Source organism: Aedes albopictus, chromosome 2 (assembly GCF_035046485.1).
Source record: "Aedes albopictus strain Foshan chromosome 2, AalbF5, whole genome shotgun sequence".
In the NCBI taxonomy this organism is placed as follows: Eukaryota; Metazoa; Arthropoda; class Insecta; order Diptera; family Culicidae; genus Aedes; species Aedes albopictus.
Window position 1 is genome coordinate 324,745,479 of NC_085137.1, and position 109,538 is coordinate 324,855,016.

General features: G+C 38.2%; 2 protein-coding genes across 8 annotated transcripts; both read left to right on the forward strand.

Annotated features, from left to right (window-relative positions):
• The first annotated feature begins 1,202 nt into the window (after window positions 1-1,202).
• LOC109404376 (guanine nucleotide-binding protein G(f) subunit alpha) lies at window positions 1,203-21,256 on the forward strand. The gene is made up of 5 exons (XM_029879798.2): window positions 1,203-1,380; window positions 13,887-14,199; window positions 14,700-14,966; window positions 15,033-15,552; window positions 21,018-21,256. Exons 2-5 carry the CDS (start codon window positions 14,003-14,005, stop codon window positions 21,183-21,185), a joined length of 1,152 nt encoding a protein of 383 aa, XP_029735658.2. The 5' UTR covers window positions 1,203-1,380; window positions 13,887-14,002; the 3' UTR covers window positions 21,186-21,256.
• Window positions 21,257-21,595: 339 nt separating this feature from the next.
• On the forward strand, window positions 21,596-109,118 carry LOC109403124 (elongation of very long chain fatty acids protein 6). 7 transcript variants are annotated; one of them, XM_062852430.1, is made up of 4 exons: window positions 21,596-21,752; window positions 30,663-31,014; window positions 70,153-70,290; window positions 104,860-109,118. In XM_062852430.1, exons 2-4 carry the CDS (start codon window positions 30,842-30,844, stop codon window positions 105,500-105,502), a joined length of 954 nt encoding a protein of 317 aa, XP_062708414.1. In that variant the 5' UTR covers window positions 21,596-21,752; window positions 30,663-30,841; the 3' UTR covers window positions 105,503-109,118. The 7 variants fall into 7 exon arrangements, with proteins under 7 accessions (XP_062708414.1, XP_062708415.1, XP_019531407.1 ...); XM_062852431.1 differs by having other exon boundaries at window positions 21,690-21,828; XM_019675862.3 differs by lacking the exon at window positions 21,596-21,752 and adding an exon at window positions 29,536-29,785.
• The last annotated feature ends 420 nt before the right edge of the window (window positions 109,119-109,538 follow it).

Sequence of the window (109,538 nt, forward strand, 5' to 3'; positions counted from 1 at the left end):
CCTAACAACACATACATGGAGTAGTGGTTAGGCACCGACTTTCAACGAGGAGAACCCGAGTTCAAATCTCAGTAAGTAAAAAACATCAAAAATTATTTCAAGGTATTGATCAATTTGGATTCCACATGAACTAATGTTTCTTAATAATAAATTACTTTTGAGGACTAAACACATTTTTTTCATTTTTTCGAAGTTTATTTTTAAGCTGAATAGCGTTCCTTTCAGCGACACAAGTGTACTTTTTGTGAACTCAAGTTCGGTTAACTACTTAAAAAGTGAGCTGAATAGAATGCTATTCATCTTCCTTCGAATAGCTGATTAAGCCCAAACATGCCATTTTATCCGAACTTTTGGTTGCTTGGGTGATGATTTGAAGTGATCGTTAAAAGCGTTGTCGATGGAAATTTCGCCAGTGTTACGTCTGTTTGTCTTTGGTTATACCGTGTATCCCTTCGCAACGGTACCGTAAAACGGGTAAAACGTCTGTGGGCTTCGTCATCCTAAATCATCGTCGATTCATCATCACGATAGCTGGGGACAAGAGTACTGCTAGAATCAGTAAAGTATTTAGTCTAGACTCACCGCAATAGGAACACAACACACCAATCGTGCTACCAATTGGAAAAATGTGCTGCACCAACATTTGGTGGCTCCAGAGAGGAGGAGCTACTGCCACCAACACTCTTCGAGCGTAGTCCATGTATCGTGTCCGTCGAGGACTACCAGTTTTCCAGACCAACGTTCAGACACCTGAGAATTGGTAACAAACTTATCGTGTACCCCAACCCCAATTGTACTGTAAAAATTAACTTTTTACATCGAGATAATGCAAATGGAAGCGAAAAGTGCCCAAACCAGGATTCCCTGTCCAAATGGTCCTATGCCCTATATTGCCTTCAGGGATCCCAAGCCTTGGACATTTTTAGATTTAATTTTACATTGTATGTATTTTCTCGACTTGACTCACAAAATACAACCCTTTGCAACCTGTCCAGTCCCTAGATAAGAAACCCGACGATTATATTGGCTGTTGTGGGCAACTGAGAAATGATAAAGTGCATGCCGGTTATCTAATGAGAATCAAAAAAAAAAAGAAAGAGCGTCAACAACGATTACCTGCCTATAATGTGCTGTTGATTAGCGGGAGGGAGTGGATCGACGGACTGTAATAACGGTGCTTTCCGATAAGACGATTCATTGTTAAGGAGATAGTTTGTCCAGCGCCGATAGCAGTATTGTTTGGGCTATCGAACGGGATTGAGTTCTGAATTAGAAGAAAGTGAAAAGGGAAGTGTGTAACTAGTTTTTTTTGTGGCTATCCATTCTACCGTTGAATTCGATAATTTAGGATACTAAAAGATGAATCATCGCCGATAAATAGTAAGTAACCTACAGTATACTGCTTATAATCGCATATCAGACTCATATTAGCTGGATTTCCTATTCATATGGGACAGTTAACTGTTATGTGCCCATAAGTAATATAGCATAATGTTAGCGTTGTTAAGTAGTTTACTTATTTATTGAGGAATTATTATAAAATCATGAAGCAAATTTATAGATTTTTTATAAATGTGGCAGTTTAGAATATATTTGCAATTATTCAAATCATAAGAGCCACATCAAAATTTATTTTGCTGACCTCAGTGAACGGAACGCAGTAAGTGTGAATTGGCTTCTTTAGCGGTGTTGAGATAATTCCATATTCTGAATCTGCATGCTAAACTGAGCCGAAATCTAAATTTTCATCTATTTTGGTGCCCGGGAACCTATTTTAAAACTAAATTGAAGTTTGTATGGGAGCGATTTGTCGAATCAACCCTCGTTGCACTTTGTACTGGGCGGAGCTGTCTAACAGTTGCCCAGCTGTCAAAAGGTGATTTCGAATAATCTTTTTGAAATTGATTTTAGGTAGGGTAGAGTGGACCTGGTGTGATGGTTAGAACTCTTGACTATCACGCCAAGGACCTGGGATCGAATCCCACTCCCGACATACTCACAAAAATGTGAGTTCTTCCTTCGGAAAGGAAGTAAAGCGTGGGTCCCGAGATGAATTAGCCTAGGGCTAAAAATCTCGTTAATACAGATATAGATAGACTGATTTTAGGTAACAAAATAAAGTTCAAAAAATCTGAAAAAAGTCATCGCTCAGAAAAAGGTGCTCTTTAGTAAAAAATCAAAAAATAAATACATTTTTCAAAATTTAAAAACTCAATTATATTCGAGGAATTGTGCTAAATCTTGATAAAAGGTATACCGAGATGTCGTCTAACCATTGCCGACATTTCGGCAACTCAGCAACCCATTTTTATCGAGGTAAGGTTTGCCTAGACTCAGTAATGGAATAGTGGTATATGATGGAGTTTCCGAGAATCTGTAAACATTTTATAGAGATAGAGATATCGTTGCCGACATCGATTACTAAATTTAAGTTTGTAAGCAATAAATAAAAATGTACTTGTTTACTCTGGCTGGGGGTGGGATACAATTGCGTTTTTGAATGCTATATCTTGGTGGTACGGGTCGTCATTACAGTTACCAATCATTGCCCTTAATCTTTGAAGGTACAAAACGTAAATTTTCATTTCAATATACGTGAAGTGGGCGGCAGTAGAATATAGTTAAAAAACTATAGATGTCAGTGGTGTTCCTTTTGTTCTCTTTGGCGAACACACCGGATATCTATCTATCGTAGAATTTTTCGCTTTAAAGATCCCAGTACACAGGGTCAAATATTTGTTCAAAAAGAAACCAATACATCTTGTTTGATTCGATCAAATTTTTTTATTAATTTCAAACAGATGTTTGATCTTTAGAGCATTCTTTGTCAAATAGTTGACCCTGTGTACTTAAGGCCTAACACTCATTCTCTGTTTTTGATGTAGCGCCAATGACGCCTCTATGGTTTATTGCCTCTATTGACAGGACGTAGACTCGAAGGTGTTAACCTAAAAATAAGAAAAAAAACCTTCACTGCCTAACGTGGTGGGGAATCACCACGTTGTGCGGGTGGCTATAGTTTCGTGCTTGGTTTAAAAATCCTATTCCCATACCCGCATTGATAACAGAGCGGAACACTCGACCCAAGACAAGTGTTTCTTCAAGGGCGTGGCGACCCTTGTTGAGACGTTAAATGATTCTTCGTTAAGCAGTGCATCCTTCTGTTTGGGTTATGAATCTATTGGAATCAATGCGAGTTGCAAGGTGCTATGAGCATGAGTCATATGTGCTACAAGGCGATTCAAGGAAAACGATTAACCGGCACTTCATTGGATAGATCCATGGGTTTTCTGATGTGGGTAATTGAAGAAACTCAGAAAATTAAGTTTTTTAATATTTAAAAGTTTATTGACTTTTCAATGTTATACAATAGAGCAAAGTGTAGAATTAGCTATAAGTTAAAATACACATTAACAAAAACAAAAAAAAAAAAAAAATAGAGCACCTTTTCATAAGCCATAATGATTTTTTTTTTCTGATTTTTAGAACTTTATTTTGACACTTAAGGTCCCTCAGCGTGTCATCACAGAATGGCGTATTCAAAATCGGTGCCTGAATTCAACTTTACACAACATTATACCAATACATATTTGCAAAAAAATCAACACTTACCTTATTTTATAAAAAGATCCTTATCACGCACGATATTTGGCATAAAAATATAATCACACTACCTCAATTAGAAGCATTTTTCTAAGTATGCCCGATACTAAGGAGCTACTAAAAATACAAAAATAAGAAACAAAACAAGCAGCGCTTCAATCCTTTGTTTATTGTAGGATGAAAATGAGAGCCACATATTTATAAGGGAACCAATACTCTACATGTAAATTGTTCCAGAAATCCTAGTGGAAGAGTTAAGTCCAAAGGATACGTTTGGTTAACGTTTAGGCACCAAAACGATATTTTGGAACAAACTCACCAAATTCTACGAATTCCAGTACTCTTGAGCATTGGCGTACCTAGGATTTTTTTCTGGAGGGGGCCCAGGGGGGGCCTGACTTATAATGACTTTTAAGCGGGATGGGCGCCAGATATGTGAATATGCAAATCGGCATTGCAGTTTTGAGGAATCTAAATGACTGTTTTAGATGTGTTCGTAAACTATATGAGTATAAATAATTCCTCCAGCATTTTCTTCCATAGCTTGTTGCAGCGAATCCATCATGGATTCCTCAAGAGATTCCTTCGAGAATTCATTTATCTTTGAGGATTTGTCCTGGGATATCTTCAGTGGTTCCTCCTCTTTGAGGTTTCCTTCAGGAATTTCTCCAGAGATCCTTCTGCAGGTATTCCTTCAGAGATATCTACAGGGATTTCTCCATATATTCCTTCCGAAATTCCGCTAGAAGTTGCTCCAATAATCCCATCTGTAATTATGCGAAGTATTTTTGCAGGAATTTATTGAGAAAAATCTTACAGAAAATTATACTAGCAATTATTTAAAAATAATCCAGGAATTGCTTAAAACATTTGTACAAAAAAAATCTATAGGGGTCCATACAAGTATTCCTTCAAAAAATCGCCAAGAAATTACTACAGACTCGGATTTCTTCAGATTTTTTTCCCATGGATTCCTACAAAAATGCTACCAGGAATTCGCTAAGAAAGCTTTCCTGAGATTCCCTAAGGAATTCCTCATGGGGTTTCTTCAGAAATTTTTCCAAGAATTCCTGCAGGGAATTACCCGCGAATTCCCTCAACAATTCTTTCAGGAACAACTTCCGGGATTATCTTAAAAATGCCTGCAAGAACTCTTCTTGGGATTCCTTCAGAAACTCTTCCAGGAATTAATCCACGATTTCAGGATTTCCTTAGGAATTTCAGCAATTTTTTCAGTACTGAGATTTCCTCAGAAACATCTTCTGGAATTCTCTCTAAAAAAATTCTACAGGAATTCGTCCAGGCATTCCTCTAGAGATTCCTCTCAGAACTCCTCCAGGAATCCCACCAGGGACTCCTCCTGCAATTGTTCCAGTGAGTCATTAAGAAAATTCTCCAGGAATTCATTCAGGGATTGCTCATGGAATTTTTGCAGGGAGTCCTCCAGGAACCCTCTAGAAATTTCTCAAGGAATTTCTCTAGAGATTCCTCCAGATATTCTTACAGGCGGCATGTTCCAGGCATTCCCCCAGGAGTTTTTCCAGGGACTTCTATAGGGATTCCTCCAGAAGTATCCCAGGAACTTCTACAGGAATTTCTTCAAAAATAATTATCGCAGTTCCTCCAGCTATTTCTCCTGGAAATTCTCCAGGGATTCCTTAAGAAACTTCCCCAGGGATTTCTTCAGGAATCCAGGGATTCCTTCAAAAAATTCCCCAGAAATTCCTCCAGGAATTTATCTAGGAATTATTCAAGGTATTCCTCCAGGCATTCCTTTAGGATTTTATCCAAGCATTTTTCTGTGAACTCCTCCAGGAATTCCACTAAGGATTTACCATTCAGGAATTTCTTCAGGAAATTTTCCAGGGTTTCGTCCGGAATTTTTTTCCCCAGGAATACACCAGGAATTCCTTCACGGATTCTTATGACGGTTCTTCCAGAGATTCCTCCAGGAATTCCTCCGATGATTCCTCTAGTATTTCCTCCAGAAATTCCTCCAAGAATTCCTTCTGGAATTCCTTCAGAAATTGCTCTAGCAATTCCTCCTGGAATTCATCGGGAAATTCCTCCTGGATTTCCTCCAGATACTTATCTGGGAATTCCTGTAGGAATTTCTCCAGAAACTTCTCCAGGGATTCCTTCCAAAACGTATCTAGAGATTCCTACAGGAATTAATTCAAGGATTCCTCCAGGAATTCTCCCAGGGATAGTTCCTGTTGGGAATATGCAATACTGTTTCCTCTTAGTGTGGCATTTCGCGAGATCGAAGGCAAGATCAACTCTGTGAAAACTTTCCACAGCAGAGCCGAGCGAGCGCGCCACGCGTGCATCAATGAGTAGCATTATTCATTCAGTCCCTTACGTTAAACCCGTTCAGACGTGATTAAAGTATTTTTCTAGTTTCATTCACACGAAGGGTTTCATTCCGAGTCCGATTCCCTTCTTTGGTTATTTCGTTTCCATTGTGTTTTGTCCACCTCTGCCCAACAGTTCCACGGAATTGCCCCAAGAATTCTTCTAGGGATTTCTCCAGGAATCCCAACTAAGATTCCGCCATGATTTTGTCCAGAAGTTTCTCCAGGAATTCTTCCTGGGTTTCCGACAGAAATCTGTCCAGAAGTTGATCCAGGCATTCCTCCTGAGGTTTCTCCAAAAATTGCTTCAGAGATTCCTCCAGGGTTTTTTTTTTTTCAAGAATTCCTACAGAGATTCTTCAAGAATTTCTCTAGAAATTTCTCTAAAGATTCCTCCAGGAATTCATCAAGAGGTTTCTTCAGAATTACCCCAGGAATTCCTTCAAAAATTCCTCTAGACATTGATCCTGGAGTTCCTCCTGAATTTTATACAGAAATTACTACCACAATTTCCTTCAACAATTCCCCCAGGAATTTCTCCCGGATTCCAGGAATTACTCGAAGAAATCCTCCAGGGATTCCTGCATGAACTCCTCCTGAGATTCCTCTAAGAATTCCTTCAAGGATTTCATCAGGAATCCTCCAGGGATTCCTTCAGAAATTACCCCAATTCTCCTGGAATTATTTCAGATATTCCTCCAGGCATTTCTCGATGGACTTCTCCAGGAATTCCACCAAGAATTCCTTCAGGAACTACCCCAGGTATTCCTTCAGGAATTCATCCAGGAATTTCTTCAGAAATTGGTCCAGGAATTCCTCCACGATTTTTTTCAGAAATTCCTACAGCATTTCATCCAGCAATTTCTGCTGGAAATCTTCCAAGGATTCCTTCAGAAATTATTTCAGAAATTTATGCAGGAATTCCTCCAGGATTTTTTTTTCCAGGGATTCCTCCAGAAATTCTTCCTTGGTTACCTCCAGGAATTAATCCAAGAATTTCTCCTCAAGGGATTCCCCCGGAAATTATCACACAGGTGTTTCTCCAAGGATTCTTCTAGGGATTTCTCCAGGAATTCTTTCTAGGTTGCCGACAGGAATTTGTCAAGAAATTCCTCCAGGCATTCCTCCAGAGGATTTTCTAGAAATTGTTCCAGGGATTCCTCCAGGGATTTTGCCAAGAGTTTCTCTAAGGTTTCCTCTAGGGATTCCTCAAGAGGTTTTTTCAGCATTAGCCCAGAAATTCCTTTAGAATTGCCTTCAGGAATTCCTTCAGGAATTGATTCAGGGATTTCTTCGGAAATTGCTACAGCAATTCCTCCTGGAGTTTCCCCAAGAATTCCTTTAGGAATTTATCCAGGCATTCTTCCTGGGTTTCCGACAGAAATTTGTCCAGTAGTTCTGTCAGGCATTTCTTCTGATGTTCCTCCAAAAAATTTCTTCAGGGATTTTTCCAAGAATTCCTAAAGGGATTCTTCCAAGAATTTATGTACAAATATCTCTCAAGATTTCTTCTGGAATTCCCCAAAAGGATTCTTCTGAAATTTCTCCAGAGAGTCCTCCTAGAATTCCTCTAGGGTATTTTCCAGGAATTCATCCAAGGATTCCTTCAGGATATCTTCCAGGGTATGCTTCAGGAATTCATACAGGTATTTCTCCAGGGAGTCCTCAAGGAATTTCTCCGGGAATTCTTCCAGGGTTTTCTCCAGATATTACTTCATGAATTCCTCCAGGAATTCCTCCACGGATTAATACAGGAATTCTTCCAGGGACTATTATAGGAATTCATTCGGGAATTCCTCCAGGGGATTACTCTGGGATTTTTTCTAGAGGTCTCTCCCAGAATTCCTCTAAAGGTTTCAGCAGAAATTCATCTAGGAATTTTTCCAGGGATTGTCCAAGGTATTCGTCCAGGAATTTCTCCAGGGATGCCTCCAAGAAATCCTTCAATTATTCCTTCAAAAATTCCTCCAGGGATTTGTCCAGAAGATTCTCCAGGATTTCCTTCAGAGATTCATCAAGGAATTGCTTCAGGGATTTCTCCAAGAATTCCTTCTGTGATTTCTCAAAGAATTTCTCTAGGGATTCTTTCAGGAATTCGTCCAGAAATTCATCAATGGATCCATCCAGATTTTTTTCTAGCTATTTCTCCTGGAAATTCTCCAGGGATTCCTTAAGAAACTTCCCCAGGGATTTCTTCAGGAATCCAGGGATTCCTTCAAAAAATTCCCCAGAAATTGCTCCAGGAATTTATCTAGGAATTATTCAAGGTATTCCTCCAGGCATTCCTTTAGGATTTTATCCAAGCATTTTTCTGTGAACTCCTCCAGGAATTCCACTAAGGATTTACCATTCAGGAATTTCTTCAGGAAATTTTCCAGGGTTTCGTCCGGAATTTTTTTCCCCAGGAATACACCGGGAATTCCTTCAGGGATTCTTATGACGGTTCTTCCAGAGATTCCTCCAGGAATTCCTCCGATGATTCCTCTAGTATTTCCTCCAGAAATTCCTCCAAGAATTCCTTCTGGAATTCCTTCAGAAATTGCTCTAGCAATTCCTCCTGGAATTCATCGGGAAATTCCTCCTGGATTTCCTCCAGATACTTATCTGGGAATTCCTGTAGGAATTTCTCCAGAAATTTCTCCAGGGATTCCTTCCAAAACGTATCTAGAGATTCCTACAGGAATTAATTCAAGGATTCCTCCAGGAATTCTCCCAGGGATAGTTCCTGTTGGGAATATGCAATACTGTTTCCTCTCAGTGTGGCATTTGGCGAGATCGAAGGCAAGATCAACTCTGTGAAAACTTTCCACAGCAGAGCCGAGCGAGCGCGCCACGCGTGCATCAATGAGTAGCATTATTCATTCAGTCCCTTACGTTAAACCCGTTCAGACGTGATTAAAGTATTTTTCTAGTTTCATTCACACGAAGGGTTTCATTCCGAGTCCGATTCCCTTCTTTGGTTATTTCGTTTCCATTGTGTTTTGTCCACCTCTGCCCAACAGTTCCACGGAATTGCCCCAAGAATTCTTCTAGGGATTTCTCCAGGAATCCCAACTAAGATTCCGCCATGATTTTGTCCAGAAGTTTCTCCAGGAATTCTTCCTGGGTTTCCGACAGAAATCTGTCCAGAAGTTGATCCAGGCATTCCTCCTGAGGTTTCTCCAAAAATTGCTTCAGAGATTCCTCCAGGGTTTTTTTTTTTTTTCAAGAATTCCTACAGAGATTCTTCAAGAATTTCTCTAGAAATTTCTCTAAAGATTCCTCCAGGAATTCATCAAGAGGTTTCTTCAGAATTACCCCAGGAATTCCTTCAAAAATTCCTCTAGACATTGATCCTGGAGTTCCTCCTGAATTTTATACAGAAATTACTACCACAATTTCCTTCAACAATTCCCCCAGGAATTTCTCCCGGATTCCAGGAATTACTCGAAGAAATCCTCCAGGGATTCCTGCATGAACTCCTCCTGAGATTCCTCTAAGAATTCCTTCAAGGATTTCATCAGGAATCCTCCAGGGATTCCTTCAGAAATTACCCCAATTCTCCTGGAATTATTTCAGATATTCCTCCAGGCATTTCTCGATGGACTTCTCCAGGAATTCCACCAAGAATTCCTTCAGGAACTACCCCAGGTATTCCTTCAGGAATTCATCCAGGAATTTCTTCAGAAATTGGTCCAGGAATTCCTCCACGATTTTTTTCAGAAATTCCTACAGCATTTCATCCAGCAATTTCTGCTGGAAATCTTCCAAGGATTCCTTCAGAAATTATTTCAGAAATTTATGCAGGAATTCCTCCAGGATTTTTTTTTCCAGGGATTCCTCCAGAAATTCTTCCTTGGTTACCTCCAGGAATTAATCCAAGAATTTCTCCTCAAGGGATTCCCCCGGAAATTATCACACAGGTGTTTCTCCAAGGATTCTTCTAGGGATTTCTCCAGGAATTCTTTCTAGGTTGCCGACAGGAATTTGTCAAGAAATTCCTCCAGGCATTCCTCCAGAGGATTTTCTAGAAATTGTTCCAGGGATTCCTCCAGGGATTTTGCCAAGAGTTTCTCTAAGGTTTCCTCTAGGAATACCTCAAGAGGTTTTTTCAGCATTAGCCCAGAAATTCCTTTAGAATTGCCTTCAGGAATTCCTTCAGGAATTGATTCAGGGATTTCTTCGGAAATTGCTACAGCAATTCCTCCTGGAGTTTCCCCAAGAATTCCTTTAGGAATTTATCCAGGCATTCTTCCTGGGTTTCCGACAGAAATTTGTCCAGTAGTTCTGTCAGGCATTTCTTCTGATGTTCCTCCAAAAAATTTCTTCAGGGATTTTTCCAAGAATTCCTAAAGGGATTCTTCCAAGAATTTCTGTACAAATATCTCTCAAGATTTCTTCTGGAATTCCCCAAAAGGATTCTTCTGAAATTTCTCCAGAGAGTCCTCCTAGAATTCCTCTAGGGTATTTTCCAGGAATTCATCCAAGGATTCCTTCAGGATATCTTCCAGGGTATGCTTCAGGAATTCATACAGGTATTTCTCCAGGGAGTCCTCAAGGAATTTCTCCGGGAATTCTTCCAGGGTTTTCTCCAGATATTACTTCATGAATTCCTCCAGGAATTCCTCCACGGATTAATACAGGAATTCTTCCAGGGACTATTATAGGAATTCATTCGGGAATTCCTCCAGGGGATTACTCTGGGATTTTTTCTAGAGGTCTCTCCCAGAATTCCTCTAAAGGTTTCAGCAGAAATTCATCTAGGAATTTTTCCAGGGATTGTCCAAGGTATTCGTCCAGGAATTTCTCCAGGGATGCCTCCAAGAAATCCTTCAATTATTCCTTCAAAAATTCCTCCAGGGATTTGTCCAGAAGATTCTCCAGGATTTCCTTCAGAGATTCATCAAGGAATTGCTTCAGGGATTTCTCCAAGAATTCCTTCTGTGATTTCTCAAAGAATTTCTCTAGGGATTCTTTCAGGAATTCGTCCAGAAATTCATCAATGGATCCATCCAGATTTTTTTCTAGTAATTCTTACATGGATTCCTGATGCGGTTACTTAGGATTCCTCCAGGAATTCATCCAGGGATTCCTCGAGGCATACTTTCAGAAATTCCTCCAAGGATTCCTACAGTTTTTACTCCAGGCATACCTACAGGAATTCCTCTAGGGGGTTTTCCAAGAATTCCGTCAAGGATTACTTCGGGAATTCCTGTAGTGATTCCTTCAGAAATTCCTCTCGGAATCTTTTCAAAAAATTATTCAGGGGTTCGTTCAAAAATTTCAGTAATCCGTCAATCATCTTCTCCAGGGAATGACCCAAGATTTTTTTCCAGGATTATCTGAAGATTTTTTTGAATTTCTTGAAGGATTTCTAGAGGAATTGCTCCAGCGCTTTGTATTGGAATTCTTCAATATTTTTTTTCAGGGATACAGTAGAAAGGAAATTCTCCAAAAAGTCATCCAGGTATTCTTTCAAAATTATCTCCGGGAGTTCATCCACAGATTTATTCAGGAATCCATCCATGAATTTCTTCAAGAATACTCCCTGCAGTTCCTGCACAGTAGTTTCTTCATAAAGTCGTCCTGCGATTCTTACACATTCACTGTAACTAACTTTAAATATATAAGTACTTACATGCTAGAAGCGCTTTCGGACATTTCTCCAGGTAATCCTTCAGGAATCCATCCAGAGAAGATTCTATCGGAATTCTCCCAGGAACTGTCGAGGAATTCCTTCAGGGGAATTCCAGATTTTTACTCCGAAAATACTTCCAAAAAATTCTTCAAGAATTTCTCCATGGATTCCCTGCAGAGGTTCTTACTAGGACACCTCAAGCTTATAAGAGATAATTACATCTCAAAATGTTTGATGGGCACCCTTTCGGTTCGTTCTGATTTTCAGCTAAATTCATTCACAATTGGACGGTGCTAAACTCGTCTGAAGTTTGTATGGAGGTTCATATGGAAAAACCAGAAATTGATCACCGCTACCAGCACTACACTGATTTGTATAGGATAGGTGAGGTTTTTTTTTTAACGTAATGTACAAAATAGAACAGCGTGAATGCTGAAGAGTGCAGTAATGCTTTTCAAGAATATAATGTTATTATTTCCAATTTCATCGTGTTACGTTTAGTTATAAAAGGTAGTTGGTATCAATTTGCTGAGGCTGCTCAATCCAACCCTCTCTTCTTTTTGGCGTAACGTCTAAACTAGGATAACGCCTGAATCGCTTAGAGTTTAATGAGAACGTTGAAAAATATTATAACTTCCTCAATGAACATTTGAATTTGTGCATTCTTTGATAGACACGCAAATACTCGATGCCGAAGAAAGTAAATGAAATTTATAGTTATCGACTAGAAATCACCTTCAGCATGGTTTCAATGAATGCACTCGCGTTTACGCTGCAGCTATATGGGACTTTTATAATGTGACATCTATTTTCTCTGGGCTCCAAAAACTTCTGCTGTATTCCATTTCAAATTCTAACAGAGTTTTTTTTTTCCACATGATACTTGAATTCCACAAGGAAGCATTTAACAATATTATTCTGTGATGCTGCTAGAAATTTAAGAACTTCTTTGGGATACCCAAAAAAGAATTCCTTTGAAAACTTAAGATTTCATTATTCGGCGATTTAAAAAAGAAGTCATACAAAGAATTGCTATTTATATATGTAATTATAATTCATATTTTTGGTATCATATTTCCAAATAAAACTAATAGAGTCAATCACATAGTCCATTTTGGACAATGATCTTGTAAAATGTGGCAAGTTAAGAATAGTCTCCAATAACTATCAATTCAAACGCATATTATGCCAAATCAATGCCTTTTATGGATCTATGTTTATCATTAAGACAGTGGCTCTCAGTTTTTTTTTGTTATTCAAAATTCCTGGGGGGGGGGGGGGGTTGGTGTGCTGGCGGATTCTGGGGGGGGGGGGGGCTGGTCTTTGTATGTTCCGCCAAACAGAAATTTTGAATTTACTCCACGAAGAGCTGTCAGAATTACTGGATTTTTACATGGAAGGAAGATCATCACTTTCTTCACTTAATGGTTAAGAAAACTCAATTTTTCAAAAAAATGGTCTTTGGTTCGGTTTAGCAGAACCCCGACCAAATGGAATAATATCTATTTGATTGTGTTACGTTTATTTATGTATATGAAAAGTATGTATATAAAAGGCTATGAGTGTCCCAAGCGTGCTACGCCCCTGGTCTACGTGTATGTATTGTTCGTGAACGGAAATGTAACAAGTAATCAATGCACCAAATATTGTACGTGCAGTTGAATCCTGGAATTTTCAACTAGCGAAGTTGGATTTTTCTCCAAATCCGTGCGTCGAACCTTACTTTGGAAGTGGTGCGCTGTATAGCGGACCAGGTTTACTATACAGCGCACCACTTCCGAAGTTAGGTCCGACGCATGGATTTGGAGAAAAATCCAACTTCGCTAGTCGAAAACTCCGATTTTCAACTAAATTGAGAATATAAGGTAATTCAGTTTATGTGGGTCATTAGACGAGACACTTGAAATCGGTCAATAAGATTCTATCATTACACTCTGCTATTGATATTGCACCCTGCTTGTCTGAAGTCTGGTACGGTCTTGGAACCAATGTGGAGCTAGAACATTAGTTTGCATTTTTTTTGTCGGAATTTTGCAGCAGGTATGGATTTGCCTTGTGTATACTAGTTTATGACTCAATCAGACAAACTAAATAACCCCACTAGACTTGGTTCACACGAGTCATTCTGCTGCCGCACAGAAAGGATTGTTAAATATAGTGATAACGTCATGCTCAGCACATGTACCCGCCGGAGTATCTAACGATCTACAATGCGTGGTCGCCAGTATTTGATAAAATGCGGCCCATGTCTAGTACGACCACCAATCGGAAATCAATCAGGCTAATTACAAATTCGGATCTTATATTTTTAGGTAGCTTCCACACGGACGTTCTTTGTTGGCCATTCAACGGTTGGAGGTCAAGTTCTAAGGTCGCGTTGCAACCGGTGCGTCAGTGAAGTGGAGCGGAGGGTTCGACCAGAAGAGCCATGCTGTTGAAGGACTGCTTCCGGCGTCCTTCGGAGGAAATAGTGCGGAGAAAGCAGCTCGAAAAAAGACTAACGCAGATCAATCAGAAGTTTGCCAACTCGGTGAAGATTTTGCTCCTGGGCGCTGGCGAATCCGGAAAGACTACCATCATCAAGCAGATGAAAATATTGCACGTGCAGAATGGATTCAGCTTCGAGTGAGTTTAGTGACAATAGTGTTATCGCAATAGTGATTGTATGATGTAAAACCGAAGGGACATTGAAAGGTTACTTCGAAACTGTGGGTAGTGATCTAAAAGTTCGGCGAGTATGCGGATGCTCCTGATGAAATTAAGAGATTGGCAGTTCTAATTTTCGAAACGCAAATATTTTTCGTCGGTGTGGTCGTTTGTCTTGGTTCGCATTGCTCTTTGGTGACTTTCCTATCCAATATTTGTTTTTTTTTGTGGCTCGCAAGGCCAGTTATCAACTCCCTAAACCAACATTCTGGGGTTGATGATACGATAATCTTCTCAAAGTTTGCTTGCCCGATAGGTATCACAAAGAGGTATTCCTTTAGGCACGCGTTACCTAGCTTTAATTTTGTCGTTTTCGTCCTCTTCATTAAAAAAAATTTTGTCCATATCCTTTCTGTTTTTTCATGTAAGACAAGTAACAGTTCAACAGATATCAAACTGCGTTCTTATTGCATTTTCAGCGAACGTTTGGATAAGCTGCATGATATAATCGAAAACATTCACGAATCAATCTTTGAACTGATTCGTCAAGTAGTTTTAATGAATCTGCCATTTGACTCGAAAGAAAACTGCCGATGTGCTGAGGAAATTTTGAAAATGGGAAAACAAGCGCCATGGTTCTTGAGCATGGAGTACGTTCAACAAGTTCGTACGGTGTGGGCCGATAGCGCGGTGAAGACCTGTTACAAGCGTTCGAACGAATTTCAACTGATTGATAGTGCAAAATAGTAAGTGATTTAGCTAGCTGATTTACTTGGACGAACAGTGCCTAAATTCTAGTTCCCTAATTACAGCTTCTTGGACAGAATCGAGAAAATCTCAATGCCAGGTTACATTCCATCGAACTTGGACATCCTCAACTGTCGGAAAACAACGACCGGGATACAGGAAGTAAGCTTCCACGTAAAATTGCCCAAATCGCTTGGCGGGGGCTCTCAAGAGTTCAGGATGTTCGACGTCGGTGGTCAGCGTAGTCATCGAACCAAGTGGATGCAGGTGTTCGAAGGCATCGAGGCAGTGCTGTTCATGATCGCGTGCGGCAGCTTTGATCAAACGTTACGCGAAGATCCCAAACAGAACCGGTTGGTGGAGGCGTTCGAGCTGTTTCGGGGCGTGTGGCACAATCGGTTCCTGGCGGAGACCGGGTTGATTGTGTTCCTCAACAAGCAGGACATTTTGGAGCAGAAAATTCTGTCCGGAAAGTCGATAAAGGACTACTTTCCTGAATACGAGGAGTATGTATTGGCGGCTGATAGTGACAATTTGTGCGACGAACTAACGCGAACGAGAAGCTTTATCAAGTCAAAACTGGTGGTGAGTATTTTAAATTATTCTTTTTTGGGTGGCCAAAATGTTTGGGATAGGCAACTTTTTTTCTCTTACAAAAAAGTTCAATAAGCTCTAAGGGTCTGTTGCAATTGGAGAATTAAAATTATTTTTCACTTAAACTTGACAGTTCGATAATTATTTCTTTAGGAGAGCCAGTGGCGTCTCGTAACCTCACTTTTTACCTGTTCAGTGGCTCTAAAACTTTAAATTGCGGAGAGTTCAGGTTCTGAATCAAACTGAAAATGGATGGAAACGGCTATTCTCGCCAATTTCTACAAGATACAGGGGATAGACAAAATGATCGGGACAGGCAAAATTTTCACTTTTTAAAAAATATTCAACTAGCTGTAACCACAGACAAACAGACGTAACACTCTGATAATTCCCATCGTACATCGATTTATCGGTCTTTTTCAAAATATGATAGTTGGCCAACTGCCCATCCGTGGCGCTCGCATCGGTTTTGTTCGAGTATGACGTTTGCTCACTACCGCCACCTAGTTGATGGTCGGCCAAACTTAGTCCTTTTAGCATTGGGCGAATTTGTTTCCGTGACTATGATTTGAATCGAAAAATGTTCGAAGTGTTACGTCTGTTTGTCTGTGCTGTAACTTTTCGAAAAATGTATCAATTAATCACTTTAAATTATTAACAAGAGAAAAAGTTATAGCGATTTTATTTATTTTATGTTTTTTTTAGTAAATTGGTCTATTTTTAATATGCATCCCAATACTTTTTCTATTAATTAATTATGTTGTTACTTTCCTTCAATACATATTTATATTCAAGACAACTAGAAGGAATTTAAATGAACTATAATTAGTATCTTGACGTTTTATTAGAAAAATAAACTAATCGTAATAATTTTCTTCCGTGTCAAGAATTTTAAGTTGTGTCAAACGTTTTTCAAAGCTCATTATATAAGTCATAAATAGTCAAAATTTCATTGCATTCGGTTCATTGAATCCGAAGATATAACAGCTCAAAGTTGGCTATCGGATAATTATACCTTTTTCTAGAAACTTTATAACTTCGTGCAGAATAGCCCGATCTTTTCCAAATTTTGTCCTCTTATACACAACTAGTTGACCAACTTATACTGAAAATTAGAGAATAATTGATGCGCGTTTCGAAAAGTTACAGCTAGTTGAACATTTTTTGAGAAGTGAAAATTTTGCCTGTCCCGATCATTTTGTCTATCCCCTGTACATGCTAATTTGTTGAGAAAATACAAGAATTTACATTTGTTGAACAGGTAGATTTGAGGTTAGGGAATCGCCACTGAGGAGAGCTGTCAAGATTAAGTGTCGAACTGTCAAATTTAATGTCGTTTTCGTTTTTGTGACGGTGCTGCACCGCTTCGTGCTACACTTTTCACTGCAAAAACGAACAATTTCGGTGCAGTTGCTTTGGTGTGCGTGAATAAAAACCAAAATATTTACATCTTTGCAAGCGTTGAATGGTGGACACGGTGTACACCTGCTACACGCTCGATTTTTTGAGTGCTGCACTGTCTTGAGCGGTGCAGAGAAAGTGCTACACCGGTGCAGCACGAAAATCAAAAACGAACACTTTCGGTGCAAAAGTGCTACACCGGTGTAGCACCACCGCAAAAACGAAAACGACATAAGTAAAAATTAATTTTAATTTGCCAGTTGGAACAGACCCTAACCACAGACAAACAGACGTAACACTTGCGAAATCATTTTAAATTTTCATAGTTGTGGCTTTCACAACCAGAGGCGCGTGCATCGTTTTTCTATGCGTTTGACGTTTCACACTAGCGCCTTCTGTTGACGATATTGCACAACACAGTGATTCGTGCAACTTTTCCACCAGGTGATGGTAGTGTGAACTGGGCGATGGATTTCCATGAAAAACGTTCAAGGTGTTACGTCTGTTTGTCTGTGCCCTAACTTTTAGGGTGTGAACCATTTCGCTTATTCGTTTAACTTTTAGTTAAAATTTGACACTGTGGTGGTTATTTTTCATCGGATGGTTAAAAAATAACTACGAGGGCGGTCCATTTGAAATGTGACAGACGAGTACAGTCGGAACCCGCTCGTTGAGCCACAACCTCCACCCAACCAACGAATTTGATTCGCTAGTTGGGTGAAGTGACAGCAGCACAAGGGGCGTGCGCATTGTTTTTTATAGACTGTTTCAGAAATTATAAATACACTAACGATAACCTGCCATTTCAATTTGAGCACAATATCCAAAAAAGTTTCTTCTAGCTCTTTTAGTAAACATGCTAACGAAGCAAATAATACCAATTTTGTTGATGTTTGTGGTAAAAGTTGACAAATAGGGCTCTGTAAACTAGATGATTGAAATTTGAAGTTGCACAAAGTGGTCAAAAAATAAAGCATGGTAGAAAAGAAAAAAATCTGACAGATAAAATATTGTGCATCCTAGCGTAATCACTCAGATCCTGCTGATCTGAGTCAGCCGCCGTAAGATTGCGCCCGTTTGATTTGTACACGGCGGCTGACAGCTCCACCCGGCGGCTGCACAAAAGTTTTAGCCAAGGTACACACCGTGTACAAATCAGACGTGCGCGGTCTGGCGCGATCTGAGGCTGCGCGTTTCAAACGCAGCTTGCTGAGAATCTTTTTTTTTTTTTTATTCTTTTTTTTTTTTTTGCTGAGAATCTAAGATAAGCGCGACAATATTTAATTTCCAAACACAATAAAAATTGCTGTATCGATAATAAAAGATATTTCTCGATTGGTAAAAGTTATTTTTACTGGAATGTTTGATCAAGAACCACCATTACGGGCCTTCTCAAAAAAAAAAAATTTTGTTTTAAATTTCTCAACAACACCAGTAGCAACAAACGTTAAGCAAACGAATGTCTTAATTGCTGTTTACTGTATTCGTTTTTATGGTATGACAAGCTTTGCCATCTGAAGAATCGAATGAGCTGAAAAAATAAGTTTGTTTGGATTAAATGCGTTCAGGAAAGCTAAGAAACTGTGTGGTAGTTCTTATGCTCCGCAGAAAACCTTGAAAAATGAGAAACTTGATCTCCGAAAAAATGTTGTGGAAATGCCTTTATCGATTTTTCCCAAATTTTGATCAAGGCATTCCTTAGACAACTTGTTGAGAAAGCGAATGTGATAAAACTTTAGATAATTTTTGGTACTTAGGGATAAAAAATGTTCAAATCATTAAAAAACACCTTTGTGCAAATGCAAATTTGAAAAATTAAGTTATATGTTAGAGAACTCGACTGTTCTTTAAAATATCAAGACAATTGAAAGGAAATATAAAAATATGTGGCCGAATTCCGGCGCACAGTTTCTTCGAAGAGAAGAAATTTTCTTCCATTGCCTACAAGCAAGAAATTTTTCTTCTCTTCGAAGAAAAAGTGCGCCGGAATTCACCTAAAGGAGTACAATATGCTATACTCTGAAAGAAGTTAGTAAAAATCATTAGAAAAGTTCATTTAATTTAATAAACAAAGTGTATTTATAATTTCTGAAACAGTCTATAATCATGTTTAGGTTAGAAGTAAAAAGTAAAAATTTTCAATTTGTTTTACATTTAGAGCAAAACTGATACGTTTTGCAAGATACATATATGGCCAATGCGAGAAATAATTATTTTCACCCATTTTTAGTCTGTGAAGTGAAAATATAGATGTTTATGAAACCACCCGGACCAAAATGCAAGCACAAAACGCTTTCAATGATAGACAAAATAAAGTTTGCCGATGTTTTGCATTTGTTTCGAAGTAATTGTAAGTATTGTTTTTAAATAGAAATTATTCTCGATTATCAGTAAAGTTTAAGAAACCAAAAACTCATTAGCTCGCCCCTCGGAATTACAGATTGGTTGTCATTTTCAGTTTGACATTGAATTATGACATCCAGGTGCTTTTTAGTTGGCTGACAGCCCAACTAACGGAGCCCCAACTAAAAAGCCACCCAACTATTAAGCCCCCAACCAGCGGGTCATGACTGTAGTTATTTGGAACAAAATACAGTACGCAGCCAAATCATTGCGAACAAAAAATAACTATCGAACTGTCAAAGCTAACCCTGGTCGGGAGTAGGGTTATTTTTAACCGGACACAAAATTACTATCGAAGTGTCAAATTTTAACTAAAAGTTAACCGAAACGATTTTCAATCTTTTTTATGAATCTCTCTCAAATTGATTTTCAAATAAACTTGTAAATTATGATGTTTCTAAAGTCACGCAAAATATAAGTTCCAAAAGATTTCAATTATTTTTCTTTTTGCATAAAAATTTAATTTAAGGGCACGATAACTTTTCAACTGCTTGACCTATTCCAAATTTTTTAGCGTGCTTTTGTAGATATGTTTTTTGTTGTAGTAAATATGTCCTGAACAAACTATTCGTCAAAGTTTTCAATTTTGTGATACATTTTACCCAAAATTGCCAAAATATGCCTTAAAACTTGTTCACACCGTTTGACGGGCAAACGTCAAACTCGAAGAAAAACGATGCGAGCGCCACGGGTGAGAAGTTGGCCAACTATCTATTTTTTTAAATGGACCGTTAAATTGATGTATCACAGACAAACAGACGTAATACCTAGAACATTTTTTGTGAAAATCCATCGCCCACTTCACATTACTATCACCTGGTCGAAATGTTTCACGAAACACTGTGTTGTGCAACATCGTCAACAGAAGGCACTAGTGTGAAACGACCTCTAGTTGTGAAAGCTTCAACTATGAAGATTTAAAATGATCGTTTAAAGCGTGCTCGATGGGAATTTCGCAAGTGTTACGTTTGTTTGTCGGTGGAAGGCGAAAATACCGTCTCCAAAGGATTAGAAGATAAAAAGTCAAAGAAGCTTTAAACATTTAGATGAAACTTTTTCAAAAATATTTTTATGTAAACTCAACCTAAAGTTAATTTCAACAAATTTTCCAAAACTTACGGCAGTGCCGCTAGAAATTAGGTTGACCAAATTTAAAGATAAGAGTGGTGATAATATAATCAATTTTCTATTTGCTTTCAACTGCTTTTTGACGAACTTAGTTAGAAAATCTGGGTAAAAAGTTATTAAGTAAATTTACGATCGATATCGAGGGTTGAATTGATTTAGTAGCAAATCAAATTACTTACCCACATACACCGAACAGTTTTAAATGAAATAAAGTCTGGAGCTCGATTTGAATAGGTCGTATGTGCTTTTGTCGATTAAAAATTCGATCAGTTGGATTCGCTTATTATAGCGAAAACCGTTGAAATTGAGCAAAATCGATACATACAGCAGAATCCTCACAAAACAGGCTTCCTGTTCCATCATTAAAAGTTTGCAAAATGTCTGCCATATTGCTACAATGACTAAAATAAACTGATCGAATTTTATATCGACAAAAGCACATACGACCTATTCAAATCGAGCTCCAGAAGTTTTGAATTCTCTACAAACATTTTCAACTTACTCTATACTTACCTTATTCCCAGGACATTACAAATGAAACGCCTCGAAGGACATCGCTCCTGGCGCAGAGGAAGCGGACCTGCTATTACCACTTCACCGTAGCAACGGACACCAACAATGTGCGAATGGTGTTCAATGATGTACACAACATAATACTAGCGCGAAACCTCCACAATGTAGGCATTTTGTGATAAAATTATTCGAATTTTTATTTATTATGAATTAGAAAAAAAATATTTTAAAGTAACTTCCGTTTCCGTTTCGTTTTATGGTTTGGTACACTGACTACCAGATGACACTTTCCTTGAATCTGTTCTTGTTTGCGTATAAAGAAAGCAGCGAGAGAGTCCATGATCCGTACCTCTCTTGCTATAAAAACGCCGGTCTCTTATTGGTTGAGGTGCTGCATCGTCGGAGCGGAAGGGTTTCTGTGAGTACACATTGGATTCCGTCGCGTTCACCAACACGCTTAGCAGATTGGTTGAAAGCTGTAAACATACTCGGTAAAAATAGAACGAAGGCACTGAGCTTGCGTTGGTATTTGTCGAACAGTCCGCCAAAAGCCCAATGAGAAAATTTACGACGTCGTCCGCTCAATCGAGATGCGAGCGAGACACCCGCCCGACTACCATCAGGCAGCTAGCATCTGTCACTTTGAGAAAGTTTGGTGTTTTGTGCGAAAGTGTGCGATCACGCCCGGGGCCACATTTGCTAAAAACTCGCGATATCGGCATTTGTTTTTCTGCAGCTGTGTTCTGGTTAGTGAATGATAGTTTGCTTCGTTCAATGTGCAGTGCATTTCTAGTGTAGCTCGACGCGGGGGCTTATTTTACGGTATTTTGTTCCGACGAATGGTGACAAGTTTGACGCCGCATATGACGAATAATCACTTTCCCTTGGTAGTGGAAGGAAAAATTATTGACCGGATCGGTTGAATGTGTGTTAGTGCGGATATGCGCTCTCCACGCTCTCTTGCTTTCATTATGGTTGCGATGGTAGTGGTGGACTTCAAGATATGAATGATATCATTCGCACACTGAGCGCGGAAGTGCAATACTTGGTCAAAAGCTGCTGTTGGTTTTATTTGTAAGGTCTATGGGGACTACGAAGGTGATGACACAGACAAACAGACGTAACACTTGCGAAATTTCCATCGACCACGTTTTTAACGATCATTTTAAATTTTCATAGTTGTGGCTTTCACAACCAGAGACGCACGCATCGTTTTTCTATGCGTTTGACGTTTCACACTAGCGCCTTCTTTTGACGATATTGCACAACACAGTGAATCGTGCAACTTTTCCACCAGGTGATGGTAGTGTGAACTGGGCGATGGATTTCCATGGAAATCGTTCAAGGTGTTACGTCTGTTTGTCTGTGGTGATGATTTTGTGTGCGGTTTTCTGTGAGCAAGTGAAGAAGGGAAGATTTTTGCTTTTTCACGCTTCAATAATTTTAAATCTTCCTACTTGTGGCCTCTACAACCAGATGCGTATCGTTTTTCTTTGCGTTTGCCACAGACAAATAGACGTAACACCAAGGGAAATGACATATGGGTAATTCTCGCTGAGACCGGCCCACTATTTACACCTTGTCTTCAAAAATGTTTAAGGTGCCAATTTTCTGAAAGCCCTCGCCTAAAAAGTAAGAAAAATGCATTTGGTTACTCAAATTGATGGACCCCCCGTTAGTTAGAGCCACAACAATTTTTGCAGACCCCTCGATTTTGGTCAAATGGTGGCTCACTAAAACCGTTATAACTCGAAAGTTTCACTGAAAACCACCTCAAAACGAAATGTTGTTAAGAGGAGAGATAGAGCTACTATTTACAATAATAAAAAGTTGGATCGGCCATATTGATTTTGGCCGCCATCTTGGATTTTTATACAAAAACATTTTTTTCACCATGAGGGCAACCACCGATTTTCGAAATTTATGCATCAATTGAAAGCTGGGACATAACATATCAAAAAATTAGAGATGTCTTTTTCTTCTTTCAAAAGTTATCTACAGTTTCGTAAATCTTGCCACTTTTGCGCACAGGGCCCGGTGCCGACCGTTTACATAAATGCAGCGTTTTTTCGCAGTGTTAACGAACAAGAATTAAAATTCTGAACCCACTAATGGAAAATTGAAGGTTTAAGCTTTTCAAAACACTAAAAAAGTTATAAAAACAATGCCCGCATCATTGAGAAACAGTCAAAAACGGAAACGAACCTCCGATTTGGCCAAATTTTGCGACACGCGCCTTTGTGTATACATGCAGGCGTAAACTCGGATGCTGTTGCATGTCTTTGCCGGTGCGCATGGAAATGTATGGAGAAAACGTGGCTCAATTTACAAAACTGTAGATAACTTTTGAAAGAAGAAAAAGACATCTCTAATTTTTTGATATGTTATGTATATTCGAAAATCGGTGGTTGCCCTCATGGTGAAAAATTTTTTTTTGTATAAAAATCCAAGATGGCGGACAAAATCAATATGGCCGACCCAACTTTTTATTATTGTAAATAGTAGCTCTATCTCTCCTCTTTTCAACAACGTTTCGTTTTGAGGTGGTTTTCGGTGAAACTTTCGAGTTATAACGGTTTTAGTGAGCCACCATTTGACCAAAATCGAGGGTTCTGCAAAAATTGTTGTGGCTCTAACTAACGGGGGGTCCATCAATTTGAGTAACCAAATGCATTTTTCTTACTTTTTAGGCGAGGGTTTTCAGAAAATCGGCACCTTAAACATTTTTGAAGACAAGGTGTAAATAGTGGGCCGGTCTCAGCGAGAATTACCCATATCCTTTTCTAACTGGAAAATCCGCATTTATCTGTTCCTAACCGTCGCTAATCCCTGCTAACTTGGGCAACGCGGTTAACGACGGTTAGCAACGGATAAATGCGGATTTTTCCGGTTAGCAAAGGAACTGTCATTCCCCCTGCGTAACACTGACAAAATTTATATCGACTTTGCTTTTAGCGATCATTTTAAATCTTTATATAAGTAATCAAGGATGTAACTCACAACAGGAGGCGCGAGCATTGCTTTTTCTTGTGTTTGTTACACAAGATGACGGTAGTGTGAACTGGGCGATAGATTTTCATCATGAAAAAGCGTAATAGGGTCTCGGACCATTTGGGCAGGGGGCCTATTTTGGGCACTTGCTGCTATAATTCGATCAATTTTGAACCGATTGAGTTGATTTTTGGGACACGATCAGATACGTACAGTATCTAGTCATGTTCAATCCTTTTAAAACTCAAGTCAATCGGTTTGAAATTGTCTGCTAATAGCAAGTGTCCAACATAGGTTTCTGCCCACATGATCCCAGACCCTGTCTAGAACATGAAAACACTTATTACTGTTAGGGGAGACGTATAACGCGCCTCCTAAGTAACTGGATTTTAGCTATGAACCACTCAAAAATGTCCATTCTTGTTGCTTTTTTAATGTCTTTATTACCGAGACTTTCAGCCCAAGGCTGATTCGTCTCCAGAGGGTAATGGTGAGTCAAAACAGATACAGAATGTGGAGACTATTAAATAAATAATAAATGTTATGCTTACTAAGTAACCGTTCAATTTTTTTTCGCTTGCTTCCGGGACATCTGTTCTCTTTTTTCGTTCCATGCTTGAAATGTTGCGGTAGTGGCACTGCCAAAATCAAGTAACTCTAAATCACTTTCACTTTCACTGTCATCCAAAAGTTCAATATGTTTCCTTCTTTTTCTTGAAAATTGTAAATCAAATAACGTTATAGAAGCAGAGTTATATTTTTTTTGAAAAGTGTTGTCCTTATGTGCGTTTCTAATTTTTTGGGGTGAAAACGCGCCGTCCAATGAATCAAAATTCAACCGTAGCGCGACAATAATGGTATTCACGGGTATTCAGCATGACCATGCTGAGGGTGACGGGTTCGATTCCCGGTCGGTCCAGGATCTTTTCGTAAAGGAAATTTCCTTGACTTCCTTGGGCATAGAGTATCTTCGTGCCTGCCACACGATATACACATGCAAAATGGTCATTGGCAGAGGAAGCTCTCAGTTAAAAACTGTGGAAGTGCTCATTGAACACTAAGCTGAGAAGCAGGCTTTGTCCCAGTGAGGACGTTACGCCAAGAAGAGAGAGAGAGAGCGACAATAATGACAATGTCACAACCTGCATTTGTTGCGACAATCCACCCAATACGACATAAGTTTGTCCCAACTTGAACAGAATAGCTAACGTCACATTTGAAGCGAATTCAATCCATTTTTGAAACTCCTTGACCTGATACATGGTTTGTAAAACTAATAGGCTAACGTACCCAATAAACAACAAATTACAAATTACAAAAAAAAAACAAACATGTATCTTCTGACAGGTTATGTTAGAAACAAATGTAAAAATTTTTGTTTTTTTTTGTGGCAGGTCGGCCCTACGGAAATATTTGTTTTCCAATTAAATTAACCCTTCTCTAGGAAAATCCACTTCCCGCGTGGCACTTTCAATGCCAACATCATGTAGATAACATACGCTCCCAAAATCAATGGGATTTCGTGGAAACTTTTGGTGAAACTTGCCTTTTTTGCAAGAGGAAATCTTGTTTGGTGATGCAGCTGGAACTTGTTTGTTTGTTTGTTTTGTTTATGTTCTCGACGGCGGAGCGGAGGGCTCTTCAATGGCTATTGTAGAAATCAATATGTAATTGAGTTTGTTTTAATAATTAATATTTTAGTTTTAAATATTTTATCAGTTTACCGAATAAACGTGAATATTTTTGTTTCAAACGAACGAAATTTGTCTCCGTGAATATTATTACATCAAAACTTTTTATCAGAGAGATATTGCAGGATATCGCGTCGATTTACCCCGGTGGCACGTATTAAACCGATTTCCCCTACCCATCCAATATCCAATTCTTTTATTTCGGGATTGAAATGTTGCCTATCCCGTCTATACATGGTCTAGCCATCTAATCAAAGAAAACGCATTGAAAGAGAGAGAGAGAGATCATCTAATGCGGTATGGAAATGCTAAATGAAGAATACAAGGTGGAGATTATCTCCCGAAAGCTTATCCCAATGTCGTTTCCAGGCACAACTAAAAATTGCAGACTATCCTTATTGCCAATGCGTAAAAAAACTATTTGCCAAAAGTATTATGCTTTCAGTATGTGATATGAGATATCATAGATATCAGAGAGCTTTATGTACCTACTAGCGAAAGTTGTCCAACTGTGACTGGAGCGGATTGTATCTGCCAGGCCAGCAGACAACAGTGAGAGAGAGAGAGCGCATGCAGCAAGCTGAGTGGAGCTGAGAGTCGATATTTACTCCACAGCTCGACCGGAGAATCGAAACCTGTATTCCACCTTGGATATCGCGTGATTTGTGTAAACTGGGGTGGTAGTGTTAGTGGTTTTAGGGTGGTTCATAAATTAAGGTCAATTTAAAGGAATTGCTTTGAGCTTTTCACCAAACATTTCTTTAAGAATGTATTTCTTTCAAACGCTCCAAAAAATCAGGAATCAGAAATTCTGGGCCACAGTACGAAATCCTATTATAAATCTAGCGATATCAGCACCAATTTTTCAACCGACTTTTCGAACCCTTAAGCAGAATACCCTCTTTTAATGGTACAAATGTCCCAAATGGAGGATAACGTGCCTCTGGAGCCGGTCTTCTGATACCCCTTCGAATGAGTTACCTTTTAATTCCGCCTAAATCCTCATGGTACCTACATGAATTGGGTTTTTTTGGTGAATAAAATATTGCTATTTTCTATAGCCTAATCGAAAGAGTTCATTTTTCCGAGTATAACGTGATTTTATTGGATTCCTATACCTTTGTTTTGAATGTTAAATAAACAAAAAAGTTTCAATTTTCGTGGATAGAATGACAGTTCAAACGATAAAATGACAGTTCGACCCGAACAATAAAAATCTCCATACAAACTTTAAATGCATTTTAAAAATAGTTCCCGAACTCCAAAAATTATGAAATTTTGGATTTCGACTATTTTTTGGGCGGAGAATCTGATTATGAAATAATCTGGATGCCCCTAAAGAACCCAATTGGGTGATGTAGGTCATCCAAACTACTCTGGAATTGTTTTTTTCAAGATCTACAAAATCTACCTTCATTTCTGTTTACTCTGTTAAAAAAAGTCATGTTGATGACCATTAGACCTTGCAATATTATGAGCAACTCGATATTGTGGTAGTTGGACATTCCGTGAAATACAAGAGACATTCCGTAAAGTACAAATGGACATTCCGTGAAATAACCTTGGGTTACAATATCTACATACGCTATATTAAGTTGTAAAGAATGTTCATGGAATGTAGTTTATGCTGCTGATGGAGCCTCAATGTACAACCATAATGTTTTGGTACATTCATTCGATATCCTAGGCCATCCAAACTATTCTGAATTAATTAGAACTTCCAAAGTCTGAAGGCTCTACTCTTCTATCTCTTCAATCTATCGTCATAATTGTTTCACGATTGTGTCTGATGTACCTATATGTAGTATCTGTTGTACCTGTAGTATCTCTATGTGATACTATTTGGGTGTCCACTCACTGGCATGCAGATGGACCCTTATGTATGTTGAAATGTGGGTTGCAACGCAATATCTGTCATATTTAGAGTATTTGTGCGAATTCTCGCTTAATATAATCTCCGCTACTCTTAGTGCCTTACAGTGAAATTCTGATAACTTTGCAATATTCATCTAGGTTCAACAGCTTGGTGATCTAGATTATCCAAACTATTCTGGAATGAAGACCTTCAATGTCTACAAGCTTTGCTTTTGTTTCTCTTTACTCTATCGATGTAATTTTACACTATTGATTCTGTTGTATCTCATAATATTACGAGTACATATGTCTTTGTGTTGCTCTTTAGGAGTCCTCTTGCATATAAATGGTGGTCAGAATCCAAGATGAACTAGTTTAGGGCCAACAATCTCGATAATAGGGTAATTCATGTATTTTGGACAGGCTGAGGACAACGTTGAAAAAATCGTCCCCTAGCTTCCTTAGAAAACAATTGATTATTTTGCAAAGTTACCAATACGCTTATAATATGATTGCACTTTGCGTTGCTGGTGACAAAAACCTTAACGAGAGCGTTTTAAGCTGAGAAATCGCAATTTCCGATCGCCTGTAAGAATTGCATTTTGGACACCGAATATATGTTTTGGACACCCTAATGTATATATAATTTGGACAGGCAATTATCTCAATGTTTAGCAATTAATACTGCTAAATGATGGAAGTACCATAAATTAACAAATATTTTCTTACAAATAATCAAATTTCTCCGCTTAACAGGCATCTATTTTGATAACTATTACAGTTTTTGTTAAAATCGAGGAAATATCGCCAGACCCACAGAATACGCCTCCAAGTATGCAATCGCACTGCATCCCCATGTAGCTCGTCAGATGACCAAAATATATTTACAGTAGAAAACTTGTAATGTATTTTGGACACCACCTAATTTAAACGTTCTAGATGAATGATAAGAAATTGACTGCCTAATGCTTCTTTATTGAACATTTTTCATTGCAAAAAGGCTTTCAAATTTCTTTCAACAACCTTAATTCAACCATTTTGAGGTGAATATTGTATTTGACTGTGAAGTGTATGTCGTCTTGCATACCTGTGCATTTGAGGGGTTTTAGTGAAATAATTTACATTTTCGATAATTTTGAAGTAAATTCTTAATAGGACAGATCGGTGAAGTACTAGATTTGTAGTAATGAGCTGAATTTTAGTATGGTGAGAAGGTCGATTCTCCGTTTCTGCAATGAAATGGTGCAAAAAGCGTGGGTATTATGATTCCTTGCCTAATTTGATGCTGTTTGAGCAAAACTTTGGGCAACAGTGTTGTTGTTTTCTTCATATCTTGCAACATAAACAACATAGTTATCCAAAGTTTTGCTCAAACAGCATCAAATTAGGCAAGGAATCATAATACCCACGCTTTTTGCACCATTTCATTGCAGAAACGGAGATTTGACCTTCTCACCATACTAAAATTCAGCTCATTACTACAAATCTAGTACTACACCGAACGTGCCCCATTGTTAAGCGTATTTTCAACGCAAGTCATCAGAATAGGGTCTACTTGATCCAATAATCGATATTGAGAAGTATCTACTTTTGTTAGCTCTCCGGAACAAGGCATACATCGCCGTGCATGTTCAAATTATATACATGTCCAAATTATATTTTTTACCCTACATATACAAAAGAGGGTGCATACTTGCTTGAACCACCCTAAGGCAGCGCATGGTCTGTTGTCCATGTCTGCGTACTTGCAGCCCACTACTCTTAGGAATGCGTATCGCGGGCATCCGCTCATTCTGTGCTCACTCACTCTCCTCCAGGTGAACAGCCAGCCATCTATCTTCCATGAAAGTACCTACAGATTCCCTCTGAATCACCGTCCAACGGTGCACCTCATCTGGAAACCACCTTTCTTGATGATTGGCAACGTCTGAATCTGAGAGTTTGATTCTCTCGGACACGGATCGCGTTCTCCCTCTCAGTGGTGAATCTACTCGAACTCTGGTCTCTAAAGCTGCCGATGGCTGGCTGACTGGCTGGACGCATGTGGTGCGATCGAAAAGTTTTATAAAACCCCTCGCAACACAGCGTGACCGAGCAACAGCGGCAGTGCTAGCTTAAAATTGTGGCTCGGCCCATTCAACTTCCAGTCAGTTATCGACCGTACAACTGTAAACCTCACCGGAGTGTAGGTTCCACACCGTTTTCAGCGACGCAGGAGTGTTGAGGACCTGCATCCAGTAGAAGTATTGCTCAACCCTTATTTGGCGCTTGCAGTGCTCATATCTTGTTTTCAACTGCTTGTTATCAAATAAGCGTGAAACTAGCGTTTCCTTATGGATGTGATTCATAACTACTAACTTGGTGTATATTCTTCCGGTCAATTTCCGGCTGCTCCCACAGGGGAAGTGGTATTTGTGCGGATAGGTTCTCCCGTTTTATGAGCTTTTGTAGTGTGCTTCAGCGGACAAGGTCAGACATCGTGGAGGTCTGGGAAGCGGTTTTGTAAAAGTGAATTCGAAGATTACGAAAACTAGTCCAACAACAAGCGAGAAATTTCTCCAATGCCAAACATGAAAAAGTGATCGCGTGTGTGACATAAGTTTTATCCAAGGCGACTATACGTTTGTGATTACGTTTGAAGAAGACAAGGCGAAGAAGAAACCACCACTATTTCTCTCTTTTTCTCCGACATCGAAACGGCGAAACACTCATCTCTTCGGTGGATGCCTAAGCTCGGCTAAACGTGAAATCGATTAATAAATTTATGTGCAATCCTTTCGTCGAGGCTTTCGTTCGTCACTGTATTCGTAACACGCGCCTTTGCGCGTATCGAAACGGTTTCGAAACTTTGCATTAATTTGATCAAAATTTTAGATTCACGGTTAGGCACCTGAAACATGTAATACTAACCGGCATCCCCGGCGTGGACAAAATATCCCCAAAAACCGATTCAAGAGAGAAAAAGAAAGATATAGTGTGTGGTGGTAGTGGCACGAAGACAGCTCTATTGTGTTTCTATATCAACACATCCACTGCTAACGCGAGTGCCGAAAACTAGTTGGATAATCTGTGATGTAGACAGGGGTGTATAAAACAACATCGTTTCTTCTCTTTCCAAAGCTCGGGGTTGTGATTGATTCGTTAAGCGTGGCTTAATTGCAAAGTGATACAAGAAAAATCCATCTGAGAGAGCACAACAAATAGTTGCTCAACCGCAGTGCTATTGAAATAGAGCATCATCAACAACAACAACAACACAACGCATCCCTGAGACTTCAGCAACAACAGCAGCAGCAAAGATGAATGTCGAGATCACGCCAAACTACTCGTACATCTTCGACTTTGAAAATGAATTCATTCATCAGGATACGCGGGTCTGGATGGTCAAAAACTGGACCTACGTGTTCTACTACTGTGGAATCTACATGGCGGTGATCTTCGGAGGACAGCACTTCATGCAAAATAGACCAAGGTAAGTGGGTGAAAATAAAATGATGGTTCTTCTGTTAACCAACGCTGACCGTGCTGATAAGAGAAGATAGGTATAATTTATTCGAATGATGTCACACCGCTCTGTTCGCACAAGGTTTCAACGATAGGTGGGTTTTGTAGTGGTGAAGACCTTAGTGGTAACTGAAGTGTGACCGAATGCTGTTGAATGGGTACGCACCATTATTTTCGAATTGGGTTGAGAAAGTGATGCTCAACTCTGACAAGAAAATGATATCCCAACACAATTTTTGATTTATTTAAAAAAGGTACATATAACTGAACCATATGTCCTTAAACTTCTTTTATTAAATTTATATGTCAATTAAATGGAAGATAATTACCATCGAAACTACATGTAAATGTCCGTTTTTCAACTGAACGTACTTACGATAAGAGAAAGAATTTCACTTCGCATAATTCGGCGAAAATCATCCCTAATAAACCAACACAATAAACGGACCTAATTGTAGACGGTTCAACAATACTGCATACTGTTCGAACTGTATCCCGAATGGGTGGTTAAGCAAATCTTATGGTTATCGTTTATGCGGGATTCCATTAAAAAAAAAACGAGCCTCTGTGATCAGAGAGTGCTGAATGTGTTGCATGTAATAGTCAAGTTCAAAGTCGAAACACTACTGTCATCAAAAGTGATGACTGTACGAAAAACGATAGCCATACGTACATGTGTAGTCAACCGTATGGGCATCGTTTCTCTCTACGATGATTTACAGTCGTTTTGTGTAAGCTTAATAGTCGCGTTTACAGCGACACCGAACTTTTTACTTTGCCGGCTTATAATTGAACTTAATGACAATGTTATACAAGGCGTTAACTTGTATTTTGATACAGTAGCGCCATGACTAACTTTTTACAGTTTTGAATAGACGTTTTCGACGACGATCTATTGTTGTTAATGTCTAAAACTATTTGAAACTTCAATTGAGATTCAATCGATTGTGTCAAAATTTTCATTGTGTTTTTAGGATTCTAGAACAACAAATACTTCTTCTTTTATGGCTCTACGTTTCCATTGGAACTTGGCCTGCCTCTCTTCTACTTAGTGTTCTTTGAGCATTCCCACAGCTATTAAATGAAGGGCTTTCATTGCCTGCCTTTGCATGAATTTGTATATTGTGAGGCAAGCATAATGATACTCTTTGCCCAGGGAGTCAAAAAAAAAAAGATCCCAACCGGAACGGAAATCCAACCCGCCGGATTGGCGATGGATAGCCTTAACCACTAGGCTAAACTGGAGACCACTACAACAAATACTAAGGATTATAAAATTTCCAACTAGCCTTGAGCTAAAAATCTCGTTATACAAATAAAAAAAATCTTAGCAAATTCTTCGGTAAGTCGTGAGTAGACCTGTGCGCCGACTATATTTTGCGCGGCGGTGGCTCGAGGACCATTTTTGGCCGGCGGCGGCTGCGTCACGCTGATGGCAACGTGATTCGGCGTGATGGCGGCGTGATTCGGCGTGACCAAAAATGGCAAAAAAAAGTCAGTCCTCTCTAGAATTAATTAGTCTGAGCTTTTTCAGGACCATTGATAACATAAATTCGTACGTTTGAATACCTATTTTTTTATTTCGGTTCGAGTCCGTTACTTCGATCATTTATTAGAAAAAATGTAACATCACCCGTATCCTTAGTGCAATGCATGTCGCGTTACTCCATTGCCATCGAAGGGCAATAAAGTATCGATTTAGATATGTTTTTGTTTTGTTTTTTTCAGAAGCAATTTTTAGACTTTGGAATCCCCGAAGAATTTCCACGAGAAATCCCAGAAGGCATTCCAGGAGAAAACCTTGAGGGAACTGCAAGAGGAATTCCTGAAGAAACTCCTAGAGGAATCTCCAAATGAACTCGCAGAGGAATCCCTGAAGCAACTTGTGGACTAATTCCTGCAGGAAAAACTGCTGTATCAAACCCTGAAGGAAATTCTACACGAATCCCTGGTGGTTCCAGATACTCGCTTAGATAGATCCCTGCTAAAACTACTGAAGAAATCCCTGATTGGAATTTTAGGATAATTTCAGGAAGAATCCCCGAAAAAAGTCTAGAAGCAATCTCCAACGGAATTTCAGGAGAATCTTTGAAAAAATTCCAGCAAGAGTCTCCGAAAGAATTCCAAAGGGAATTTCCAAAGGAATTCACGGGGAAATCCTCGAAGAAGGTCCAGAAGGCATCATCGTAGGATATCCAGTAGGAATATTCGACGGAATTCCAGAAGGAATCCCCGAAAGAATTTCTGGAGGATTTTCCAAAGAATTTCCACGGGCATCTCCGGAGAAAATCCAGGGTAAATCTCTAAAGGATTTTCCATAGAAATCTCCGGAGATATTCCAGAAGAAAATCCCACGGCAATTCCAGGTGGAGTCATGGAAGAGTCCTCAAAGTAATTCTAGGTGGAATCCCCAAAGGAAAGTATTCTAATGCTTGGATGAACTCTTGAAGGAGTTCCAGGAGGAATCTCCGAAGGAATTGCAGGAGGAATTTTCGAAGAAATTCCAAGAGGAATCCCTGAAGGAATTTCGAAGGATTTTCAAGAGCAATCATCGTAGGAATTCCAGGAGAAATCTCTCAAGAATTTCCAGGAGGAAACACCGAAAGAACTCCAGGAGGAATCTCGAAGGATTTCAAGGTGAAATCCCCAAAAGACGAACCCACGAAGAATTTTAAAGAGGAGGAAATCAAGGAGGAACCCTGAAAGAATTCGTGGAAGATGGAAAACCTGGGGGAATTCTTGTAGGAACTCCATGAGGAAATCCTGAAAATATGTCTGATTATAGTCCTTAAGAAGTTGTTTAAGGAACTCCTAGAAGAATCTTGTAAAAAAATCCTGAAGGAATCCCCGAAGAAATTATAGAAGAAATCCCCAAAGGAATGCCAGAAGGAATCATAGAATGATATGCAGGAGGAATCCTCAAAAGAAATCTAGGAGGAATGCTTGGATGAATCCCTGCAGAAATAGCAAAGGAATTCCAGAACAAATCCCGAATGATTCCAGGAGGTATCTCCAGATGAACTCCAGAAGAATCCTCGAAGAAATTTCAGGTAAAATCCCAGAAAAATTTCAACAGAAATCTCCAAATGGAATTCATGTAGAAAACTCCATTGGAGATGAACCAGCCTCGGGCTGAAAATCTCCCTAATAAAGCTAATAATAATAAGAAATCACCAAAAGAATTCCAGCAGGACTGCACAAAGAAATTTCATGAGGAATTTTCAAAGGAATTTGAGGAGAAATCGAAGGATAGTCTGGAGCAATCCTCGAAGGAATTTTAGGAGGAATCTTCTAAGGAATTCTAGGCGGCTCTGAAGGAATTCCAGGAGAAATCCTTGGAGAAAATTCAGGGTGAATCTCCGAAGGCGTTCCAAGAACAATCCCTACTGAAGGTATTCCAGGAGCATTCTCCGAAGGATTTGCAGCGGGAATCTTCGAAGAAATTCGAGGATGAATCCCAGAAGGATTTCGAGGCGCAATCACCGAAGGGTTATCAAGAGGAATTCCTGAAGGAGTTCAGGGAGGAATCCTATGATTTCGAAAAAAAAATCCAGGAAGAATCTCCGAAGGATTTCCAGGATCAATCCTCGAAGGTTTTCAAAAGAAATCTTCGAATGAATTCCAGGAATTGCAAGAAGGAATCCCCGAAGAAATTCCTTTAAAAGTCCCGAAGGAATTCCAGGGCAAATCCCCGAAGGATTTTCTGAAGTAATCCTCGAGAAATTCCAGGAGGAATCACTGAAAAAATATGCACGAATCCCCGAAGCTCATGGGGGAATCACTGAAGGAATTCCTGGACTAAAGCCTGTAGGAGCTCCTGTAGAAATTCCTAAAGGAACTTCAGAAGGAATGCCTGAAAGAACTCATAGACTAATCTCTAAAGGTCCTCCTGTAGGTATTCCTGAAGAATTTTGGAAGAATTCCTGATGGATCTCCTAGAGAGATTCCTGAACTCTTCTAAAAAAGTCTGTGCACGAAACTCCTGAAGGAATAGGGGTTTGTGGGGCAAGATGGCCACCCTGTGTTTTAAGCATTAATTCGCAACACAACAATATTTTCTGCATGGGTTGTGATTATAAACAATGCTTCATGTTTATAATGTGCGAAAAAGTTACTATTGGTTTAAAAATCTGCTATAAAATAGTGTTTGAAGTTTGAGTGGTCAAAAACAGTGTTTTCTTATAGTATTAGGTCATCTGATTTTAAGGATTAGTAATGAAATAACATCGTTTAAAAAAATATTTTTAATTTTTAATGGTGTCTATATGTGACTGTTGTTAAACCTCGACAATAAAATTCCAATGTTTTAAATTAATTATATCATATAAAAAATGATAAACGTATCGTAATCATTCGGGGCAAGATGGCCACCTGTGGTAAGGTCTATGTCGCCATCCGAAAACCAATCTAAAGCAGCCTCAAAATTGATATTAATATTTAGAGTTGCAGAAACCACAGAAAATTACTTTTTCATATTAGTTGGAGCAGTTAAAAGTAACTGCGATGGAGATGATACCTCAGAACAACTTTGAAGTTATTTGGTGTTGAACGGTGATTTATTTCATTGAGTATTTTGGCGCAGGGCTGGAAGATCATAGCTAAAACCGCAATAAGAGGGTTTGTTATAAGACGTTGAATTACAGTATAATGCAAGAAAAGAATAGTAATGTATCTGAAGATAAATCGTTTCGAGAGAAACAAGTTTGCTGAAAAAATGGACCAAATCATAGAACATTTTCAAAGAAATTTCTATCAATTTCATTTCAAACATTATCATAAAGAAAATGTTGGCAAATACCACATCCTCTGTAGGCAAAGCGTTGCAGGTGATTTGACCTTGGTTTATTGAACGTTTCTTAGGGATTGAAGCACTCTAATTTTCAAAATTTAGCTCTGTGGCCGTCTTGCCACGATGGGGTGGCCATCTTGCCCCATATGGCAAAAATTCTATGTGGAAAGTAGCATTTTTCGAATGAATGTATTTTTTTTGTGTTAAGAAGATAGAAAAGACATGAAACAAAGGGGATGAGTGTTAAATAGCCACATTCTAATGAAAATATATGCTCCCAAGGCGCCTAAGCTTAGGGTGGCCAACTTGCCCCACAACCCCCTACATGAGGGCACTCCTGTTGGAATAGCTGAGGGATCTTTTGAAGTTCTGAATTCCTAATGAAACAGAATGAAACCTCTAAGTATCCTTAAATCCTTCTGGAACTACTGGAGAAATCCCTGGAGAAGGTACTGGAGAGATCACCGGAGGAGCTTCTGGAGCAACTTGTATTGTAGGAATCTTAGATGGAATTCCTGGATTTATCCCTAAAGAAGGAACTTCGATAGGAATACCTGAAGAAACTCTTTTAGAAAAATGCCTGAAAGAATCCCATTAATTTTATATTCTAAATTTGTCATGCTTTATTTCAAAACAAGCAATGGTTTATTTCCATTTTTTTTTTGAAACAATTAAAATTATTTTTTTAATAGAACAAAAAATAAAAGCTCTCGATTTTCTGCGTGTAGTGTTGTTGAAGAGTTACGAAATCGAGAATACAACACCACAGTCAGTGACTCAAAGCTTTGCTCCAACTGCATCAAATTAGGCAAGAAATCATAACACTTACGCTATATGCACCATTTTCATTGCAGAAATGAATAATTTACAATCTCACATTACTATGAATCTAGTACTTTACCGAGAGTGCCCTACTAAAAGTGCTGACCCTTGAAAAAAAAAACGAATTGGGTGTACAATAATATTATTAGCACGGTTATTAGGACGGTATACTGTTTTTTCTCCACATTTTCGGACACAGAACATGATTCTACTATAAGAATGATCATCATTCATATCGAGTTAAAAGATACCGCAAACTTGGATTACATATGTGTACGCCACTAGACACTAATTTGAGATGTAATCTCTTCCTTGTCATCATATGTGTGAACGATGATGCTCCATTTTATATAGCAACAAAATCTAGCAGTGCTAAACCTGTTTGTATGAAGTCTGAATTTTGATAGCTTTGAGTTCTGGACACAAAAACGTTTCGATTGAGATGGGGTTTTAAACAATGTATAATGGGTTATAAACACAAATCACACGTTTTTTTCCTCAGCTGTACATTCATATGATCTCTTATTCAATAGTGGATTAGGAATATGTTCCGATCACACGTTAAATTACGTCAAGATTAATCAGATAAACACAAACATGTTTTGATGCGACAGTCGGTCTGCTACAACAACCACGACCAAATATGATAATTATACGATGAAGCAGAAACATAGTAAATTTGTATCCACTGGGGGTTTCCCTGATAGCGATGAATGTACAACCGGCATAACAATGTTTGTCATTTTTATTGTATTGTATTGTACACTTTTTCGGATATAATTCTCGAACAAGCCGAAAAAAATGCTGCGTTTGTTCATATTTCATTAAAAGTGTGAACATTAACCTACATTTTTTTAACTATTGTTGATGTTTGAAAACTTTAATCAGACGGAGACCAATAAACAATAATTGAGGAAAACAATTGAATCTACCTATATAAAAATCGCAGATTTAAAACGCTTCACGCTTCATCCCATCTAAACTCCCTCGCCATTCTTTTAACACCGCTATCTATCATACAGTCATAGCACAATCATGGGTCACCCACAATTATGGGTCAATTCCATTTGAATTGCATGGTGAACTGACTGACTAATAATTGTGACAGAGTGACCCATAATTGTGCAATGACTGTACCTATCTACATACATTATACAGCGCTTTGTCGAGAGGAAATGACCAATAATAATTCGCACATACACTTGTCGCCAGCCAGTAGTGAACGTGGACGTCATTGCGAGTAACAACGACGACTCGAGATTCACTATCTGCCTAACTCTGAATAACCGAAACTGCGAGCGTCACACATCGGTTTATTCCGGATGATCGCACAGAATACCGCGATATTAGCCGCGGAAACCGGTAGGGGTTGCTAAAATTTGCCTCGAATTATCAGCGACATGGTACATTTATCAACGTTGTTTCGATTCGGGCTGGCTGGTTGCAGTTATTGTAAGGTTGATCGATGGTTTTGTTTGCTTTTTTTTGGTTTTATAGCGTGCGATAAGATACCGTCGTTGGGGGGTTGGAATGGGTCAAAAATGGTTGTGTGCAAAAAACGATTGCTGATTCAACTTGAAGCAATGCTCCGATTACGTGGAAAAAATGGGTCAACAAATCACAAGATTTTAAAACAACATTCGGAGTATGTTTTTTCGAATTCTTATTCTTGAGAAGCTAAGTACATTGGGCTTCAATGTAGGCCCATTGCCCTTATATATTTATGGGTGATCTCGTTCCATGTTGATATTTCAAAACTAACAGTAAATGAACAATACTGAGCATGAATATATTTAAATAGTTATTTATGCAACAAGTTGCAAAATGATGATTTTTACAGCACGAGTCGTACATTTATCCAACGAGGCTTGCCGAGTTGGATAAATACGACGAGTGCTGAAAAAATCGAGTTTTGCAACGAGTTGCATACAAAGTTTTTTGTAATTGCAAAAAATACCCATTCAGTATAATCCTTGGTATAATCTTGCTACACGTACTTTCAAGTCGAACCACGTGGCAGCATTCATGCGCGTCAGCGCGGTGCTTTTGTTTGATCAGGTAGGCTATGATAGGGTAGGTGTCAGAAATTTGCAAGCTCTCGTCGTCGTCATACCGCAACCGCACCATGGCAGGAGCAAAAGTAGCTTCAGCTGCTTCTACGACTGTTCAGCAGTCTTAATCTGAATCTAGATAGTCTTGATTCGGATTCGAGCTCATCAGAGGATGTAGAAGTAGCAGCTGTGTCTACGGTAGCCTCGAAAGTTATCGAAAAGTGGGTGCTGACAATGGTGCCGAAAAGTGCTACTTTTCGACACTCTTAAGAGTGCCGAAAAGTAGTACTTTTCGGCACTTTTGTTTTAGTGAAGAAAAGTAGGCCGTTTTAACGTTACAACCGCGAGTGAAAAGTAGGGGAAAACGCAACGCAATTACAAAAAATATATTTTGACTTTGATTATCATCAAATTTTCTCAAATATTTCGAGATCTTTTAGATCTCAGTGGATAAGTCTGGTACATATTTCGGTATGCAACGTGCCATTGCTGGATAAAGCAGCTTTATACGCTCGGTATGGGGGCCTTATTTCACGCAGTTCAACAAATTATGCTATTGCAACGCTTCACCTTGCCGGTTTTAATTAAAATCGAGACCAAACGGTAGCGAGCATCACCGGGTGGACATCGAATGGTACTTTAATTGTGGCATCATCTTCGTCTTGGACGCATCACCCTTCTCGTTGTTGTCCGGCCGTGTGTCTACTAACAATTGGTTGGTTGGGTGACTCGTGCTTGAGGACACAACCGGAAAGTCTCATCGATAGCATGTGCCGTAAGTCGGCCCGACAAACACATAGCAAGCAAAACATTTGAAAAGGGCTTAACTGCAATTTTGGCATTACTAAAAGATTTCTGATTGAAAATTCATAAAAAAAAACAAAATTTTGTTTTTAAGTTTTATTGTAGTATGTATTGCACAAAACTATAAGAGATACATGCATGTTTGTCTAAGTAGAACCACAAAAAAATGATTTTCAAATAAGAATTACAAATATAAAACAAAATCTTCACAAAGTTTACGTTTTACAGATAGTCCTTTTTCAAATAATACGTTTGATATCACGACACTTCGCCTCTTGCCTGACCGCTCAATTTCATGAAATTAGAAACATTATCGAATTAAACCATTTGCCACCCCCGACGGGGTAAAGCTCAACCATATGGTTTCATATATGTATGTGTGAGCGAGCGTTGGCTGGCTGGCATGTGGGTGGTGGCGCGAATGTCCGCCGAAGAGGTGCTGCTATGTTTTTCGTTTGTGTCGAGCACAAGCCAACTTTTTATCTGTCTGAACGTACCGGTCAAAAACGAATACACACCATCAACAACAACGGCCGGAGAAAGATATGTTATTAAGTAATTCGATTGTTCTTGAACTGCTTTTCTCGTGTTTGTTCGTTTGAAACGATTTGGCTCCGTGTATCAATTAGCGTAATTGGATTTCTAAACAATATCGTTTTCCTTTTGTGGATTAGATTGCTGTATGAATTTTGTAAAATGTGTTTTCACATGATTTGGACATTCCGACTCTCTCATTGCTCATGGTCATTTTTTTTTTTGCGGAGAACATTGCAATTTGTGCATTTGCATCTTTGTTGGGTGTGAGGCAATTCGCTGTATCAACATTCTAGCGTAAATGTTTGCCCAAGCTATCGAAGGCGACACGGAGAACTTGAAGCGCATCGCGTGGCGTCATTTAGAGGAGATTTCTTGCGATAAACATCGGCCGGATATGATTGACGAGAATGGAAAGCACACAACTTAAATTGATAATTGATCACGTGGTGGAGACTGTATTTGAAGCAGAGTGCAAACTAAGTACTGTTCATGGCTGGCCAGACGTTCTAGAAATTCATTCTAATTATATTCAAATAAGCACATTTATCGATTGTCCTCATATTTCATGAGTGTATAGAGTTGTGCTTTTCACAACTTGTGGCACTCTCCCAGCTCAGTTAAGTTTGGTGTGCTCGTTCCATACTGATTTTTCTCTTCATTCTAAACATCTATGGAGCATTTCCAGCTCAACGCATGAATCGCGGAGATGCGACCTTATTAAAGTCAAATGAAATTTTGCTCATGTAGGGGAAATGGGGGTAAAATGAACACCTTAAGCGTTTGGCGTCGTTTTCAATGAAAATGTGTTGAAATCTTTTTTTTTTTACAATGTAATATCGTAGATGATACTATGTTCTAAACATACTAGAAGAAAAAAATGCTCAAAACTACAGTTTTTCAATTGCGAAAAATGCAAGAAAACCGAGTAGCGAAAAACAGTGAGAGTAAAATGAACAATCGGTGAGGGTAAAATGAACACATATTTAATAGTAAATTCAAACGTGTAATTTCGTTATTTTCAACTGCATACCAGTAAATTTGATGTAAATTGTATGTGCTACGATTTTGAAACTTCTTATAAAAAGTTTGCAATGTACTGAAATAATTATTTGAAAAAAAGTGTACTAAAACAGGCGGATTTTCTAATAACAATCTTATTTTGTTGAAGTAATAAATGTGTTCCTCACTTTTTACTCTAGTTATGTAACGATATGCGTTAGAGATTTCAGTATACCGAGTTTGAACAATTTTTTTTTTACCATTTCGTTTATTTGTGAGGCTCACTTGCTTAATTGAAAGCTCTACCGAGCCGATAATCGTTTTAACAGTTTTGTAATATTAAAAAATCTAATCAAAATAGTCAATAAAACGTTCTGTGGGCAATTTTCTTTTTAGGAAGAGAACCGGAATTTGAGCTCGAGTTCGCAAACTGTTTCCGCCGTTCCTTCGCAGTCTGGTTTTCGATGGCTTCCTTAATCGCATAAGCGACCTCCTCTAATTTCTCCATATTTTCCTTGCATAGAATATCCTTTTGCGGGGCTAATCCGGTTGCACATACGTGTGCATGTGTCTGCTCTGTTTCTCCAGTCTCCGGGGGGGTCCCCAGCAATTCTTCGTCCAGGACTTTGATTACTTCGTCAGCCGGCTCTTCTTCCGATGCTCTTTGGATTCCGGAGACCACTGTGGCATACGATACTACCGGTGACACATGCGATTCCTCGTTTTGTTTCCTATTCTGTGGTTTCCGCTGTGGGCAGCTGTCTCTTCGATGGCCTGTTTTGTGACATGAAAAACAAGTGTCTTTCAAGCCATCATAAAACACATTGGCTTTTCGACCCGCCACATCGATTGATGGGGGGATATCATGTTCCACATCCATAAACACTCCACGCACTCCAGTACACACATGGTCGAGGCCCAAATTCACGGGAAATTTCTCCCGTACTATTCTGTCTATCTTCCCGTATTCTCCGAAAGTTTGAACAATATCTTGTAAAAATTATGTAAAGTTTGAACCAACTGTTCATTTTACCCTCAACCTCTGTTTGTTTTCAAGTTACTTCTAAATTTTTATTAAAAATAATTCCTAATTTTTTTCTTCACTAAATATTTTCTTTTAGGAGTAAATTATTTTATTTGAAATGGGTGAATTGACCTTAATTACGATTAGCTCAGTTTTACATCAGACCATATTGTTTGCATGATTTTCGATATTTTCGTCATTTTAAAGCGGTTAAGGTAATTTTTAAGTCCAATATCAGCAGAAGTACAATGATTTATGTTATTGCATAGAACCCAATTGTTACCCTAAATGCTGTAAAACACCGCCCTGTTCATTTTACCCTCACTGTTTTTTTTTTACCCACAATTCCCCTATGAGCATCTATCTGAAAATGTTTTTCATTATGTTTTACAATATTTTTCACCTAACTTTTGAAAATGGTGTATTATAAAAAAACCTAATAACCGCTGTAACTTAAAAAAATATCATTAGATACAGGAAAAAATGCGTAGGCTTTTCATTGGAGCCTGTACGAAGAATCTATTTTTGATATAAAAAATCTCTAAAATGGTTTTCTTTTGCCTGTTTTAAAATCCGATGAAAAATAAAAATTTGAGAAAAAAAGTTAAAAGCATGGGCTTCATGGCAAATTTTGAGGCTAGAAGTCAACTTTCTTTTGAAAAATAAAAAAAAAATAAGGGGGAAGTTTTTGGAAAATTGAAATTTAACGACATCTAACCGCAATAAATATTACTCTCAGTGTATTTTTTTTTTCTAAAAATCCTTCAATCCTTAAACATCTACGAAGACATCATTTCATTCCAGCAAACCGTTTTCGAGTTATATTTTTAAAGAAGAAAATTAGACATTTTTACGCCCTTTTCCAAAGTTAGGTGAGAAAAAGTGGATATGTGTCGATGCAAAAATTTAACGATTCGCAAAATCCAGCGCATGAACAAAATCTCATTAACCTTCCAGAACGTGCGCCATCAAGAAACTGAAACTGCACCGCGCTCGCGCTGTATACGAAGAGCGAGGTTTTTTGGTAGTGTTGTACTTTTTACAACAGCGCGCGCGCTGGAGGGTTAAAATTTAAAAATATCGAGTCAAAAATGACAAAATAATGTATTTTTGACCCATTTTTTTTAAATTTAAGTAAGGTTTTGTTCATGCGCTGGTTGTAATGAATCACTAACTTTTGCAACAACGCATAACCATTTTTTCTCCCTCAACATTTGGAATGGACCTTGAAGGAAGAGCAATTTTCTTTTTCAAAAAAATATAACTCCAAAATAGTTTGCGGATTTGGAATGATGTCTTCGAAGATTTTTCAGGATATTTGATGGACTTACAGGAAAAAATATACTGAGAGTAATATGTATTCATTACGAATCTATGTTAGATGTCATATAATTTCAATTTTCCAAAAAAAAATTACCCTGCTCTTTTACTATTTTCTGTATTTTCTGGCTACCAACTTCAAAATTTGCCAAGCTGACTGGGCTGACCAAATTTTTCTAACTATTTTTTCTTGAATTTTTATTTTCCATCGATTGTCAAACCAAGCAAAAAGAAACAATGGTTAATATATTTGATATCATAAATAGATTCTACGTACAATTTCTAAAGATTTTGTTTTCCTACATCCCTCTGTTATTGAGCTAAACCGTCAGATTTAATCGATTGATCGATCCCTCCGTTATTGAGCTAAACCGAATTAAAAAAAAATAAATTTATTTCCAAAAATCTATGAAGCCTTGTAAAATGTTATTCGAGACAGAAATTCACATACATATCTGAAAAATGGAAAACAAAACTTTCTGGAAGCAGGAGCGCCATTTTGTATTGAGGTTCATAACAATGAAAACATATGTTGGCTCGCAGTGTACCAATTATGGCTATAGTACCTCAAATTCTCCATAGTTGATTTTCAACTTTTAACGATGCAAATCAACAAGAAAAAAATTGTGAACAACAGATCACGTTTACAAAAGATGGTTTCACTTTTTGAAACTTTACAATTTGTTATGATTTTTATTATGATAAAAATAAACTTTTCTCCTTAAAATTTCGGCTTCCTTGCACCCTCCTTCGCCATAGTGTACCAGTTATGTCTAGTCCCATAAGAAATGCATGTAATTAGTGTGAAGTTGAACCTAAATTAAGAAATGTGTCCATAACTGGTACAAGGTTCCAATCATTGGCCCACGCCGTAACAAATACTAAAAATAGTGTTGACTTCGTTTCTAAATTTTTCCTGTTATGTATGAAAACTAATCAATCATTTGACATATCGACGACATTCGTCGGTCTTCTTCTTATGTTTGTAGACATAGTTTTCCTTAGGTAGTGCGATAACTGGTACAAGCACCCTATTAGCAAAGTAGTATTTTGATATTATAGCATAAAATTGACTATGAAGCTACTTGCTAGAGTCTGGTGTATCTTATCCACATTTCAAAAAATGTTAGACATTTTAAAATATTTCAACTCAAAACTCCCAAACTCGGACAGGTAAATCGTAAACCAACACTGCGTATCGTAGTTGTAAACTTATATTCTTAGTACACCGATCTGAACTCGAAACAGCAATCAATATCCATTAGGAAAGAAAGGCTAAGAGATTGTAATCACGCAAATACCTGGCGCCAATCATTATACGGAATAAAAGGCTACCAAATACTATAGGGCTATCAAATGAGCATTCTAAAGCTACAAAAGAATTAAAAAAAAAAATCTCCATTCACCCCTATAGTCTGTATTCTGTAAAATGTGACAAAATTCGCATTTATATTTATAAATTTTTAGATTCCTTCATTTGGCATGTATACCTTGAACATTCAAGGTATGATGTACTGTTTTTTTTCGACGCCATACCTAAGCATAGCGGGTCACCCTAAAATGCCTATAATGTTAGTCTGCTTCATTCGGGTCAGGGGCCTACACCATCCACATCAGGATCCAATGACTGTAATTTAGTTGATGAAAACCACGCTACACGCGAGCAAACATTTGTCCATTCCTACAGTGCAGTGCATGAGCGATTTGCACAAATTGCTACCTTTAAATGGCGTATAATCCTGCGATATCTGGATTGTCATGGGTCATTGGTTTTCCGCGCTTGCAACTGGTGCAGCTTTCCAGAATAAAACGATAATCGTGACCAGCTGTCGTCGCGTCGTAGGCAGTTGTGTCCTAAATAATTTATCTGGTGCATTCTGTGCTAGTTTGGTACTCTCTTCCCTGGTGATAGGAGATACTGACTTACAATAGTTTCTTTGTGCATTAGCTTGCGCGCACCTCGCTGACCTAGTGCACGTTTAGGGAGCATAATGACCCTAATGCACGAAGAGGGTTAAGTTCTCGTACGCAGCACTTTTAGTGTTGCACGAAGCTGCTATTAGTAGACGGATGTGACTGTAGAAGAACTTTACCTAATCCTTTAAAACTACAACATTTGTTGTAGTTTACTGAGTTCTACAGATGACTTTCCTTATCACATAACGAATGTATATTTATCCCATGTTTGCCATCAATTTGATATTAACAAAATATCACTCACAAAATCCTCTAAAATTTCTTTTCATGTGTTTGTGGGAAAATGTTTTAGAATTCAGGAGTGCTACGATAGATTCAGCCAATAATACCTCAAAATCCTTCAGAAGTTGCTCAAAGCATGCCCCCTACAGTTTCTAAGAAAATTTGTCCAGAAATTCGTTGAAAGATGGTCTAAAAAATCTCCCTTCTGAGTCCACAATGATTATTTTGGGAAATTATAGTTGGTGTTGCTTGACAAAGTTCATCAAAAGCTGCTCAAAGGTTTCCATAGAAAAATTACCGAAGAACTTCTAGCAGAAATTTCCTGAAGGTTTCCAGGATGAATTCTTTGTAAAATTGATGAAGGGCGTTGATGGGATAACCACCATTTTGGCGATGATTAGCGATTGCTGGCGTGTTTTTGATTCTCAGGTTACTAGAAAGACATCCTGAAGTATTTGTCAAATGGACTAGTTGGAAGATTTGTAAAAAAAATCTCCCTGAAAGTTACCACAGTTACGTCAGTTACTTACGAAAGATTTCTTGAAGGAATTGCCGAAGAAATTCCTAGAAAAAAAACGAAGGAAATCCGTCTTGGAAAAATGGAAGTCCTAGATCCTAGAAGGATTTCCGAAGGTTTTCCTGGGAACATTGTCCATGTTCATGCTGAACGATTTGCCAAAGTACACACTACGAAAGCACCCCTGGACTAATAATTATTAGCGATTAGCTTCCTGTAGGTTTTATCGAAGAAATTTGCTGGATGAACCTTTTGTTGAGATCGACGGTCCCTAGTAGCACAATTAAGTCAGTTTTGGTTACAACAATTTGAATATGACTTCAATTTTTCGTCGTTTTATTTACACAAACTCATGTTCAACATAGAATCAAAATATTGGAGGGTTTGCTGAAAGATTCCCTGGGAGAAATGCAGAAGCAAATATTGAAGTAATTGCGGAAGACCTTTTGAGATAAATAGGCAAAGAATTTTTACAGGTCTACAGGATTTTGATCTCAGTTAAATCATTGAAGGTTTCTGGACGCATCACAAAAAATTGTTCAAGAAATTCTTAAAAGAATTGCCGCAAGATTTCTTGAAACATTTGGAAAAGGTCTCACTGGAGGTAGTTTCGCAGTATGCAACTCTAATCTATTCCTACTGTACCCAATGACGGTTCCAGCCGTAATTGTTCCACCACCAACTAGATTTGTGTAGAAGATGGGAATATTGCGTACAGAATGGAATGTATGATGGTATGACAATGGTTTATGTATGACACAGATTGCACTCTGTGTAATAATGAAAATTACATACAGAGAGTAATCCATTAGGGCATAAATAATGCTTCAGTAATTGCCGTAGTATCGACTTTTTCATCATTTTATTATTATGTGACGTCCATTCATTACGTAACAACTTAGCGTAAAATTTTACAATTTTTCGCTTCCCTCCTGATGAACACTCTTTTTCATATGAATGAAATCAAAGGATCTGTAGCCCTTGAATCATCGTTCTGCCTTACGTTATCTATAGACAGCTCTTCAGAGACAATAATCTTTCATTCGTCCTGTACATATACACAAACGTTCCCTCTCGTTGGATGTTGGCTGTAAAGCAGTGAAGGAAAACGCATCGCTTAAAAAAAAAAACCTCACGAGGATTAATAAATGAAGGGAAATTTGCACAACATGGTTTACAAAAAGTGGGTGGGGGAAAGAAGCTAGAAAAGGTTCCAGATGAAGGGGGTACCGTCGGGGGCTATGCACAGGCACCAGCCCAATGGTGGAAGTTGGTGAAAATTCAAGGTCGATTATGCTTTCCCATATTGCTGCCTCGGTCGCTATACAGCCGACGACGTCGCGGCAGCTATAGAGATGATATTGTCCGTGTATAGCGAGCGAAAATGTCATTAAGATTGTACGATGAGCACGACAAGTTACAAACGTCGTCGCCGGCGTTACAGGCTAGAAGTGGGTGGAATTGTTTGGAATGTGATATCTATGGAAGGGGAGAATGGTGAATTGATTGTCTTCTCATGAATTAAAGAAAAGGGGATATTTTGAGTTGAAGTAGATAAAAATGCAAATCAGAAGAGGAAACAGATAATTTGTTACACTAAAAACGCTAAAAACTTGGCAAACTGTTATGTTTGGTTTCAATGCATAGTGATTGTGAATTTCGATTTACAATAATTTTCTTTTGTCTTTCTTTACTTATAAAATTCAAATGTGTAATGCTAACTTGTTTCTATAAGCTAGGCCATTCGGTCAGCACTACGGCGACTGAAACTTGCATGAAACTAAAACAGCTTTAACCAGGGATGGGAACATTTGCAGAGTTATATTTACTTGCAACTAGGATAGAAATCTACTTCGTCATATGCACTAATTCCCGTCATATCAGTCGGAAAATAAATACAGATATTCCACCCTTTGCCTTTACCAATAGCTCATAAGATGGAAGCAAAAAGATGTAGACTATAAAAACCAGCCCGTAGCACCAGCACTAAAATCGAATAATTCGGCAAAATTTCATGTTTCAATTTCACTCCACTTACGACTTTATAATTTTTCTCGTTTTGCGTTAGACGAAGGCAACTGCACCAAAGCAGAAGCAGAACTGACCTTCAATTAACACCCCACAAAAGCTCTGTGGCACTTCAAAGTTGGTTTTGACTACTGCAGAAAGCTGTCCAATTATTGAAATAAATTGCTTTTTGCCGTCGGCAAATTGTAAACAACAAGTGGTTTTCGTCCCAGGGGAAATACAGACAAATGTTATTCGAAAAAATAACGATATTTTGTGCCTTTTTGAGAACAATTTTAAGAAGAGAAAAAGAAATCACTTAATGGGGATTTTCCCTCTTCTAAGTTTTGATTAAGAATGAAAACTAACTAACCAACTAAGGTACAGGCAAATGTATGCGTGGATTTTCTGCATACGAAACAACGTATTTCACAATCACTCAGAATTTCGTTGCACTGTGATCGCGTTTTATAATCTGGTGGCAATATGATTATCAACTCAATAAAAATATAAACCGAAATATGTTTATTGCTATTCTGAAGCTAGATCTTTGAAAGCTAATCTAAGATAGACAATTTCTCAGATGGGATCTATTGAAATCTTTGCACAAAAATCATTTGAATTGCTACATTCCTTCAAATCAATTTTACTGACTAATCATAGTAATAAGGCACGCCGGGGCAAGTGGGACCTTAAAAGTGCTAATTTGGTTTTGTCATGCCAAAAATTTCTGAACACAAATTATTTATTGATTCCAATGCCCCCAAAAGACGTTGTTGGTATATGGCTACTTGTTAACGTGCATTAAAACTGTTTAAAAATATTTGCATTCCATATATTTATGCATACAGGGTGTTAGGTTCATGAGTGCAAACTTTTTAAAGGGTGATAGAAGACCATAAATGGTAAAAAAAAATGTTCTACGCATATGGTCAAATCTCAACCGTTACGTAGTTATTGAACTTACCATGTTTTTTACTCTTATTGCCTTAACTGACTATAACTTGAAAATGGTCAAACTTTTCGAAGTTTTTTTACCCTTATTCGTAAGATTTTTGAACTTTCTATCAAATGGCATCTTTGAATCGATTGGTTTAGTTAAATAACTAAATTTTCTAGAGCAAAATAGCTAAGAATAGTGTGTTTTAATTTGATTTTGTCAATTATCTTTGAAACATGCGTAATAAATTAAAATTCTGTCTTTGGCAAAGTTCTGGCCCCTGTTTCACTCTACAATTCGTTCTTTGATACCAAACTTCTAGCTCTTATCGTTTTCTTGCAATTTTGATTTAAATGATTTAAAAACATGCTACAGTCGACTCTCCACATATCGATGTTCTACATCTCGATATCTCTCCCTATCTCGATGGTTTGATCGGTCCAGGGTTGAAAAAATCTCATTCAATTGAATGAATTTCTGCTGAACTGAATGCTTTTGACATTAATTTTCAGCTCCGGTGTGAGATACTTGAAAATGAACGCAGAAAAATTCAACTACTTTGTGGCGGTAATGACTGCACCATCATCAACACACGCTCTGCGCTGATGGATGCTTCATTTCAACACCGGCCGCATGAATGTGACTCGCCCATAAGCAAGCGTGGTGAATTTTTGTCGTTTGAGTGCCGGTCACAGGAAAAATGTTGCTTTTGAACCTCGCCGTCTCCCCAGTGTGAGCGACGAGAGAATTTTTATTCTCTTTTCAACAGCCTCCATGAAGGACAGGGGCTTCAACGTCAGAAGCGGTGTGGTGAAAAGACAAAAACAAAAACTCACGTTCGTTGGGAGCTTCGGAATTTTTGCAACCGTGGATCGGTCCCTTCAATCTGCATACATTTTACCTCTCTGTATGTCGATATCTCCCTTTCTCGATGCGATCTCGTTCGTTTTTGTTCTAGATTTACTCTCCTTATGTCAATATGCCCATACTCGCAGGTTGCTAGATCTCGTTTCGTGGGTGCAAACATTCTAGGAAAGCGAAGTGACAACTGTTTGTTGACGGTTTTTCCTAGTTACGGAGAATAGAAATACACTAGAACTCCAATGGCGCTGTAGTCACATTTCGTATTTAATTATTTTAATAACTTTAATTGCAATAGTTTACTATTTTCAAGTGTCCATCTAGTAGAGGACCTTTTGTTATTGTAAACAAAATTAACTTGACACTTCTAGTACCGCTGCTGACGCTGTAAGGGCGTGGCAAACTAGATGTTAGTCACACGAACTGTCACGACATTGGACTTCTGTGGCTAGTTATTCTACTTTACGGAGCATTTTTCAATCTAATGTGCATTAAAAATTTGTTCTGCATTTTAATCTCTCCCTATCTCGATGGTCCCTTCAATATCGAGATGTAGAGAGTCGACTGTATTGAAAAACATATGTTTTACCCAAGGTTTCACCATTTTAAAGCAGAACCTCATCATCAAAATAGAGGTAATCAAGTAAATTCAACGGTAGATTACTTAAGGCGCTGATTTGTATTAAGTTTCGTGTAAATTTCGTCTGTGGCTGGACAAAACGAGTTCAACCTATGAAATTGTGTTTGCTTACGCTCATAGGTCTCACTTGCCCCACATATTGAAATTTACTGGGACAAGTGAGAGCAGTAAACTAAAGGTAACAAATGAAAATAATATACAGCTTTTTCGCTTAAAACTATGTGTAAGAACTCCAAAGATTATCCTGAAACCGAAAAAGTATTTGTACAATAACAAATCTATTTTTAAACGACGAGTGTGGGAGAGCACGTCAATCTCACCTAGTCGATTGAAAATTACATATGAACAACAATAACATATATGGTTTCTTTACGGTGGAACATCTATGAACTAGTAGATGAAATAATTTTATGATCACAATGACATGTACACTCAGCCAAATAACCTTAAGATTTCCATAAGGCCCAACTTATGAAACGGCCTTTAAATAATTCATAATGATTCGGATGAATTTCATAAGGTCACTCGATGACGTAAAATCGTCTCACAGCTTGGCTTTTATTCATGTTTAGCACCATGGTATTCTCAAGCGTCGGTAGCCGTGTGGATAAAACATGGGCTCGGTGATCCCGACGTTCATGGATCGAATCCAGTCTGCATCATTTTAAGATTTTTTTGTTCTTTCCATAAGTCTATCTTATGAAATTTGTCGTAGTAAGTACGATCAATTTTCATAAGGTATTATTATGGATGACATAAGAATTAGTTATAGCAAATTTTCATAAGGTATTTCGATGAATTTCGCTAGTTTTTTCGCTGAGTGTAGAAGTTGCTAATATGGAATTGCGAATTAGTCAGCAAATGATCAGTGTCAGGGTTCATTCAAATATTACGTAATGCAAAATTTCGCAATTTGAGACCCCTCCCTCCCCCACGTAACAAATTCTGTATAGGGGTTTTTGAAATTTTGTATGAAGCGTAGCACTGCTCTAGACCCCTCCCTCCCCCCTCAGCGTTACGTAATATTTGAATGAACCCTCACCCCGCTGATCAATTTCAACCCGGTTTACGGTAACAATATTATCATTTTTTTTAAATCGTGGGCTCCATGGCCCTGCGGTTAACGGCGTCTTTCGTCTAGGCATTTTAAAGCCTCGGCGTGTGGATTCGATTCTCACTTCAGTCGGGAGAAAATCGTCAAACGGAAATTCTGGACCGCTCTGGGACACTGGGTGTTATGTGTTTAGTCCGTTGTTTTGTGTTTGCAGTGCTCATTCTGTGCAGTTTCTGGCTAAAGACTGTGTGAAATGTCTTTTAAAAAATCATAGAAATGTTCAAAAAGAACTTTTATCGTTGTTCATAGCTGTTGACCATTTCAGGTTTGTCGTTAAAATTGGCATTTACAAACCCTGACACTGACACACACTACGCTCCTATGACGTAAAGGAACGATGCGATGATTCAAATTTATTCAAAGATCGAGATGAAGCGTAACAAACGAACGATATACTTATATGGAAGGCAAACAATGAGTAGTTAGGAATGAGTAATAACACACGTGTATAATTTTTCACACTTCTCGTGTAGATTTCAGATACATGTATGTACAATCTTAACCTCTCTAAAACATACGGCTGAACTAAGTTTCACATTTCGGTTGCATAAGTCCCGCAGATTAGAACTTGAACTATGCTGGCTCGCACAAATCGCTATTTCACAAGCCGCTTCAAGGTCTAAGGAGCTTGAGCAAATGACCGATTATAGGCAACTAGACGGCCAAGTTGCCGCGTGCCGCCGTGGCCGTAGCATGCGCCTACCGCCAGCCGTAGTAATCAATTTGCACTCAGCTGATTGCTCCATACCATACCGACCAACCTCGGCCAATCACTTTCTTAAGAGTCCGCCATCGGAGCTCGCATTCGCATACCATGCCCAGCTATACCACCATTTTTCCACCACTTCACCGTTGGTTGACTGTCACTGGTCTTAACCTCGTCGTCGGCAGACAGACGAGCTTTCATAGTCGTTTTTTTTTATTTCTTTACTTTTTCGCGCGTTTGCGAATATTGTGTGTGTACGGTATACACATGCGAAAGCATTACGATACGCGCAAGGCGATTGACCCACTTTACCCTCCAAAGTTGTACTTTCGACGAATGTTTACCACGCTTGGGGCCACCATAGTCGTCGAACATCGACCATGCAGCCCAACCCGGTGACCAATAGATGAGGCACTACCACAACTGCACAATGTTGAGGAAGGTATTGCGTTGCTGCCATCAATATCTACTGGGGAAGGTGGTGAATGAGTCGTTTGTGTTAAAAAGTAGATATCGAACGGAACCAGAAGAAAAACACCAAAAGATCTTTCCGTCATGTGTCAAGAGGTCCAAAATCATAATTTTGAATGTCGCATCATATGGTATAAATATTCCAGAAACCGAGAAACAATCAATACAACATCGTGTCAACGCCATTATCTGCCTTGCAATATGATCCATAACGTTCAATATCAATTCACCCGTAAGATAAATAACATATTTGACCTCCCCCTTGCTGCAGGGGAGTAGGGGACCCATGTCAAGTCTGCGGGCGCGCAAACCAGTCAGTCAGTGGCGTGGCAATTCATTTCCATTATTATATCATCACAGAGGCTTCATCATCTCGATGTGTCTATCCGAGCTAACGAGGAACATATGCACTACTAGCACTACTGGCCGGCGCGCGACCCCCGCACATTATTATTACACATCTTTCCCTGTTTGCTAACCTGGGGTACTATTGTAGGGTATCGCGCTACTTGGGCGGTAGTTTTCTTCGTCTGTTATTTTCGTCTGTTTTCCACTGTAACTCGGTCAATTTTGAACCGATTGACTTGAAATTTTGTACACGGGTAGATACTATACCTATCTCACCGCATTCCAAGAATTGTGTCAATTGGTTCAAGATTGACTGAGTTATAGTGGAAAACAGACGAATATAGAAGCCACCGCCCAAGTAGCGCGATCCTACATGTATAGCGGACATATCGAGCGTGTGCGTGTGCAAAAACAAACCTCCCTAAATGAGCTTTAATGTGGCGGTAACATTCCTGCTGCAATTATCGCTATCAGATGCAATGCAATGGAATTTTTCGCATCGTTCACGTTATGGTACAAATTAAGGAGCACTCTGCTGAAAAACTTTACTTTAACTTTTCGTTCAATAGCATTTTATGTATACATAGGTTTAAAAAAGAAATAAATTCTTCTAAAAATAATTCGATTAACTTTTTTTAATCACTTAACCTATTTCACAGCTCTATTGTGCACTAGGGCACTGCGTGAGCGATTGCAATTGGAAGCTGTACATACACTTTTTACAGCGTCTAAATGTATTCTACTTCTAATTGTACTATATCGAACTGGTGGCCGTTGCGCTGCTTTCACTTTCTATCCTATCATGGTAGAATGATGAGCTCGAAGATGTTGATGTGTGGCTGTTGGTTGTTCCTGTTTCCAGTCCGATTGGGGATCCATTATGGGTTGCCGTTCGCCGATGTCCAAGTAGCCGGGTTCATTTGAGCCATGGGCTCAAAAGAGGGTCAGTGTCAGCTGCTCTCAGGGGGAAAGAGCAACTGACGAAAGTGCCGGGGCTGCGATCGAACCCATGACCATCTGCTTATGAAACAAACGTGTAGTCACTACGCCACGGGCATTCGCTTAACTTGTAGTCGCAAAAATGTGGGCGCGATTATCCAGCGTCACGAGTTCCATGCGTTTAATATCGAACGCTTGTCAGCCGAAGCGGTTGCTGCACATTACCAGCAAAAGCTAGACGATGACCAGTAGGATAGGAGACATCAAGGGATCTAGAGTAACGGCGGCAGCATAAAGAGAGTGTGATTACTAAAGAGCAGGAAATCGTGGATAGAAACAATATGCGGAAATTTGATGCAACTGTCAATGGCATGCGGTACAAGACTGCGCCAGTGCAATGACCAGGAAGGAAATTTGCTGATAGACAAAACAATAATGGTGGCAGCCAGGTGGAAGAATTACTTTGAAGATTGGTTGCATGATAACAATGAAGAAACATACTGCTACATCAATCAATCCATTAGATTTTTGGGATGGTTGAATGGCCTCATATCATCAATCTACACAGACTAGAATGTGCCAACTACATAGGGATTACCCATTTTAAATTCGGCGTATAAGGTACTGCCGCGTGTCCTGTTCAACAGGCTGAGGTCTCTTCCGCAGTTTGCAGACGTTTGCAGACTCGCCATCTGTTCATTGGTTTTAAAACAGCGTACAATTCAGTGAAAACAAATTAGTTTTGGCAGATAACGTCAGAACATGGTTTTCCGGCGAAACTTATTAGGTTGATACGCGAGACGGGCTTGGTGGTCTAGTGGCTACCGCTTCTGATTCGTATGCAGAAGGTCATGGGTTCAATCCCTGACCCGTCCTTTTCATCCTACTTTGTATCTTTCTATGCACTTTCTCTCGCTGTCTCTTCTCTACATATACAACTCATGTATATTCATATGTTCATAGCCATCGCTAAAACCAGAAACGAATTGAAAAAAAGTCGTTTCGCTCCCTTCCAACTTCCACTCACAGCACAGTGTATATATAGGTAACGCCTATAAGTTATGCAACCAAAGCGTGCTGTGCCGCTTGATCTTATTCACCTCATTCACCACACAATCAATCACGAACACTATAAATAACCCTATCCATGGATCGCATCACCGACCCAACGATGACTCCCAGATCTCCCATCCTTTCCTTCTAACAAATACCCCAGTCCGTGCGGGTTGTGGGGACGCAGAGTGCTCTCGGTCTCTAGTAGCAACAACCAGTACACTCTAACATTCCTTTCCCTTCCTAGCTGACTATAAGGACTTGGCCGGCGCCGTTATTGATCAAGTATGCATGAGCTGCTAAAATTGCACTTTGAGAATAAGTGGAATGTCCCAGCCCCTTATTCAGTTGGATCTCAGTGCAACTGGTACCAGTTCAGATCAATCACGGAGGAGCAACCATTGACATGTATAGTCAGAATTGATCGTTGATCGTTGATCGAAACTTATTAGGCTGATACGCGCAACGCTGGATGGATCAAAATTAATTATTCGGATAGCAGACGAAGTGTCTAGTTCGTTAGTGACCGCAAAACGGTTGAAGCAGGACGATGCTCTTACTGTTTAATATTGCACTCTAAGTAGCGATTAAGAGGTCTGGCGTGCAAAGGAATGACCTCACACGATCAGACATGCTCCTTGGCTTTGCGGACGATATTGATCTCATCGGCACGGCATCGATCGTAGGGCAGTGGAGAAAGCAACTGTTTTGAAAATTTTGACCAATTGTCCATAATACTTCGAAGAACATTCGAGTTGTCTTTATATTTGCTTCATGCTCCAAATTGTCCTTTGCACAAAGGAGTTTTTACTCACTCCATTATTATTTATTAGGCCTGTCCAGCTTTTCAAAAATGTTTTCTGATTCTCACGAATTTTAGTAATTTTTGCTCAACTCCTACAGCTTTGGTGTCAAGGAAGCAAATAACCACAAAACATTGGAGAATATGATGCCGTTTTGAAAAATCCAACTTATTACGTATATTAGGGTGTTCCAGAACAAAATCTATCAAAAAATCAACTTTTTAAGGTTTTTCTGATCACAAATGTGATAATTACACATGTTTCCTTCAATTTTATTGGCACACGTTGTTCGGAGAAGTTGTAGCAAACAAGTATAGCTTTCAATTTCTGCCAAAAGAATTAAGTTTTGACAAGTTTTAGTGTAGTTATGATTTTTTGAAGTTCAAAAATAGTCGAAAAACACAAAATTGATTTGATGCACCTCTTAATTTCAATGGATTTGGCTGAAATTTTGACCAGTTACTTCTTCTAGCATGCCAATCATAATATGGGGGTGGACTTGAGAATCAGAGAACATTTTTGAAAAGCTGGACAGGCCTATTATTTATCTTATCACTAAATACTTCTTAATCACTTCTTTTCTAACTTTTTACCAAAATTGGCTTTTCCAATAAGTTGTCTTTGAAATGCCTTCATCAAAACATGGAAGAATTCTATGAATCCATTCTTACATAATACATACTTCTGAGAGCAATGTCCTTATTTTTAAAGGTTTTCTATGCAACATAAGAACCACCACTTAGTTTCTTTTTTTCTCAGTTCAAATTTTCGAACGAAATTTTATGCCATACGAAGTCCTGTCAGAATGATTCTCGACCAATTATCGCGGTAAAAATAACTTTTACCAATTAAAAAAACATCCTTTATCGATACAGCAATGTTTAGCATAGCATAAGCGAAGTCACATATCCTGGGTTGCCTCTCGATAAAGAATAACCAATAGTAAGGGACAAACATCAAATTCTCGCTCCAGTTAACTTTTTCGATTCCATTTGAACTGTGCAAAATTTCAGCGCAATTGGTGAAACTATAATTCAGTAACAAATTTTGAAAACGACGTACAATCAATGGTGTAGCATTGATTATACGTCGTTTTCAAAATTTGTTACTGAATTAAGCGCAAGCGGTTCAAAGTTTTCATAGGATTTACTATGGGGAAAGTAACACTTTCAGATAAAAATTCCCAGAGGTCGCCCCTTGTCTCGTTAATTTAAATCGATCAACGCTTCTTGTAGAAAAATCATTTATGAAACTTTCCTTTGAAGACCGCAAAACAATTGGATGCTTGTGGAAAAAGTTATTGATTTATTACCAATTAAAGATCCAACGCACGGCTTTTTGTTTTGTTTTATCAGCAGCACTGCTGCTGCCGTTGCTGCATGGGGTGGCGGGTGGCATCACCACCCCCAGACAGTGTTGCGAATACTCACTTGCAAGAGTGATACTCATTTGCTTCTATCTCAGTCCAGAAGCATGCTATCAAAAAATGATGTTAGAAGGGCTTTTAGATTGTTGTTTAATCTAATAGTTTGCTGAATAAAGTAAAGATCGCAGACGCATACCAAAGTTGTGAGAGAGCTGTGAGTACGAGGTGAGTAAAATTCGTGTAATTTATACTCACCTTGTACTCACAGCTCTCTCACGGTTTTGGTATACGTCTGCGACCTTTACTTTATTCGGCAAACTTTTAGATTAAACTACAATCTTAAACCCCTTCAAACATCATTTTTTGATAGCATGCTTCTGGACTGAGATAGAAGCAAGTGAGTATAATTTATTGCTAGTGAGTATTCGCAACACTGCCCCAAGAAACAGCAGCAGCCAAGGCAGCAGCTACAGTGCTGCTGATAAAACAAAACAAAAAGCCGTTCGTCGGATCACTAATTGGTAATAAATCAATAACTTTTTCTACAAGCATCCAATTGTTTTGCGGTCTTCGAAGGAAAGTTTCATAAATAACTTTTCTACAAGAAGCGTTAATCGATTTGAATTAAGGAGACAAGGGGCGACCGCTGGGATTTTTTGTTTGAAAGTGTAACTTTTCCCATAGTAAATCCTATGTAAACTTTGAACCGCTTGCGCTAAATTATAGTTTCACCGATTGCGCTAAAATTTTGTACAGTTCATATGGGACCTAAATGGGATCTAAAAAGTCGACTGGAGCGAGGATTTATTTTTTTCATACAAGCGTGTCCCATACTAATAACCAATGCACCATAAAAGAATCCTCGAAATTGACAAACCTTACATTGAACCTGATTACTCCTTACACAGTAATTGTGCCTTAAGAATATATTTGGTGGCACAAATAGTAAATAGGAGGGGTTTGAAGTTTATTTAAACAAATCAAAAGTAGTAGATCTATTTCTATATATAAAAATGAGTTTGAAGTCCCTTTGAAGCAACAAAACTCAACAAACAACACCGGAAAATCTCAGAAGAAACTCTGGGAGCAAATCCGAGAGAATATTGGGAGAAATAAAAAAAAAACTCCGGCAAGTGTCCACGAAAAAAAAACCTTTGATTAATTAAAAGAAAATTAGCGGGAAGCATTCAGTGAGAATGCGCAGAGCAATTTAAAGTAGGAATTGCATAAATCCCAGAAGAAGTTCAAGGAACAATCTAGGATTGGAGTTTAAAGGAAATACTTTGTGGAATTTTAGAACAAATTTTGGATACATTCAAGAGCATATTTATTAAAAAAAATCGGATGGCATTTCTCGAGTTCTCGAGATCTCATGCTTCCTTTTCCCATAGTTTACTAGTATCCATCTGAATAGCCAGAATAATAGGTACCCATTTATATTCGAGCTTGTTAAGTTTCCATCGTATTTTCAGTTTTCCGTAGGATTTTCGTCGAGTTCCCAGCATTATTCTACCACCTCTAGTAACCTTTAAAGTTGACTACTGAGATAACGGACGTAATGGTCTATTTAATGACTACAGCTTCTAATGCAGTAGGTCCTAGGATCAATTACTACTAGCTTGTCCCAATCATTCCCAAAACAAGAATTACAAAAATTCTCAAACTTTACCCCGTCTAAAGGCGGGGTTGGGTATTAGAGGGTTAAATGAATTTCAAAGATGGCCTATCAATGATATCTACACGCCATCACTGTCAGTTCAGTTGTGATGGAGGAAGCTAAGTGACAGTGACTCAACAGAGTACACGCTGACTTGGATCGCAGTTAGCCTATCAATATCGGTGATTTGCCTACCTTTGATAGTGACAAAAAGCAACCCTGGAACAGTTACCTCATAGATACCTTGTGTAAGTGTAGCTACCCTGGTGATACTGAAAAAGCAACTATGAACGGTCAATCGAGCTCAAGCTCGGACAATCATCAAAATATCAAGCGTTATTCATAATTAAACAATATTTGTAATGAATTCATTCAGGATAATAATACACCTAGTCAGAGTAGTGACTGAACTCCTCGTTGAAATTGAAAACATCAATCAGAAATCAAGGAACCTGTCTCAGTGTTTCACTCATAGCGCTCGTTGCCTTTAACTCTAACCTACCGGGTTCCTACGTCTCAGTACTGTGTGCTCAGTTAGCCATGCAGGATTCGACGCTGTCGGTCAAAGGGACATAGCCACGTACGGCACCAGGAAAAATTGAATGGAACAGCGTTTTTCGTTCATTATTTATAACGCACATGTACGCGTCACCTTTGGTGCCCTGCTGTTATTCTACGGCTCCGGGGTTTGCTTGCACACACATGCGTTTGAGCGAGCACTGCACTGGCTGGGTAGTACGCAGGTAGAATGAAAGGTATAGCGAACCCTCTAAGGGGAGGCCGGTGGCGTCATCCGATGGTGGCGGCAGGCAGCAGTAGGAAGAGAGCCAGGTTAATTACCTCAATTTGCAACCGATTAACCGCAACCTGTGTGCAATGAGCCGGTTGGCAGCAGCGGTGACGATAACTACTTTTTTTGGATAATTACAGATTTATTGGGTGCGAGTTCAGGTCAGGAAGAAAAACGGCCAACTTACAGTATGGCATGCAGTATGCATATATTAGGCTGGTTGTAAATCAACTTGATAGATCGAATGGTTGAACACTAGAAGTGTATTGTTTTTCGAGGCTTTCGCTTCCTGTGGAGATGCTTGATGATGTCAAGCAAAAATCTCTCAATTATGCCAAGAATCGATTAGATATACATACAAAGAAAACTTTAAATTTCGCGAAGAAAACTAGTAAAGATGTCAGAATAAATTTATAAACTTTCCTAAGAAAATATATCCAAAAATATAGCAAGGTTACTCTGGAAACCGGCACGATGTAGAATTTATCAAATGTCTCACCAAAAACCGTCAAGAATCACGCAAAATGGAAAACGTTAACGGACTTGAAAGGAGTCCGACAAACACCTTTCCCGAACATCGTATAGTTTTTTGAAGAAATCCGATAAGATTTATTTCAGCAATTAACGAAAAAATGTTTTTTTTTTCTGGAATTTTCTAAGGGTTCCCATGAATTCACCACTGATCATAGGTGATACCATTTTTGTTGGAATGTGCCATAAATCTTCTGTCATCGTCTGGATGAACGGCAATCTATGACAATGACAAGTCTTACTTGTTAACTTACTTAGTTACTTATTTGCTTACTGTTCCAGTAAGAGTAAAAGCATAGACTAATTTCAAGACCTCGATGCACCAAAGAAAACGATCAAATTTTCGGTGACCATAACCGTGTATTTTTTCCGTGTGAATTGCCTTTTGTGTAAATTTTATTTAGCGTGTTACACTGATCTGACAGCTCTGACAGTAAGGGACTAAACATAAATTACGTAAAATGAGTACCGAGAATTGTTCACAATCTGCGAACTTGACTGCGGAAAAAAATGCGACCATGACGCCGCTGGTAAAAGTCTTCAAGGTCGAAGTTCAAAATATGTAGCTTAAATTTAATTTCGTTAAATTCAAATTGTTTATTCTCGTTTAATGTATTGAAAACTTTTTCAATATTTGCATATTTTGCTTTCTGAATTTTATAACACTTAGGGTCTTGTACCATTTGGGCAGGTGCACCTATTTTGGGCACTTGCCGCTACATATAACTAAGTAAATGTCAAACCGATTGATTTGAAATTTTGTATAGAGTTAGGCACGTACAGTATCTAACTCTGTACAAAACATCAAAGCAGTCGGTTTGAAATTGACTTAGTTAGAGCGGCAAATGCCCAAAATAGGTACACCTGCCCAAATGGTACAATACCCTACTTACTTTTTTACTTACTTATTCATTTATTTATTTATGCATTTACTTCCTCTCTTATTTAAATACTTATTTACCGAATATGTAACTTACTTACCTTACCGATCAGGCTAAGGCCGGGGTGGCCTCTGCTGTACATAGTAGCCGACTCCATTCCACATGGCTGTTTGACGCCAGTTCCGCACTCTGCGTAGGGTCCGCAGATCGTCCTCCACTTGGTCGACTCACCTAGCTCGCTGCGCTCCACGTCTTCTTGTACCGGTTGGATGACTCTCGAGAACCATTTTAGTCGGGTTGCTATCAGGCATCCTGATGACGTGACCCGCCCACCGTAGCCTCCCGATTTTCGCGGTATGGACGATGGTTGATTCTCTCAGCAGCTGATGCAGCTCGTGGTTCATTCGCCTTCTCCAAGTCCCGTCTTCCATCTGCACTCCGCCGTAGATGGTACGCAACACCTTCCGTTCGAAAACTCCAAGGGCGCGTTGGTCCTCTGCACGTAGGGTCCAGGTTTCGTGCCCATAGAGGACGACCGAATATTTAACGGTTCCCTCAAATTCCTCTCTACCGCATACAGGCTTCTTGTTCGTGACTTGCCTAGATAAGTGGTCGATATCCATTCAATTCAATTTATCACTTTAATTATAATAAGATACACATCAGGTTTAGCCGAGAAATTATCACACGTATTTTCCCCCGAAAATAAATGCAAACCTAGCAACTAAACGCTTTTCCCGATACCGTATATCAATCTTTTCCCGGTCATAAATTTAATGATAGGCAAACTCACGCAAATGGTTTTGTTGTTTGATCGTATCGTAGGATGGATGGATGTCCCCAGTAAAAGTGTTAGCCAGGTGTTTTTTTTTTCTGTGAACTATGTGTTGTATATGAGATAGTGAATGCTATTGATTTTTCATATTCATTTTCGCTGGCATAGCTTGCCTTTATTCGAATTGTCCACTTTTTTTTCTTGTTCTATGTACCCACTGGAACTAAGATTGCCTTTCTTAGCATTTCCTATGTTTTTATTGAAAAACCTTTTGCATGTATTTTTATATTGCAGCAAGCACAATCCAACATAGGTAATTATTTTTCATAACGTAGTATGTCAGCCTACATTATTCAAAGTTTCTAAGTTCATATTTCTAAATTTTGTTCTACAATTTATTTTAACAAAAATTCGCTACGCGTACATGCCAAAGCTTCGACAGATGAACGTCGTACTTTAAGACGCTCTTCTGTCAAAATTTTGGCATGTACCTTATTGATCCAACCTTTGTCACCAAACCGGCTATCTTTTTTTTTCTCGGTTTATACGATTCACAAATGTATGCAACTGCTACGCACATTATTGTATCCCATGCCTAACACATTTCCATTTTCAATGTTATTGGCAAAACCGAGCTTCTGTACGTTCACGAAAATAGCGCTTTACTCTTGCATTATTTAGGAACTTCGTGACCGGTTTAAGTGCTATTATGCTTCCGTCCTCCTGTATTTGCTTCCGTTCCACCGGTTGCCTACATGGGCCTCCTTATAACGTATTGGTCATGGCTTGACCTCTCTGCTCTGAAATGGCAAGTTCGGCAATTATCCATCAACAAATATCAATGATTTCTAGTAAAAGATGATTGTTTTCGAACACTTTTGGCTAAATGAGATTTGGACCCTTGTAAAGAGATTCTAATTTGATGCCGTAAGTATCTAATCATGTTAAAACATTCAAGTCCTTTGGTTAAAAATTAAAAGAATTATAACGAAAAAGTGCTCAACCGCTACTAATTTGCGTACAGAGTCACCCAAGTTTAAAACAAGCCAAGCCCCAGTATGAACTCCACTCCACAGTGGAGAAGATATCGGCAGAACACAGAAAACGTGATTGGAAGTTTTTGTTTTTCCTTATTCCTGGTTCAGTAGTGGCGATCGAAACCGGGAGACGTGCTCATTGAAAATGAAACAGACACTGATTCTGAAACGACAACGAGGAAAAGAAACGAAAACGATTGGAAATGCTATGGTAATGGTGTAACGACCAAGTGGGTTCGTTGTGGGGACTTTGGGGTGCCGGTTCCAAGAATATCGTTGTCATCGAGGAAAAACCGGTGCAAACCGGGAAGACATACGGCTGTCGCCGATTGCGCGCGCACTTTTCCCCGCAATCGTGTTCCCACTGACTGCCTTATCGTATTGATTCCCGGTTCACCTCTAGCAAACCCCTGTGGGATACACTTTATGAACGGGGAAAATGTCCTTATCTGGAGAGTGCGCCCTTCATTCACAAGCACATGGTGAGCATATGGAATTGCTCTTCTCTCGGGTGCTTCTGCTCTCGTCGATTGCTCTTCTCGCTCGGTATTGTGTGACAAGCCTATTCATAAAATCATTGCTTTAAGGTCAACTATGTAAGGGGTTATCCAATAATTACATAAGATATTTTTCACAAATTTTAATTAGGAAATTCACAAATTTGTGTATGCCCTGTCAGATATCTTATAAATCTCCTATTCCCTTGAACCGTTACGAAATAATTGGATGGCCCTTAAGTGTTTTTTTTTTCTTTGGATTTGTCTGTTCGACAGGCAAATGCTATTGGCTGGCTCATCTTGAATTGGAAGTGCATTCATCGTCAGGCCATCTTTGGTACATCAGTTTAAAATGTCAATGTTTTGTTGAAGATGTTCAATAAAAAGTTAAAATTACATTTCGTATTTTATACACTATTTATACAACATTACAACAAAGGCCTAAAATTAGAAAAAAATTAAGGTTTAAGGAGAAACTTCAGAGGATACAAATATGGCTGCCACAATGGCCGACTTGAACCCCCACTCACCATTTCAAGAGCACCAATCTTAAAAATTCGTAAACAAATGCGCTCGATTTGGAAAAGCTGCCTCTTTTGCAAGTGAGCAAAACCAGGATAAACAAGTGCAGCTTGAGTCGATACTTCGTTCGTCAGATTTGTGCCTATAAAGTTTGTATGCAAAATTGCTATGGGATTTCTTGATGTTTCACTTTAATGAAGGTGTTCAAAATTTTAACACAACATCGCTGATTACACTAGTTTACAGCATTTTTGAACTCAGGAAGCTGATGATCATTTTTGGTGTAGAATCATGCCCTGAGTTCGAAAACGCGAAAGAAAAAAATTACAGTAAAGCGAAATTTTTTTCGACTTTCCATACCAGATTGATGATTTGAAATCGATTTTTTTCTATTTTTAAGCAAAGTCGCTCACTTCACATATCTCATTCTCCGTTATCAATGCTCCGATTGAGCTGAATTTTTTACTGTAACTTGCCTACATATGACATGTCAAATAAACGTTGAGAAAAATTTTCAAATTGTTTTTTTCTTATTGAAAAAAAAATACATTTCTTCAAATATTTTTGGAAATTTTGCTAAAATTTAAGGAGATCGTCCCCAAAACTCGCCAATATCTTGAATTTCATCAATCTGACGATAAACCTGCATTCAGATGTTCAAATGGTATTATATTCAGCTTTTAATTTATGGATAAAGATTTATAATTGGTTGAACGAAACGCACGATATTTGAATTTTATTAAATTCCATATTTAAAAAAAATTGTAGAACTCAATATAAAGCTAAAACTCAAAAACTGTTCTACTTAAAAAATTTTGAAGCACGGTTTCGAAATCAGTGCTAAATTATGCTTCAAAAATTTTGGTCGTTGACAGAAGTTCACGACTTTCATTTTATTTTGTAAACTAGTGTTATCAGTACCAATTGGGTGCTGTCCATTAACCTCGTAGACTTGCTTTAATCCTCCTCCCCGTCCGTTGACTTATGTCCACTCAAAATTTGCGAAACATGTGTGTATCGTAGACTTTAACCAGATGGATGGCCCCTAAGAGTCTCCGTAGTTTATGAGCTGGCCCTTGCTGGATGTATAAGCCAGGTGCTCTGAAAATCAGCAATTCTTTTTAATATTAACCTAAATATTTCTTTTAAGTAAAATGTACAATTGATGAGTATTTTTTGTTTCAAATTCTTCAGATACATACACACCAATTTTTTTAAAATGCTTCCAGCACAAAAAAATCAGCAAAATAAATTACTGAATTTCAGCACAACGTTGCTGATCAACTGTCAAAATTTCTGGATGGTGCAGCAAGTTGAAAAATTGTTTCAGTAAATTCGTATTGCTGAATGCAATCAGCACAAAAAAAAAATCAGCAAAATTTGCTGAATAACAGCAATCAAGATTTGCAGTGTATAACGTACCGATCCACTTGGGCAGTGGCTGGTATTTTGGGAGCTTTTTCGCTATGGTTCCACTTCCCTATATGATATGATTCTATTTCTCTGAATACGAGTTTAATTGCTAAATGTTTGACTTCTTTTTTTCCTTGCTTAATGCCCACACTGGAACAAAGCCAGCTTGTCTGCTTTGCGTGCTGTGAGCATTTCCACAGTTATTAGCTGAGAGCTTTCTTTTACAATGATCAAACTGAAACCTGGCGATAGTGAATGGCGAAACTAATCAAAACGTTAAAGAAAAAGGCAAAATTCTATCAAAATCGAAAACAACATAGTAAAAGGCGATTCTGAAATTAGTATCGGTTTAGGGTACATAGTATTGGGCGTAATTTGCATTATCGGGTGTCGATTCAGGCGTAATACATTATTTTAGTGCAGAAATTACCAAATTCGCGCAATTTTCTCAGAAAATCAAGAAAATATGTCATAACTGTGTCATTTAAACTTATTTTAGTTGCACTAGGGTGCCTGTACCAGTTATAGCACCACCTAAGAAAAACTATTTCTACAAAAATAAGAAGAAGACCGACGAATGTAAACAATAAGTCAAATGATTGATTTGTTTTAATATATTACAGGAAAAATATAGAAACGGAGCCAAAACAACATTTAGTATTTATTACGGCGTGTGCCAATGATAGGAACCCTGTACCAGTTATGGACACATTTGTTAATTTGGGTTCCACTTCGCACTATTTACATGCATTCCTTATGGGAGTTGCCATAACTGGTACACTATGGCGAAATAAAGTGCAAGGAGGCCGAAAAGTTAAGAAAAATGATTTATTTCTACCATAATTTGAGCAAATTGTGAAGTTTGAATGATTGCAATCATCTTTTGTGATCGTGATATGTTGTTCACGATTTTTTTCTTGTTGATTTGTATCTTTAAAGGTTGAAAATCAACTATGGCGAATTTGAGGTACTATAGCCATAACTGGTACACTGAGCCTATACTGTTAACTTTCTCATTGCTATTGCTTTGTCAGTTACGCCTTATTCGCAAATTACTCCGAATATGACAGTGCGTATGTGAAAAGAAGATAGAAAACATCCTCTCAGATGGAAGTTCAAGTTAATAAACAGAATCAAAGCGGAAAGCTTGTTTTCGGATGACTTCAACAAGCGTAAACAGATGGGTGGCTAGCACTGGGAGGTTTCAATCAGAAGATACGTGTTCGAAGTCCCTGTGGTATCCATGTTAATAAATGTGTGATATGCCCGGGTAACTCCAAAGCATTTCAATATGCCGTACAACTGCCCGTATTATGCATTTTAACTGCTTGCTGCTCTACATAAGCAGTTTGAATACATAACTGCCTTGAGTTAGCATAAGCTGTGCTACTCAAAAGCTTTTGGCTGTTAATTAGCATTTCCACTGCTTGAGCTTTTTTCACTTGGGAGCAATCAGAATGCTTTTTAACCGCTCTTTAAATGATAAGAGCAAAGAGGTTGGAAGATATGTTATGCATTTGGCAACACATATTGTCTCTCTCTTACAGAGCCTATGTTTCTGTTTACAAATTTGTGCATCTGTTTTTTTCTCTTCATTTTCCCCTACTAATCCAAAAGCCCATAGAAAACATTACTGCAGCTGGATTGGATTGGGAACTTGTCCTTCAAAAAATCACCAATCATCATTTCGCCGGAAAATGTGTGCAGAATAGGTGGATGCTTTAGTGTACCATAAGATTGTTCAAAAGAGGGAAGAGAGAATCATATTCTACAGATAAAAGAAGGAATGGTAATGCTCTATGTACCATTATAAAATATCTCTTTGAAAACAAGTTTTGGATGTTGAAACTGACGCTGTTATCCAGCCATTATTTATATTGGCAAATCAGAACCAGATATGATCGACCAATCTCCGGATCGTAAGTTCAAACCCACATCACTACAAAATTGAGCAAAAAAGTGCCACCTAGCAGCTGAAATATGGAAGGACGATGAAGCCGGGAAACGGGCTGAGAGAACGAGAAGCAGACGTCAACCTATTTTTGTTTTTTTTTTGCTCGACGAGGCGTTACGTTTCTTTGACATTTCGTAAAGACATTCCTGAAGATGTTGCACTAAGACAGCCCGTTATTTTACCAAAACCTGCTGTAAGGAAGCACTATAGGCGCACATACGGCTGATTAGCATTAAACGCCTTGCCGTAGGGGCTACTATAATGCTGAAGAAATGCTATTTTAAATGCTCACTGCTTACTTGGGAATGAGTCACTATCAAAACCAGTTGCGCCCTTACGAATTGTTGGAGCCGATATGGTTAAATTTGGATGGGCATCTAGCTTTCCGTTAGTCTCGAGGTCGACCACTATATATGTACAATAAACGAGCTTTTTTGAACGTCTTGTTCAAAATACAACAGCTTGACTAAGGGTTAAGGTGGCAAAGTTTGTTCTTATGATTTGGAAAAAAATCCAAATATGGTGGCACAAACTATACCAAGTTGGTGCCTATTGTTCTTTTCAATTTGGAATATATGACAGGCAATATTTCTATCGATTACACTAGTATACAGCATTTTTGAACTCGGTAAGCTGATGATCATTTTTAGTGTAGAATCATGCCCTGAGTTCGAAAACGTGAAAGAAAAAAAAATACAGTAGGGCGGAAAGTTTTTCGACTTTCCATACAAGACTGTTGATTTGAAATCGATTTTTGTATTTTTAAGCAAAGTTGCTCCGCGCCCTTCATACATCTCTATTTCCGTAACCAATGCCCCGATTGAGCTGAAATTTTAACTATAACTGGGTAACATATAATGCCTAAAAAGTACGTTTAGAAAGAATTTTTTAATTGATTTTTTCTTACTGGAAAAAATACAAATCTTCATTATTTTTTGGGAATTTTGCTCAAATTTAAAGAGATTTGCCTCCTTATATAATCACCAATATCTCGAATCCCACTAACTTGATGCACAAATTATGTTCAGATGATCGGAAAATAGGGTATTGGTTCCCTTATTAAGCATGTGGCTCCCATTTTCATCCTATGAAAAACAAAGGAATGAAGCGCTGTTTGTTTTGTTTCTTATTTTTGTATTTTTTGTTAGAAGTGAGCACCCATGAAAACAAAAAGAACGGAATCAATCGGTGCCGTAATCGCTTGTTTTCGAAAAGGATGAATATGGGAGCGTGAGATTACTGATGGAACACATATCCTACTATATTCAGCTTTCCATTTATGCAAAAAGATTGAAAATTCGTTGCTTACAACCCAAAATATTTGAATTTTAGTAAATTCCATATTTTTAAAAACTGTAGAGCTCGATTTTCAGGAAAAACTCAAAAACTGTTCTACTTATTTTTTTTTTTTTGAAGCACCATCTTGATATCAGATCATAATTATGCATCAAAAATTTTGGTCGTTGATAGAAGTTCATGACTTTCGTTTTTTTTTATGTAAACTAGTGTTATCACAGCGTGATGTAATCAAAAATAATATTATGCTTAAATCCGCAGTGAATAGAGCGTGATTAGATAGAACCATGACAAAATAAAAAAAAACCACTGTATTTCAATGCTTTGGTTTAAATGAATGAAAAAGCAGCATAAGGAACAACAGGAGCATTTTCCATATGTTTGGGCAAGCTCATTAGAATCCCAAGATGGTTGCCACAATGGTCGACTTTTGCACCTACGCACGATTTAAAGCGCACAAATCACATAATAAACTAAACCAGTACATCAAATCTTATAATTTTAGGCTTATCACAAGTTAAGCTGTTAGTATACAGGGCCAAAAAAAAAAAAACAATGATCAAACATCTTGTTTGACTCGATCGACTTTTCATTAGTATCAAACTGATGTTGTTTCTTGAGTTCTTTCTTTGTCAAATATTTGACCCTGTGTACTTCAGGACAAATTGAAAATCCCACTATCGTTTCAAGTTTACTTCTCGAGATTTTTGCATCTGACGTTCTGGTTAATTTTGAACTGGGATTCCAAGACGTTTGTCCCATTCGTCCCATTAAAATCCTTCAAACTGAATTTCTTCAAAAACATGCAAATCACTTGTTACTTTTTTGCGAATCAACATAACTAACAAACTCCTGCATTCTGAGTTGATGCTTTCAACATTTCACATTGCCAACTGCATCGGTCGTCGTGGTGCACTACCTTCTAATGGCAATGCAATTACGGTCCAATGAACTTTCGTCTGGTTTCCCACGGCGCTGTTATTCAGCCGTTCAATAACCTCCTTTCGCACCGCACAACACTTGCAGCCTTTCCGTCGCCGTGCCGTAGATCCTACCAACCTCCCCAAAAGAAGCTAACAAGTTGTACCGGGCTGCTTGTGTCACATAACTCGTTCACTGTGTAAAACCCATTCATATTGCTACATCACTCGTTTGCCGTGCAGAACGCTACTGCTGGGCGCCTAGGTGCCCGTGAGGCAGACTTGTACTCTCAAGGTGTATCAGTCAGTGGGGTAGTTTCAGCAGCATATTGCTCTGCTTTAATGGTTCCACACTTCACGGGTACCTATAGTACCGCCATGCTAACTAGTTTATGGGATTAGTGCTATCCAGCACGTGCACCGCGCTCGTTCCTCACCTGTTGATTTTCTGTATATCTACATACTCCAACTACCGTTGGCATACATATATTAATCCTTTCACTCTATTCTTTTCTTCTTGCAGATTCGAGCTACGTGGATTATTAGCGATATGGAATTCATTGCTAGCAATGTTCAGTATAATGGGTGCCTGCCGGACAGCGCCAGAACTGGTACACGTGTTGAGGCATTACGGTCTCTTCCATTCCGTGTGTGTTCCAAGGTAAGTCAATGTCAGGGCAGGTGCAATCAGACAGCAAAATTCGTTATCACTCGCAGCTTGGCAGATAATCCACGAACCGCTAAGCCAGGGTGGTTGTTGGTGCGCCATGCATTTCCGTCAAGAGTACTCGGCGCTAGCAATTCACATCACCTGTTTATCAGGGAGATAAAAGTTTAACGTTGGAAAATAGCTTAGGGTGCTTCCATTGATTTTGAAACACCTGACTTGAATGAATCCACCAATCCACCCAGCGTATACCTTACCCGAGCAGGGAATGAGAACAAACCTATAACAAATTGATAACTCATTTTGTTCTTGATAACAAAATGAAATCAAACCAAGTTTTCGGTCCAAATTGTTTTTATTTAATATCAAATTGAGATATCATTTTGTTATCATTTCAAATCTCAATGATAACAAGATTTGATTTCAAAAATCCAAAATAGGTTTAATATACTTTATTAACATTTATTATATTCACAAAATATTTGTTAAATCTACCTATTGTAAAAAAAAAAACAAAACTGCCAAGAATACAAGTGTTCCCCTATATCAGTTATTTCAATCTAAACATATTGCCAAATATTTTGAAATTTGAACTACAGGGTGATTATTTATCCAGTTCTATATTTTAAAACTGCACCATTCGCACTTTGTAAGGAAATAACGAGAGTTCCACAGTACTCAAAATGTTCTCACACTTTAGGTCGTTTGGCATAATTCTGAATTGAAGACAAATAAGTTGGAGTTTTCTCGCGTGAAAAATGATTCATTGTAGCTCCGCATCAAAATGACGAATCTCGTGATGTTTGATACAGTTTTGAAAATAACACAGATATTTATCATACTTGAACATGATAAATGTCATTTCACTTATTGTTATGCCAAACGGCCATTTTGCCAAACGACTATTATGCCAGATTTCGCCATTTTGCCATTATGCCAAAAGACTATGACTATGCCAAACCCGATAGAATTAATGTAGTAAAATATGTTTTCCAATCGGATGCCTTATTTTTCAATGCCATCATTTTTCCCCGAGTAACGAGAGAAAGAGCTGAGAAGTCGAATGCGACTCAATTCGTTGCTCGATGTCATTTAATTTGAGTCCTCTGGGATGTCGTGAACATCTCCCACATTTGTTTTACTGCAGTGCATAATATAATCAGAAGGAAAAGATGAAATATAATCATACAAAAATATTACGTGCAGTTGTCCTTTGACTTAAAATTCACTTTTCTTTGTCACTTCAATGTACATCATCCATAATCTTTTAATTGAATCATGGTATAGTTATGCTGCATATCTATGAGGATATCATATCCGTTTTCCATACAACTTTTCTTCGTGTAGCCTCCAAGTTAGAAATGACTGTTGATGAAATGTTTATGTTACAATCGATAATAGGGTAACGGTTGAATTTTGGACCCCTAGAGGTCATTAGTTTGAATTTTAGTTAAAATCGAACAGATTCAGAAGGTATTTACACATAATGATGATGTTAGTATGTTCGTAAAAGCCTCCACTGTCCGGTAAAAATACCCAAAAGGTCATTTCTGGCTGAATATTTGATGAAAATAACTGATTTTTGAATCATCAGTTTTCACTGTTTTGGACACCCCAATATATTTTGGACCCTCTTCAGTATATATTTTGGACACCCGGTGTTTAAACTCGTTTGAAACTATTTTGGAAGAATTTGCCGCTTGAATATGCTGTATCACATCCTAATTACTTGATTGACAAAGGCTGATTAGACGAACTTTGGGAATTTAATGCGCTAGAATTATAAACGTTTTTGTTTACATCTGCAAGTTTCCTCAGCACCGCAATTTCTTTTTGTAAACATGATGCGACATTTGCACGGATGACGAGATTGGCAAAAATTAATTTCAAGGCAAATAAGGAAATTTCCGTCATCTCATCATTAAACCTGTGTAAGTTGTGATAATACGACCCCTCTCTCTCTCTTCTTGGCGTAACGTCCTCCTGGGACAAAGCCTGCTTCTCAGCTTAGTGTTCTATGAGCACTTCCACAGTTATTAACTGAGAGCTTCCTCTGCCAATGACCATTTTGCATGTGTATATCGTGTGGCAGGCACGAAGATACTCTATGCCCAAGGAAGTCAAGGAAATTTCCTTTACGAAAAGATCCTGGACCGACCGGGAATCGAACCCGTCACCCTCAGCATGGTCATGCTGAATACCCGTGCGTTTACCGCCTCGGCTATATGGGCCCTTAATACGACCCAAGGGGTCCAAATTATATTGGTTACCCTACTACGCCATTAATCCTTTATAAGGCCGAGAAAACTAAAAGAGTTGTCAACGCATACTATTATGGAAATTATTATATACATGATTACATGTACAAAACAATTTTCGTTTGAAAGAAACTCTCAAAAATCTTGGTGACAATATTCTTGCCACTGCCCGTTTAGGGTACTTTTCTTCTTTTGACTTCATCAAAAAGCTGAAAAAGAGATTTTAGGGTGGATTAGGGCTTACCCCATAATATAAACTGTGTAGTTCAGCTCATGTCAACCCATAATTTAAATATTTACTAAATCGACAGTTTTACAATAAGTTTGAGCTAAAATTCTTCACGCGGTCATATTTAGCCATTTTTGAGCTCCCAAATTGTTGTTTAAGCTTTGTTTAGTACCAAAAAAAAAATACCAGGCGTTGTTAGTAATCTCAATTTTGCGTAAACCAAAAGTTCGAAATAAATTGTTATAAAACAAAAAAAAAATAAAAACAGTATGTGGCAATATAGTTGCCACTGCCTTATAAGGGGTAATAGGGGTATTATTCTGATAATATCGTATCAAACAAAACAAGTTTTCAATCACGCGATTCTCCTGAATTTAAAATAAAATCTCATTTATTTTTTTACTTATTCATGGAAATTAATGCCTAATAAAATATCAAAATGAATACTAAATTTGTTATTAATTTTTAGTTATTACCCTATAGATTTGAAAATTCCCTGAGAACTACGTATGATATTGTCGGGCCGCCACCAAACCGGACTTCGCACAATCAAGTCGCGACGCGACCCAACTCGCGACGTTTTTAAATCATGTCAAAGGTAGTGCGTATCCTTCCCGTTGTTGTCAGCAACACAGCGCACTAGATGCGAAACAGTTGCGACACTTGTGGACCAAGAAAATGGCAATTTTTGATTGAATGTCGGTCTTGATTCCAACCGGATAGACAATATCAAGTCGTAAAATGTGGATAACAAAATGAGATATCAATTTGTTATCAATGAGAACTCATTCTGTTTTCAATTAGATATTTCAGTACATTATTTTGTTATCATTTTTGTTATGTTAACACTTAAGTCATACAAAATGAAAACTCACTTTGTTATCAAAATTCGTGATATCTAAATAACTCAATTTGTTTTCAATTAGTTCTCATTCCCTGCTCGGGTAGTTGTCCACACACTTATCGCGCTGTGAATCACACCTTTACTCATAGTGCAGTGAACTTATAAGTAGTGAGTAATATGTGTGATTTACAACTAGCCGAAAATCCAACAAACGGAAACTCTTCACGAAAATCACTTAGATAAGAATTGATAAAGACAGTCGATGATTGAGCCATTGTGTTCAATTTTATAACGTCATGTGTTGGTATGACGCTTAAAGTATTTATTGAGTACTATCTTCAAATGATAACAGGCATACAATACATCTCAACTGGCAAAAAGTGTGATTCTCACCATAGTATTGAATTAGCACCTTTATAATTATTTTATATTTCATGAGAGCAACTTTTCGCATTTTTTGTCGTGTGGCTAGAACGAAACGAAAGTCATTTGATTGTAATGGGATTTAAACATATTTTTTGTATGGTTTCTTTGACTGTTTTCTGTTTGCCTGCTGAGCTAAGGATGGCTTAATGATTCCCCGTTAAAACTTGTAAACTGTTAAACGTTGCATTAAATTTTACAATACGGTTCTAGGATTCCATCTCCATGGTACAGCCATAGCACAATTATGGGTCGCCCACAATTATGGGTCAATCCCATTGGACTGGGCTGACTGACTAATCATTGTGACAGAGTGATCCATAATTGTGCAATGACTGTACTTGTAAAAGATATGTTTCAATGGACTATCTATTAAGATCTTTCGAACATATTGTGCGTTTGGAATTCATAGCGAAGAATTCAATGCTTCACAACTTTCATCCAGTAAGAAAAATAGCTAAAATTTGACAGGTGGCTTTTGGAATGATTGTCCGTTCAATGTATGGTATCAACAAATTTAATATGTGAAAATAATATTGAGGCATCAACAATATTATTTTCTTACGGAATTCGGGAAACATTTTCTTCAACTCATGTACTATAATGGTGTAAAGCACGCAAGCACTGTTAATTATACGCGACCATCTGTTGCATTTTGTGCAAGCTCAGCTGATCTGCAAATTTACAAAAAATAACTTGTGGTTTGACTTGCATTTTTGGCTCTTCGTTCAATTGATCAAACATTTATTTGCTAGAACCAGATTTTCGGCCATATTGAAATGCCATTGAAAGAGAACATATTTGCCTAAGCTGCTGTCTGTCATTCTGAACCGGAACCAGTTTATTACTTTCAGAATTGAAAGCTTTCCTATGTACGTGTCAAACAATCCTTCCTTTAACAATCTTGGAATATAAAAATTTATAAACATAAAACCACTTGTTAAAATCACAAAGAATCCAGTAATCTTAAAACCCAAGAACATACGAACAGTGAAACGTATTCAAATATCCAGTCGAATTCCCCGTCGCCATGAAAAAAAAACCGGTCATTTGGCGCAAAATCTGCTAAATCATCATTAAAGTTTTTGCTTGGCGAATCTACCAAACAACAAACTTCGCAAAACCACCCAACTGCGATTATCGCAGGCTGCACGACTCGTCACCATTACACCAATATTTGCGCACAGACTGCGCTAAAAAAACTAATTATCGCACATCGCGCGCGCCTACCTATATATGTCGTCACCGTTTGAGCCGAAGACGTGTTGCCATGATGGTTAGAGGCCCCTCCTCACGACTGTGTCTCTCTTACATCATGTCATATTTAAAGAAAGAAAAAACTTCAACTCCGGAACGGTATCAATTCACACGGCAATTTTGAAAACGCAAAAGAAGCCGAATCAAACCTACACTAATGCGGCTTTTCGGTACAGGTTATGCTCCAAAAGTGGTCCGCGGTCAAATTGTTTTCCCAGACCACTGTCGCAATCGAGTTTTGCTTGATACGCACCGCAACGTTGAACAGAAATCTAGGTCGAAAGCGAAAGTTTGAACTTGAACGCAAAAGTTGCCTGTTTTTCAGTTTCGCTTTTTTTCGCATAAAAGCGAACACAGCATGATTGCCATTATTGGTCATAATTATTTGTTTATTTATAAATCTTCAAGGCCACCAAAAGAAAACTCGTGAAGCGTGAATGCATCGAATGCACCGATTCACCTTCATGTTTAGTTTATGCTTCTACACATGCAACCACCAATACATACTGGCGCAAGAGCAAATGGGGTCTGCGTTTAGCCTATTGAGCAAAGCCGTTGGATCATCGAAAAGGAGTTGGTGGGTTCGATTCCTGTTGCGACTGTTTATGGCATATTCTCTGTTGTAAGGCCTTTTCTTAAGTTTTTGTTACTTGATACTTTCGCTATTCATAGTTAGTTGCTTCTGAAGCGATATTTGTTATGTCGAATTCGTTTATTTGCACCGCCGGCACCGCTTTGCCACCGGGTGTAGCAAACTTGCACCGAAACCGTTTGTTTATTCGCAGGTACCGTTCTGTTTTGACACCCGATTGGCACCGGTGCAAGAAAATGCTACACCCAGTTTGAGCGCGGTGTAGCAGGTACAAAGCTAGTTTTACCAATACATGCATATCGCTGAACTTGTATCGTGGTTTTGTTTTGGTAGGAATGATGATTTTCTCTTGCGCATTAGGTAAACAGTTTTCTTGGATATTCATTTAACAGCAAATCTGTGCGTTTAAAAATTATTTAAACTTGATCGATGATTATGACGTCTTTCAATCAACTTCTGAGGAATCTTCAAAATTTATCGGTAACATGAAATTTCAAAGAGTTGATTCAACGTATATTTTCCCCATTACTTTTTTTTGGTTATCGCAAATATGTGGATTGCTTTTAATGATTTTAATCAATAGAATTTTCTGTCGCATGGTGATCTATTAATTATGAAAAAAAAAATAACGTAATAAAGTTTTGATAAGCCCAGAATAGAATAAAATTCTATTCATTCAAATTGGACTGAAATATTACTGAAGTTACATTTTGTAAATACAAACAGTTTCAAAAACCGTAAATTCTATTTTTTTTTTCTAACAACAAATATTGGATTTTTGAATTATTGCAAGATTTGCACCCATTTAGACTCGGCCCGAATTCATTATCATCACAGTCGAATTTCGCACACGACTTCGCAGCGGCTAGCGTACACAACTTCGGTTGATTTCATGACTTGGGCGTCGGATGCACAACAAGTAAACAAAATAAGTTTGATTAGTGTAAAATGTCGCAGGAAAATGATGATCTAATGGATTATCGAATTATCACAGTAGTCTAAACATCAATGAGAAACCCAATACATTGAAAGTCAAACAATGGATGCTTAAAGCGTTTTTAATATGAGTTACGTTTCAATAACGTTATGTTTTGAAAAGCATTTATTTATTTTTCTTTTTATGTTGTAGCTAAACGGTTTCTATGGAACTGCCTTTGACATTTTTTGTGTTAAATTTGCACATCGTTTACAATTGCATGTTAGCATCCTTTTTTATTAGGCAACGGAAATTGTTAAATTCTAAAAAGTTGCTTTTAATTGAAAAATTATGATATTACGAGAATTTGAAGAAGATAAATAATGTAGGAGTGTTAAAACATTGGATAACAATTTTCAATTAACACTTATTAATAAATGTTGGGAGGTATGGCGTTCAGTCTTTGGAGGAATGACTCAAAAACGGATTCTTATGCTTTCATCCGACGTTTCGGTCGCTATATTGCGCCTTCTTCTGGCGCAATATAGCGACCGAAACGTCGGATGAAAGCTTAAGAATCCGTTTTTGAGTTATTCCTCCAAAGACTGAACGCCATACCTCCCAACAAAATCATCAACAGTCGAAATTTATTATTAAACGTTTATCATGTACAACTTTTAAAATTGTTTAATTGGATAGAAAGTAAAAAATAAAAATAAATAAAAATAATTTTGTTCATCACGGAAATCATGAAAACATTTTTGATATCCTTTCTTGTTTTCATTGACGCTCTCACGCGCTCTTACTAATACCATCATAAGCTGTCAACAAATTGCACCGAAACCGTTCGTTTTTCCGGTGTCAATTGCTACACCGGTGCAGTGCACCGTCGGGAATAAACGAATTCGACATTAGAAATTTGATAAAATTATTGACTTTAGATAATGTATATAAAATATCTATTTATGAATGGATAATTGTTTTGATATGGTATAAGCAAGATTCTACTCAATAGCTGTATATTGGGCAGATAATACCATGTTTCAAATGGGATCATTGTATCAAAAGGAGTAAAAAAAGGATCTGCATATATAATGGTGTCAAGATATCAGAAATACATCGTGATAATGGCATATACATGCATTTTGTCGTAATTTATAAATTTGATGTAATGATGGATTTCCCAATTCTACCTAGGAGAAATGTTGATGGTACAGTAAATAATTGTCATATGGACCGTGATGTTTTGAGATCCATCTTATATAAGTAGTTTTGCATTTTGTTTTTGAATATAGGGCAGCGTTTTACGCATTTCTTTTCCTTAAATTTAGACCCAGTAATCCCACTTGACTTGGACCCACTCCCATTCCTTGGATTCCGCTAGGCAGGGAAATTTGTCGTGAAGTTATTCCTGTGAATAGTACCAGCATTGTTTGGGACATCCACTCATAATATTTTTTTCAAAAGCTTTACGCAACAAATGACCACAAATATCTCCATAGATATTGTAAAAAACAATAATCATTTACTTGTGGGGAGGATTTGTTGTTTTTGGTAGGAAACATGTCTCATGTGGGTTCCGACAAAGTCATCAAATTACGTCTTATCTCAGGGCTGGTAGCAAGAACTGATGGTCAAAATAGTTATTTTAGTGACCAAATTCTCGAAAATAGTGACCAAATAGTGACTTGCAGATACCAAAAAAGTGGCTAAATAGTGACTTTTGGCACAAAAATTTGCTTTGCGAGGAAACATTGTAGCATGAATTTGATTCAGAAAATCCTGGGGTACCGCATTATGAAAAAATTCAAGACAAACTTTCATGCTTCATTCCTAAAATTGTACAAAGCTGCATGCATCTACAATTTTCTAGCATATATTGTGCAGAACTAGATGAGCATGGCATGGATGCAAATGGATGTGCCAACATTGATCTTTAGTCGGTTCAGATAGAAACCCTTTAGGCAACATTGATGGAATTTCTGGAAAAAAAACTTGATGAAGTTAAAAAAAATTGACAGATGTCCAGGTTGATAAAGAAATTTTGGCGATTTTATCTGAGGAATTAAAGAAGACACACACTGAAGTTTATTGAACAAGATTCTGAATAGTTTTCTGTGAATATAATTTCGGATATTTCCTTCGCACTTGTAGACCGATTAAAGGTGAACATTTTTGAGTGATATTTGCTAAAATTTCAACAGAAAATTCGGTCAAGAAAAAAAAGTACCAATACTACAATCTTTCATACTTCATACTTGGCAGTGTATCTAATGCGCAATTTCTTATGAAACTCTTGGAGAACTTGATGTATGTTTTCTGTCATGAATTTCACCATGTTGGAATAATAGATAGACAAAATGCTTAAAAATGTGTGAATAAATTTGAGTAAGTTCTCTAATATGATTTCTAGAATATTTTTGCAAGAATTCTCTCAAAATTAAAAAAAAATGAATTTGTGGAAACAAATAACAGAAATTTTGATGGAATTCTTTAAATATTTCTCTACATACCCCCTTGGATAGTTTCAGAAGAATTACATGAAGAAAACTCCAGTTTGCCTAGTGGTTAAGGCTATGGATCGCCAATCCGGAGACGGCGGGTTTGATTCCCGTTCCAGTCGGGAAAATTTTCTCGACTCCCTGTGCATAGAGTATCATTGTACTTGCCTCACAATATACAAATACATACAATGGCAGGCAAAGAAAGCCTTCAATTAATAACTGTCGAAGTGCTCAAAGAACACTAAATTGAAGCGAGGCAGGCCAAGTCCCAATGGGGACGTAGTGCCATAAAGAAGAAGAACAAGAAGAAAACAAGGGCACTATTACACGCTAAATATGGGATATATATGACTATTTTTTCATGACAGTGTATCAGTCAATGTCTATATTCTAGCACTGAAAAATAAAAATGAACACATTTGATGTTTAACATGTGATAATGTAGGCCTAATTAGCGGATATCAATAAACTGCGCGCCCAATGGTCATTAAACAAAATGACTATAACAGTAACAAGATTAGCTCAAATTCGATGAACAACCAGACCACACTGATCCAGAGCCATGTAGTTTCACATAGCAGATGAAATAAGTACATATATTTGATGATATTGTAGAGCAAATCAAAAATTTTGTTTTATCAGATGCAAAATTTAGCGACCTGTGCGATTTTCTGCGGTTTGAAAATTCTGGTTGTCTTCATCTTCAGGCGCCGCCCTGTAAAGGTTAGTGACCAAAATGGGAAATTTTTTAATTAACTTTTCAGAAAACTAGCCTGTTATAGATCATGGAACGTTGAAACATAGATTGGTTAATGTCAAATGGACGAAAATGAGGTTTGAAGTTGAAAAACACTTTCGCATTTTTTCCTGCCGCATACTGTACATATGAAAATGTAATAGAATTCCTAATTTACTTAAAACGTCTTATATTCTTATTTACTAATTTATAGTGACCAAGTCACTAAATAATCACTAGATTTCCGCAACAGTTTCACATATGATCTAGGTCGTCCCAAAACTCCATGAAATGTAGGTACAGCGTACAGGATCTACAAGCGAAACTAGTATTATACGAATGACTACTCTATACGCCCCTGACCAATGACCCTTCTAACAAGTAAATGGAGTATTGTATTGAACTGTATAGATGGTACAGATCTTACAAGATCTCCATGGAATATAAGTATAAGCCTATGTGTTCAGTCCACAAACAACCAGTGATTGTACAGGTCTGTGAAGGTCCGTAATGTTATAATGTCCGCAAAGGAATATATAGGTCTGCAAAGATCCGTATTGCTCTTTTAAGATTATTCAAGGTCTTTTGGTTGTTACGTGCACGGTACGCTCTCATTATTTGAGGTGTTTTAAAAACTGAAATAAACTATTTTTGAAACAACAATTTCAACACCATGAAATTTCAAGGGCACATACTTTTGGGCGTTTATCTGTGTATGAAGATGCCTGTTCCAATTAACAAAATAGATTCCAATTCATAAAACCACGCTTCACTAAGAAATCTGAGACCACATTTACCGAGAAAAGCGATCATGACGACCAAATGTTTTCTCAGAGGTATTTAATGGCCAATATGGTGATTTTATACTGGAATATTTCAATCATCGCCGACAACTTGATTGGAATTGATAGCAGCTAGTAGTAGCCATTTTTTTTCAATGTCTCCCAGGGATCCTAAAGAAAGAAAATTTGACTTCTTTAATGTGGCATCATTTAATAATTTTACAATTTTGGATATTTTTAATCCGTATTTTTTCAATTTCCGAAAATAGTTGAAAAAAGTGACTTTTTAGGTGAAAATAGTGACTTTAGTGACCTGACCTTGAAAAAAGAGACTTTTTAGTGACCAACCCAAAAAAAGTGACTAAGTCACTAAAAAGTGACTTGCTACCAGCCCTGTTATCTCAAATGAGGACAAAAAGCACATGTTTTTTTTGTATTGCATAGTGCAACAGTCATAGAATAAATACAAAATTTTGAGATAAATGTCTGAAATTACTAATCGAAACTTGTAAAACACTTTCGAGAATTTGCTAATCTAGTTTAACATTTACGCCCCTGACGTATTTTGCGTATTCAAATTTTTGTGTTCATTTACCTCAATTTACTTCAATTTTTACCCGATTTTGATGAAAATTTGGCAGAACAACCGGAAATTACTACCGTTTCATAGAATGCACCGGTTGATCAAGTTGGATGACCGATTTCGGATTTATACGGAAACCAAGTGGGGTACGTCGGTTGGCCAAAGGAGACCGCCTTCAAACAATCTGCTCTACAATAACGTTTTGGGTATTTTTTTTCATTAATCGCTTATTCTCAATAGATCGATCATTGTAGAATCTAAATATGGTCTTAAATCTCTTAACGAAGCGTGTTTTTACTGTTTCTACAAAAATAAGAAGAAGACCGTCGAATGTCATCGATATGTCAAATGATTGATTTGTTTCCATACTTTACAGGAAAAATATAGAAACGGGTCCAAAAGTACTTTTATTATTTATTACGGCGTGTGCCAATGATAGGAACCCTGTACCAGTTATGGACACATTTGTTAATTTGGGTTCCACTTCGCACTATTTACATACATTCCTTATGGGATTGGCCATAACTGATACACTATGTCGAAATAGGGTGCACGGAAGCCGAAAAATTAAGGAAAATGATTTATTTCTATCGTAATTTGAGCAAATTGTGAAGTTTAAATGATTCCAATCTTCTTTTGTGGAAGTGATCTGTTGTTCACAAAATTTTTCTTGTTGTTTTGCATCATTAAAGGTTAAAAATCGACTATTGCGAATTTGAGGTACTAGAACCATAACTGGTACACTGAGCCCAATAGAGATTACTTCAAAATTCTCACAAAAACATTGTTTACCCCTTTCAAATTAAGTTCTGGAGAACTGGATTGCCAAATATCATTTTCTAAAAAAAAATAAAAACAGATTAGTAGTTCGTTTACGACCAGACGCGTCTTTATTACTCGAATAAAGAAACGTCGTCCGTAATCACCGTTTCGATCACACAAACATTGTCAGAAAACTGTCAGAAACTGTTCTGCCGTAAATCGCATATTTGTCCCATTTGCATAGGAAAACCAGCAAAGATGGGACTGATATGCGATTCACGGCAGTGTTTGACAAATCATTATGTATTTCACCAGCAAATTAAATTAAAACTTTCCTGCGATGTTCGGCAAAACTACAGTCTAATTTCGATACGGAATCCTACCGGGGCTCCTATAACAACAGCTGCGATGACGAGGGTATTCAGTTTGACCATGCTGAGGGTGACGAGTTCGATTTCCGGTTAGGTCAGAAACTTTTCGTAATGGAAATTTCTTTGGACATGAAGTATTTTCGTGCCTGCCACACGATATACACATACACAATGGTCTTGGTCATTGTCATAGAAAGCTCTCGGTTAAAACATTGTCCAGTTAGAATACAGACGCAAGGTTTAATTTAGGGTAGGTAATCAAAATTTGAACCAAATTGCGGCTTTCTGAAGCAGTGCAAATTTTAAGTGATTTTTTCTCCCACATGGAAATAATTTACTACGGCAAAATCGTATGTACATGAAAGCCACGGGTATAAGCTTTCTGTTAAATGGTAAAAAGTTGGTATTTGCACCGAATTTCATTGAAATATTTGATTTTTCATCAACAATGATTTTAATCTTAATTTGAACCATCGCAATCATAATTTGAACCAATTTTAATCTTAATTTGAACTACTAGCGGCACCAGCTCGAGCAACTCACAAAACAGCTAATTCCATGCTAAACATCGAAAAATGTGGAATCTCAACACAGAATGTTCGAAATTCTTTAGGAATTTGGAAACTAAATTTGGATTTTTCCATCCCCCAAGAGTAAACAAAGTAACCACTAGCGCAATCTACAGGCCAACACTAGAAGCTCACCCCCGTTTACTAGTTCAAATTTAGATTACAAATGGTTCAACTTAAGATAACATTCTCCAAGTAAGAATCACTTAAATTTGAAAATTTTATGAAAAATAATGCGGAATATTATTCGGTTGGTCGATTCTACGATAAATAGGCTTTCATTTGACGTGTTCACATATTGCGTGTGATACAATGCATGAGCTGTACGAGTGCACCGAAAATGTGCTTTCTCTTGGGGGAAATGGGTGAAATCACAGTGATTTTTCAATTGCCTGTTTTCCATGACAAAAACGCTTTATTCAATGCTTTTAAAGTCCATGTTATCAGGTTATATTACGGAAAGCTGTTTAACATCTTTTTCGGGACAATATTTGCCTGAAAAGTACATGGTTTTAATGAATTGTGAAATGGTTCAAATTAAGATTACAATTTGACTAGTTCAAAGTTTGATTTCTTACCCTATTGTGACGCTCTCAATGATCACAATCATCATTATTTTGCAGCAGTCTGACCATAAACTAGTCCTCTTTCAGTGGTGAAAATTTCATCGATTTTCTTGCAACGTGTGAAAAGTTATTTCAGATTGAAGACAAGAGAAGGATACAAATCTTGCCAATTTGCAAAATTCACCTCTTCTGAATTCACTGTCTCTCTCTCTTCTTGGCGTAACGTCCTCATTGGGACAAAGCCTGCTTCTCAGCTTAGTGTTCTATGAGCACTTCCACAGTTATTAACTGAGAGCTTACTCTGCCAATGACCATTTTGCATGCGTATATCGTGTGGCAGGCACGACGATACTCTATGCCCAAGGAAGTCAAGGAAATTTCCTTTACGAAAAGATCCTGGACCGACCGGGAATCGAACCCGTCACCCTCAGCATGGTCATGCTGAATACCCGTGCGTTTACCGCCTCGGCTATATGGGCCCTGAATTCACTGTATTGGCCTTAATTTCGCAAGAAGATACATGTTTGGCAAAGTTTCTTTTGAATCCTAATCAGACTGGTAGAGGATCTCATTAATTTAAGATCAATATTTTCTTGGACTTCCGGACGTTAGTAAGGCCCTAGGATGCAAGACCGGTGGATTACTGGGTCAAGTCGGGTTGAAAGGCCAACTACGATTGGCACCCTCATAACTTTCTTTTTAACGGAGTATTTTGATGGGAGTTTGCATATTCCGTTGCCTAATGATAGTTGAAATTGTTGTAGTTCATTTTTTTTATTTATCGATAAATTTCTTTTGGGTTCTTTTATATTTAAAATCTCTTAACCATCCAAGTCTACATTTTAGTTTGTTGTTTTTAAATGACAATAAAGACGTATTATACTCTTATTGACCCCCAGGTTAGGGGCTGTTCATTAATTACGTAAGGGAATTTTTGCGATTTTCCGACACCCCCTCCCCCCCTTGTAAGATTTTTTGTATGAGAACCCAACAAATTTTGTATGGCGCGTAAGATTCCTCAAACCCCCCTCCCCCCATTAACCCTTACGTAATTAATGGATGGCCCTTTATCAGGGACATCTTTAGGATATGTGTGGCCCTTGCTCTTCTGTTTATATTTTCTGAACCCAACAAACATTTTCGCTGCATAAGAGCCGAAAAAAACGACTTTTATTTTAAGCAAACTTTAGTTTAAGAAACTGCTATTCGGCTAGTTCTGTTTTTTTTTTTGGGTAGATTCCTGAGTACCCGGAAACGCCTGGTTGAAGTCAAGCCTTGAGTTCATTAATGTGTAGACAAACTGTAAACACATGTTTTACCTACACTGTGGTGCATAATTGATCGGACAAACGCCGATTTTCATACAAAATGGCCAAGTTTGAGATGCTGTAACTATGGTTTGCTTTGATGGATTGAGCTCAATTTTTGACACGGAACTACAAATATGCTGAATTTTGTGTATACAAAGTATAAAATGTTTTCGTTCACAGGTGAACGAAAACATTTTATACTTTGTATACACAAAATTCAGCATATTTGTAGTTCCGTGTCAAAAATTGAGCTCACTCCAACAAAGCAAACCATAGTTACAGCATCTTAAACTTGGCCATTTTGTATGAAAATTCGGCGTTTGTCCGATCAATTATGCACCACAGTGTATGTGGAACTTCTGTGCACTACATAAACACTACATATCCAATCATGTGTCAATAAAAAGGTGTCTCACAACTATGCCTAGGAAAATGGTCACTAAATTTTCCTGCCGTGACTTCAGAGAACCTTACATGGACAACAGTGAGTTTTTTTTGCATGCGGAAAACAACGGTTAGCTCTATAAGCCAATGTTACATCCAACAGGATTAAGTTAGCTCCTCAACAAGATTTCTGAGTACTCGGGATATCTTGATTGAAGTCAAGTCTTAAATTCTATCAGTTGTTGGTGAACTGTAATCACATGTTTTACCTATGTAGAACCTCTGCGGACTACATAAACTAGGGAAGGGTCTGTTCTGTTATTTTAAGTGGCCTATCTGGTATAAATTTGAGTGTTTTTTTTTGGTGACGCAATGCGTAATGATAGTTTTTTGATCAAAATTCGCGCTACTTTTTAGTGTCGATGATTTGAATTCATAACTATTTTAGATTTTTAGAGCTAAGCATTATTAAAGGAACTTTCGACTTTCCATGGGACATTAGTTTCCTAGCCTCAGAACAGCAGGTCAAAGATGCTGTGCATGCACCACCACCTTGCACATCAATTTATCCACGTTTATCAACATCGCTACATTCCATCGAAACAGCAATACGCGGGGCGTGCGCGACGACAATGGTCCACCGAAAACTGACTGCCCTCTGTTTTGGCTGCCGGCGGTGGCGGCGGCTAGAGTAGCACCATCCATGGATAGCAGCTCAGCAGAGCTGCTGCTCTACACTGCCACCAGAGCGCAAAACAAGTTTTAACTTTATTGCGTAAGAATATGCTATGTTTTGGTTTTGTTTGCTGTTTCATCAAAAATTAAATAATCGATCCGGCGAAACCGGATGGTTTTCTGGGTTACGTCGCAAAAATGTGTCGCTCTTTTGTCGGTGAAGTTGGAGAGGTGCCGATCGCCGATGCCACCAAGAGATGGGTGGACTCGGCCTCAGGGTCTTCGAAAAATGGCACACGCAAACAGCCGCTGCGGCTGCGTATCGGCAAGAAGCGCGTGAATGCGGTAAAGCTGGTTCGAGACACCCGCCCATAGGTTTCTTCAGATTTGCTGAACCTTGTTGCAAATTGTTTACCGCGGTGATGAGTGCGAAAAGTTTTTAAACCATTGTTGCGGTATTATTGCAGGGGCCTCAAATATGTATACATATAGGGTGGTTGGCCATTTGGACAGGGATTCCAGAGTAACAATACACATGTTATATTATGGGTCGTTGGCAAACCGAGGAGCATGAGCGATCGTTTGTTGATAGATCCAAGCTTCCTAATTGATCTTTTGAGTATACCAATGTTGAACATTAAATTTTGACGTGCATCGCCATTATACTGTTGCTTGGTACATCTTCGTAGTAAGGTTCTATTAGTTAACGAATTTCTTTGCCGGTCTGCACGCACATAGTGGACACTGTTGCAAACTTCCGGTGCTGCGAACCATTGACAGATACATAAATGTTCTGCATAAAGTTCCGATCCATGCTCTCCTGTCTTCAACAATCATACTTTCTTCGTGTTGTCTTTTCTGCTCTTATCATTTTTAGTACTCATTAGACTGGCCCACATTTGTATAAAGAGTAAAAAATGTAGTCAAATCCACAGGGCACTAGAATGTTGCTTTTATGTGAGAAGAAATACATGTGCAAGATTCAGCTCAATCGGATTAAAATTGAGCTGGCGCAAACGATTTCAAGTTTTTATGGGGGTTTCAGGCCAAATACATGGGAAATTGAATGCCCTCCAGTCCCTGGTTCAGCACGCCGGCTTATCACGCTCCATTTGGCTCAGATTGTTATAGATGGCAGTTGGTACTCTAATGAATAAGTTTGTAGAAGATCATACCACCGAAAAATTAATTTAGTTACGGTTTCGTCCATCGGAAGGAGGATGAGGATCTGAACCTTCGTTTACTCTCGGTTTACTTTAGATTGCCCGCGCGCGTGGACGGGTATCTAGCCAAATGAAGAATAACATAGCTGCCTATGATTTCGCGCGCAAGTTTCGGACGACAAACATGTGCTGCAATGCAACTACCGATAGTAAACGAAGGTTCAGATCCCCATTCTCCTTCCGATGGACAAAACCGTAACTAAATTAAGTTTTTCCGTGGTATGATCTTTTACAAACTTGTTCCTTAGAGTACCAACGGCCATCTATTACATTCTGAGCCAAATCGAGCGTGATAAGCCGGCGTGCTGAACCAGAGACTGGAGGTCATCCAATTGTCCATGCATTTAGCCTGAAAACCCCATACAAACTTGAAATCGTTTGCGCCAGCTCAATTTTAAACCGATTGAGCTAAATTTTTTACAGCTTATTTTTCTTACCCGTGGAACTTTTCGACATTTTTGTTTTTGGGCCAGTCTAGTACACATTCTTATAATTCGTTACTCGTTGGCACTCCTCGCTAAACCATTTGCGTTGACGATACCCAATGGTGCATGCCTATCACCTCTTGTGCTGTTCTTATCTACGTAAGTGGTCTTTATTTCTTGACATCACCAGATCTGTTGATCTCTTCTTTCCTCTCATCATCTGGGCATCCACGCTTTACTTCCGTTCCGAAGGAAGAACTCACATTGTGTGAGTTTTTTGGGAGTGGGATTCGATCCCAGTTTCTCGGCGTGATAGTCCCGTGCTTTAACTATCACACCACACGTTAAAACAACTCAGCACCTAGAATGTGTAAGCCCTACTCATATGTGCATAATTTCCAGACCACACAAAAGTTTGTAACAGTTGCACTTTTTCAAAAACAGCTCGTACACTCGTCTAGATGCGAAATGTCGATATTTTTTTTTCCAAGGTCACTTATAAACCTAGCTAGATTGTCGTAAACAAATTTTTGCGAATTTAACGATTTTCCGGACACAGGAGCTGATTTTGTGAATGTAAAAGGGTTACAAGTTGTTGGTGTAGTCTGGAAATTATGCACTTTAGTGCTGAGCGGCGTTAGCGTGCAAGATCGCTGCACTCTCGCCATAACTTGTGCCTTTACAATTCGATGACCCGTATTTTTTCATGCTTTTTTAACAAAAAAATGTTTTAATTGGTTTTTAATGAAAATATGAGTCGAGAATACATTAAATTATGTCTAACATCTTTAAATAATTACTCGAAATTGAATGGTAAAGCTAAAGATCTAGAAAACTAAAAATCTAGATCCACACACACCTAACTTCTCGAGCGGTACCTCTTACTAATTTATCCCATATGCAACCCACTTTTTACGCAAAAGCGAACCCGTAATGATTTCGCGATCATCGTTTGACTTCCGTTCTCGACGCGAGCGGAACCTTCTGTTGAGTAGAGATATATCACTTGAACGTGTCATTACCTCCCAACTAGCCACTGCATTAATTAACCGGCAATTAACGGGCAGCACTATAAGTACTAAGCTAGCTAGTGCTGTGCTGTGGATTCAACAAAAAATGTTCTAGAAGGCAATTGACTGAGATCTATCTAACCAGTATGTGCGCATATAGGCAGTTCTTCAAGATGATCTATCCTTTACCGCGCTTCATCCTTATACCGATATTCTTATTTCTAATGCATTAGTATTACTTCCTTCTCAACAGAAAAACAGTTTTTTTTTGTACTGCACAACGTAAATATTTGTTTTCGCTAGTTGTTTCATGAACGTCAGTAAGAGCAATTATTTATCAAATGATTCGATTTTCTCTCCGTGAGATTTTTTACTGTTGGTAGAACCTGTTGATCACGTAAAAAACTGTCGGTCATTCACAATTGCGATAAATAGAAAGAAGCTACCAGAACACCGAATACTTCCTGGCTGGCAGTCAAACTGGTTCCTTTTAGCCTGTATGGTGGTATGGATAGACAGGCACGGTACAGAAAAACCAATCCGATGCAATTCGTTCGGCTCAGTCTCAGCACCGAGGTATGCCGCAACATGTTTTGCGTCAGAGGATAGAATCTAAGTCCACTCTAAGAATAAAAATGAGTATTGTTTTTCTCAGAAAAGAAAAGATCATTACAATTATATGACAATAAAGACTGGACTCGAAAAAATGAAACACTCAAAATAATGTATAACTTTTGATTGCGTTCACAAAAATAGCTGATTTTTTAACCAGGAATAGCATGTTATGTGTTGGTAATGCCCTAAAAATTTCATCAAAATCGGTTCAGTATTGGCACAAATATTGTCGATACAATAAAATATGATGAGCCGGGGCCCGTGGCGTAGTTGGTCACACGTTCGCTTCACATGCGGATGGTCATGGGTTTGATTCCCAGCCCCGGCACTTGCAATTTTTCGTCAGTTGCTCTTTCCCCGAGAGCGGCTGGCACTGACCCTCTTCTGAACCCCGTGGCTCAAACGGACTCGGATACCTGGACATCGGCGAACTGATACTGATAATGGACCCCCGATCGAACTGGAAAGGAACAACGGCCATCCATCATCCTTGAGCTCATCCTTCTACCATGTATAGAGTAGAAAAGTGAAAGCAGCAGAAACGCAACCAGTTCGATAAAGTAGAATAGAATATACATCTAGGCGCTGCACAAAATATAAGAGCAGCTGTCAATTGAAATCGCTCACGTAGTGCCCTAGTGGACAATAGAGCTGTAATTAGGTTAAGTGATTAAGAATAAAAAAAAAATAAAATATGATTTTGGAAATTTTGGGCTTCCATTTTAAAAATGGTTTAGGCTATAACTTGGTTGTTAGCTCATCAAAACGTCTAAAAATTATAGTCAAATTTTTAGACGTTTTGATTTTGACGTTCTTCAAGTAAGTCATAATAAGTGGTGAAAATTTCATCATAATCGGTTCAGTACTTTTTTTTACAATTCAAACAAAAAAACGGGGTTTTCAAATTTTGGGCACTTTTTAACATTTTAAAATCAGTGTGCATTATTTTGACTGTAGTATTGGCAACACTGTCCCGATGTTTTTGAAACTTTGGCAGTGTAAAATCGTTGTGTTAATCTGTTCTCAGTGAAAATTTCAGCCATTTTGATTGAACATTTCAAAAGTTAAAGCAGTTTGAATATCACTATACCAAAAACCACATCTGCTTATTGTGACATAGTGCTACATATATGGCTATAACTTTTTAAAGGTCAAATCAAATTGAATGAAATTTTGACACAATACATCTACATACATACTTTTTGTACAGTAAAATTTTCATTGAAATCGGTTCAGTATTTTTGGCTCTACAGTTTTAGGTAAAAATGTATTATTTTTAAAGTGTTTGTTTGGCCCAAGATTCTCAAATGGTAAGTCTCTTGTTTCGACGATATCTCCGCCAACACTTAACCTATTTTGATGAAATTTTTATGGTATTAGCTACACATAATGTACTAGTCCTGGTAAAAAAAACAGCTATTTTTGTGCACGCAATCAAAAATTATACACTATTCTTTGTGTCTCATTTTTTTCGAGTTCCGTCTTTAGTATACAAATTAGAAATAATGCAAAGATTTAATGTTTAACCAAATTATTTATAAAAACGATTCAATTGCTGTTACTAGATAACACTTGCTAGATGTGTCTTTATATGGCAATATTTTATAAATTTGGAGTAGTCTTATACAAAAATGATAAGTAAGGCGTGAAAATTCTTGGGATAATCATACCCCCACATTTTCTAAAAATGTTTTATTGCATAAAAACATACGAAAAAAAACTTTTCTAAGGTCATAACAATTCATAACAATTAGGGATGCTATCTGTTCAACAGGGTGATCGCAATTTCATCCTACTCAAAATAAAGGATTGGGGCGCTATTTTGTAGTTTTTGTAAAGTGAACACATATAATAACAAAAAGAACGGAATCAATTGTGTTTCAAATAAAAAAAAACAAGTAGCCTCATAAAATTGATATTGAACTAGTCCCACCTTCAAAACAGGCGAACCACAGCTGTTGATGACCTACCTTTTTTACGGCAGTCGGTTATCATTTTTCCTCAGTTTATCATTATGTAAATAAAGTGTGTTATCAACACATTCGTTGCACAAATGTTCATTGGCCCCATCGTCCGTCGGGGAAGGAGACCGACGCCGTAATCAATCTTCCGCCAAAAGCACCGGTGACTGTTAGTGAGATAAGACCGGCCGGTTAACCTTGAGACCTACAAAACGGTGTACAGCATCTCATACATACGTAGTAGGGGAAATGTGGTACAAACGAATACCTTAAGAAAATGTCATCCATTTTCAGTAGATAACTTCAACGTGACCCCAACATTTCCTTTTCCCCTTTGCACTTAATGTCTGAGAATACATCATAACTAAAGTGTCTCGAGTATACCAAAGTGGCGAATCCTGGTCGTTTTGACAGGTCTCCTGCTCGATTGGAACTATGGGGATGACAGCAAATCGGCTGTTCCAATTTTGACGTTTCTCCTCTTTGTTATTCCAGACTCGTTAATCATAACCATATTGATGGTGACGCGTTAGTGCAAGATTGCTATCCGGCATTCTTAAATAGTGCTCTGCCCATCGCATCCTTCAGGCTTTGACCACTTCCTGGATGCTGGGTTTGCCATAAAGTTCAGCAAACTCGTGGTTCTGCCATCGCCGGCACACATATCTCCTGCATACCGCAAAATATCGTCCTTACATGGTACATTTGGCGTGGAGGTGATTCTTTTTTGGCCGAAATTTCTTCTGGAGCCCGTATCAGGCACGACTTCCACTGATGATGCGTATTTCACAGTTTACGTTGCTGTCAACTGTTAGCAAGGATCCGCGGTAGACGAATTTCTCCACCACCTCGAAGGTATCCCCGGCTACCGTGACATTAGTACCTAGACGGTCGTTTTCGGCACTGTCTTCATATTTGTTAGTGACCCATTCACCACCCACCAGTCCGAACTTTGCTGCTTCGCGTTTCAGGTGAGTGTACAGCTCAGCCATCATTTTAAATGTTCTGGCGATAATGTTCATGTCGTCCGCAAAGCACACAAATTGACTGGATTTTGCGAAACTCGTACCCCGGTTCGGTGCATTACACCTTCCATAGCAATGTTGAAGAGTAGACATGAAAGTCCGTCACAGCTTCACAGGAAAACCGTTTTCGTCCATGGTTTTCCATAACCATGTGCGGTCGATACTGTCGTATGCAGCCTTTAAGGTGATGAACAGGTGATGCATTGGGACCTGGTGTTCACTGCGTTTCTGAAGGATTTGTCGTACGGTGAAGATATGGTATGTTGTCGACTGGCCGTCGATGAAGCCGACTTGATAACTTCCCACGAACTCATTCATTTTAGGTGACAAACGACGGGAGATGATCTGGGATAGTACTTTGTAGGCGGCATTCAAAATGGTGATCGCTCGAAAGTTCATCAAATGGTCGCCTTTCCTGTTAATGGAGCAGATTACCCCTTTCTTCCACTCCATGAGCTTAGCAGCGATTCCATCCTTACCAGTTGCTCTGTTAGTTTTGAGCTGGTGAATGTCATCTTTAAATTTCCTTAGCGTGAGAGATGGATCATTTCTGTTTTCTCCTGCACTGACGTAGTCGTTTCCTCCATTGTCGTGGTCTTCCGTGCCTACGTTCTGCAGGTGCTCAGGTGCTATTCGAAGTGCTGCTTCCACCTTTCAATCACCTCACGTCTGTCCGTAAAGAGGTTTCTATCTTTGTCACTGCAGATTTTGGTTCGCGTCACGCTTCTGTCTGTATCGTTCCACACTCTGACGGGTCCCTCACTGCGGCATTACCGCCCGTGCTGTGTTCTTTTCCTCCAAAATCGCGCTGGACTCCTTGTCGAAGCATTCGTTCCATCGACTCCGTTGCACGTAACAGATTATGCTCTCAGCGGCGTCAGATACCCGGTCGATCCAGGGACTTTTCGTAATGCAATTAGGAATTGTACCTGATACACGATTATGCAAAATGGTTATTAGCAGGGGAAGTTCATAGTTAATAACTGTGGAAATGTACTGCAGGGTTGTTGTTCGGAATTCTTGCAGCATGTCCTGCCCATCGTATCCTTCCGGCTTTAGCCACCTTCTGGATGCTGGGTTTGCCGTAAAATTCAGTCAGCTCGTGGTTCATCCTTCTCCGCCACACACCGTTCTCCTGCACAACTCCGAAGATCGTCCTTAGCACGCGTCACTCGAAAACTCCGAGTGCTTGCATGTCCTCCTCGAACATGATCCATGTCTCGTGTCCGTAGAGGACCACCGGTCTTATTAGCGTTTTGTACATGGTGCATTTGGTGCGTGGGTGAATCTTTTTAGACCGCAGCTTCTTCTGGAGCCCGACTTCCGCTGATGAAAAGGAACATGTAACAGAAATGGTTACACTTCCCAAGTAACATTTTTAGTTTTCTCATTGCTTACAAGCTGTTGTTACAACCAAACAGTTAAAACTAATTTTAAAGCTTAGAAATCCTAACAGCTCTAATAAACCCGTAATAAAACCCATTAAAACCCAAAAGGGCCCACCCTACAGGAGGTTGTTAAAATCAACCCTTAAAACTTTATGTATGCTACTTGGTTTTGTGACATATTCTTGTGGTATACTATACAGCATAGATAAGATTTGTTGTGAAAGTCGCAAGAAGAACAACATGCCGTTTTGGAGTTCGTACAACATTCTAAAAGAAGGATTAAAACCAAAGAAGCAAACTGAATCTGAAAATAAAATCATCACATAAATTGTCAGTAAATTTTAAATTACTAATAATGCAAGAACGAAAATTATATCAATCATCCATGTCCATAATGTTTATTTGTAAATTTTCACGGGGAAAACCCTGCTGCTGTGGCAAAAAAAAATCTATGCCAAAAAAAATTTACCGTGAAATGCAATGAAATGCAAACTGTTTCTAAAAAAGGCGGTGCGCCACGTCATTTTAAGGTTTTTGGCATATAAATAATAATCCTTTTAATTCCTCGTGCAAAACCATGAATTCAATTTACAGTCCAAACATCAACATGGCGTACACACTTGGCAAGCCGGAATTGATCATCGTAATGAAAAATATGAATGCCGTCAAGTTAAATCATCCTGGTTTTGTTTAAGATGGTTTAAGATCAGTTAGTATGAAAGGAACATGTTCTAGAGTTGTTGTTCTTTATGAATACGATGCAATGACTAGCAAACACCTACTTATTCTTAACGCATAATTATGTGCGCTACACAAACACTGTTAAGCTTTAGGGAAGTGTGGGCTCGGACTGAATGCTCTTATGAACACTTCGCTTGACCGACAGCCGTCAAAAATGTAAATAAACCAAAAATTTTGGTGTTTTCGAGAGTTTTTTGGTGGTGTTTCGTGTTTTTAGGCTGTTCGAGTGCTTGATGAGTGAGTTTATTGTATTTTTTGATCTTACGCCGACTGCGGCTGGGCGCGATAGTCATTATTTATACACAATTGTAGTGCCAGACCCAGAACAAACGATGCAATACCCACCCATCAGTTGCTTCGGAAACCCCGATTGCAATCGAACTCTAGTGAAGAAAGCTCGTTTGATCTCCTAGCCAGAAAAATTAAGCCCACCCGAAGTTTTCCAATCACGTATGTTTTAATCATAATGACCCCAAGTTGCGCATAATTGATTATCTTTTCGTTTGTTCAAGAGAAGATCGTATTACAGGAACCTTCTTAAGTTAGTTTTAATGCATCCACTGGTAATTCCGAAAGGGTTTAAGATTGATTTATTATGGCTTTATGCAATTCATCAGGTTTTAAGACCGATATTTTATGACGTGCAAGCGGCTTCTAAAAAAGCTTTATAATGAAGTTTTAATACGTACTTAACAGTTCGTTTACAATGACATTATTGCTTATCAAAAAAGCAAGATAATCGGTTTTATTCCTAGGACTTCTAGATATCTACAAACTGTTTTAAAGTTGCTTTTGTTGTTAAACCTGTTTACTACATAAACATCTTCATTGAACCTAAAAGGGCTTACCAAATCCATGACAAAACCTTCATAAATAATGTCTAAGAGCAGAAGGCATAGAAATTGTTACTTGGGTTGTGACAGTAGATGTGATGTTTGAAACATCAGTCCGGGTGATTCGGCCTGGACAGCAATATACGTAAAATTTCTCCAAATTGCTTTTGAGATTTCAATAGCTTCCAAAATCCTGGCATGTTATGCAACATAATTGTTTATTGCAAAAACAACTACCTCTTTACGTGCTGACTTTTAGGACTGTACGCCTGGTCAGTTTGGGCGATTCATAACTGTATAAACAAAAAGGTCATATTTTTCTTTGAGAAATTAGCAATGACTGCCGAAGATAGTGTCCACTCTTATCTAGTGTGCATAATCATACAACCAGTTTTCTTTTAGGGTTATGCATACCTCCGACTTTGAAGGGTATCATAAATAAATTCACAACTTCTCGTGAAAATTGGTACATTACATAAGTTTTCAGCCAAACTGAGTATTTCTCAGCGTGCTCGCACCCGAGGGAGATGAGTTTTGAAGCCAGTGATAAATCTTGCCTGAAACTTATTTTAAACCAGCGCCGGATTGTTAGATAGATACACATAAATTGGTGAGCTCGTTCCATGCTATATTTTTTATGGTTTTGATTCTCCCTATGCATCGGACGATAGATGAAACAATCGTCATTCAATCTGCAGTGCAAATGATGTCGAGAACATTGCTACACGGTGATAATCGTAATAATCGAAAGAAAAAGTTAACAATCTACTTTGCTTGGTTTTATTTTATCATTGTCCATTTAGCCAAAAAAAGATGTAGATTTTTTCTACTTTCAGCCAACGCATACCGTACTATCAGATTAGAGATTGTTTGCGGATTTTGAGAGGCATTCCATCGACAAAAAACGTGTGATTTACAAAACATCTAATGTGACCTTTTGAAATGTTGTCCTTGAACTTCACATGTTTTATTTGATCTAAGTTACTAAGCTTGGTTAAAAATGAAAGAAGGAAACAGTAGCATCAACAAATACAAACTATAGTTTGTTGAATTATTCCACAGTTAAAAACGTACCTGTAACCATCGTTTTATTGCACCATCATAAACAGTCGCGATTTTTCATACAATCACTGAAAGACGTTGCCAACTGGCGTCACTTATTAGCACCTGCCATTTATGTTTGGTAATATCCACCCTTCCCTGTGTAGAATTAATTGATGCAAACTCAAACATCCACAATATAGTTAGAAAACCTGTCCAATTGAAGGCACCTTCAATAGTTACCGCTGCTGCTGCTGCTTGCGCTGTTCTGTGTACTGACCGGCCGTTTCCTGGTATCAATCGGCTTGGTCATCGCTGCTCCGGTGGCGGCGGTTGGCTGCGAAATGCGTCTGTTTGTCCACGTAATGACGCAAACAAGTGACCCCGAACAAGCTCCTCTTCCAATGAAGAAAGGAAGCTTTTTTTCCCTTTGTGACCGATCGCGTACGTAGGTAAGTCCTCGCATCACTCACGGGGAGTTCCACTTTATCTGCTGTATTGATTGACCGAAAAATAAGTCTTCAAGTACCTTGATCTTTAGAGCCACTTTTTTGTGTTCTTTAAACAAGTGGTTTACAATCTTGTGGTGATTGAAACCCACTTTCAAGGTCGGTTTGAAGTTTTAGATATTCTAGATCTGAACAGATGAAGTTCGATATAACGTACTCTTGACGTAACGTAATTTCCATGTAACTTCATACATACTTAAAATAAAGTACCGTATTCAGCTGTTCTATTTTCGGTAAAAGTTCATATTACCGAATGATCAGCAACATATTACCGAAGTTCGTCAAAAAATTACCGAACGTTCGGTAAACTTTAATGAATCATCGGTAATGTTTACCGAACGTTCTTCGGAACTTCGGTAAAACTGTGCTGAATTTCGATAATTCAAACTTTTACCGAAAACAGAACAGCCGAAAAAGTGACTCTAAAAAAAGTGTGTACATTATAACGTAGTTTTTTTTAATGTACGCATTCCTAAATTGACGATATCTGATTTATATTAACAATGCATAATAAATTCTCGGATACGATACTTTTTCAAAACAACCTATAATACACGCAAATCCTATGTTGATACGTCGTTTTGAAAAAGTATCCGAGAATTAAATTAATTTTCTGTATAGACTAAGGTTCTTTTCTTAACTCCTCGTGTTTTTAAGTTGATGTCAACAGTTTGGGAACCACTGGATATCCTAAACAAAATTTGCTGATACCACCGAACCAACCGCGGTTTGTTTGCCGTGGGGATTTACGTGGTCATTAATCTCCTCCACGCGTATTTGCAGGTTGGTCTCGCGTTTTTTGCCCTCTTTGTACCACCGAGAATCATCATCATCCGATCGGTGGGGCGCGCAATTACGTTCCATTCCTATATGGAACGATGGAGTCATTTTGTTCTTGTTCTTGCCTCTTGGCTGCTGGCCATTGCCGGTGGAAAAAAAAAACAAAAACAGAACACTTCAAGGCCAAACAGCCGGGTTCTAAAGCGTGCAAATGCTATAAGAGAAGTTGGAGTTCGATCTGCCCGCTCCTCCTCATGGGTGGATCGAACTGTACGTAGATTCACTGGTTGATTTGTTTTGTTCCGGGCAAAGCAGGTACCTATTCATTCGCAGTGCTAGTCTCGGTTCCGACGAGTAAGAACAACTTTCACTTGGCTGGTTGCAATTTTCCAATGTACATACTTGGAGCCAGTGTCGCCCCAGAGCGTCAAGGCAAGGAGCCACAGTTCATTGAATGCGTTGGATTTCAACGACCTAGTGGTCGTCCTCAAAACTTGTTCCTCTTCCTTCTAGAAATCTTCTGGAGAGCTTTTTCAGAGAAGCGTCCAGCTTCAATAAATATGAACTCTGTCTCTGGGAAAGTTATTGCAAATCTGCTTCTTGATATGGAAAAATTAGAACTCTCTAAAATAAAAACTCTCATTTTTGAGTAGCGCCCATGCCGCACAGGGACTGTGTTGGAAACACACATTTTTTTAAATTGCTCGCACGCTCACATTTTTGCAAAATATCAATATTTTTCGGTATTTGAAGGTGGTTTATAAACCCAGTGAGGTTGCCATGTCGAAATTATTGCAAAATACATGCTCATATGAGCGTACGAGCAATTTTAAAAAAATGTGTGTTTCGAACACAGTCATGTGCGGCATGGATGTTTACTAAAAATGTGCAGGCCGAACACATTTTTGAGCGTAGCCGTTTTTGCGTGAATTGAGACTTTGTTGACATCCTAGAACATTCTGGATACCAAGCAGTTAAAAAAAAAAACAATTGATACCCCAGAAGCGTTGAATGGTGGTTTCGGATATGGTTTACCATCAGACATATTTGTTTAGTCTTATTTGTGAATGTGGAACAGCTTTTCATATCTTCGAATATTATAGGTGTTCCAAACTGTCCTGAAATTCAGTTCTAACCATCTACAGAAATAATTTGGTTCGTTTTAGCAACAAATGATTACATAGTCATTTACATTAGTCTGCTGGAATCCTTAAATCTTTTAGAAACTCGAATGTAATTAAGAGATATTTGACCTGAAATATGCAAACAATGAAGGAGTTCAAAACTTCATGTCTATACTCGTAACAGTAGTCATATCCACTGTACAGAATAACGTTGCGTAATTAACTATGGATACTGGACCTACTTACTTACTTTCAGTCCTGGGCACCCACGGTGGTGCAGAGGGCCGAATTGAAAGATATCCATGCTAGGCGATTGCCCGCCATCGCCTTGGCCTGTGGTCAGGTCAAATTTCCGTTGACTTGCTTGATTTCTATGTCGAGGCTGCACCACTATGAGCCTCTGGGTCTGCTTCTGCGGCGATGTCCTGCTGGGTTCCAATCTAACGCTTGCTTGCAGATTTCGTTTACGCCCCTGCGTAGAGTGTGGCCGACCCATCTCCCTTATAGTCAGTTGCGTCCCTAACGTATTTTGCGCACTCAAATGTTGATGTTCATTTAGCACTATTTTCTTCAATTTTTACCCGAGTTGATGAAAATTTGACAGAATAACCGGAAATTACTACCGTTTCATAAAATGTACCGGTTGGTGAAGTTGGATGATCAATTTCTGATTTATACGGAAATCCAATGGGGTACGTCGGTTGGCCGAAGAAGACCGCCTTCAAACAAGCTGCCCTACAGCAACGATTTAACTATTTTTTTAACTTAAAGGCTTGGTAGATCGAGCATTTTAGAATCTCAATATGGTCACACACTTAATTTGGAATACCGTGTTCGGTAATTTTTTGACGAAAATAGAGCAGCTGAATCCTGAGCTGAATACAGCTATACTTCATTGTTTACCTTTTGCACCCGGTTTTGACAGTTGGTGTACTGAGCCTCAGTAAAATCGATTACCGAAGCTACCGAAATAATTCTGCTGTTCTATTTTCGTCAAAAAGTGCTGAACAGGCAATTCAGGATTGAGTGTGCATGTTTTTACGAATTGGAATCAATTATGAAAATTGGGACAATATTTGACATGCCAGAAATGGTTATATGCGGTTATATTTATTTATTAAGTCGGTTTGAAGACGAAGTCCTTTCGATCGTAATAAAACTCTGTCAACTAACTAGAATTTGGGCCTTTGAGGTATAAGAGCTCAATAAATCAAGTAGGAAATCATGAGTTGAACTAGTAAAATTGTAATCTGCACAGCTAGTCGCATTCGGTAATTTTTACCGAAGTCTCAACTGCTGAATGTTAGGTAACGGGTTTTCACCGAAATTCTGTAAAAAAATACCAAATTTCGGTAAAATGTTATCGTTTAACTGTCAAACTCTAAAGAAGTTCGGTAAAAGTTGCTATCTTTACCGACTTTTCCAGTAAAACCAACTTAATGGTTGAGATTACGGTAAAACATTACCGAAGTCGGTGATTTTTTATAAGTGTGTGTATTTGAATGAATTCGAAATTCATTACTCTTTTTTGCATTTCGATCATTTATGGCCAACCAATCGGCACCCTAACTCGGCTGTCTCTTAGGTTAGCGACTTGAATATTTTATTTTTACTTTCCTAAGGAACACGGCTGGTTGCGTTCGGTAATTCTTACCGAAATCTTAACTGCTGAGCGTTCGGTAACGGATTTTTAACGAAATTCTGTAAAAATACCAAATTTCGGTTAAATTGTATCGTTCATCTGTCAAACTCTAACGAAGTTTGGTAAAAGTTGCATGCTCTACCGATTATTTTCTGTAAAACAAACACACTCGATCCTGAATTGCCTGTTCAGCGCTTTTCCTGATAGTCAGTCGATAGTCAGTTCCGGAACCGATTCCTTTGACACCCGGAAACCCAACTAACAATCACTCATTTTACAAGCACCTTTACGACGAATTGATTCAGCATGATGCTGAATAATATTTGGATAATTTTCAGGCACAACCTTTGTTCGGGTTTTGTTCACACAAATTTGGAGAAACTGTAAAGCATAGTGTTGTGTACCAACTAAAATGTTTGTTGTTAAATCGTTTTACAAATATATAGTAAAACTGTTATTCAGCTGTAGCAAAAATGATTAAAAATAAAAAAATGCAAAATTTTTCAATTTCCACGAGAGTTTATGATTGAAACTTAATGCTGTGAACAAATATTGTGAAATAATAACTACACATAAATTTACCTAAATCCAGATTCGAACTCGAGACCCGTCGATTGCCAGCCGCATGCCTTCCTATCTGCGCCATCCTAGAGATGATGAATTGCAGCGCTCAAATCAAAACATAAACTTCCCGTGGTTTAATAATGATCAGACTCTGACTCCTATACAGCAGTGGTGAATTAGCACAACATTGTGGTTAACGACTGAACAACAGATTAATTCAGCTGTAGTTCGGTAAAAAACACGTGTTTTTCATCGTGTACTCTGAGTCGAAGTATGATGAAACGAAAGCGCTTATTTGACTTGTGAAAAACACACTATTCAGATACATGTCCTATTTTTTACATGAACTTAACAAGAAGCAGAAAAAAGTCTTGTTAAACTATGTTGTAAAGGAATTACTGCGAGTCGAATAAAAATCTTATTAAACGCTTGAAAAGTGTTTTAAATTATCGTTATTGATACCAATACGAAAAGTTGAACATTGGCTACTTTTTCAATTGAAAAAGCATTTACACAGTAATATGTACAGCATAATTTTAGTTCAGCTATAATTACCATTACAAAGCAACAATTCAGCATGCATGCTTGTTTGCGGCTGGCGATTGTTACTTGGGAAGTATGTCGCATTCGGTCATTTTTACCAAAATCTCAACTGCTGAATGTTCGGTAACGGGTTTTCACCGAAATTCTGTAAAAAATACTAAATTTCAGTTAAATGTTATCGCTTAACTGTCAAACTGTAACGAAGTTCGGTAAAAGTTGCTATCTTTACCGAATTTTCCCTGTAAAAAAACTTAACGGTCGAGATTTCGGAAGTCGATGATTTTTTCTTAGTGTGAGCTTACCTTTTAACAGTATCGAGGAAAATTTGATCACACGATCTGACTAGTCATAATCTTTATGATTTTTCATACCAAATGTGTCACTATACATATCGCACACGGGCTTATACATCAAAACATACATATTTTCAATATTGTTTTGTTCGGCGCAAAACAATATGTCAAAGTAACGCTTCGATTGTGAATATCGGAAAGTGCGTGCGCTGCATTCGTAAGCTCTGTAAAAGCGAGCTTTAGTGATTTTCATGTGCGAAATGGTATCGTCATCAGAGCAAAGGTATAATTTACGTTCTAAATGTAGAAACTCATGTGCCTGCATCTAATTGAAGCTTATTTCAGGCAACGTTTAAGTGATTCATTATTGTTCCAAGGAACACCGAAAATCACGCAATTATGAGTCACTTTTTGTGCAGCATAATATTGACAGTTCTGCGTAAAATGGGCATTGCATACTTTTAGGCGTTTATCGGTGGTTGTGTTGGAGATTTTGTCCCAATTTTGAAAAATTGATTCCAAATCGTGAAAACACGCTTAAGAGGTTTGGGACCAGTTTTAGATTCTACTATAGTTGATCTACCGAGAATAAGTGATCACTCATTGAAAAAAAAAAAGACAAAACATTATTGTTGAGCCGATTCCTCTTGAGTGACCCATAATAGGAATTTGTTGCCAATAATTGTTACACAGCCATTATTGTGGTTTTCATTATTTATCAACATTTTACTAATTTTCACCGTCTATAGGGAACTTTACAAGCAGATTTTTATATCAAACAATAAAAAGGAGTTTCAATGAAGAGAATATAAAAAAAATGAAGGTGTGATTTTTGTATGAAAAACGATTCATATTATGAAATGATTGTTGCTTGAGTGACCCATAATTGTGCAATGAGTGTACCACTCAAACGGATGGATGAGCGAAGAAAGTAAATCGCGATAGCCTGATTTTCTTTTGCGCATGGTCTTTAATCAGCACCTGCTCTTAGATTGATGTTCCGTAAACACTTTCACAGCTGTTAAATGATAGCTTTCTTTGCGAATTCATCATTTATGTATTCTTGTGGCAGGCACTAAGTATCATATTGTATGTCCAATGGGCATTGCCCATGGAAGTCAAGGATGTTTTCCTTACAAAAAAAATCTGGATTTACCAAGAATCTCACCCAGGTACCATCAGCAGTATAGTAATTGATTATACATAGTAACGAAAATAGCCAAATTTCTCTTTCATGCTATTTTTACTACAGCTTAAGTTGAAAAGTTAAGCGACGCTCCTTACAACGTGCTAATATAATAGCATTCGTGATTAGAAATGCAAATCATATATTTCCTACAGGTGGTGAGAGGACAACAATGCCAGCCGACTATAGGTAAATGATGTGCTAGCAGGTCGGCGATTCAGACCAACAATAAATCAGTCAGGGGAACACCGCGCAATAGATCGCTCAAGAATGACTATGAGTAGGTACGGAATTTTCCTGATTCTACCCCTACGCTTGCTGATATAGCTGACCGGCGCCTATAATTAATTGTATCCTTCAAGGCGTGTATCGTGACACTTCCCTTTGATTCCACAATAAAAAGCACAAAAGTATACCTTTTGTTGATTCACACGGAGGAGGAATATTATTTCTGCAAAAGAACCCATTAGCATAATTTCAGTCGATTCACCACCGTTCGCAACAGTTCAATCTGTACCGTATATACCTAGGAAAGGTTTCCACATGACTTGCTCATTTCTTTCTTCATGACGTAGTTCAGCAGTTTTTCTACGCATTTTTATTTGTAAGGATTTTATTTTTCTTTATGCTCTATGAGGATTGTATTGAGCATAATGCTCCTATTTCAATTGAGTAGAAATTTATAATTTTCATTTAAAATGAACTTGGCGGAATTATACTGCCATAGGGGTAGGCGCATTATGGACACCCGGGGCAGAATGGACACCCTCAATATTTTGAAATGTGCGAACATTTTTTAACTTTTAATGAATGGAGAATATAGTCCATTTGTCTAAAACGTAGTTTCAGGAAAGAAACATTCGAAATTAAAATTATACTTGATTTTACATGAAAAAGTTGCGTCCTCCGTTTTTTGTACATGGAAATTATAATTTTCACACCATCTAAAATAAGATTTAGTGATAAATTTATGGCAGGTCGATTAAAACCTGATATTTCTAGAACACATGCAAGTAGTTTTGCTGTATCTACATGCTTAACATGTTTATATTTTCTTCTTTATTATATCAAAAATCAAGTTTGGAAATATCTTCTGCTGCCGGGGCAAAATGGACACTCACCTTTTTGAAAGAAGCGGCAATGGAAAAATATAACCTAGATCACAAACCAACAAAATTAATCGATTTCAGTATATTTTCGGATAAATGTTCACTATAGTAGACATAGGGTGAAACAAATTGGTCAAAAAACGACAGCAGTGGAATATAGTTGTTCTAGGCACAGCTGTACATGCCAACAAAAACGAAGCTTTATCCAAAACAGCCTGAATTTAAATTAACTGAACAAAAATGAACTACTTCGGCGTATTATTCATCCATAATAGTTGTTTTGTAATGAAATGACTTTATAGGTGTTTATAATGTACGAAATTCGTAAAAGTCTCATGGTGTCCATATTGCCCCATGGGGGTGTCCATTCTACCCCGTATGCTTGAAGACGGTCATGAAAAACTAACATTTTTCATAACATTTTTTGAAGTGGATAAATCATTTTTCTTCGTGAGCATTCTTATGCAATAGATGCTAAATAGACTTTAAAAGGATACATGTATCAAAAAACTAAACTTTTTTGACATCTTGCCAGGTAAAGTTGGCAAAAACCTTAGGGTGTCCATATTGCCCCGCCTACCCCTAATGTCATATCACATTTCAACGTCTTTGAACGAGTTACAACTTACATACTTAATTTTATAATCTGAGAGTTTAAGTCAAACGGGTTAGAAAAGGGCATTTAATTTTCAAAATTGAGTGCACACCCTGTTGCAAAATTAATAAATTTGATTTAAAGTTGAAAAGTTTCACTGAAAATGTCTAATCACACTCTCTTGTTCTCTTCCAGCTTCATCGAGCATGATCGTGTAAGCGGTTTCTGGACCTGGCTGTTCGTGCTGTCCAAGCTGCCCGAGTTGGGTGATACGGTGTTCATCGTGCTCCGGAAGCAGCCACTGATCTTCCTGCACTGGTATCACCACATCACGGTGCTGATGTATTCGTGGTTCTCGTACACCGAGTACACCGCCTCTGCCCGTTGGTTCATCGTGATGAACTACTGCGTGCACTCTGTGATGTACTCGTACTACGCCCTCCGTGCTCTGAACTTCAAGCCTCCACGTTCGATCGCTATGCTGATCACAACCCTCCAGCTGACCCAGATGGTCGTCGGTTGTGCCATCAACATTTGGGCCCACGGTTTCCTGCAAACGGCCGGCAAGGGCAGCTGTAACATCTCCGAAATGAACATCAAACTGTCGATTGCGATGTACTTCAGCTACTTTGTACTGTTTGCCCGTTTCTTCTACAAGACCTACCTCTCGACGAACGCACGCAAGGGCAAACGCTCGCTCCAGTCGGCTTCCAGCAATGGAAGCTCCGCTGTACAGTACAGTAGCATCAGCAGCAGTAAACAGGCCTCCATGGGTGGCGCCATTAATTCCAATCTGTTGTCGGCAGCACAACAAACCGATAAGGTTAAGGCACAGTAAGATGGGGCTCCGGGCTGCTGCAGAGCACATCTCCCGTGGCAAATGCACACAAACAAAAAAACACAGCAAAAACCAAGAAATCAAATTTCAACCGGGATCTTCTCCTAATCTGTATTTACGTGCTTCTTCTCGTGTTACCTACCTTTCCTGCTCCAACGGGCAGAAAGGGAATCCGCGTCGCCAATGGCATTCAATACCACTTGAATGTTTTCATTTTCCGCAATCGTCAACTGCACTATTGCTATTCGTAGAGTATAGCATAGACGTCGTTCCAATGCAATCGTTCAGCGGTAACTTGCGGAAAATCAAAGAAACGTAGCTCAAAGAAGGATCCTGCCGTTATAGCTTAGTAAGCTTTTTCATCTGCTCCTTGATCTAGTGACAAACAGTGTAGCGAGCAACGGATAAGCCCGGTGTACAGGGCGATAAGAATAGTAGTGCACTTCATAACTCCCATTCAAGTTAATCCTTTTGTTGCGTTTGTTTTTGGCAACAAAAGATTCTTGCATACCAATTTCAACAACAACCAGACTATAGCTTAACAAACATTCAGGTGAAATATTTTAAGTGAAAAAAAAAATATTTTAGCATAGAAGAGCTAAAGACAGGAATAGTAACGAGCGAAATGATCAAAGACGAGAAGAAGAGTCATTTGCGACGACAGACAACAGAGAAGACAAAAGTGTTGTTAGAAAGAGATTTATCTAGGCTTACGGGTGTTTGCATCTGGCCACTTAGCGTGGAAGATGGACCTGGAGTCGGACAGCAGTATAATAGGTACGGTACGAGACTAAAACAAGAGGACTGACAGGAGTTACTACAGCAGCTGGCTTCTTATTTATTTCCCTTTGGGTAAGGGTAAGTTCTGTGTAAGTTTTTTTTGTTTGTTTATTTAAATCTTTTCATTCTATTGTTCTCTTCTTTCGTCAGGATGTGTTAGCAAATCTCGACTTTGTTTTTCAAACCGGAAAAAGGTTTTCGTAGAAAACAGTAAAGACTTTGTGTAATAATCTGTTGTTTCGTAGTAGTAGTTTTAAATGTTTTTCAATTGTGATTACTGTAACATACTAGTGGTACTAAGTACGTCCATGAGTACGTCCTTTACAGCAATATCAGTAAACGTGGCGACTAATTCTTAGAGGCTCTAAAATGTGGGAGTGTTACAGAATGACCGAATATCATTCCCATCTTTGCTGCAAGCAAGGGCTGTTCACTTACTTAGATTTGTGACAACTTTTCTCGATTGTCGAGTTAATGTAAACAACAATGGAATTATTATTGATAGATTCACATTTCTTGGAATGACCCACTTCCCGACTATCTTTCTTTTTTTTAGACGATTCGGAAATGTTGGTGCCGAATTTTACTAGTAAATTCATTTGTGCACCTTATGTTACGTATCACGTGTAATGGTTATTGTTTCCAGCGGTATCAAGATATCTGCATATAAATTTGTGCAGCATTCCATATTTTTCATAAATGCTGATGCTCGGGAAATATTCAATTAAAATTTTATATGGGAGCGTTTTGTTTATTCGCCCTCCTGCAGATTTTTCTACTCGACGAGCTGCCAAGCAGTTGGTCAGTTGTCAAATGTGGAATGAGTTCAAAACGATTTGGAAATTATTTTGCATATTGGATATTAAAAATTTAACTTTTTTTCTTGAAATTGCTTCCTTAATCTAGCTACTGGGCAACCAGCATTTCTATTGTTTGAAAATACTAAAAAAACTAAAAAAAGAATGTCCCAACAGTAAAAATAAATGAAAACTATTTAAAACACCTACGAAGCACTCGTACTTTGGGCCAAGCCCATATAGTTACTCTCTCCTACTCTCAACTTGCTTGAGTTCTAATTGCGCAAACATTAACTACTTTGCTAAAATGATTGAGTAAAAAGTGAAACTATCTAAAAACAAACTGCTCAAAGCCACTAATTACTTTTTTTGTTGTTGATTTTTCTGATTTTTTTTTTCAAACCCTAGTGTAAATAAATTATTTTCTTCCCTAGTGAGAATCCCCAACAGTAACTTATAAAATTAAAAGCAGCTGTTTGGACAACAATGATCAAACACTGAAACAAAGCAAAGCGAAATTCAAAATGAAACTAATCCCACTCCTTAAAATTCTAAAAAATCATCCATTGCGAACAAAATCAATAGTGATTCACCCGTCCTCAACGAACAGAAATGAAAAAAACTCAAGGATAAAAATTCGTCTCGCTTTTCGCCTTGTAAAACCAAAATGTAAATCAGCAGATAAGTGTAAAGAAAGGCGAAAGTGATAATGTAATCCAACTCTGGATGAAATGATACCCACTGTGAGTGCTACCCTCAATTCCTCGAAATTCTTCAAACAACAGAAAACACACACACACAAACCAGACAAACACAAAAAGAACACGTTCATGATACCAAGTAAGCAAGTATAAGCAGGTGCTGCAAAGCAGAACGATCAACATAAACCAAACCAAACAGTGCTAAAACTAAGCTCCTATTGTACATAACCTTTAAAAAACATATGCGCTTTCACTGTCGGTACGCTTCATTCCCCTTTTCTTTTGTTATGGCTTTCTTTGCTTTTTCTTACCATTGGAATCACATCGTCATAACTGGCAACACTGAAAAAAATAACATCATTAAAGTGGACCGCAAGGAAAGTGCCATCTTTTGAAACCGATGGAGTACATGTTCTTTGAAGATTACATTTTTGCCAGATAGATGACGTTATTTAGAATGTCTAAGAACAGGTTTGGAAATGACCGATTTATTTGTTATGTAGTCTTTGCTATTAAAATAAACATTCATTCTACTTAGTGAGCAACATTCCTTTGGAAATGGGGGAGAATTGTAGGGACATTTTTACAGTTGAAAAGATGAAACAGTTGCAGCATTTATTAAGTATCAACACAAAAAAACAGTTACACTAAACAACCAAAATTTTTGCAACATTGTCCAAAATAAAGACAACATGACATAAACTGAGAAAGTAAATCAAATCCATTTTATATTTCATAGAAAACGATCCCCGAATAATCAAGTTGTTGCGTTTGCAACCTTTATCGGTTCCTGGCTTTCATCCCTACTTTTCGTGTGTTTTTCACAAGCTTTAATGAACACAAAAACCTAAATACACATAAAAAACACAAAACATATTTATTATTATATCCTGGAAGTTTCATCAAACCTTCGCTATACATTCGTTAATATCACAAACATACACACAACATGGTGGTTGCATAACAATTATTAATTAAAAAAAAATGACGTGAACATAAGCAAACGTGGAAAAGTGTTAACAATTTAAAACATGGTTCATTTAACTAGCAATGGTAATGAGAAAACATAAGAAAACCTACCTAAATAGTTCGTAAACAGTAACGTTGAAACAACAAAACAAACAAACAAATCTAAAGCAAAAATATTAACACATTGCATCTAGTGAAGAAAACAAAAAGAAGAAATAGAAAAAGTGGTTCTATATTGTTTCTTCTATTTCTTTGTATGATAAAAACAGAAGCAAGAACGAGAATACAAAAATGAGAAAAAACGTATAAATTTACTGAAGAACTATTCATTTTGTATCAAAATAAATTTATTATGATTGAGAAAAATAATCAACATTTGCATTTCCTCTATATCACAATCCAGTGACCAGTTCGTGATTTTTTTTTCTGAACTTGACTTGCGACATATCTCCCTTCATGATTTTGCAAAACAAGGACTCTAGAAGGTATTTCGAGACTTACTGGACATTTGGGCCACTATCGGAGGTACTCCGGGTACCTGGTGCCCCCGGGGAAGTGGCCGGTGATTTTTTATAAACCTAACTTGCGATATATTATTCATCGGGATTTTACAAAACAAGAACTCTAGAAGATATTTCGAGACTTTTTGGACATATTGGCCACTATCGGAGGTACTCCGGGAACCTGGTGCCCCCGGAGAAGTGGCCAGTTCGTGATTTGTTTCTAAGCCCTGTCTTCCGACATATCAATCTTCATGATTTTGCAAAACAAGAACTCTAGAAGATATTT

Excerpts from the sequence above, each read along its gene's own strand:
- LOC109404376 (XM_029879798.2), top strand. The coding sequence starts at position 14,003 with ATGCTGTTGAAGGACTGCTTCCGGCGTCCTTCGGAGGAAATAGTGCGG. Across the intron at positions 14,967-15,032 it reads CTGATTGATAGTGCAAAATA|CTTCTTGGACAGAATCGAGA; the intron begins GTAAGTGATTTA and ends CCCTAATTACAG. Across the intron at positions 15,553-21,017 it reads TTATCAAGTCAAAACTGGTG|GACATTACAAATGAAACGCC; the intron begins GTGAGTATTTTA and ends CCTTATTCCCAG.
- LOC109403124 (XM_062852430.1), top strand. The coding sequence starts at position 30,842 with ATGAATGTCGAGATCACGCCAAACTACTCGTACATCTTCGACTTTGAA. Across the intron at positions 31,015-70,152 it reads TTCATGCAAAATAGACCAAG|ATTCGAGCTACGTGGATTAT; the intron begins GTAAGTGGGTGA and ends TTCTTCTTGCAG. Across the intron at positions 70,291-104,859 it reads CATTCCGTGTGTGTTCCAAG|CTTCATCGAGCATGATCGTG; the intron begins GTAAGTCAATGT and ends GTTCTCTTCCAG.